Raw genomic sequence first — 140,146 nt, 5'->3', positions numbered from 1 at the left:
AAAAAAGCACCTCGGAAGAGTGATGGGTGTACAGACAGACCAGAAAGAGGATGAAGGCAGGTGATTTTTAAACAATGGGGGGAAAATTTAAAACTACAGAACCAGTCTTTTTGTTTCCAGGGTTATCGCTGGGGCTCGGTGCCTGCACTACAAATCCACTGCTCCTGGAGGCCATTTCCCCCATTTTGTTGGGCTTGTTGTAGTTGTTACTGTTGTCATAGCCGTTGTTATTGTTGAACAGGACAGAAATGGAGAGAGGAGGGGAAGAGAAAGATAAGACACCCGCAGACCTGCTTCACTGCTTGTGAAGCGACCCCTGCAGGTGGGGAGCCGGGGGCTCGAACCAGGATCCTTACGCTGGTCCCTGCGCTTTGTGCCACGTGCAATTAACCCGCTGTGCTACCGCCCAGCTCCCTCAGCCCTTTTTTTATCAGTGACCTCAGGAGAACTACTGCAGTTTCCAATGGCGGGAATGGGGACACCCAGCCCTGGTGGTGGGAACGGTGGGGAATTATAACCCTGTCACGTTACAATTTTGTACATCAACATTAAATCTCTAATAAAAAATAAATAAATCAAGAAAAAAGTACACCCCTGAAAAAGAAACGGAGCCGCGTCTCCGTCGACTGCAGTTGCCACTGCTGCCCACCTGTGGCCAGTAAGGGAGGCCCCACCGCGAGGCCTGTGAACACCGATGGGGAGGGTAAGCCAGGTCCCCCAGGCCCCTCAGGCCCACCCCCCCCCCCCCCGCCCCAGCTGGCCCGGGGCCGGCACCCACCTCACTCTTGTACTGGTCCCTCTCCACGGTGCACCTGTCCAGCTGCCGGAACACGTCGTCCAGCTGCACCACCATCTCGTCCACCTCGCTTCTGTCCTCGCCGCGTGAGCAGTGGCCGCACTCGGTCTTCAGCAGCTGCAGGGCGCCGCACTGCTTCCGCAGCCGCTCCAGCTCCTCCAGCGCCTGCTGGTACTGGGCGGCCGCGCGGCCCGGGCTGCCCGCCTCGCCGTTCATGCTCTCCAGCAGGAACGCCGCCTCCGTCTCGGTGGCCTGGTGGCACGTCTCCTTCTTCACGCACCTGTCGTTCAGCTCCGCCACTCGCTGCTGCCAGTCTTTGACCTGGGCCGCCAGCACCTGGCACTGGCTCCTGTAGCTCTCCTTCTCCTGGGTGGCGAGCAGCAGCTCCTGCCTCACTTTGCTCAGCTGGCAGCCGGCCGGGTCGCCCGCAGGCGCGCCGCAGGTCTCCGGGGTTTCCCGGGGCTGCCCCTGGGCCTCCACGCAGGGTGGCGGCAGGGCCGCGTCGCCGTTCCTGGAGTCCATCTCGTCTTCGGAGGCTTCCTCCTTCTTAACAGCCAAGCCTGGCAGCTCGGTCTGAGTGGCGGCAGTGCCCTGGCCACACCCGGACGAGGGGCCCGCTGACGCGGCCTGCAGGCCGGGCTCCGCCCGAGCCCCCCCCTGACCCTCGGGGCCCGCTTCCAGCTTGACTCCCGCCTCGGGGTCGACGGCCGGCTTGGGGGTGCTGCTCTCCTCCAGGATGATGACGTCGTCGTCATCTCTGCGCGCTGAATTTTCCAAAGCTTGGTTACTCAATCTCCGAGTCTTTGCATTCAAATTTGAGGACCGAGGAGACAATCTACGTTTCAGACTAGGAAAAAATGAGGTTATAAAAGCTATGGTCAAAGCAGATAGCCCTCAAGTCACCAACCTTGAATTCCAAGACAAAAATACTTGTTTAATATTATTAACAGAGAGTTAGAAGTCAAGAGGGAAGGGGGTGATAGGGAAAGAGACGGAAAGAGACGCCCTGCAGCCCTGCTTCACCGCTCGCAAAGCTTTCCCCCCTGCAGTTGGGACCGGGGGCTTGAACCTGGGTCCTTGCACATTGTAACGTGTGCGCTCAACCAGGTGAGTTACCACCTGGCCCCTCATACTCGGTTTTAAAAACATGATACACTGGGTCAGTGATTAATAGCTTGGGGCCGGCCGGGTGGTGGCGCACTTGGTGAAGTGCACGCTACCACGTGAAGGGCTTGAGCTCAAGCCCCTGGTCCCCACCTGCAGGAGGAAAGCTTCACAAGCAGTCTAGCAGTGCTACAGATGTCTCTCTCTTAATTTCTCTCTATCCTTGCAAATAAATAAAAAATAAACCTCAAAGATTCTGTAGATTAAAAAATTACACATTAGTTTGCCCTATGGATGAGGAAAACAGGGCCACTGAGATGTCTGGCAACTGCCAGTTCCGCTCTTATTTATTTTGCCTCCAGTTATTTCTGGGGCTCGGTGCTGGCACCACGAATCCACTCCTTCTGGTGGTCATTTTTCCTTCCAGTGGATAGGACAGAGAGAAACTGAGGAGAGAAGGGTGAGGGGGTGAGGGAGTGAGGGGGAAAGACAGGAGGGAGACAGACAGCTGCAGACCGGCTTCACCTCTTGTGAAGCAACACGCCTGCAGATGGGGAGGCAGGGGCTCGAACCGGGATCCTTGCACAGGTATGCTTTATGCTGCAAGCGCTTAACCCGCCGTGCCACCGCCTGCCCCTGGGCTGTCAGCTCTGCTGCCACCTGGACAGAGCACAGCGCTCGGAGCTCCAGCCGTCACCCTGTGCACCTCACCGAGGCTTCCCCAGCCGGTGCGGTCGAGGAGCTTACCTTTCATTCCACCCATCACTCCTGCCTTTCTCTGTCTTCTCCATCCACTCACCCAAAGCACACGGCATGCCACAGGGCACGCTGTGAACGTGTGGGGCGTACATGCCAGGAGGTTGTATTGTTAGCTGTGTCATGTTTCCTTGGGTTCTGATGATCTTAAAATCGGGGATTTTCACACTATACGGAATTTCAGAGGTGACAATTTGATCACATTCCACAATGAGTACTGTTCTATTTTGTTTTGTTGAGTTGCCACCAGGGTTATCACTGGGGCTTAGTATCTGCACAGGAAAATCCACTGCTTCCAGCAGCCATTTTTTTCCTCTTTCCATTTCCACCCCTTTTATCTGATAGGACAGAGAAATTGAGAGGGGGAAGGGAGGGAGAAGGAGAGAGAAAGAGAAAGAGACACCTGCAGTGCTGCTCCGCCACTCCTGAAGCTGCCTCCCTGCGGGGGGGGGGGGGAGGGGGCAGAGGCTTGAACCCAGGTCCCTGCATGTGGTGGTGTGTGCTGCACTGGGTGTGCCGCCACCCCACCAGCCCCATGACGAACACATCAATCCACTTTAAAAAGTGCTGTATTTCCTTCTGCTGGCGGAGGAGAGCAGAGCGCCAGAGCACGGCACGTCACATGCCAGCCCTGGACGGAGCCCGGCCGCACACAGCACCCTGTGCCTCGCTCCGGGGCCACCTTCCTCCCAGCCCCGACCTCGAATGCTCGGGTCTCAGCCGGGCACAGCTGGGAGGCGGGGTTCTGCGGAGACGCGAGAGCAGAGCCGGCCCCGGAGGCTCCAAGCGCACCTCTGCCCAGGGGAAGCACGGCGCTGGCCACTGACCTGCTGCTCTCAGGCTCGGCCTGCGGCGACCCGCGGTGGCTGTTCAGCAGCCGTGTGGCATAGGTGCCCACGGCCTCGGGAGTGTGGCCTCTCGGGACGCTGTCCTTCCCGGGAGAGAAGCTCGGACTCATCAAAGGAGGGATGCGGAACAGCTCAGGGTTGATCTGTTAGAAGAGAAAGACCGTGCAGGAATCACTTTAAGGTGAGGCGGCATTCCCTTCCCCATCTGTGCGCAGAGCTATATACCCGCACACACACGCACGCCAACACACATGCGCACACACAAACACGCACGCGTGCGCGCCTTCTGCCACACCAGGGAGTGACAGCCCATTCCACGAGCCAGAGCTGAGCCGTCCTCCGGGTGCTCAGGGCCTGGGGGGGGGGGGGGTGTTCACATTTTACAGGTGGGAGCAGAACAGAGCACACCTGTGGCCCACCACCTAACGCCCTCCAGACTGGCTCTCGCTAGAAGGATCTGCTTGCCCTGCACTTCATGTAGGACTTACGGAGCTACACTAGAAACGTAGTTTTCAAAAGCTGAATATAGTAAAAATGACAAGACATGGCCTAAATTTAAAGACCAAGAAACCCCCGTTTGACCCCTAGTTCTGTTCTCACCCGTGCCAGCGTGACTTTAAGCAGACATCTGCAGCAGGACGCCTTGTGCAGGAGCCTTCTGGCTCCTCAGCCAGGAGCCAGAGACACAGCTCATCAGGGAGGGCGTGAGCCACGCCACACATGCAGGCTGACTCAAACCCCTGCTGACTGTCCCTCTCTTCCTCTCTTCCCGAGTGAAAAAACAACGTAGGGGGAACAGGGCAGGTTAAGCACAGGTGGCGCAAAGCGCAAGGACCAACCTAAGGATCTTGGTTCGAGCCCCCGGCTCCCCACCCGCAGGGGAGTCACTTCACAAGCGGTGAAGCAGGTCTGCAGGTGTCTGTCTCTCCTCTCTCCATTTCTCTCTGTACTATCCAAGGACAACAACATCAATAACAATAACTACAACAACAATAAAACAATAAGGGCAACAAAAGGGAAAAACAAAGCAACACACACACACACACACACTTAGGAACAGTGCCAAGTGTGCACATGCTAACCCCCAACTGTGCAAAACAGGCCGAGCAAGCACACAAAGCGTGACAGCTTGCTCTGCCCTCAGGAGACGCTGCCTGGCAAGCACCACGCCACAGGAAAGTGGACGCCAGCGGATAAAGAGAAACTCTGTGTCTAGACTGTAGTTTAGATCCAGGTTAACTCCAGGACACTGCATCTTCAAAGGTCCTGTGCTTTCTCCCGACTCAGTCACAATAAAATCACTGAAGGACGTGTACGGGGCCAGGTGGTAGTGCGCCGGGTTAAGTGTGCAAGGACCCAGGTTCAAGCCCCTGGTCCCCACCTGCAGAGGGAAAGCTTCACATGTGGTGAAGCAAGGACACAGGAGTCTCTCTCCCTATCTCCCCCACCCCCCTCAATTTCTGTCTCTATACAATAATCAATAAAATTAAAAAATAGAAGGTTTGCAAAAAGGGGGAGGAGAATGTGCGCCTTCCACAGACAGTGCCCAGCTAGTAAAGAGACTGAGCAATGTGAACGAAGCTGGCCGGGGAGGAGGGCAGGCCTGGTAAAGGGAAGAGGAGAATGTGATCTCTGCAAACAAGACCACTTCCATCTGCCGCCTCATTCCTAACCTCGAAAACCCAGGTCTTAGGAGCCATGGGAGACAGCCCAGTGGTTCCGCGCACGCACACGCACACACACCAAAACCCTCATGCCTGAGGCTCCCAGGTCCCAGGTCCATTCCTCAGCAGCAGCACAGGTCAGAGCTGAGCAGTACTTAGATGTCTGCTCTGTATCATTCTCTTTGTACCTCTCCTTTCATATAAATAAAATCTTTAGGGAGTAGGGTGGTAGCGTGACGGGTTAAGCGCAGGTGGCGCAAAGAGCAAGGACTGGCACAAGGATCCCAGTTCGAGCCTCTGGCTCCCCACCTGCAGGAGAGTCGTTTCACAGGTGCTGAAGCAGGTCTGCAGGTGTCTGTCTGTCTCTCCCCGTCTTCCCCTCCTCTCTCCATTTCTCTCTGTCCTATCCAACAACGACGACATCAATAGCAACAACAATAATAACTACAACAATTAAAAAAAAGGGCAACAAAAGGGAATAAATATTTAAAAAATGTTAAACTACCAAATACAGTGGATCTTCAAGTAATTGTTTGGTTTGGCTCTGTTGTGGTAACTATTCCAGTCCACCACTTGTGAGTGAAGTACAAGTAATTATTTGGTTTGGCTCTGCTGTGGTAACTACTCCAGTCCACCACTTGTGAGTGAAGTACAAGGGGGGGGGGGGGGCTGTCGCTAGGAGGCAGCTTGGCGCTGGAGCACACACTGCTAACCCCAAGGCCCAGGTTTGATTCCCAGCACCGCATACGCAAGCGTGGGGCTTAAGTAACAGTGTGTGCTGAAGCAAATCAATCTTTCTAAAATATCTGTTTACTAGATAGAGACAGAGAGACTGAGAGAGGAGGGGGAGGCAGAGAGGGAGAGACAGAGAGACGCCTGCAGCCCTGCTTCACCACTTGTGAAGCTTTCCCCATGCAGGCGGGGACCAGGGGCTTGAACCTGGGTCCTTAGACACTGTAATGTGTGCGCTTAACTAGAGGTGCACCACCTCCTGGCCCCGTAAATCAGTCTTTAGAACTACACCCAGCAGTTGCGGTTTCCAAGAACAATCGCGCATGTTCAGTGAGACTTACAAGATAAGACACAGCTAGGCTAGGCTAGGCTAGGCTAGGCAAGGCTTGCTTACCCGAGGCAACGCCTCCAGTTGTCTGATCCTGAATCTTTCCTTGTCTCTTGAAAAAAAGAAAGGAAAAAAATATAAGACGAAAAACAAACACTTAAATTTACTTCATTACCTCGTGGTCCTGCTTCCCAGGGACGCTGCCACCTCCGTGCCACTGTTCACTGTGCTGTCTGCCAGTCAGCGTCACTGGTGGTGGCCCCACCTCCCAACTCCACAGCGCCCAAAGGCAGCCCGACGCGCCCCACCGGCCTTCCCCTCAGACATATGAACTGGGCAGCACACAGGCCGACACTGGTCTCTTTACACTGGTGTTCTCTTCAAAGACTGTGCCCAACAGGATGCCCCACAGACTGAAACCACCCGGAAGGTTGTTCCTGTGGCATGTCCTTGCCTTCCCTTCCTTCATCAGCTCCCCATACCCAGCGTGGCCTCTCCACATCAAGGAACAGTCTCACCCACATTCACAGACAATGGACTCATAAAGGCAGTATCCACGCGTGGCCCCAGAGACAAACGCTTCTTCATGTGAAACACCTTACGAAGCCATAAACATCAGGTGAAAAGCCTGTCTGTGTGTGTGTGTGTGTGTGTGTGTGTGTGTGCGCGCGCACGCGTGTGTGAGGGATGGGGAGCACTGGGTGTAATACATGCTACATTACATTACACTTTGGGGCTCCTAATCTACGTTGACTAGTGGGGTCCAGTGCCGGTCAGAGACATGGTTGTTGGTGATCGGGGCCATTTTCCCATCAGACATCGATACGACACGAATACTAACTTTTTTTTGTAGGTTTTCTCGTACGTGGGATGTACCAAATCTTCGTCTTCAGGTTCTTCAGGGACTTCACAATTTCTAGGCAGAAAAATCACACGGGAATAACACGTCACCAGCGCCTATTCAGACAGCCTGACCCATGCTTTCTGCCTCTCCACAGGGAACCCCATCTATATGGTACCTGAACTGTGGGTCAGGGTTATTGGAGCAGTACCATTTTTCGGGAAGTTGATCTATCCCATCTGGTAATTTCCGCCACTTTAGACAGGAATCACATTGCACCCATGTCTGATCAGGACGCTTTCTGTAACAACACGAACAGATACTAGCGAGGAAGTATTTATTTCCTAAACTCCCTTCATCGTTTCCATCACAAAATTCCTCTATTTAATTCCACCGCTGAAAATCTTGTGACTGTTTTGTCATACAGCAATTTAAATTTGAGAAAAGCATTTGGGTTATTGTCAAAAGACTAAGCAGAGGCCAACTGCAACAAAGTGTTAACAGCACGCTGCCAGATTTGTTCTCGGATAATAAACGGTTCAACAACTTAAGCTTTCCAAATGCCTTGCTCTGAAAATGATAGTAACATCTGCAAGGTCAAATCTAACATATGATCACAATACAGCACTCAAGTGAGGAAATCAGATCTCACACAACTGTAATTGAAATAATTATAATCACATTACGTTTTTACTCTACTATGTCACAGAAAACTAACTGTATAGTGCTCTCGTTTTTAACATTTGAAAAGTGCAACTTGGCAAAAAAAAAAAAAAAAAAAAAAAAAAAAAAAAAAAAAAAGGCATGCTAAAGGCAACTTACATAGACCTCACCTTAATAGCAATGACTTTTTTTTCTTTAAGGATTTATCTTAGTAAGACAGACAGAGACCAGAGCCCTGTCAAGCTGTGCTTTACGATGGTGCTGGACCTTGACAGAACCTAGGCCCTGGGGCCTCAGGTGGACTAGGGCTTTCTTTTCTTCTTTTTTTAAAATATTTATTCCTTTTTGTTGCCCTCATGTTTTGTTGTTGTTATTGTTGTTGTTGGATAGGACAGAGAGAAATGGAGACAGGAGGGGAAGACAGAGAGGGGGAGAGAAAGACAGACACCTGCAGACCTGCTTCACCTCCTGTGAAGCGACCCCCCTGCAGGTGGGGAGCCAGGGGCTCAAACCGGGATCCTTAAGCTGGTCCCTGCGCTTTGCACCACATGCGCTTAACCCGCTGCGCTACCACCGCCCGACTCCCAGTAATGACTTCCTAAGACTAAATAGCTGAAAAAAGTCACTTACAGTTACACGCAATATCACCCAGCTGGCTGGGGAAATAGTTCAGCTAGGAAAGGAGCAGACTTGCAGGTCTGAGGCTCCAGCCCCTGCCTGACCCCTGGAACTCCGTGTGCCAGGATGGCGGTGCTGTTTTCTTCTCTCATATGGAAGAAATCTTGTTTGAAATGCCAAACAAACCAGAAGCTAACACTCCAGTAAGTATGAATCCCTGGCCTTAGACTACTAATACCGGCTTGTTTAATCCTGGCAGAAACGTTCTATCAGAGAACGCGGCACAGACACGTGCAGTACTCTCCGTCCGTCACCTCATGTTCTTCTTGTTCCCTTCAGAGATCTTCCCATCAGCGGACACAGCCGCCACTGTGCCGTGTACACTGCGCACCCGCGAGTAGGAGCACTGCTCAGCACAGGCTGCTGCTGGCGGTTAAGCCTTCGGCCTCTGGAGCCTGCGGCATGAAAGCCTTTGCATCAACCCGTGTGTGGTCTCCCAAGCCCAGCACTCCAATTATTTAATCACTAAATGCTATTACTGCTTCGATTTCACACGAGAAAAAAGAAGCTGCTAAGAACCCAACTTAACTGATGAGTTTAGTGGAATAGAAACACGAGTGTGTGTGTGTGTGTGTGTGTGTGTGTGTGTGTGACCATACACACCTGAAACCTGTAACGTAATGTCACTTCAGCAAAGAAAAACAGAACTGTGCACGAGGCCAGGCAATGACATGGCTGGAAGGGTGCATATTACACGTGGGGGGAACCATGTCCAGGTCCTGGCCTCTACCTGCAGGGGTGAAGCTACACTAGCAGCGGAGCAGGGCTGCAGCTGTCCCTCCTTCTGCATCCCCCCTCAACTCTCACCTCTTTTTAAACAAGAGAAGGGAAGTGAACGGCCACCCGAACAGGGGAGGCGCTGAGCCCCAGCAACGAGCAGCAAGCGCCCAGGCATGTGAGTCTAGCAGCAGCTCGCTGCTCAGCCAGCCTAGGTCGAGCCCTGTGAGCCTAACTAGCCGCAGGAACAGAATTTATCGAAGTGCGAGGCAGGACCCCACAGGGAGCAGTCAGTGAAAGTCTAAGTAAAGCGGCTAGACTAGGACTGTCTTCCCCCAGACCAGGGGCCTGGCACTTGTGTAACTGCACTGCTCCAGGCCATAGTTTTCAATCCGAGAGGAGCACCGCACAAGTGGTGCCAGGAGTCAATCCTGGGCAGCGCGCACGGCAAGGCATGAACCCTACCCAGTGGGCACTTGCCCACTCACAAGCTCCACTTCCTCAAGAGAGGAGCGGGACCAGAGGCTCCCCTCTGGCACGTGCGGTCCTGGGGATCAAGCTTCGCGCCTCATGAAGTCCGCGGGTTCTGCATTTCACGGGCCGCATCACCGCAGCAGGTCTGACAGGGAGGAGAGCCCCGATGCTCACGCACACTGCTGAGTGCTGCTTCGTGAATCGGCTGGAGGCACAGCCAGGCACAGACATGCTAAGTGTCTGTCCGCTGTAAGGTGCATCCATTCAAGCAGTAGACTCTTCTCTTATTACGAGTCCGAGCCCTGCAAACACTGTGCAGCCCCTCGCCCCCCATGCCGCACTTCGACAGCGGAGGGGTGGCTTGCTTTCCCTAAGGTACTTACTGTATATCTTCAACTGGCAAATTCATCGGGTACTCTGAGTTTTTCTTCACTTTCATTTCATTCCAGTAATCGTTCAGCTTTTCTCCTAGTGCGGCTATTGTGAGCCTTCAAAAAAGCAAATGATAAAATCAATCCAAGTGTCAAATGGCAAACTCTCTCTGAAGACTTGGTGAGAACTAGGTCTGCCACCTTATAATCTTGAAAACTTCTATCAAATCACTAACAAAACCCAAATTAATTCTACAAAGTCCAGTGTGCCTGCACCCTCAGGCAGAAGTGTTGGGGCACAGGCCAGTCCGCTGTCGGGCTCTGCCCGGGCCTCCCACCTTCTAACAAAGTGCTCCTGGGGCTTGCCTGACTCTTACAGAGAGACCTGAAGCACTGGCTTTGGGAAGAGGATCGTGGTTAAATGTGTGCTCAAGTCTCCCGCCCACTTGTTTTCTTAAAGTTCTATAATGTGAATATCTACAAGATGGGAAAATTCAGTAGCTAGGGCTAGCGCACCTGGTTAAGTGCACCTATTACCAGGCACAAGGACCCAGGTTCAAGACCCCGCTCCCCTTCTGCAAGGGGGAAGCTTCACGAGAGGGGAAGCAGGGCTGCAGGTGTCTCTCTCTCTCTAAACTCTCCCTCCCTCTCAATTCCCTTCTACTCTATCAAGTAAAATGAAATCAAGTTTAAGGACTAAACCGTCCAAGCGCCTCCAGCAGGCAGCCTACCTGTACTCGTTGGTGTAGTCGAAGTCCTGCTTGTTGTGCGTCGGCTTGAGGAAGTTGCACTCTATGATCCCAACCACCCCGACGCCCATGTTGTTGGCCTGCAGAGAGAAGGGGCTGGCTGGCACCTTAAGCCCGAGGTTTGGCGTGTAGACAGAACCACCCGCACAGAGATCGCGAGTCGGTATGAAATATTCTCCTGGGGGCCGAGCGGGAGCACAGTGGGTTAAGCGCACGTGGCGCAAGGCACAAGGACTGGTGTGAGGGTCCTGGTTCAAGCCCCCAGCTCCCCACCTGCAGGGGAGTCGCTTCACAGGTGGTGAAGCAGGTCTGCAGGTGTCTGTCTTTCTCTCCCCGTCTCTGTCTTCCCCTCCTCTCTCCATTTCTCTCCTATTCAACAACGACATCAATAACTACGACAATAAGTACAGCAATAAAAAAAAAAGGGCAACAAAAAAGGGAATAATAAATATTTTAAAAAAGAAATATTAGGTAGCACACTTCTGGAGCTTGATTCTGCAATATATTAAAGCCACCCTTCAAGCCCATCTCCACTGTTGCCAAGTAGCCATTCAGACAAGCACTATCACCCCCCCCCCCCCCCATGCAGTTATCGGACGATGAAGGCAGAAACCACAACTCGTTTCCAGGCCCATAGTGCCTAGCGAGTTATTAGCTCGGTAACAGGCAAGTTATTTGACTTGTCAGCCCATCCTCTCCTGAACAAAACAGAAGAAAAGAGATGAACTCTAACAGTAAGACTAAACACAACAGAATGAGAAACTGGTATTTTCAGTTCAGGTGCTATGCCACTGTTACAGAAACACATGAACTTTCAGAAGTCACTAGGTAAGAAGCACCAGCTACTTCCCGAGACAATACCATGCTATGTTAAAAGGTGTGTTTTTGGACAGACGGCTTACCCTCAACTGGCACCCCACTTTTTCATAAGCCTTGATGAGTCTGTTTCTGTGGTACATCATGATCCCGTAATGGTCTTTGTTTCTGCAGTTGAATCCGAAAGTAATCCTCACTGTTTTAGTCTTAAGTGTTAAGGAAAATTCAGAGGCCGCCACATCACTACCTCCAAGTCACCCTTTTCCTATTGTTTTTAAAGTATATTTTCATTTATTATTTTTTTTATTGGGTGGAGAGGGGAAGGGACACAGAGAGAGGGAGAGAGCAGCCCTACTTCACCACTCGTGAAGCCTCCCACTGCAGGCTTGAACCTGGGTCCTTGTGTACTGTAATGGGTTGCACTTAACCAGGTGTGCCACCATCTGGCCAGCCCCTCACCCTTGTGCTATTTCATTAGCTCTACCTAAAGTGCACAAAGGGCAGAGCTGGAGGAGACCGGAAGCCCGTGGTAAGACAAAGGGACAGGAGATGTACCTGACTGTTGAGCGCCCGCGTGACCCCAGAAACAGGAGGTAAAGGATACTAAGAATTTAGGTCGGTAAACATCACGCTCGATGTAGGCGAGACTCTTGGAGACCAGCTGCGTCTTCACTTTCTGTCCCCGCAGGACGATCTGCATTCTCGGCTTCAGATACAATATGCTGCAGTAGGCCTGTGGAGACACACGGCGACGTCTGTCTCCTGAACCACCACACACACTGGGCTCGGCGGGCCGCTCGGAGGTGTAAAGGCTCCCACCCGGTTTCACTCAGGAGCAGTTAAGCCCTGACCAGAGTGTGTGGACTGCTGAGCAAGCAGATGCCTCACTCAGGATCAGTGACGTGCAGAACACAGCCTACTGGCCTGCAAGTTAAGGGAGCGAACAGAAAGCCGGCCCAGGAGGAGGTGCAGGGGAAGACCTGGGCTATCCGGCCTGAGTTCCCAGTTCAACCCCGGCACCACGTGTGCCAGTGACGGTCCGGTTCTCTCACTCTAACAAACAATAATAATAATAAAACCCACAATGACATGTGCAGTATGAGCTCATTTTAATTTTGTGGAAAAAAAAAAAACCACACACAGCCATCAAGACAGTGCCCCCTCCCTCTCCCCAGCCCCCTCAAAACACCAGCCTGCTTATCCATCAGACCCAAGAGCCCCCAGCACTGTGGGAAACAGTAGGGCTGCAGTGTCTTTCCCCTTGTACCTCTCTCCCTGCCTAAAAAAAGTGGCCAGGAACAGTGCAGTTCCCCAGCAACGATGGGGGTGCAGGATAATTGTGAAAGCATGGTAGCGCATAGGAACTCCTTTTTTTTTTTTTTTCCCAGGGTTATTGCTGGGCTCGGTGCCTGCACCATGAATCCACCGCTCCTGGAGGCCATTTTCCCCCCTTTTTGTTGCCCTAGTTGTTGCAGCCTCGTTGCGGTTATTATTGCCATTGTTGACGTTGCTTTGTTGTTGGATAGGACAGAGAGAAATGGAGAGAGCAGGGGAAGACAGAGAGAGAGGGGAGAGAAAGATAGACACCTGCAGACCTGCTTCACCGCCCATGATGCGACTCCCCTGCAGGTGGGGAGCCGGGGGCTCGAACCGGGATCCTTACACCGGTCCCTGTGCTTTGCGCCACGTGCGCTTAACCCACTGCGCCACCACCCGACTCCCAGGAACTCCCATTCTAAGGATGGAGGTCTGAGAAGACACCCCACCTGTCAGCCTCTCCCTTTCAGGGATCGAGCATGGAGGGAAAAGCTTTCCTGACTCAGTTTCTTCTTGTCAGTCTCCCAAGCTTCACAAAAGCCCTATACCCCCGACACTTAACTCATTCCCTTGTTACAGACCACATGGTTGCCTGCTTAAAGTTTACCATTAAGTTCACCATCTGTGATCACATACAAACTATACTCCATCATCCTGACTTGTCAGAAATATAATAGTTAAGACCCACACTCCATTTCCGCGTTCTCTGACCACTACTCCTTGTATCAGTATTCTGCCTTTCTCTGTTTACCTCACCCTGCTGGTATCATTTCCATGTTTTTCTAAATGCCTTTAGTTAATGAACACTCTTGCCCCACAGTAACTAATCACCCTGAACTCGCCTCTCCCCCATCAATTCTCGTCATTCCTTAGAGCCTCCACCGCGAGGGTTCTGATCTTTCAGAAACCCAGCATCACTGACACAGGTGAAAAACGTGCTTTGTTCCATTCTGCTATTTAAACCCTGCCTCCTGCACAACAAAGTGGGTTTGTTCGTAGCTGAATCATCCCGGTTTCTTTCTGTTGTGTAGTCTCTCGCGCTAGCATGGGAAACCAGCTGGCTTACTCTGTTGCGAGGCCACCCACGTGAGTGCCAGCACGGGGGGAATCTATGCACAAGGTGGCTCACCACCGAGCAGACATAAAGCCGCTGGGGAAGCCACGGCAGGCAGCGCAGGCACATGGCACAACCGCACCTGAAGGGCCTGTGAACCCCAAAGAGGACGCCCTCGGGTACCGCACTTCGAGAAGACAAGCTGAGAAATAAACGGATGCAGACGGACGTCCGGCTCTGCTTCTGCCAGGGTGGAGGGGGGCAGGCGGGGACCCTGCCAAGGGACGCTGGGGGCACACCTCAGATGCGGCCGTTCTCTGATTCTCAGCGCAGTGGTGCGGCACAGGTGACTCAGGAAGCAGGACCTCGCCCACTGCATCTAGAGGTTTCTCCAGTTGTAAAAGCCAACCCCCCACTAAGGTTCAATCATCAGACCTGACCACAAAATTCTTTGTATTCTATGTACAACTTACTGCTTCGATACACCGACTAAGGTGTGTGCCTATGTATGTGGTGGATTCCAGAATACTGGAGATTACACACATTGAGGCCCTGGTGTGAGGGGGGAGGGTCCTGCATCCATCTGCCCGGATGCCTATCCCGGGGAGACTGGTGTGTGTGTGGGTGTGGGTGTGTGTGTGTGTGTGTGTATGTGTGTGTGTGTGTGTGAGAGAGATGTGTCAGCAACTGTCCTATAAACCGACAAACCCCTCCCCAGAAAAGTATATGAAAATAAAATAAGGGGGCCCAGTGGTAGTGCACTGGGTTTAGCGCACACAGTACGAAAATAAACCATCGACAATCTGAACAGGACGTATTTTTAACTGAGTAAATCACTTGTGGCCACCATGGGCTGTTATCAATTCTAGCGCTGCCCTTTCAAAGGCCACAATGACAGGCTCTGCCAGGCCCGGGGACTCAGCAATTGGCAGAGTCCATGTTCTCAGAGGCCCGGGGGCTGGCTCATGCCCGCACACCTGGCACAGCGGCAAGCGCCAGTACTCACCCGCAAGGAGTAGTCGCTCTCGGGGGCGATCTGGTCCACCCTCTCCTGCTTCTTATAGCCTCTCTTCCCGGTTGCCTCATCTAAGTCTTCGGGAATCCTAATGTCATATTTATCCTTATCGAAGTCAAACTCAGTGGCATTTTTATAGCTAGAAAAGTAATAATTACAGAGAGCTAAATCAAACTCCTGGCACACTAAGCAAGCAAATACTAGTATTCATCTAAGGACATGAAACACACGGGGAGGCGTCACGGGGGGGGGGGGGGGGGGCAGCAAAAGACAGAAAACTGAGCTCTCTCGCACTGCTGCGGGGACCGTGCGCTGTGCAGGCGACGGCAAGCAGGCTGGCAGGTCCCCGAAAACCCACACACGCAGGTGGGTGAGAGCTCGCAGCTAGGGGCGTGCACAGCGCTCGGCCCAGCTTGGAGCCCGACGCCACGTGGGCAGTGCTGCGGCACTGGGGGGGGCTCTGGGCCATGCTGTCTCTCCCTGAGTGGAAAAGAAAAGCCGTCCAGGAGCAGGGAAACGACACACTTTTAGCTCCACAGAAGAAAACTCAGAGTGCATCTGCCAGGTGGCCCAGCAACCCAGCTCCCGGGCGTTTACTGTCTCTCTCCTCTAGCAGAGTCTCGCCCGGTATGGTGCGACCTGCGAGGCCTCGGCAAGGGGGGCAGCTAAACGCCCTGTGGTCGGCCCACGCGGCCCAGTGAGGACAGGGGAGCCGAGCGGAGCCAGCAGGACCCCGAAATAGACGGCGGCTCCCGGCCGTGTAATGCCACCTACAGCACACTCTCGAAGGGGCAAGTTACAGAAATGGAGACCACGTTAGAGGAAGCGGGCGCAGCTATGAAAGGGGTCAGGCAGTGCTGTGGGGTGGGGACTGCCCTGTGAGGCACTTCTGGGCCTTGGTTCTTCGAACTGTTACCACCGGGGAAGGCTGGCAAGGAGCAGGAGAGAAATCTAGTGTTTCTTATAACCAGACCTGAACCTACAATGATCTGGAAATAAGTTTAACTGAGGAAAACAAGCAAACAATATATAAAAATAAAGTAGCAATCAGGGCAACAAAAGGAAATATATATTTTTAAAAAGTTAACAATAAATAAGTAAATTAGGAAAGCAGAATACAAATCATCAGAGACCAGGATGAGGAGCTAGCATAATGGTAACATAGGAGGTGCCAACGGTACCAGGTTCGATCCCCAGCACCACCATCTACCATAAGCCAGAGCTGAGCAGGACTCTGGTGGGACAAAAGTAAAATAAAGACACAGGGTGTTTAGTGCTTCCCACTGTGTGCGCTCTGTCTGTTGTTGGCTGGACGTCTCAGATCTCTGTCAGACACATCCAGCCCATAATTTAAAACTCTTATTTGCTGAACATGTTACCGTCACATAGGACCGATGGCTACGTAAGTTAGCAGCACAGAAACCTCATCTGCGTTGCTTTAATTACTGGATACCGGGGCTGCGTGGTAGCACAGGACCCAGGTTCAAGTCCTGTCCCCACCTGCAGGGGGGAGGAGGGACACACTTTCACGAGTGATGAAACAAGGCTGCAGGGGTCTCTCTCCCTATCTCCCCTGCCTTCTCAATTTCTGTCTCTATCCAATAGTAAGTAAACACTAGATAACCCATGTGGTTTGTAAGTAGCGCACACAGATTTTTCATTGGACTGGCCTAAATTGTGGGCAACAGAGATAATCCAACAGGCACAGGATTTGCATCCCTGAGACCCCCACCTCCCACCCCGAGGTCTCAGGTTCAATTCCCACCACCATCATAAGCCATGGCTGAACTGCTGTGGTAGTGCTCTGGTCTCCCCAGCTCTTTCTCTCTCATAAGAACAACTCACACAGGTTTGAGACCTGTTACTGGGCTTTTACTTCTCATTCTACATATGGGGGCAGGGCAGTGGGAGGGAGACAGGGAACCAGACCAGCACTACTGGAGACGGGACAGCAGAGCTAGCAGGGTTATTTTCAGTAACCTGAAATTATCTCAACTCGAAGGCAGAGCTACCTCAACGAACCATCCTTGAAAAAGACAAATCAACTGTCAAAAAAGCCCAAGTGCCTTCCGTGGGTTTTTGCTGTGTAACAATGGATGCGGGAGTGGGGTAGCTCCTGCTTGTGGGCTGTTTGCTCCCCAGGATTAACCACTAGCTGAAGTCTACAATTACCTTCTAAGATTCCAAATGATGATCCTCGTCCCCTTCTTACCCATAATAGCGTCAAGTTCTGCCAGTAATTTCTGTTCCGTAGAAAACAGAGAATGTTCCAGAATTGCAGCAAGGCTGGCTTTGGATTCTGCTAAGTTGATCATCTGTCGTATATCCTAAGTTAAAGACTTAGACCAACAGCATAGTGGAGAACAGAAATATGGAAACCAACAGAACAAAAAGTCACAGAAAACTTTTTCAAATTCTCAGCCACCCCTAAGTAACGCGATGGCTTCTCACAGTTCATGTGGGAGGTGTCTACCCTGAGCTGTCTGTTTGCTCACAAGGGCTTTTTAGGCCATAGTAAGACTGAGGTAGAAAGAAGGCCTATGAGAAGCTTACCCCAAGAATTTCCACAGTACAATTTCAACCGAGGATAGGAAGGGACATTTAGTCCCAAGAGGGTAAAGGCAGCGTAGGGGAAAATAGCTAAAAAGAGAAATAACCAAGATCCAAGGACAGGTGCTGGGTGCACACCTTACAATATGCGAGGACCGGGGTTCGAGCGCCCAGGCCCCATCTGCGGGGGGAGCTTCACCAGTGGTGAAACAGGACTATCTTTCCCTTTCCCTCTATTTCTCTCTACCCTATGGAATAAGGAGGTGAGTAAAAGGAACGGAAGGGTTCGGGACACTCCGATTCCGTTTCAAAACCAAAGGGATATGGTGTTTGTTGAACGACACGATGGGGACAACGACATGCTCTGCATTGATGCCTTCCAAGTAGGTCTGTGACAAGAAGCCCACACTCATGCTTTCTCCGTTTCTGGTAAACACCATGGCGTCTTTGCCCAAACGCATGGAGCCGGACTTGAAGCCGTTCCCGTACAATCCAACCGGGACGTGGCCATTCATGGTGACTTTGTCACTGAAGCCAAAGCTACAGAGAGAGCAAAGAGTTAAGCAAGGAAGGGGCATCGATCACCTTTATTTTTTTTCAGTGAGAACAGCGACCCAAGTTCAAAGCCCGGGTGTGAGTGTGAGTGAGTGCCGGCCCCGCGGCTCCTCACTGTGTGACTCTGTGCGCGAGGCGCGCAATCAGCCCACCGGCTCTGGGTGGAGGAGCCACAGTGAAGACCCCGAGGCCTGCAGGCCGCGTGCCCGAGCCGTCTCCCTCTAAGGGACTCGTTCTTCTGTCCTCAACCAGCCCTCTGCAGCTGCGGACTGTGAGGCTGGCTGAGTCGGGCAGCTCCAGGGTGTCTGGAGGCCAGCCCTCCCTCACTCCGCCCTGGACCCGCACCCCGAGCAGGGCTTCCACGTCCTGACACCCTCTTCCGTGCCCTGCGAGCGAGCGTCAGGCCTTTAGGACGGCCCGTGCTCCCCGCCCCACCTCCTCTGAGTTAAAAATCACTGTCCCGAGTATTTGACTGGAAATGCTGCCCCTGGTCCCCACCTGTGGGGGATGGAGCTTTGCAAGTGGTGAAGTGGGGCTGCAGCTCCCTCCCTCCTTAGCACCCCTCCCCTCTCCGTTTCTGGCTGTCTCTATCCAGTAAATAAAGAGAATAAATCTAGAAAAGCAACGCCACCTAGAAACCATAGGATAAGAAGGGCACAACTCCACACAGTTCCCACCACCTGGACTCTGTATCCCATCCCCGCCCCGGCAGCTTTCCTGTTCTCTATCCCTCTGGGAGTATGGACCCAGAGTCATAGTGGGATGCAGAAGGTGGAGGGTCTGGCTTCTGTAATTGCTTCCCCGCTGAACATGGGCGTTGGCAGGTCGATGCATACTCCCAGCCTGCCTCTCTAAAAAAAAAAAAAAAAAAAAAAAAAAAAAAAAAAAAAAAAAGAAAGAAAAGAAAAGGGAGTCGGGCAGTGGCGCAGTGGGTTAAGCGCAGGTGGCGCAAAGCACAAAGACCCACGCAAGGATCCCGGTTGGAGCCCCCGGCTCCCCACCTGCAGGGAAGTCGCTTCCCAGGCGGTGAAGCAGGTCTGCAGGTGTCTGTCTTTCTCTCCCCCTCTTTTGTCTTCCCCTCCTCTCTCCATTTCTCTCTGTCCTATCCAACAACAACGACATCAATAACAACAATAACTACAAGAATAAAACAAGGGCAGCAAAAGGGAATAAATATTACAAAAGAAGAAGAAAGGAAAGCAGTGCCACCTAATTTCTACACAAGTGACAATGTCTACAGCCCTGAAGTGAGGGGCACCTTAGATACGTCAGAGCCAGACAGGACGGGACAGGACGCCCACTGCTGACGCATAGGATGACTGTGGTGGGACTATGGGCTGGGGCTGTCAGTCTGCCTGTTCACGCTCACTAAACCAACACAGAGGCCAGCACCCACGCCAAACAGAACACCTGAAGTAGGTAGAAGCTAGGCTTTCCAGAAAGTGCCCGGGACCAGGTGGTATGCACCTGGCTAGGCACATGTTACCATCTGCAAGGACCTGAATGTGTGTGTGTGTGGGGGGGGGGGGGGGCGCGCGGCTTCGCTACTGGTGGTCTGCGGTGCCTTTCTCTCCTCCCCCCCCCCTCAAATGGAAAAAACGGCCTCCAGGAGCAGTGGGCTCCCAGTGCCGGCACCAAGCCCCAGCGGTAACCCTGGCGGCAAGGAGTTGGATGGCAGCAGAGCAGGTTAAGTGCACGTGGCGCACAGCACAAGGACCGGCGTTAAGGATAGCACAGGTGGCAAAAAAAAAAAAAAAAAAAAAAAGAGCGACACCTTTACATACATACCTGAGCATTTTATGTAACTTATCTGAGGTCATCCCGTTCCCGTTATCGGTAAACGTCAAGCATATGTGCTTATTTATCACTGTTTTGTCGATCCATATCTGTTTAGCGTTCACATCGGGGTCATAGGCGTTATCTGAAAAGCACAATGACTTTGCGTGTTCAAGCAACACAACTAGTTCAGGACAACACTGTGGCGAGCAACAGAATGACGCATTTTAAGGAAACCATTAGAATGGGAACGTTTAACTAGTGAAGCAGGCCACTGAGCTTGAGGCCTCAGTCCAGTCCCCAGCACAGCAAGCGCCAAAGAGACGCTCTGGTCGCCACCCGGCCTCGTCCCCGCTAATAAGCGAGCAAACTGTTAACAAGTGTCCCAGAGACACTGCGTTGTCGCCCCCCAACCCAGGGCTTTAGGTCAGAGTGAACATGCCAGGCCACACGGCTCCCCCGAGGTGCCGGGAGAAAGGAAGACTGAGGTCAGGTGAACGTTAACCGTCACTCCACTCCGACTCAGGAGGGGAAGGGCAGGCTGGAGGTGGTGCAGTGGATAAAGCACTGGTCTCTCCAGCCTGAGGTCCCAGGTTCGATCACCAGCAATACTGCATGCACCAGAGTGGTGCTCTGGTTCTCTCTCCTTCCTCCCCCATTAAATTGCAAATAAACTGAAGGAGCAAGCGTACACACATCTGAAAGCCATGTTCGCTGGGAGGCTTGGGGAAATCCAACATTAACAAAAAACGAGAGGGCACTCCCGTGTTTCTTTTCTTTTCCTTGTATGTTTAAGACAGAGTCCTTCTGGGGCCAAGCAGTGTCATATAAGGTTGAGTGCACATGTTACCATGCCCAAGGACCCGGGTTCAAGCCCACATCCCCACCTATGGGGAGGAAGCTTTGCAAGTGGTGAAGCAGTAGTGGGAGTTTCTCTTCCTCACTATATTTTTATTTATTATTGGGTAGAGGCAGAGGGAAATTGAGAAGGGAGGGAGACAAGAAGGAGGAGGAGGAGGAGGGGGGAGGAGGAGGAGAAAAAGGAGAGGGAGAGGGAGAGGGAGAGGGAGAGGGAGAGGGAGAGGGAGAGGGAGAAGAAGACCTGCAGCCCTACTTCACCACTCATTAAGCTTTTCCCCTGCAGTGGAGACCAGGGGCTTGAACCTGCGTCCTTACATACTTAATGTGTGCGCTTAACCTTGTGCACCACCACCTGGCTCCACCCCCTTTCTATTTCTCCCCTTCCCTCTTGATGTCTGTTCCTAGCCAATAAATAAATATTTGAGAGAAGAAAGAGCTCTCTCTCCATAAAGAATCCAGAGAATGGCTAAGAATTTCTAAGGACTTTCCCTTACTGCCTCTTTCAAACATATGCTTCAGGCTGGTCCGAAGGTAGTGAGTTATCACAATTGGTTCTACAGTCAGTTACAAACATATGCTTCAATTAAAAAAAAAAAAAATCATGCACGTGGTAGAGGAGATAGCATGATGGTTATGCAAACAGACTCTCATGCCTGAGGCTCCCAGGTTCACCCCCCATCACCATAAACCAGAGCTGAGCAGGGCTCTGGTAAGAATGAACAAACACACACACACACACACACACACACACACACACACACACACAAACATTCCCATCCTGGCCTGGGTGGTGGTGCACCTGGTTGCGCCCGCACATCACAAGTTACAATGCATAAAGAGCCAGGGCAGAGCCCCCGTCTCCACCCGCAGGGGGAAGCTTTGCGAGTGGTGAAGCAGGGCTGCAGGGGTCTCTTTCTCTCCCTCTGCCCTCTCAATGTCTGGCAGTCTCTATCCAATTGTAAATTACGACAATTTTTTAAAAATCTTCCCATCCTGACCTATAATGCAAATCTGATCCCCCTTTTCCCTCCTGGTCAATAAAACACTCATTTTACAGGCTTTTTAAAGAGAGAGAGAGAATACAGCATCCCTCTAGCACATGGAAGGCCAGGCCGGAGAGCAAGCTGGGCTGGTGCTGAGTCTAGAAGCGCCTCGCCAGCCCCGCGGCTCCGGTCACAGCAGGGGCACGCGGGTCACACTCACCTATCAGCTCCGCAACCGCACTGAACGGCCAGGTGTGGCTGGTAGAGTTCGTATGCAAAAACTTCGGGCAGAGCTGCAAAGAACCAGAGCCAAGTGAGTTAGCTCGGGTCCCACCGTCAAAGCCGCCGTGTAATCTCCCCGCCTGGTGTGCCCAGGGTCTGCTGAGTCTGGCTCTAGCCACACAGGCCTGGAGATCCAGCGCGGGCAGCCGGCTCACTGCGACCCACCGACCTCCTAGCGGGCGCCCCGCAAAGCTGCTTCCTGCCCTGCCCCGCCCCTCCCAAGGCTTCCTCCCCAGGGGGACTGAACCGGGGGCTTGGGAGCCACTTTGCAGAGAGAGACTTTGAGAGCCCAAAGCGGGGAGCCCGGCACAGCCACAAGGCGGCAGGGGCGGCGGCTTGTCCCACTGCCCCAGAGAGAAGCCTCAGACTCAAGGCCCCCTCCCCTCACACCCCCTCCCCCTCCCCCTTTTGAGTCGGGTTTGGCTGCGGGGGCTCTGCGGGGGCCTGGAGCCGCACCCCCCCCCCAGCAGAGTTTTGGTTTTGCTTTAGCAGAGGGTGAGAGACAGAGACAGAGAGGAAGGGACCCCGCAGTGCACCCCCTCCCCTGCACACAGGCAGGCTCCCCGCCGGGAGGCGACCCTGGGCTCTGCCGAGTGCGGCTCCTGGTCCTGGAGCCCAGCCCGGGCCGGGTATGTGCCCACATGCTGCCAGGAGCTGGCTGCAAACCGCTGAGGCCGGTGCGGGGCGTGGTGTCAGCTCCTCCGGCACTAAGCAAACTGATGGCGCCCCTCTGCCCTGCACCTGCCCGCCCAGCCCAGAGCTTCCTGGAGGAGGCTGCACTAAAGCCAGAAACAAGCGAGCCGCTCCGGGGCGCCTTCCTGCCAGCATACACGGTGCCGGGGAAGGAACTGGGACCTCGTGGTCCGAAGCCCGGCACCTTACCCACTTCTCAGCTACTTTTATTCTGGAAACGCTCTCAACAGCCACTGTGCTGTAATTCTCTCACACACAGAGCAGACAGACAACAGACTACTGACCTAGGGAGGTGGTCCCGGAGTCTGTGTGAGCCTCCAGTTTTGTCACTGTAAAAAACGGGGTGACAAGCTGGGGAGATATAGTGCTCATGCAAAAAAAAACCTTCCATGCTGGAGGCACTGAAGGTCCCAGGGTCAGTCCCCAGCACCCTCCATCATAGCTAGAACTTAGCTGTGGTCTGGTTGGAAAAAAAAAAAGTGAGGAAAAAAAAGGCTTTTTGGAGGGCAGCATTAAACTGTGTGATATGGAATTATATACCCCTGCAATCATCATCTTGTAAAACATAAAATCACTAATAGAAAGATTTTTTAAATAAGCTCAACAGTATCAGCTCACTAGGTTAAAAAATTAATATGACTTAACATATTAGAACAACACCGGAAACAGCATTGAATCTGTGGGGTTTTGGTGTTTTTTTTCCCCAGTATCACTTTAAAGTTACTAGACTCAAATCGTTACAAAAGGAGAGAGAGACAGAGATGCCCACTTAAGCAGACACTGTCATATGGGAGGACAAGGAGCTTCATAACCTGTGAAGCAGGGCTGCAGGTGTCTCCTTCTCTGTTCTCTATCTCCCCCTTCCCTCTCAATTTCTCTCTGTTCTATCAAATTAAAAAGAAAAAGGAGGAGGAGGAATTGGAGACCAAAGGAGTGGCTGGCTGGACCCGAGTGAGAGTGTGCTTGGCCTGTGTCACAGAAACCCCGGTTCTCTCCAGCTCTGGTTCTTTAAGTGAAAGTCAAGTCTGCCAACGGGGGCCTAGAGTGGGGTGCTGAGCGGAGTTCGGTTTCGGTTTCCCTGGTGACTCAGGGATAGGCTGACTTGGCAAAAGACAAGCTTGCGCACTGGCTGTGGAAAGCTCTCGCGCTTCCCTGGCCTCCAGGTTCGGGGCAGGTGCCGCCTCACGGGGTCGGGGCCAAGCTGGCTGCACGGCGGCAGAGTCAGGCAGACAGCCTACGTGAGAACATTCTTTAAAGATGAATCTGTCTGGTGGGAAAGAAGCAGACCATCAGGCCTGCACACCCACAGGAAGCCCGCGAGTTCAGTGCTCGCGGTGCAGGTCACTGGAGGGCATTCTAGAGCCGTCTCCAACGGCGTTCAGCATCCCACGACGAGGGACGAGGGACGGGACGAGGGGCTGCTGGGCTCCACAGGCAAACCAACAGCAAGGCAAAGCAACGTGGGGCCAGGCGCACCAGGCGGGGTTAGATAGCACAATGGTTATGCAAACAGACTCTCACGCCAGAGGCTCTGTCAAGTCCCAAATTCAATCTCCGGCACCACCCACTATAAACCAGAGCTGAGCAGTGCTCTGGTTAAAAAAAAAGAGAGAGAGAAAGAAAGCAAGGAAGTAAATACAGCACTGGGCCCTCAGGCATGATGTCCTGAGTTCAACCCCCGGCATGGAAAGTGCCCGAGTGATGCTGTGGGTCTCTCTTACTTTCTCACTAATAGAAAGTGTGGGGGTGGGGGGAGAAGGGATGGATGAAAGGAGAGGGGGGAGAAACTTTAATCCCTAAGACAGAAGTCCTACATCTCTAGACCTGGGGCCGGGTGGTGGTGCACCTGGCTGAGCACACATGTTACCATGTCTAGGGACCCTGGTTCAGATCCCACCCCCACCTGCAGGGAGAAACCTCACGAACAGTGAAGCAGTGATGCAGAGACCTTTCTCCCCTCCCCTCTCCCTCTTCCCCTCTCAATTCCTGTCTGTATTCAGTAAATAAAAATCTTTTAAAAATGAAATTTTCAGGATCAACAAATAGCCAAAAAGTTAAAAACCCACTTTTATCTAAGACTCGTTTCAACACCTAAGCCTGAACAGCCGGAGAGTGTTTCTCTGCGCTGCCTCCAGATACTCACTGCTTGGGGGTGGGGGTGGGGGTGGGGGCTGTCAACCCGGAGGAGCAGAGGTGGGTAAGAGCAGGCAGAACAAGTCTGAAAGCCGGGCAGCACAGGCAGGCGAGGACTAGAAGAGCCTGGGAAGAGGGAAATCCGACGTCTAAAGGGACCCCCAAGAGCCAGGCACCCCAGAAGAACCCCAGAAAAAGGTCCAAGAACTAGATTTCTGCGCTCCCGAGGTCACAAGACAGGACAGAGCACTGCAGAAGCAGAGGGGCCCTGCCTGCCTGCTCCGGGGTGCGGCCAGACGGGTGCCACAATGAGGGCTGGGGATGACAGCACAAGGATTCTGCAAAGACTCCCCTGCCTCCAATTCCATTTCAGGTTCGACTTGTGTTTTCTTTTCTAATCTTGTTTTTCAACTTCGGCCTGAGAGTGAGATCATCCCATATTCATCCTTCTGTTTCTGACTTATTTCACTCAACATGATTTTTTCAAGGTCCATCCAAGATCGGCTGAAAACGGTGAAGTCACCATTTTTTACAGCTGAGTAGTATTCCATTGTGTATATAACCTGAAATGGAATTGGAGTATTACACCAAAGTAAAAGACTCTGGGGTGGGTGGGTGGGTGGGGAGAATACAGGTCCATGAAAAATGATGAATGAAATAGTGGGGGTTGTATTGCTAAATGGGAATCTGGGGAACGTTATGCATGTTAAAAAAAAAAAAAGAAGTAGAAACGCAAAGCAGAAATTGACTGAGTTTGGAGTATGGCACCAAAGTAAGAAAGCAGAAGTATACTAGAGTTTGCAGTGAGTACCTCCCTAATACTTCCTCTCCACTTTTCCTAGCTTTGGGTCCATGATTGCTCAACAATTTGTTTGGCTTTGTATGTTAACTCTCTTTTCAGTCACCAGGTTCCAGGTGTCATCAGGATGCCGGCCAGACTTCCCTGGATTGAAGACACCACCAATGTGTCCTGGAGCTCAGCTTCCCCAGAGACCCACCCCACTAGGGAAAGAGAGAGGCAGACTGGGAGTATGGACCGACCAGTCAACGCCCATGTTCAGCGAGGAAGCAATTACAGAAGCCAGACCTTCTACCTTCTGCAACCCTCAATGACCCTGGGTCCATGCTCCCAGAGGGATAGAGAATGGGAAAGCTATCGGGGGAGGGGGTGGGATATGGAGATTGGGCGGTGGGAATTGTGTGGAGTTGTACCCCTCCTACCCTATGGTTTTGTTAATTAATCCTTTCTTAAATTAAAAAAAAAAAGAGAAAAAGAGAAAAAAAAAAAAAAAAAAAAGACTCCCCTGCCTGAGGCTGAGGTCCCACGTTCCATCCCTGGCACCACCGGCAGCCAGAGCTGAGCCGGGCTCAGGTAAGAACCACGGTGGTGAAAGCAAGAAATAAAAACAACCCCCACCCCAGTGCCTCCTTTCCCCCCGGCAGTCTGGCAGCCTGAGCAGGGCCAGAGGTCTCCACTTTGGAGACGCTGATGATGACAGCAGGGGCGAGTGACAACATGTGGGTGAGAAGTGGGGCAGCAAAGAGCCCCCAAATAAAGCCCTTTATAAATGGCCTAATGATTTGCCACAGGGTAGAAAGACAGCCTGTCCTGTTTGATTGTGTATTATCTTTATTGAGTAGAGACAGCCCGAAATTGAGAGGAAGGGGGGATAGAGAGGAAGAGAGACAAACACACCTGCAGCCCTGTCACCACTCGTGAAGCTTTCCCCCCGCAGGTGGGGACCGGGGACTCGAACGTGGGTCCTTGAGCCCTGTAACATGTGCGCTCAAGTAGGTGCACCAGCACCCGGCCCCAGACCGAATCTTTTCAACAGAGTCTGGGAAGGCTGGGTCTCCTTCATAAGGCACAGGTAAAACCTCCCTCAGAGCGGCCCAGCAGCTCAGGCTAGCGGACTCCTTAAAGGCTGCGGTGCTGCAGGGCCCAGGAGCCCGGTCAGGTCTGTCCCACGCTATCCTCCTGGCGCTCGAGGAGGATTTCACGACAGGGATTTGGCGACGGCGCTTGGCTCCGACACCAAGAACACAGAAAACAAACAGAGGGAGGCTGAAGCCATTGATTGAGGTTTACACCTTCCGGGCCCAGAGACAGCTCTCTCGCTAGAGTGCACACTGGACCGTAACGTCTGAGGATCCACGTTCAAGCCCCTAAACACCACGGGCGAAGCTTCCCGAGCAGTGGAGCAGTGCTGTGGCGTCTGCCTCTCCGCTCTCCCTCTCTCTCGGCTGTCCCACGAAACCTCGGCAGCAAACAAACACCAGGCCGCAGCGACAAGCAGCCTGCAGCCCACCACCGGCCAGGGGCTACTATCCAGAGTGAAGAGACCACAGAGATCAATAACAAGTGGGCAGAGACCCGGAGTAGGGACTTCTCCAAAGTCGGCATAAAGAGCCACTAAGCACACGGAGAGGTGTTCAAACACAAGAAATGCAGGTCACGAGCACACCGGGGGTCCTGTGCAGACGTCACCAACCAGCCAGCGCCGGGACATGCAGGGACGGATGGGGCGAGGCCGTTAGGAGGGATCTGTACCGCGCACTGCAGCCTTATTCACACTGCACAAGAGGCAGAAGCAACTTAAATGTCTAAAGCTAAAAGGTTCAACAAAATGGCACATTAGTGCAATGGAATATTACTCAGCCTTAAAAAGGAGGGAGGCGAGGCTGGCGCTATCATATAAACAAGCCCCGGGGACATCATTCTAGGCGAAGGAAGTCAAAGTAAGTGAATCCCTTGTGTCCAACAATGAAAATGTATGTTTTTGTTTACACGAGATGCCTGCAGTCATTGAATTCACGAGTGGGCTGCCAGGGGCTGGGGGAAAGAGGCAGGAAGTACACTGTAGTGGCACAAAGTGTTACAATTCGAGGAGCCTAGGGGACAGCGTGATGGTTCTGCAAAGACTTTCACGACTAAGGCCCAGGTTCAGTTCCTAGCACCAGAACAGAGCAATGCTCTCTCTCTCTCTCTCTCTCCTCGCACGGGTGTGTATTTTTCTCCAGGCCTGTCACGGGGGCTCAGGACCAGGACTAGGAATCCACTGCTCCGGATGGCCATTTCCCCCCATTTTTTTATTTGACAGGACAGAAACAGAGAGGACGGACAGACAGAAAGGGAGAAAGATAAGACATCTGCAGCCCTGCCTCACTGCTTGTAAAGCGACCCCCCCCCCCGCAAGTGGGGAGCTGGGGGCTCAAACTGGCAGCCTTGTGCTTTGTACTATGTGTGCCAATGTCTGGGCCCATAAATAAAATACTGTTATAGAGCTTGGACGTGGACACGTAAGAATGTGAATTTCTAAAGGACACACAAGAATAGAGCTCTAGTTTCCATGTACTTTGCCCCAACAATAAAGGAGCCCATCCCAAGTCAGCTCAGCTCTAAGCACCGTCCTCCCCCCACCCGCTTCCAGAACCGCACTCCCTGCCTGGTGCTGAATCCCGCTCTGGAAACACAGGGCTTTGTCCAAGTCCTGATAATTCTGCCCCCTTGACTTGACAGTATAATTCTTGTTCTCACGCTTCAAAGTGGCAAAGTTAAGGATACTAACGGGTTGGTCATCCATACACGGGGGGGGGGGGGGGTGCAGATACCGACAAAGCGCCCCCCCAAATGCTGAGAGCGTTCAGATCTGCCCAAAGGCGCCCAGGTGTGGGCAAGAATGTTTCGGGCCAGGGACAACCAAGCCGCGCTCTCCGCTCGAATTATCAGAACCAATCTCACCTGGTAAGCCAGGTGCGGAACCCAGCAACTTCCACGCACAGATATAAAGAACACCTGAGCCCTATTTCCCGTCAGCGATCAGTGACCCCCCTGTAAATGAGAACAAGAAGCAAAGCACCCCCAAACACCAAAGTCCCACAGGAAAAGCCGAAGGAAACAGACTTTGCACCGAGCAAACTCGGGCTGCAAAGAAGGTCCAAAGTGCTCTGATAATCGGCCCGCGGGCCAGAGGTCTGGCGAGAGACCTTGGCCACCCCTGCAGACGTGCTGTCAGAAAGGTCCAGGGACCCACGGTCCTCCCAGGAAGCCGAGAAGAAACTATGACAATGAAAGCAAGAGGCAAGAGAGAAGCGAGCAAGTCTACCTGAAGTGAGAGCCGCAGACCTCCATTCAACAGTGGGCACTTGCCACTCAGTTACAAAGCAGCCTAACTCTAAGTAAAGAAAGACCAAGGGGAACAGGAGAGCGTGTTTCTTTTTAAAGGGGGGGGGGGGGCAGAGCCTCTCTCAGGCCCCCTCACGCCCTCACCTTCCCCCGCCAGCCCTCAGAAGCCCATTTCTAGGAAACAAATTCTCCCCTGTACTCTGTTCTCGAGACACACCAGAAACAAGCCAGCAGCCCCCCCTTATTGTCCCCATGGCTACCTTTGGGGCTCGCTCCCCGTGGCTACCCCCCCCCCTTTCTATTAACTTGATGATGACAAACACTGATACAGGAGGGGAGAGAGAGAAAGATGGTTCACGAAGCATCCCCTCTGCAGGTCTGAGCAGAGGCTCAAACCCAAGTCCTTCGGGTGGGAACGTATGTGCATAACCAGGTGCGTGCACAGCACCCTGGCTGGGCCCTTCTGCGGACTTGTTCATCCTTGTTAAGTAGAGGCTGCAGAAATAGCATAATGGTTATGTAAAGAGATTTTTCATGCCTGAGGCTCTGAGGTCACAGGTTCAACCCCCAGCACCACCAGAAGCCAGAGCTGAGCAGGGCTCTGGTCCCACTGATTCTTTTAGGGGGGCTGGGCAGAGGCACACGGAGTTAAGTGCATGAGGACCTGGGTTCAGGCCCCCAGCCCCCACCTGCAGGGGGAAGGCTTCATGAAGCAGCGGTGAAGGAGTGCCTGCCGCAGGGATCTGTCTCTTTCCCTTTTCCCTCGCAACTTCTCTCTACCCTATAAAATGAAGTTTTAAAAATATCTTAAAATAAATAAATTAGTGGTCTGGGAGCCGGCACAATGATAGGGCTTAGGACTCTCAAGCATGAGGTCCCGAGTTCGATCCCCGGCAGCACACGTGCCAGAGTGACATCTGGTTCCTTCTCTCCCCTTTCTCATAAATAAATAAAATCTTTAAAATTAATTTATTAATTAAAGCACTCCTCAGCTCTGGCTTATGGTGGTGCTGGGAACTGAACCTGGGACTTGAGGGTCTCAGGCATGAACTTCTGCACAACCACCAGTGAGTGCCATCTCTCCAGCCTGCTCATCTAAGTTTGACAACTACACTCTACAGAAGGTAAGATTCCCTTCCTACCCTGGAGACTGCAAAGTCAGGCCCAGAGGTGAAGCAACCTGCCGGAAGTCACAGGCCCAGCTACTGGCCAGCCTGTGAGCTCAGCCACTGAACCAGTGTTAGCAGCAAACCCCAAGAGGGGTGACGGAAAAGGAAGTTTCAAGAAAAATACAAAAGGGAGGGGCCGGGTGGTGGTGCATCTGGTTAAGTGCACCCATTAGAATGCACAATGGACCCGGGTTCAAGTCCCTGCAAGGGGGAAACTTCACGAGTGGTGAAGCAGGGCTGCAGGTGTCTCTGTCTCTCTCTTTAAGCCCCCTTCCCTCTCAATTTCTGTCTCTACCCAATAATAAGTAAAGTAAAGAGAGGGAGAGGGAGAGGGAGGAGAGGGAGAGGGAGAGGGCGAGGGAGAGGGCGAGATAGAGGTGAAGTCCCCTGTGTGGAGGAAGCAATCATGGTTCTACAAAGACTTTCATACCTGAAGCTCCCAGGTCCCAGGTTCCATTGCCAGCACTATCATCAGCCAGAGCTGAGCAGAGTGTTCTGGTCTCTTATCTACCTATCTTATCTACCTATCTCTATCTCTCACTAAACATTAAAAAAAAAAAAAAAGTGCTCACATCACAAATGAGGCAACAAAACACCAGGTGTGTCTGGAAAAGATAGTCCAGGCCTCTCAAAATGTAGACGACACAGTGACCAGGACAGAAAAAGCAGCAGAGAAGCAAACAAACTGCAAATCAATCATTAGCTTCAGGGAAACCAGAAGGCTGCCCCCAAACAACAAGCCAGCAGCAGCTCTGGTCGGCTCAGACGCAGACGATGACAGACGGACCGCGGGCCTGTTGCAACTCAACAAGAAACAGAGGCGCAAGCCTGGAAGGAAGGGAGAGCGAGAGAGTGCGCGCGAGAGTGCGCCAAACCCCGACAGCAATTCTGGAAAACCAGCCCAAACAGCGGCACCGGCATTTTATTCAGACAGGAAGGCAAGTGCCGGGCGACAGCTCAGTTGTAAAGCATCAGGCTAGCACACCTGGTTGGGAGTTCAATCCCCAGCACCGCAGGTATCGGAGTGCTGGTCCCCTGGCTTCTCTCTCTGGTGGGAAACTCTCACATGTAACAAATAAAATGAACCTTTACAAAAGAAAAAGAAATGTAAAGGGAAAAAAAAAAAAAAGCTTGAAGCTCTTGTCAATCTACATTCCACTCTGGGACTTAATGTGCTTTTTAAAAAATTGCATACAGCCACTGTGCCTGGTTTTGTGGGTGCTGTGGCACTCAATTCCTAGCCCCCTGCCCCAGGCAGCACTGGACAAGCGCACACTAAACGGCCGGCGAGGCCACTTACACGCCAAGGAATCTACACAAGCCCGAGTGTCTCTCAGCAGAGAATTTTCACGTCACGAAATACCACGCTTTAGTGTTTTTTTCCCTCAATCACGTATGAGTCATTATTTTAGCTCCTGGGTGATACCAAAAAGAAAGAGGCAAGGGGGTGGGGGGCGCGGAGCAGGTGGCAAGCTGGCTTAGGCCCGAAGCTCGTTTGCCAGCTGCCGCCCGAGCACAGGCGCCGGTGGGGACTCGGCTGGAAGGTGCACACGGCTCCCAGCAGACGGACGGACGGACGGACGGTCGCTGAGCAGAGCGGAGCAGAGCCCCGCGCCCCCAGCCTTTCCGGCCGCCGCGGCCCCTGGACCCTGGGGCGGGCGAAGCAGCTGGCTGGGGTCTGTGCGTGACCCGGGTCGGACCCTGTTCCCCATCACCTCGGAGAAGAAAGCTTCAGGGCTGTGGGTGTGCGCGCCCCTCTGGCTGGGTCTCTAGCCAGGAATTTAAACAATGAAACCATCTGACGCCGGGGTTTCGCTCCCTTTCTCACCTCCGAGACGGAGAGGGCCCTGGGTGGGAATAAGAAAATGCACAGCTAAAAGGCGACGGCGCAAACAGCTCCCTCTCTCGCCAAACACTTTCCGGGCCAGGACGCGGGTCCCAGACGGAACCGGGCAGAGCGTCCAGTTCTGCGCAGAGGCGCCGGGTGTGGGCAGCCGTGTTTCGGGCCAGGGCCACTCATGCCGCCGCCTCCTCCGCTCCGATGATCAGAACCGACCTCACCTGTAAGCCAGGTGGGGAGCCCCGCACCTGCCACGCAGACACAAAGAACACCTGAGAGGGCCGCGAGCGGCGCACAGGATCAAGAGTCGGATTCGCGGGGACGGGCGGGGGCGCAAAGCACGAGGACCCGCGGGAGGATCTGGGTTCGAGCCCCCCCCCCCGGCTCCCCACCTGCAGGGGAGTCGCTTCCCGGGCGGTGAAGCAGGTCTGCAGGTGTCTGTCTGTCTCTCCCCCTCTTTTGTCTTCCCCTCCTCTCTCCATATCTCTCTGAACTATCCCACAATGATGACATCAACAACAACAATAATAACTACAACAATAAAACAAGGCCAACAAAACAGAAGAAAAATTTAAAAAAAAAAAAAAAAAAAGATATTAAAAAAAAAAAAAATTCAAAGAGTTGGGACTCTCAACTACGAGGTCCCGAGTTCAATCCCCGGCAGCACATGAACACACAGTCACGTCTGGTTCTTCCTCTCCTCTCTTTCTCATGCAATAAATAAATCCTTAAAAATAAATAAAGACATTTAAAAAAAACAAAAAACAAACAAAAAAACCACCATCTGAGATTCAGCAGAATTCTACCTGGCCCGGGAGCGGAGCGGGACACAGGGTATAAACAAGTAGCACTATGTTGAGTGTTTATGCTTCTTCTTTGTCACCAGCTCAGCTCTCTCTCTCTCTCTCTCTCTCTCTCTCTCTCTCGGGCTTACGGTGGCGCAGGAGGAACTGAATCTGGGGGACTTTGGAGCCTCGGGCGGGAGACTTTCTTTCTTTCTTTCTTTCTTTCTCTCTCTCTTTCTTTCTTCTTTTTTTTTTTTTTTTTTTTTTGGCATCACCACCACCCTGCTCCTAAAAAGTACATATTTTAAATCCCAAGAAATCAATGAGTGACACGGTGCCGGTGGTGGTGGTGACGGACGGACACACACACACACACACACACACACACACACACACACCCCTCGGGCTCGTTTAACTTCATCCACAGCCCGAGAAAGAGACGCCAAGGCAAGCCAGACATCATTTCCACACCTCTCAGACTGGAAAATAAGAGACGGACGGACAGACGTTTAAATAATAATAATAGTAGTAGTAATAATAATAATACAGCGCGCGGGGGGGGGGCGGGTAGGGAGCCAACAGGTGCGGCGGACTCGGGCGGAGCGAGCGGGCGGCCCCGGCAGCCCCCAGCCCCCCCCACCAACTTCTCCTTGTGGGGAGGGGGCCAGCTTCCCTCTCGGGGGCACCCACCGCCCCGGAGGGCTCCCTGGAGGAGGCAGCGGCGGAGGGGGAGGGGGAGCGGAGGCCGCCAGGAAGCCGGGCAGCCCGCGCGCCCCACACCGCGGGGTCCCCCGTCGCCCCCCCCCCCCGGGCCTCTCGCTCCGCAGCCGCGAGGCCTCCTGCGGGCGGCCGGGAGGAAGGGGCCGCGCTCCTCTCGCCGCCGCGACCCCCGCCGCCCGCAGCGACCAGGCCGCCCCCCGCCCCGCCCCGCCCCGCCCCGCCTCGCCTCGCCTCGCCCGGCCGCCGGGTCGCCGCCGCCCACGGCCCGCCTCCCCTCGCCGGCCCCCGGGGACCCGGCCCGCTCCTCCCCTCGCGGCTGCTCACCGCGCTCAGGCGGATCCCGCTGGGTGGCTGCGCCGCCATCTTGAGCGAGTTACAATGCCAGGAGCCGCCCGAGCCGCAGCCCGACGGGGAGGCGGTGGGGACGACACTGGGGAGCGCGGGGCCACGCCCACTTCCGGGGCGGGCCGCCTGGAGGTCACGCCCTCTCACTTCCGCCTCCGGGCGCGGCGGAACTGGGAAGGGGCACCACCCCGCAGGGTGGAGGCAGACGCGGGGCGCATGCGCGGAGCCCCGGGCCGGCTGCACCTGCGAACTCAGCGATCGGATGCTTAAGAGAAAGAGAGAGGGGGTCGGGCGGGGCCGCAGCGGGCTAAGCGCAGGGGGGCGCAAAGCGCAAGGACCCGCGTGAGGATCCCGGTTCGAGCCCCCGGCTCTCCACCTGCAGGGGAGTCGCTTCCCAGGCGGAGAAGCAGGTCTGCAGGTGTCTGTCTTTCTTTCTCTCCCCCTCTCTGTCTTCCCCTGCTCTCTCCATTTCTCTCTGTCCCGTCCAACAACGAACAACATCAACAATGGCAATAATAATAACCACAACGAGGCTACAACAACAAGAGCAACAAAAGGGGAAAAAATGGCCTCCAGGAGCGGTGGATTCATGGTGCAGGCACCGAGCCCAGCAATGACCCTGGAGGGAGAAAAAGAGAGAGAGAGAGAGAGAAGGGGGTATGGATCCACCTGCTGACGCCCATTGCCGACGTCCAGCGGAGAAGCAATTACGGAAGCCAGACCTTCCACCTTCTCTTTCCCATAAAGAATTTTGATCCATTCTCATGGAGGGGTAAATGTTAGGGGAAGATAGCCACAGAGCTCTGAACTCCAACTCCATCAAGACCCGGGGAGAGAAGAAGGGGAAAAAAAAAAAAAAAAGGAAGGAAGGACTCAGACGTAGTAGGTGTGACTTAGGAAGAGAAGGCAAAACCATAGAAAAATAGACAGATAGATGATAGACAGACAGACATAGAAACAATAGTCAACCCACAAGGGCCACGAAAGGGAAAATAAATTAGTAAAAAATTTTTTAAAAGAAGTAATAGTCAACCCATATTCGTGACCTTGGGAGAACTACTGCAGCTTCCAGTGGAGAGAATGGGAACTCTGATGGTGGGAAAGGGGTGGAGTTATGGCCCTGTTATTTGATAATTTTGTAAGTCACTGTCAAATCACTAATAATAAAAAAGAGATTGGATGCTCTCTGCTGGACTTAACAGGTGGCCTGGAGGCACTCAACTGGACCAGGCATGAAATGTACAGAAAGCAGCATCCCACACATCCAGTGGGCAACATGATGGCTTATTTATTTATTTACTTGTCTGTTGTAAATTAACTTAAGAAGAGGTATGGGGGTTGGGGCTGCTTGTGGCGCATATAGGAGAATTCACAGCGGGAGCTGGGAACTGGTGTAATCAATACACGGTGTATTAGGGCGAAACAGGTAAAAGGCAAAATAAACAAATCATCAAGGGTTAAGTGTATGCTAGGTCTATAAAGTCTGAATATGGTTATCAAAGTTTAGTCCCATAAGACAAACAATTATAAGCTTTGGTAAAGGTGCTCATGGCTGTGAGGAGTCTAAAAGTTTACCAGCTAGCAGAGTCACAGGTGCTCAGTTCCCAGGAGAAGTAGCCATGGCGGATGGAGGCCTGGGGCACCTCTGCCGAGAGGCATCTGAGCAGGAGAAGAAGCCGCAGCCAAAGCCCCCAGAGTTCCAGCTGCTGTCCTTTTAAGTCGATTCAGCCTACCCACAGTGCTTTGCACAGCAGCAGTCTGGATTCACCTAGAGTCCACCATGCGCCTGCGCAGACCACTGCACACTCTGCCAGCCTCCTGTCACCAAAGCTGGCGTCACCACTGTGTCAGGGCATAGAGCGTCACCCCACTTATCTACCTTTATTTTTATTTATTTTAATGAAAGAGATACAGAGAGAGTGTTGTTCATACTCCGGGTCTGCTGTATTGCTTGATGTTGTGGTCTATTTACATAATCACTGTTTTGCCTGAGACCTGCCCTGCCTGCAGGGTATTGGTTTAATCCCCACTGGTTAGATGGAAGCTTGCTATGTTCTGTTGGAGCTCTTTTTTTTGCTCCGCCCCCTCTGCTAGTCATTTCCTTTCCCCTTGCCACTTCCTGTGAAGGGATACATAAAAGATGATGTATCTGATTAATAAACAAGGGCATATTGCGTTCCGGCTCAGCCATGAGTTCCTGGTCATCTCTCTCCTGCCCGAGAAGCAAGCCCGGCATCTGGCGCCCGAACAGGGACCGGTAAGGGGGGGGGGGGGAGGAACCAGAGCCCAGCTCAGCTCCAGCTGGGGGTTTTGATGAAGACTGAACCTGAGACCTTAGAACTTCAGACATGCAAGTCCTTTGCATAGCGACTGTGCAATCTCCTTAGACCTATCTGCTTATTTATGAGAAAAGAGAAGAGAGAAATAGAATATCATTCTGGTGCATGTGATGCAGGGGACTGAACTCAGGACCTCATACTTAAGAATCCAACACTCCATCTGTACTGTACCACCTCCTGAGATGCACACAGTGTGATCTGAAATTTTAGTAATGAATCAAGTGCTTACAAGAATATGTACTTTGGGGGATTTTCCCTAGAATGTGCCATCCTGATGATAAGATTCCTTTCACTTGTGCATGCCAGTGTTGACTTGTAACTGAAAATTGAGCTAAGTATTCAGGAAACAGAAATGATAAAAGTCAAGGACAGTCAAGATACTATTAGGAGGAAAAGATCAAAAGGCTTTTAGAAGTATCTGTTGAGGGACCTAGTTAAGTGCACATATTACACAAGGACCTGGGTTCAAGGTGCACAAGGGCCTGGGTTCAAGCCCCCAGTCGCCACCTGCAGGGAGGAAATCTTTAGGAACAGAGAAGCAGTGCTGCAGATGTCTCTCTGCCTCTCTCCCCTTCCCTCTTAATTTCTCTCTGTACTATCAAATAAATAGTTTTAAAATTTTAAATATATATATATATATATCCATTGAGTGCTTATGGTTTGCAGGTGATGTATTTTCTTTCTGCAGATGTAAACAATGAGAAGTATGAAGTATAACATTGACCTTTCATCCCTTCATCAGGACATACTTGGTGTATGTGACTCCAAGATAAATATATTTTACAATATGGGACTTTACCTACTTTTTCTGCAACATGTGCTTTTGCTTTTATCTAATTATTTTAATGTGAGGCTTGTAAATGCTTACTCATATTTGAAAGATTTCTTTTTTGGGGGGTCGAGCGGTAGCACAGTGGGTTAAGCACACATGGTACAAAATAAAGGACCAGCATAAGGATCCCGGTTGGAGCACCTGGTTCCCCACCTGCGCGGGGGGGTGACCTCACAAGCAGTGAAGCAGGTCTGCAGGTGTCTATCTTTTTCTCCCCCTCTATGTCTTCCCCATCTCTCTCCATTTCTCTCTGTCCTGTCCAACAACAAGGACAGCAGTAACAACAATGATAAACAACAAGGGCAACAGAAGGGGGAAAAACAGCCTCTAGGAGCGGTGGATTCACAGTACTGGCACCACCAAGCCCCAGCAATAATCCTGGAGGAAAAAAAAAGATTTTCAATTCTTTACTATCTTCACTTACTGGATAGAGACAGCTAGAAATTGAGAGGGGGGGGGGATACAGAGAGGAAAAAAGACAGAGAGACACCCGCAGCCCTGCTTCACCACATGCAAAGCTTTCCCCCTTTAGGTGGGAACCAGGGGCTCATACCCAGATGTCACATGTGCGTCACCACCCCGCCCCTTAAAGTTTTCTTTATTAATGAGAATAGCAGAGAGTGAGAGAAAATCAGAGCAACCTTGTGGCACAGTCAATGCAACAGGGGCAGTGAAGCGACCCATTTCTCCGGTTGGTAATGATTATCTAATTGACCCGAGAATCCCATCAAACTTATGGCGTGACAGGCTCGGGGTGTGGCAGAAGGGGAGGCTGGAGGAAGGGGTTTTTAGAGGCAGGCCCAGGGGCACTCGCCTGTGACTGGGCTAAAAGAGAGATCTGTTCTTTTAAATCTTGGATAGCTGCTTCTAGAGTGCTTGGGTCAGACTCGCTATCTGAGTCGGTATTCTCACTCTCTTTGAGGTGGTAGTCTTAGAGGGGGGCCCATACACTGTTTAGGGACCATAATAATGGCCAAAAAGTGTACAGGGAGTTCCAAGAGCTCTTCAGATTCCTCATTGGTGGGCCAAACTTGTTAATTTTTACCTCCCTTTTGCTTGGGGTTGAATTTAGGAAGAAAAGCCAGGAGGAGTTATAGATGTGATCATGAGAGTAGTGGGCATTGCGTGGTCTGAAGGTGGCACAGTGGATAAAGCAATCGACTCTCAAGCATGAGGTCCTGAGTTCTATCCCCGGCAGCACGTGCACCAGGGTGATGTCTGGTCCTTTATCTCTCTTTCTATCCCTCTCATTAATAAGTAACTAAGAATATTAAAGAGCGAGAGAGAGAAGTGGAAGTTCTAGCCCTCAGCTTTTCCTTGTTTTAGACCAGAGCCCTGATCAGCTTAGGCTTGTGGTGGTGCCTGGGATTGAACTTGGGACTCCAGAGCCTCAGGCATAGAAGTCTGTTGTGTAATCCCTGTGCTACCTCTCCAGCTCACCAATCCTCACTTTGTTATTGTTGTTGCAGATATTTATGAGGGAGAGAGGAAGAGAGCTGGGGGAAGCTTTGGTGCTGTGGTCACTGCTTCTGTCTCTAGTTGAAAATTTTGCCGTAGGGTGGGGAAAGGGGGATAATTTAATGATTATGCAAGACTTTCATGTCTGAGGTTCTAAAGCCCCAGGTTCAATCCTTGGCATCACCGTAAATCAGAACAGAATAATGATCTGATTAAAGTAATAACTTTTGCATAACCACTATGCTATTTCCTTGGCCCCTCTCAGTTATTTTTGTTAACATTATCATTTAAAATTTTTTCTTTATTTTGAATAGAGACAGAGAGAAATTGAGAGGGGAAGAGAAGCTAGAGAGAAAGACACACCTACAGCACTGTCTCACCACTTATGAAACTTTGCCCCTGCAGGTGGAGACCAAGGGTTTAAATTAAGTCCTTGTACACTATAATGTGTGCCCTCGACCAGGTCAGCCACCACCCAGCCCTTCTTGATTATTTTTTTTTTCATTTTTAATTTTTAAAAAATTTTTGTTTTCCTTTTTGTTGCCCTTGTTTTTTTTATTGTTGTTGTAGTTATTGTTGTTGTTATTGCTGTCCTCATTGTTAGATAGGACAGAGAGAAATGGAGAGAGGAGGGGAAGACAGAGAGGGGGAGAGAAAGACAGACACCTGCAAACCTGCTTCACTGCTTGTGAAGTGACTCCCCTGCAGGTGGGGAGCCGGAGTCTGGAACCGGGATCCTTACACCAGTTCTTGCATGTTGCACCACGTGTGCTTAACCCGTTGCACTACCACCTGACTCCCTTGGTTATTTTTCAGTGAAGTCTCTGGGTCACGTGTTCATTCTATCTTGAACTCTTTCGGGAACTGCCACTCTGCTTTCCTACAACCTCTGCACATTCATCTGCTCTGCACCAGGGTCTCTTTTTGCGAACCATCTGCCAGACGAGAACCATCTGATCAGAGGATGAGAGAGGTTGCCGTTCTTCTTGTGGGGAGGCCTCTTCTCAGGCATAGACTCCTGGCGTGCCCACCCTGTTGTGCACCAGATGTGGGGGTCTAGGAGAATGTCACCCGAGGCAGCAGGGGCTGAGTCTTACGGAGCTCACTCTGTGTCGGATACAAGAGGTGACCTGGAGACCAAGCTGATGGCAATGATCCATTTATTGATCAGAGATGCCAGGCTTTTAAGGGGTTGCAGAAGGAGGTAGCTTGTTTATACCGTATATGGTTAAAACAGAAAAGGGGCAGAGAGAGGTAAGGGGTTGGGAAAACTCTCAGGTGAGTGATCTAAGGAATGAGGCAGCTAGGCTTTGCTGTGCATGGGTGTAGGGGTCCTTGCCTGTCAGAAAGGTGAGATTTGGTTATCGTCTTATTCAGAAGGGCAAGAAGAAAGAAGTGAGAAAAGGGGCCTCTGATAGCATCTGTATGAGCAGGAGAGCTGTTTTGGGAATGAGGAAGTAGGGTTATCCATGGCTAGCAGACAGAGGGCGCGGAGAGAAGATGGGTCAGATATAATAATTTCTGGTAGTTTTTCAATAAGCAGACCATTTGGTTAAAAGACAAGGAAGTCAGCTCCTGTATTGGGAGTGCAGAGTCCCTGTGAGGCAGAGAGTCTGACAGGTGAAGCTGAGCCTGAAGGCTGTTCTCTCCCATGCTCAGTCTCTGGTAGAAAGAGGCTGACAGGAAGACCGTGTTCCTCAGACACCCATCTTTCAATGGGAGGTTCCACCCAGCTCAACCTTCCCTACAGGAGGTGAGGCCTTTAGCACATGAAAGAAAGCACATGGAACCAGACAGAGAGAGAGAGAGAGAGGCTGAGGCCACCAGGCCCCCATTATGACCCCATTTAGTGTTCTCTTTATTGTCAAGAGAGGAGGCCTCCATATCCCCGAGGGCCACCAGGCTCCCATCCTGCCAGTCTGGCCTCTCTTCCATCCATCCATCAGTCTCCAAACAGCCTTTATGCCCTGGGCTGATGCAATCAGCATTGTTACATCAGGGGTCAGCATTCCATCCACGGATGAATACAGCAATGGCGGTGTCAGCATTCCATCCACGATGAATACAGCAACATCCTCTCATCATCCACAACAGGTGTAGAAGGTGCCGTGTGCAAAGCACGGGCTTTAAGCTAAAGCTACACATGGGCTTTGAGTCAGGGCATAGCCTTGTCCTGAAGCTATCACAGCTCCTGGGTTGACTGCTTCATTCTCCTGATTTCAGAGAGAGTGCAAGAGAGAGTGAGGGAGGGAGGGAGAGAGAGAGAGAGAGAAAGAGGGAGGGAGAGACTGTTGTTTTCGCCGGGCTGGCTTCACAGTGGGTAACAGACGACCAGGGACTCATGGCTGGGTTGTACGCAGTATCTCTTTATTCATGCAGGACGCAGGGCAATCTAAGCCGAGCTAAGCTAAACTAAAAACTACAAACAATCTTGTCCTTATAAATATACTAGCCCAGTAGGGTGGGAACAGGATGCGACGCAGAGAGGGTGGAGAGAAAAGTGACTGGTGAAAATCAGGGTGTGACAAGGAGAGGGGGCGGAGTAGGCGAGAATCCTATCACTGAACCACCAATGCCCTGGAGGGAGGGTGGTGCTTGTTAACAGAGGTTATGTAAATAGAATACAGTGTTATGTAAATAGAATGCAGGGGGGATTAAACCAAATGAAACAGAAGGGGTTTTTAAAAGCAGAATTAGAAGCATACCAACAAGAGACTACTGCACCAGTCCTCTAGCAGAGCCTTGAGGACTGAGAAAAGCTTCTGGAGACAGCCCCTGATTGCCACATGCACCCACCAGCGCGTGCACCTGTTTCTGCCCACCTGCAGCCCCACCCCTTTCGGGGTATCTCTCTCTCTCTCCAGTGGGGTGGTCTCCAGGGGAAAGGTAACAGGCTGGTTCTTTCTCGCTCACGACAGGGGTGACACGAAGTAAAAGACACCAGGGGACTCTTAGCATGCCTAGAATCTGAGCCCTAGAATCCCAGAATCCTAGAGTCCGCTTATTATCAAAGTGGACCTGAGTTAAATAGAAAATCAATGAAGTTAATTATTGTTGAAATATGTCAGAAATTACAAGTTTCTTAACGGTCAGCATGCCCCTAAGGTAGGGGGCTGGTATGACAGGAATTAATGAGATACAAGACAGTTATTCTCCATGACACAAGCAACTTAATTATCCAAAGGTATTTGAGAGAAGCAGAGGGGTTAAACCCGTAGGGTGAGACAGAGAGAAGATGGATATCAAAAAGCCATATAGTTTGGCATTTCTCTTGTCTGGGGTCTGAGGTGTGTGATGAAGTGTGTGATAAGGTGTGTTCTTCTGGGATCAGAAGGTGACTTTGAATGAGTAAATCTGCGGCCATGTGGCCTGCAGTTAATGGAGGGAAGTACTGGGGTATCTGTGGGCCTGAGAGTCAAGAAGGAAAGAACCAAGTCTGAGTTTCCCCCCTTATGCTCACCTCGGTTGAGAGAGACTTACCCAGAGGTTATCTTCTCGGACCTCCATCCAGGGACGGGGGTGGTTCTCCCTAGGCTCTGTCAGGCTCACACACGGTCCCGACACACCCCCGCCCGAGCCGGGCAGATGCTTGGCGGAGACACTTCCCAATGAAGAACTACTCCCCTCTGCTCATCCTTCTCTTTCATGCTCGCTTTCAAGTGGCCAGCTGAGACAGAATCACCTGGAACAGAGTTCAGTCCTGGGGACAAGCAGTGAGTGACCACGGGCTTCTGTCCCCTGGCTGCCCGGAGGCACTGGACACCCTGCTCCTTCGTGCTCCCAGGAGGAGGCAGCAGGGGTGCTTGGGGGCTGCGGCCACGTCCTTCCTAAGCCCCCGTTTGGCTGGGTTCTAGCTGCCTGGCCAGGTTGTGTGTTGTTTTAAGACATACATTTATTATTTTTTTATTTATGTATTTTGCCTCAAGGGTTATCATTGGGGCTTGGTGACAGCACTATGAATCCACTGCTCCTGGAGGCCATTTTTTCCATTTTACTGGGTAGGACAGAGAGAAATTGAGAGAGGAGGGGGAAGTAGAGAGGAAGAGAGAAAGAGCGACCCCTGCGGACCTGCTTCACCGCTTGTGAAGTATCCTCTCTACAGGTGGGGAGTGAGGGCTCGAACCCAGGTCCTTGTGTGGGTCCTTGAGCATAGTACTATGTGGGCTAAACCGGGTGTGCCACAGTCCAGCTCCCTGACCTACATTTATTCATTTGATAGAGAAATCAAGAGGGGAGGGGGAAACAGAGAAAGGGAGAGGGAGAGAGAGAAAGAGAGAGACCAGAGAGAGAGAGAGAGAGAGACCTGCTTCATCATTTGGGAAGTGTCCCCCCTGAGGGTGGGAAGCTGGGGCTTGAACCGAGGTCCTTGCACGTGATAAGGCGTGTGCTCAACAGGGTACAGCTCTGCCTTTACAGATTTATCTTTAGTTATCATATACGTGAGTTGAGAGAGAGAGAGAGAGAGAGAGAACCGGAAGCCAGCTCTCTTACAAGCAGCACCAGGAACTAAACCTGGAGCCTCAGGTACTCCATCCAGTAGGCTCCCAGCCAACGCCATTCCTGCCACCCTCCCCTTCTTAGCGGGTGCTGGTCTGACAGGCTTGTCAGTGCCACCTCACAGAAGCCACTGTCTGAGGTCAGAGCACTCCGTTGCTCTGGGTGGGGGTGTGGGGGGGAGGGGTTCCATCTGCCTTCCGGGCTCAGAGGTCACAGTGTGCACCAGCCCAGCCGCTTCTCCTGAAGGAACCAGCCTGGTGACACACACTTGAGACACACCCCTACTCCAAACCGTGTAGCGCTTGAAGGAGTCCTGTGATGTGGGATCAGCCAGAAAGAGAAGGATGAAGATGGGATGATCTCACTCATGGACAGAAGTTGAGAAATAAGAACAGAAGGGGAAACACAAAGCAGAACTTGGATTGGGTTTGGTGGATGGCACCAAAGCAAAGGATTCTGGGGAAAGGGGGTAGGGTGGCTTTCAAATCCTGGTGCCTGATGGTGGAGGAGGACCTAGGTTGGGGTGAGGGTGGGAGAGGATTTTGCAGAAAACTGAAAAAAATTTTAAACAGGTACCTATAACTGTATTTGCTGTAAACCATTCGTCCCCCAATAAAAACACAAACAAAACAACAGCCAAAACACCCCGGGTGCTGGTTGCCTTTGCTCTGGGCCTCAGAGGGCGGTGGAGCTGGTTGGGCAGGAAGTGGTCAGAGGCTGGGTGCACTGCAGGGTGTCTTCCCTGAGTCACCCCAACAGCCAGCCCCAGCCAGCCTGGGACGCCTGGTTTCCGTTCCTCAGCCCTGGGGGAGACAAAAGGGGGCTGAGGGTGAGGGAGAAGAGGAAGAAGGGGGAAGGAGAAGGAGGAGAAATATGAGGGAGGAAGAATGGGAAGGAAGAGGAGGGAGGTTGGTGGAGAAGGAAAGCAGGAGGGAAGAAGGAGGAGAAAGGGAGGAAAAGGAGGAGGAGAGGAAGTTGGAGGAGAGAGGAAGTTGGAGGAGAGAGGAAGTTGGAGGAGAGAGGAAGTTGGAGGAAGAAGGAAAGAGGACACGGAGGAAGGAAAAAAGAGGAAAAGGAAGGCCCTGGCTGGGTTCACTTTGGAGCTTGGGGGCTGATGTAGCCAGAGGACAGCCCTGCCCCGGGCTGTGGTGCTGTGGCTAGGACACTGGACTACTGGAAAAATATTTAAAAACGGGGTCAGGCGGTGGTGCACCTGGTTAAGGGCACACACTGCAGTGCACAAGGACCCAGGTTCAAGCCCGTGGTCCCCACCTGCAAGGGGAAAGCTTCACGAGTGGTGAAGTAGAGCTGCAGGTGTCTATCTTTCCCCTCCCCTTTCAATTTCTGTCTCTAGCCAGTAATAAATAAATAAATTAAAAAAAAATATTTTAAAAACTGCGTACCAAATAAAAAAGAATATTTCTCTAAAGGAAAGACAAGGGACTGGGTGGTGGCACACCTGGTTGAGTGCACATGTTATAATGTGCAGGAACCCAGGTTTGAGCCCCCGGTCCCCACCTGCGGGGGAAAGCTTCCTGAGTGATGAGATAATGATGAGATAATATCTCTGTGTCTCTCTCCCTATCAGCCCCTTTCCTCTCAATGTCTCTTTTCTTCTTATCTATTTATTTTTTATTTTTCCCTTTTGTTGCCCATTTATCATCATTGTTATTATTGTTGTTGTTATTGCTGTCATTGTTGTTGGACAGGACAGAGAGAAATGGAGAGAGGAGGGGAAGACAGAGACGGGGAGAGAAAGACAGACACCTGCAGACCTGCTTCACCGCCTGTGCAGCGACTCCCCTGCAGGTGGGGAGCCGGGGGCTCGAACTGGGATCCTGATGCCGGTCCCTGCGCTTTCTGCCATGTGTGCTTAACCCGCTGCACCACCTCCTGGCTCCTTCTCTCTCTTTTCTTCTCTTTGTCTCCAGGATTATCACTGGGGCTTGTGCCAGCACTATGAATGCACTGCTTTTGGCGACCAGTTTCTTTTCTTCATTTTTTTTTTTATTGGATAGGGCAGAGAGAAATTGAGAGAGGGGGAGAAATAGAGAACGGGAAGGAAAGAAAGACACTTGCAGACCTGTCTCACTGCTTGAGAAGCAACCCTCCTGTAGGTGGGGAGCAGGGGCTTGAACTGGGATCCTAGCGCAGGTCCTTGTGCTTCATACTATATGTGCTTAACCCGGTGTGTCACTGCCCAGCCCCCTGATTTCTGGGGTTTCTCTATCCAATAAACAAATAAAGATTAAAAAAAAATTAAAAACAAGTGACAAGGTTTCCCAGCCCCACTTCTAGACAGGGCTTCATAGTCTGATCCCCAGCACTGCACGTGCCAGGACAATGTGCTCTATTTCTTGTGGGACTATGTGGAAGCTTGGTAGAGCTTAGAGGAGCTCTCCCATCCTTGGATGGAGGTCTGGAAAGACACCCTACTTGTTGGCCTCTCCCATATAGGGATGAAAAAGAGGGAAAAGTCTTCCATGACTCAGTTTCCCCTTAGTTGTTAGTCTCTCAAGCCCACAGAAAGCCTACAAGCCTCTCACACTTAGTTCCCCCTGCTAGCAGGCCAAATGGCTGCCTGCTTGAGGGCTCACTTAGAGTCCACTACAGTCCTTCAGAGTCCACACATTCACTATAAGTTCACCTTTTGATCATATAGGAGAACCCACTCTATCATACACCCCTGCCAGTGACTTGGCAGTGAGACCCCCACATCTATTTCCTTGCTTGTCTTTGATATCTATGATATATATCAAGCTTTGTCTCTCTCTGTTTCATCTCACTCTACTGGTTTAGCCACTATGTTTTGCTTAATTCCTTTGGATAATTAACATGCCCGCATCATGGAGACTAATTGTTCTGACCCTTCTGGTATCACATCAATTCTTGTCATTCCTACCCCTCCCCACTATAGGGGCAAGCTGACCTTTAAGAAACCTCTAACTTCTGACATATGTGAAAAATGTCCTTTGTTCTGTTTGCTATAAAACCTTGTGTTCTACCCTAAACAAACAGACGTTCCTACGAGGATCTCTCCTGGTGCTTCCTTCTTTATATGTGGTCACTGGAGCCAGTAGCGGAAGGCCAGCAGCTTACCTCCTGGTTGGAGGCACTCCATGTGAGCGCCAGCAATTTCTCTCATAAATTATTTAACAAAGTGACACTCTAGTTGTTTTTCTCTCCCTAGAAAGAAAGGGAACAGACTCCACCTCCCAAGGACTGATTCCCTGCACTGAAGGGCTTAGCACCAAGTCTGTTCCCCCCAAAGCTCCCCCCCCCCCCGTGGGGGTCTGTCGCTTGCGGTGGCGACTGGATGCAAAAAAAGGAGGTTTGGAGCAGAAAGGGAACACAATCCTTTATTTGCGCTGGCACCTCCGAGTTGGGTGAGAGAGCAGCAGTTTGGGCCACGTGGAGGTAGCAAAAATGGCCGCCTGGCACAGCAACCTTCCCTGCGTCTAATCACCGAAGTGTAAGGCGGGCAAGAGAGCGAGGGGCAGAAGAAGAAGGGATTTTTTTTTTCCCTCCAGGGTTATTACTGTGCTCGGTGCCTGCACCATGAATCCACCACTCCTGGAGGCCATTTCTCCCCCCTTTTTTTTTGTTGCCCTTGTTGTTGTAGCCTCGTTGTGGTTATTATTATTGCCATTGTTGATGTTGTTTGTTGTTGAATAGGACAGAGAGAAATGGAGAGAGGCGGGGAAGACAGATGGGGAGAGAAAGACAGACACCTGCAGACCTGCTTCACCGCCTGTGAAGCGACACCCCTGCAGGTGGGGAGCCGGGGGCTCGAACCAGGATCTTTACGCCGGTCCCTGCGCTTTGCGCCACATGCGCTTAACCCACTGCGCCACCACCTGACTCCCAGAAGAAGGGCTTTTATGGGAATAGCTCTCGAGAGAATGGGAAGGGGGAGGAGTAACCAAAGCATTCCAACTATTGCGGGGGAATTGACAATGCCCTGAAGGCCCAACATGGCAGAACAGGCGCTCCGAGAATGTCCCAACTCTCACGGGAACTAGCAATAGCCTGAGGGGACAACATGGCAGATGTGACTGCATCTGCACAATTTCCCAGCAGTGGTCCCCCCTGCCTGCTCCATACCCCCCAACCCCCAGTAGCCTCTGCAGCTCACGTGTTAGAACTCTCCTGGTTCTTAGGGTTCCCCTTGGGCCAGCCCAGCTCTCCCCACATACAACAAAGCCTGAGGTCCTGGGTTTGAGCTCGGCATCTTTGCCTGACCTCAGGCTGTGGGGGTCCTCAGGAACAACACAGCTCCCTCTGGGAGGAACTGAGTCATAGCCCCTAGGGAAGTGATTCAGCTGGCCAAACCCCAGACTTTCATGCCTGAGGTTCTGGGTTCAAGTCCCAGACATGTGGAAGAGTGGTGCTCTGTCTCCTCTCTCTTGTCTGTCAAACTCTCACATGTAATAATCTTATTTATTTGTTTACTTATTTATTCTTATTGCTGAAGCTTCTTTTTTATTTGGTCTCTTCCAGGGAATTGAAGGGGGGAGACACCTGCAGCACTGCTCTACTGCTTGTCAAGCTTCCCCCTGCAGCTGGGAGTCGAGTGGAATAAGTTAATCGATTTCTTTCTTTTTTAAAAAATTATATATATATATATATATATTTTAATCTTTATTTTTATTTATTTATTCCCTTTTGTTGCCCTTGTTATTGATGTTGTTGTTGTCGGATAGGACAGAGAGAAATGGAGAGAGGAGGGGAAGACAGAGGGGGAGAGAAAGACAGACACCTGCAGACCTGCTTCACCACCTGTGAAGCAACTCCCCTGCAGGTGGGGAGCCGGGGGCTGGAACCGAGATCTCTATGCTGGTCCTTGTGCTTTGTGCCATGTGCGCTTAACCCACTGTGCTACTGTGTGGTGACGCTCTATGCCCTGACACAGTGCTGACATCAGCTTTGGCGACAGGAGGCTGGCAGAGTGTGCAGTGGTCTGCATAGGCGCATGGTGGCCTGTAGGTGAATCCAGACTGCTGCTGTGCAAAGCACTGTGGGTAGGCTGAATCGACTTAAAAGGACAGCAGCGGGAACTCTGGGGGCTTTGGCTGTGGCTTCTTCTCCTGCTCAGATGCCTCTCGGCGGAGGTGCCCCAGGCCTCCATCCGCCATGGCTACTTCTCCTGGGAACTGAGCACGTGTGACTCTGTAGCCGGTAAACTTTGAGACTCCTCTACAGCCATGAGCACCTTTACCAAAGCTGATCATTGTTTATCTTATGGAACTAAACTTTGATTAACCATATTCAGAGTTTATAGACCTGGCGTACGCTTAACCCTTGATGATAAGTGCTTATTTTGCCTTTTACCTGTTTCGCCCTAATACACCGTGTATTGATTACACCAGTTCCCAGCTCCCGCTGTGAATTCTCCTATATGCGCCACAAGCAGCCCCAACCCCCAAACCTCTTCTTAAGTTAATTTACAACAAATGGCGCCTCAACGTGTTGCAATTTTTTGGCCCACCCCTATTTTAGTTATTTGACTTTAATTTCATCCTGCCCATTTTTTGTGCTGTGCAGTTTAACTTTATCTCCCACGTGTTGAGTTACTATGATCCACTTGGATGTTTTCCCGCTGTGGGTCCCAAAATGTGTTTTAAAGTTTTAACCCCACCTCCATGTGGCTCTGAATTTAATCTGCTCCAACGTGTTTCTGTGGTTACCCGCTCCTTTTTTTTTTTGTTGTTAGTTTTTCTGCTCAAGGCAATTTTTATTTCCTTGACTTTTATTTACTACACATGTCAAATCTTTTATTCTTAACCCCATGCCCTTTACTACTTGACTTTACCTTATTAGGGACCCAACAAACATGCTAACTCTTGGTAAGTGACCAACAATTAATTTTAACCTTTCTTTTGCTGTCACTTTTTTAAACTGTCACAATGGGTATATTACATTCTAAAGAAGACAGTTTTCACCTCAGACAGTTGAAAGAAACTTTAAAGATATGTAAAATTCAGTGTTCCAGCCAAGAATTAAGAAAGTTGTTGAATGTTATAGAGGTGGTCTCTGGACCTCTTCCCAAGAATACAGTTATATCAGTTGAGATATGGACACAAATTGGAGATTGTTTACTGAAAAATATTGGTATAGTCACAGCAAAACAACTTTGAACTTATAAGCTGTGCCTTTCTGCTCTAAATCAATTACAGGCTTCTTTGCAGGACTATTCCCTAAATCCTCAAACTTCCAATTCCACTTCTCCTTCTTCCTCCTCTTCTCAGACACAAACTGTTTCTGTCATGCCTGAAAGCCAGACATTCTCACATTTTTCTACTGAGCCTAAACCAGCTAACCTGCCTTTATATGGACCTTATCTATACTGTCTTGCTATTCCATACACCACCCCGCTACCACAATCTTTGATCCATGGAAATCTTTTCCTTAGCCCCGATCCCCCTGTTGCCTCCATGCAGCCTCTGGAGCCTCCACCTTCACCCTCTGTGGTGCCCCCATCTCCACCCCCTCTTCCTGTGTGTTCACCACCCTCCCTTCCACACACACTTCAGCAGGCTACCCTCTGTGATGCCACACCATCTAACCCATCCTTACAACTACCACCTCTTCCTACTGTGCCATGTGACTCACTCAACCCCTTCCTAACTCCTCCTCCTCATTCTCCCTTGATCTCACCTGCTATAGACCCAGATTTGCCCGCTACCAGTGATAAAACCAGAAAAATTCCTATTGAGGGAGGCCTTAAATTTGATGCTTTTCCCATGCTCCCTACAGGAGAAGGCACTGAGATGGAATATAAAGTTTCCCAGAGATATTTCACCCAGAACCACATCAGGTTCCCAGAGATATTTCACCCAGGCAGTTAGTGGGTGATAGTGTTGTTACTTCTCTCAGTGAACATATGAATATTACAAAAAATGACAGGCACCTTGCTGTGCAATCAGCAGTCAGAATGAGTGACAAGTTACTTAGCACTCATGTAGAGTCTTTCAGCTCTGTTATTCAGGAAGCCACAGAACCCTACAGAGAATTTGTGGGCAGGTTGCAAGAAGCTATCAGACAAGTAGACAGTGAAGAAGCAGCCAGAATTTTAATTAAGCGACCAGTGTATGAAAATGCAAACTGAGATTGTAAAGGAATTCTTGGGCCACTTGAGGACCTAGATTTAAGTGTTGATCAGATGATAAAAGCATGCACTGAGGTACAGTCTCAAACCTGTAAAGTACATGTTATGGCTACATTTAATCAGGCCACGTATGTGGCGGACTCCATAAAGCCCATGCAAAACAAGGTTTGTTTTAAATGTAGTAATGAGGGCCATTTACAAAAGATTTGCAAAATGAATCTCAAATGGTTTAATTACAAGGTATCTGGAGATGACAGATATTTAAAACCTCCCTTAACCAAATGCCCACTCTGTAAAAGTGGCTTTCACTGGGCAATCCACTGTCCATCCAAGGCTTATGCAGGAGACAATTCTCTGACAGATTACAAAAAGCGGGGTCCTGCCCTCCAGCCCGCAGAGCTATGAGGACTATTGGGTGACTCTAGGATAGTCGCTTACTACAGGCATGAATCTTAATAGATTGCTTAACTGTGTAACTTGTCTTTAACCTTCTAGTCTCTAGGAGAGTGGTTTATTCGAGTATGAGGTATGTATGTATGTATTGACACAAGTTTATCCTAAAACCATTGTTGATCGTGGTAGGCTGTTATACACACCTGAGTCATTTAACCAGAAGTGAAGGAATGGAAACTGCATCCACCAGTGTTGGGTGTCCTTTCCCCATAGCTTTTACAGATGTTTTGCTACTGTGCTCTAGTTAACCTCTCTAGTTCAAGCACATTCTAGAACCTAAGTGTTGAGCTCTAATTAAATGACTGGATATTTCTCTGGTGTAGCATGAGTCATTGTTTCTTTATGTCTAGACTGGTGTGACTCCTCCCTTTATGGGTGTTTAACTCAGTATACCTTTTTAATGTTGATCCTGAAAAATGGATATTTTACACATCCCTCAGTTTGCTAAATCGAAATGTATCCTATCTCTGTGGACACTGTTACAGGCTTTATATGCGACCTCTCCCACAGAAAGCAACCCATGTTGGTGAACACTTTCTCTGCCTTTGCTGCTGAGGTGTTCCTTATTAGACTGACTCTGACCCCGCTAGATGAGTAATTGTGGAAGGCCATATGTACCCTTAAAGGGCTGTTTCTCAGACATGAACAGAATACAAGGAGCTTTATATATATTAAATTTTGTACTGCATAATTCTAATCAGATAGCTGGTAAGTGTTACTTTTCTCCACAGAGCTATTTCCTCTCCAGCGGATGCCTCGTGATTAGTCTAGTCTTTGTGACTGAAATAAAGTCACCAACTTGAGGCATAGGGTGTGTTTGTTCTCGTTTCTCATTCACAGGTCCTGCTTGGACCCATACTGAGCAGATAAGCCCCTCTCATCTGTGAACTCCTCACCAGAACACGAGCTGACGCATAGATTGCAGCAGTCCAGCACCCTGCGAATGCCACGATTGCCACCCAGGAACTACTTGAACTTGGGGACGCCACTGTAAGCTTCTGTTCTGAGCCTCCCTGAGTGATGGACCATCTCTGGGTTAGACACAGATACTAGACCACAGGTCTTCAGGCTAACAGGGCCTTATCTGATACCTAGTTACTGTGCCCACACTCTGGGGGTGAAGGCAGAGCTTGCAGGGGGAACCCTAGAATCACTGAAGATTTGCTTATTTCTCCTGTGCTCATACAGACCGTACATCTTGTCCATGTCTATAATTAAAAGTGGGGAATTGTGGTGACGCTTTATGCCCTGACACAGTGCTGACGTCAGCTTTGGCGACAGGAGGCTGGCAGAGTGTGCAGTGGTCTGCGCAGGCGCATGGTGGCCTGTAGGTGAATCCAGACTGCTGCTGTGCAAAGCACTGTGGGCAGGCTGAATTGACTTAAAAGGACAGCAGCTGGAACTCTGGGCTGTCTTTGGCTGCGGCTCCTTCTCCTGCTCAGGTGCCCCAGGCCTCCATCCGCCATGGCTACTTCTCCTGGGAACTGAGCACGTGTGACTCTGTAGCCGGTAAACTTTGAGACTCCTCTACAGCCATGAGCACCTTAACCAGAGCTGATCATTGTTTGTCTTATGGGACTAAACTTTGATAACCATACTCAGACTTTATAGACCTAGTGTAGGCTTAACCCTTGATGATAAGTGCTTATTTTGCCTTTTACCTGTTTCACCCTAATACACTGTGTATTGATTACACCAGTTCCCAGCTGTTGGGTAGTATGCCAGCTCCCCCTGGCTTCTGCTTAACCAAGCACCGGTATGCCTGTATAGGGATTGGTTTGATCCCACTCAAAGCTGCGGTCTATTTATATAAATCACTTTTACATTTACATAAAGCACCACCCTCCCTCCAGGGCATTGGTGGTTCAGTGGTAGAATTCTTGCCTGCTCCGCCCCCTCTCCTTGTCAAACCCTGATTTTCACCAGTCACTTTTCTCTCCACCCTCTCTATGGCACATCCTGTTCACACCCTACTTGGAAAGTATATATATAAGGACAGGATTGTTCATTTTAGTTCAGGGTTTAGTTTTAGTTTAGTTTAGCTCGGCTTAGATTGTGCTGCGTCCTGCATGAATAAAGAGATACTGCGTACAGCTCAACCAAGAGTCCCGGGTCATCTGTCTCCAGTCAGTGAAGCTCAGCCCGGCACCCAGCTCCCGCTGTGAATTCTCCTATATGCGCCACAAGCAGCCCCAACCCCCATACCTCTTCTTAAGTTAATTTACAACACTACTGCCTGACTCCCTTTTTCTTTTTAACTTTTTAAAATTATCTTTATTTATTGAACAGAGACAGTCAGAAATCGAGAGGTAAGGGGTTGATAGAGAGGGAGAGAGACAGAGAGAGACCTGCAGCCCTGCTTCACCACTCACGAAGCTTTCTTCTTGTAGATGGGGCCTGGGGGCTTGAATCTGGGTCCTTGCTCATTGTAACATGTGTTCAACCAGGTGCACCACCACCCAGCCCCCGTACTCAGTCTCTCTACACATTCTTTTTAAAAAAAATTTGTTTATTTATGTATTTATTCCCTTTTGCTGCCCCTGTTGTTTTATTATTGTAGTTATTATTGTTGTTGTCATTGTTGGATAGGACAGAGAGAAATGGAGAGAGGAGGGGAAGATAGAGACGGGGAGAGACAGCTGCAGACCTGCTTCACTGCCTGTGAAGCGACTCCCCTGCAGGTGGGGAGCGGGGGGCTCGAACCGGGATCCTTACGCTGGTCCTTGCGCTTTGTGCCACGTGTGCTTAACCCGCTGCGCTACCGCCTCACTCCCTCTCTACACATTCTTAACCCTTTACTCTCAGTTATTCTGCTCTGTGTCGAACTCTTCTTACAGGAATACCACCATTATACTATAAACACATATTCTGAGGCTAAAATCTTGAAAATTCTCTATCACCACCACTGTGGTACATAAATATTTTTAAAATGACTTATTTTAAATAAATCTCTTAGAGGTTGAGTGGTGGTGCATGTATTATAGTGCATAAGGACCTGGGTTCAAGCCCCCAGTCCCCACCTGCAGTGTGAAAGCTTCACAAATGGTAAAGCAGGGATGCAGGTGTCTGTCTCTCTCCCTATCTCCCTTCCCCTCAAATTTCTCTCTCCCTCTCTCTTTTAAAGATTTTATTTATTAGAAAGAGGGGCTGGGTGGTGTGCCTGGTTGAGCACACATGTTCCATGTGCAAGGACCCAGGTTCAAGTCCCCAGTCCCCAGCTGTAGGGGAAAAGTGTCACAAGTGGTGAAGCAAGGCTTCAGGTGTCTCTCTGTCTCTCTCCCTCTATATCACCCCCTTCACTTTAATTAAAAAAAAAGAAAAAGAAAGATAGGAGGAGAGAGAAAGAACTAGACATCACTCTGGTACATGTGCTGCCAGGGATTGAACTCAGGACCTCAGCTTGAGTCCAATGCTTTATTCACTGTGCCACCTCCCAGACCACAATTTCTCTCTATCCAATAATAAAATAAAGATTAAAAATGAATAAATGCATAATAAACTCTTAACAAATAAAAGTAAAATATTTTTTTAAATCTTTGTATTTTATAAACACATTTATTTTAAAAATAAATCGTTCTCAAAGGAGGCTCAACAGATCATTTTAAATGTTTAAAGCTTTAAATAAATCTTTTTGTAAATCTTTAAAATAAAAAAAAGTTATTTTTCTTAAAGAGCTCCCCATAAAACCGGGGCCTCAAAGGGTAAGAGGGGAGTTGAGGGTGGGGGTGGGGGTGGGGGAGAGAAGGTTACAGTGCTAGTCCAGCCATCAGTACCACAGAGCTGAATTTGGAAAATAAAAGGGATCAGGATCCAGGACTCCATTGCCGCCCTCCAGTCCTTTGACTAACTGAAGGCCAGTCACTGAGGCCTTTTTTTTGTCCTTATCAGAGATGAGGAAGGTGGGGAGGAGGATGGGGCCCTCACCTGTAGCTCTCCTCACCCCTGCTCCCCATCGGGTCCTCTGGGACACCCCCCCACCCCCACCCCTCGCTTCTGCCAGTTCAAAACACATAGTTGGGGAGTCGGGCGGGAGCGCAGCAGGTTAAGCGCAGGTGGCGCAAAGCACAAGGACAGGCAGAAGAATCCTAGTTTGAGCCCCCGGCTCCCCACCTGCAGGGGAGTCGCTTCACAGGTGGTGAAGCAGGTCTGCAGGCGTCTGTCTTTCTCTCCCCCTCTCTGTCTTCCCCTCCTCTATTTTTCTCTGTTTTTTTTTTTTTTAATTTTTAAAAAATATTTATTTTCCTTTTTGTTGCCCTTGTTGTTTTATTCTTGTAGTTATTATTGTTGTTCTTGATGTCATCGTTTTTGGATACGACAGAGAGAAATGGAGAGAGGAGAGAAAGACAGACACCTGCAGACCTGCTTCACCGCTTGTGAAGCGACTCCCCTGCAGGTAGGGAGCTGTGGTTTGAACAGGTATTCTTACGCTGATCCTTGTGCTTTGTGCCACGTGTGCTTAACCCGATTCGCTACCGCCTGACTCCCATTTCTCTCTGTTCTATCCAACAACAACGACATCAATAACAACAATAATGACTACAACAACAAAACAACAAAGGCAACAGAAGGGAATAAATAAGTTAAAAACAACATAGTGGGGTGACCTCAGTAGTACCTCTACCCCCACCTCCCCTGGCCGATTTGAGTAGCAATGAAGGGGACTTTTTTTTCTCTTCCTGCAGGAGCTGGTGAGACAGTGTCCTTCCTCCGTGACACTGGGTGGGGGGAGGGGGGGTGGTTTTGAGAATGAAGAAAAACAAGGCTGAGCTTCCAGCCCGCCCTCCTTGCCACCCACACCCATGGGTGAAGATAAAGCAGGCTGGGAGTTTCCCTCGGAGCCAAGCTCAGGCTGCCTTGCGGAGTCTGTGCATGGGTGCTGGGCTAGCGTGGGGGTGCCTCTTCATGGGCGTGTACTCTCTGGGTTGGAGAGAACTCAACTGGAGCCCAGGACATGAGGGAGATGACTCATGAACTAAGCTCATGGTGGCTGTGAGGCAATGCAACATTTTTACTGATCAGAGAGCCAAGGCTTTTAAAGGGCAGACCCGGAAGTGGCAAGTCAGAAACGGAAATGGCTAGGGAAGGGGTGGAGGAAAGGCAAAAGGGGCTGGGAAGGTAGGAGCTTCCTTAGCAACTGTTGCGAGGGTTTTAACTGGTAGGATTAATGTTACCCTGCAGGCAGGGAGGGTCTTGAGGGTAGAAAGAAGACAGATCAAAGGAATGGAATGGGTGGGGATCTTTCAGGCAAAACAATGATTATGTAGATAGGCCATAGTATCAGGAATGCAGGGTGGAGCAGGGGGAGCTGGCTTAATGTTTTAAGGAATGCCAGGCTCCTGGAGGCAGAAAAATGCAGGGTGCTTTGTGAGGCTCCTCACGATTTCCTGACTCGTGGGAAGGGAGTGATAGAGAAGGAGAGACAGAGAGACACCTGCAACATTGCTTCACCACTTGCAAAGCATTCCTCCTGCAGGTAGGGACTGGGGGCTCGAACCTGGGTCCTTGTGCACTGTAACATGTGCGCTCAACCAGGTGTGCCACCACCTGATCCTTGTGATTTCTATAACTCTTTATATATTTGTGTGTGTCCATCTTTTCTATGGTCCTGCCTTCACATTCACACCTACACCTGTCATGACTCTCAATGTTCTTCCTCTTTCCTCTTTCCTCTTTTCTCTTCAGGTGCTGATGGAATTGGGTTTTAGAGCCCTCTGGTCATCTTCCCCTAACACTTCTCCCCCTCTGGGAGCATGGACCAAAATTCTTTATGGGGTGCGGAAGGTGGGTTTCTGCCTTCTGTAATTGCTTTTCTGCTGAACATGGGTGTCGGCAGGTGGATCCATCCCCCCAGCCTGCTTCTATCTTTCCCTGGTGGGGCAGGGCTTTGGGCACAGAGCCTCTGGGTGAGGAATAAGATATTAATACAAACAAACAAACAATGAATGAATGAAGGCATGAATGAGTGTCTGGGCATCCCTGGGTCTCCTGTCAGGTTTCCTTGCACAAGAGCCTCGGGTCCTGGGTCCGAGAACTGACTGGTCTGGTCTCATCTTGTTTTCCTTCTTACACCTGAAATGGTCACATTCTCTTTACCCAGATGCACAGCTTGTGCAGCCAGAGGAAACTGGACATTTTGCTCTGTCTGGAAGATGCCCACCTTCCTGGCTGGGCAGCCTTGGAGGCTGCAGGTGTCACAAGACAGTCTATGGGCAAGGACCCAGGGCCAGAATCAAACACCTGGAGAGTCCACAGTCCAGCCCCAGCCCCTGCCCGCAGTCTGGTCCCAGAAGGTGCAGGAATTCAAGGCACCAGTCACACGCCCCACTCTACAGAGATTCTCTCGGGAATCAGAGAGACCATGGTCACCTCTGACCCTTCTTCCATATTCCCAAACACAAAGAGCCCAGCACAGCAGAGCTCTGCAGGGTCAGGGTGAGGTTTCGAAGCTGTGACCAGTGCTCGTCCTCTCATCAAAGGACTAAGTTTGTCAGGGTCAACCTCAAGCAGATTAGGAGCTAACCAGAGGTCTTGTTTATTTTAAAAATAAACGGTTTTGGACTGCTGGTGGGAGTGCACACTGGTGCAGCTGTTATAGAGAACAGCATGGAGAACCCTGAAACGAATACAAACGGAAATGCCTTATGATCTGGCAATTCCACTTTTAGTCATTTATCCAAAGGATGTGAAGATCCTGACTTGAAGAGATACATGCAGCCCCCGGCCCCTGCCCCCCACCCCATGGTCATAGCTGCACCATTCACAACAGTCAAAGGGTAGAAGAAGCTTATATGCCCAACGACAGATGACTGGATAAAGAAGTTATGGGATATAGACTCGATGGAGGACTACTCAGCCCTTAAAAAGACAATTTTGTGCCCTTTGGGGCAAAATGGATGAAACTGGAGGTGATTATGCCTAGAGAAAGGAGGAAGTGAAAGACAACTATCAGATGGTTTCACTCGTAGGTGGAACATAGAAATGGGAACACAGGAATTTAAAAGGAAAAAAAGGAGGCAATAGCGTAATAACTATGCAAAGAGACTTTCATGCCTGAGGCACCACCACAAATCAGTGCTCTGATTAAAAATAAAAAAAAACGGCCCACCCGTATCTATGACCTTGGGAGAACTATGGTGATTATTCGAGGAGGTGGGACACAGAACTGCGGTGGCGGGAGTGGTGTGGGACTACAACCCTATTATCTTATAACCTTGTAAACCACGAATGAAAAAACAAGCCAACAACAAAACAAAGTAGCTCAGGAATTGGCACGGTAGCTAACGCACTACAGTTACAATTGTAGGGCCCTGAGTTCGATCCCTGTCATATCACGCATAACTCTTTTTTTTTTTTTTTAAGATTTTTTTATATTTATTTCCTTTTTGTTGCCTTTGTTGTTTCCATTGTTGTTGATGTTGTCGTTGTTGGATAGGCAGAGAGAAATGGAGAGAGGAGGGGGAGACAGAGAGGGGGAGAGAAAGACAGACACCTGCAGACCTGCTTCACCGCCTGGGAAGCGACTCCCCTGCAGGTGGGGAGCCGGGGGCTCGAACCGGGATCCTTAGGCCTGTCTGTGCGCTTTGCTTTATGTGCGCTTAATCTGTTGCACTACTGCCCAGCCCCCCTTTTAAATATTTTAATAGTTTTTATTATTGAATAGAGACAGAGAGAAATTGAGAGTGGAGGTGAGATAGAGAGGGAGAGACAGAGACACCTGCAGCCCTGCTTCAGCACTCATGAAGCTTTGCCCCTGCAGGTTGGGACTAGAGGCTTGAACCTGGGTCCTTGTGCACTGTCGTGAGTGCTTAACCAGGTGCGCCTCCACTTGGCCCCTGCTTAAGTCTTTACAAAATAGACAATAGGGGCCAGGTGGTGGCGCACCTGGTTAAGAGCACACATTACAGTGCACAGGGACCCAGGTTCAAGCCCCTGGCGCCCACCTGCAGGGGGAAGGCTTCACAGGCGGTGAAGCAGGTCTGCAGGTGTCTGTCTTTCTCTCCTCCTCACTGTCTTCCCCTACTTTCTTGATTTCTTTCTGTCCTATCCAACAACGACAACATCAATAACAACAACAATAAACAACCAGGGCAACAAAACCAGGAATAATACCCTCTAGAAGCAGTGGATTCATAGTGCAGGCACTGAGCTCCAGCGATAACCCTGGACGTGGGTGGGGGAGTGGGGGAGGAGTTTAAAAAAATAGCTGTGGGCGGAGGGTAGATAGCATAATAGTTATGCAAACAGACTCTCATGCCTGAGGCTCCAAAGTCCCAGATTCAATCCCCCTGCACCACCATAAGCCAGAGCTGAGCGGTGCACTGGCAAATAAATAAATAAATATAAATTAAAAAGTCATTCTAAGTGGGAAGGGGGGTGGGAAGGAGGAGAGAGAGGCGGTATACCCAGTTGAGTGCACGTAACGACTCGCAAGGACACAGGTTCAAGTTGCAGAATGGAGCACTTCTGAAGGAATTTCTTTTAAAAAAAACATTTTTATTGGGAGTCGGGCGGTAGCGCAGCGAGTTGAGCACAGGTGGCCTGAAGTACAAGGACCGGCGTAAGGATCCTGGTTCAAGCCCCCGACTCCCCACCTGCAAGGGAGTCCCTTTACAGGCGGTGAAGCAGGTCTGCAGGTGTCTGTCTTTCTCTCCTCTTTCTGTCTTCCCCTCCTCTCTCCATTTCTCTCTGTCCTATTTAACAACGATGACATCAACAACAAGAACAACTACAACAATAAAACAAGGGCAACAAGAGGGAATGAAGAAATAAATAAAAATTAAAAAACATTTTATTTATTTATTATTGGATAGGACAGAGAGAAATTGAGGGGGGAGAGGGAGATAGAGAGGGAAAGAGACAGAGAGACACCTGCAGCCCTGCTTCACTACCCGTGAGGCTTTCCCCCTGCAGGTGGGAACCAGGGGCTTGAACTTGGGTCCTTGTGCATTGTGATATGTGTGCTTAACCAGGTGCGCCACCATGGCCCCCCCTTAAAGAATAAAAAAACTGGAGTCGGGCAGTAGTGCAGTGGGCTAAGCGCATGTGGCGTGAAGCACAAGTATCGGCATAACGGTCCCGGTTCGAGCCCCCGGCTCCCCACCTGCAAGGGTGGGGGGGTCCCTTCACAGGCGGTGAAGCAGGTCTGCAGGTGTCTGTCTTTCTCTCCCCCTCTCTGTCTTCCACTCCTCTCTCCATTTCTCTCTGTCCTATCCAACAACAATGACATCAATAACAACTACAACAACCATAAAAATCAACAAGGGCAACAAAAGGGGAAAAAAAAGAATAAAAATTGTATTATTTATTTATTGGATATAGACAGCCAGATATTGAGAAGAAGGGGGAAACAGAGAGGGCGAGAGGCAGAGAGACACCTGCAGCTCTGCTTCACCAGTTTTGAAGCTTGCCCTCTGCAGGTGGAGACCAGGGGCTTGAACCTGGGTCCTTGTGCATTGTAATCTCTTTATCTTCCTCTTGCCTCTCAGTGTCTCTGTTTCTATCCAATAAATAAGCTATTTTTAAAGAGAGAGAGACAGAGAGAGACAGAGAGAACGTTGTCAAGTCTAACTAGCATAACAAGCACTTCCTTCCTGCCCTGAGTGTCACCAAGGAGCCACTTATGGCCATTGGTCTCCCCCCCTCCCCCCACCATGTAGCCTCTAGCACTGTCTGTCTGTCCAGACACCTAGTGGTGCTGCATTGTTGCTCTTAGTGCTGACTTGGGACTCAGGTGGTCCCCCGGGGGCCTGAGGTCCAGGCTGGAACCGGTGGCAGGGGTCAGGGTCGAGCTATCTGTGCAGGGGGCGCTGGAAGTCACAGTGTGAAGCGCTAGGTGTAGGGACAAGCATCTGGGCTGGAGGTGGCTTCACTCAGACTTTGGGGACTGTGGCGGGCAGGGGGGAGGCTCACCACACACCCTGCCCTGGGGGAGGGGGACGTTCCACAGCAGGGGAGGAGCCCCAGACCAGCCTTTCCTTCATGCCTGAGCATGGACTGTTTTATTATTTTTTTTTAATATTTATTTATTCCCTTTTTTGCTGCCCTTTTTTTTTCATTGTCATTATTATTGATGTCGTCCTTGTTGGATAGGACAGAGAGAAATGGAGAGAGGAGGGGAAGACAGAGAGGGGGGAGAGAAAGATAGACACCTGCAGACCTGCTTCACCGCCTGTGAAGCGACTCCCCTGCAGGTGGGGAGCCGGGGGTTCTAGCCGGGATCCTTATGCCGGTCCTTGTGCTTTGCGCCACCTGCGCTTAGCCCGCTGCGCTACCGCCCGACTCCTAGCATGGACTGTTTTTACCTTATTATTTACTATGGATTGGATAAAGACAGAGAAAAATTGAAAGGAGGAGGAGATAAAGAGAAAGAGAGAGACCTGCTGCCGTATTTCACTGCTTGTGAAGATCCCCCCAGCCCCCGCAGGTGAAAACTGGGGGCTTGGACCTGGGTCCTTGCAGCTGTAACATGTGCTCAACCAGGTGAGCAACTACCCAGCCCCAAATATTTTATTTTTAATTGTTTTTATTTTCTTTGGATTGGAACCAAACCCCTGCTCAGCTCTGACTTGTGGTGGTGCTGGGGACTGAACCTGGAACTTTAGAGCCTCCAGCACCGAAGTCTTTTTTTTGCAGAACCATTGTGCTGTCTTCCCATCCCAGGATCACTAATATTTTTAATGTGGTGCCTAGGAGCCTTGTATGTGTGATTTCCGCTCCCAGGCTGACTTTTATTTTTATTTTTTCTTCTTCTACTTCAGCCAGGGAAAGGGACACCATTGCCAAAGAGCTTCTCCTGGTGCTTCATGCACTCCCATGTGGTGCTAGGGTCCAATTTAGGCTGCGTGCATGGCAAGGCTGGGTGAGCTACAGCAGAGGATACGTAAATTTCCCCAGAAGCGGGGAGCAGGCAGAACCCTTCAAGGAGAGTGTTTCCAGGGTGCTGAGAGCTGATGGGGCTGAAATGGAAAATGCTGTGCTGGACGTGACTGGGGACAGACAGCTGGTGGGGACTGGGGACAGCTGGTGGCTTCTCCTGAGGGGCCAGTGGGCGGACACGTGACTCCCCGGGCGTGAGTCATGGGACTGGGTTTCTTCCCTCTCTCACCTCCACTTAGCAGTGGAGCGGTGCGGGGAGTCAGTACGCCCAGAAAAATCCATTTGAGTTTGTTGTTCTCACTGTCACTGGGGCTTCACTGCTCCAGGCCGCCTTTTCAGATGCAAAGACAGAGGGAGAGACAGGGAGACAGACATGACATCAAGGCTCCCCTCAGCGTGGTGGGGGACAGGTTCAAATCTGTGTCGTGAACCTGACAAAACAAGTGGGTTGTCCTGGCTGGGTGGGCCATCTTGCCAGCCTTGTTTGAGGATGTGTGTGTGTGTGTGTGTGAGTGTGTGTGTGTGAGTGTGTGTCTGAGTGTGTGTGTCTGAGTGTGTGTGTTAGTGAATGTGTGTGAGCGTGAGTCTGAGTGTGTGTGTGTGTGTCTGATGTGTGTGTTAGTGTGAGTGTGTGGCTGTGTGTCTGATGTGTGTGTTAGTGAATGTGTGTGAGCGTGAGTCTGAGTGTGTGTGTGTCTGAGTGTGTGTGTGAGCGTGAGTCTGAGTGTGTGTGTCTGAGTGTGTGTGTTAGTGAATGTGTGTGAGCGTGAGTCTGAGTGTGTGTGTGTGTGTGTGTCTGATGTGTGTGTTAGTGTGAGTGTGTGGCTGTGTGTCTTGATGTGTGTGTTAGTGAATGTGTGTGAGCGTGAGTCTGAGTGTGTGTGTGTCTGAGTGTGTGTGTTAGTGTGAGTGTGTGGCTGTGTGTCTGATGTGTGTGTTAGTGAATGTGTGTGAGCGTGAGTCTGAGTGTGTGTGTTAGTGTGAGTGTGTGGCTGTGTGTCTGATGTGTATGTTAGTGAATGTGTGTGAGCGTGAGTCTGAGTGTGTGTGTGTCTGAGTGTGTGTGTTAGTGTGAGTGTGTGGCTGTGTGTCTGATGTGTGTGTTAGTGAATGTGTGTGAGCGTGAGTCTGAGTGTGTGTGTCTGATGTGTGTGTTAGTGTGAGTGTGTGGCTGTGTGTCTGATGTGTGTGTTAGTGAATGTGTGTGAGCATGAGTCTGAGTGTGTGACTGTGTCTGAGTGTGCGATTGTGTGTCTGAGTGTGTGTGTGTGTTAGTGTGAGTGAATGTGTGTAATAGTGTGAGTGTGGTGCTGTGTCACTGAGCCCATGTGACCCCGATGCTCCCAGGTCAAGCTCTTCACCCTTTAAGCATTTCAGAGAGTGGAGACAGACAAACAGAAGGAGAAAAACCTTTGCGCTGTCCCGGCCCTCTGTGGAACTTCCCCTGGTGCAGGTGATACTGCCACATGGTGCCAGGGTTCCAGCCTGGGGCCGCCGCATGGTAGGTAAGGCGGGTGCTTTTCCAGGGCGAGCCGTGTTCTGGCCCGCAAGTTTGAGCTTTGAAACAGAGAAGCCAAACTGAAGGACCCTTCGGGGCTATGTTCTCTTTCATATTCTGTCTCTGTCACAAGAAACGAGTCTGTAAGATGAAACGAAGAAGCAAACAACTGGTGCAGGTGAGCGCTGGGCTTTCCTGCCTGCTGCCCCCAAGCACTTGGCGGCGGCGGGGGGGGGGGGGGGGGGGGGGGGGGGGGGCCTTCCTCTGCCTTCTCCCTTCCTCCCTCTCTTCTTCTCTGCCTCATGGGAAACACTCGTCTATGTATTTGTTAAACAGAGCTTTACACAGTTCTTTTAAATAAGGAGCAGAGCGGCCTGAGGGGTGGTTCAGTGCTGAGTTTTCAAGAAGGAGGCCCCAGGGCCAGGTGGTGGCGCACCGGGCTGAGTGCAAACATTCACCACATGTCAGGACCTGGGTCCAAGCCCCTGCTCCCCACCTGCAGGGGGGAAGCTTCATGCGTGGTCAGGCAGGTCTGCAGGTGTCTCTCTGTCTCCTTCTCTATCCCTACTCCCCTCTCAACTTCTCTATCTAATAGATAAATAATATTTAAACAGGAAAGAAGAATGAGGTTGGAGTTCGGTCCTCTGGTGGCATGTTCCAGAGTGGTATCCTGCTTCTCTCCTTCATCCTACTCTCTCTCTCTCTCTCATTCATGACCAAGTACATCTTTAAATAGTGGACTAGCAAAATAAATGCTTTTTAAAAAAATTTCTTAAGAGGCAGAGAGAAAAGAGCAGGGGTGAGGCTCGAACCTGGGTCGCGCACAGGGCAAAGCTGTGCATTTTCCAAGTGCGCCGCCTCTCTCGCCCTGCAAGACAACACACCTCTAGGGTGAAAGGCTGTATGGGATGAGCTGGAAGTCGCTGAGAAACAGCCCTGGACCCGGACCCGCTCACCGTGACCTGGAAAGAGACTCTGGGGTCCCTTCATGCCGCCCTCCAAGGCCGCAGGAGTGCCGTGGTTGGATGATAGATTAATTTCATTTTATTCACATCCGCCGGGCAGGGAGTGAGGTGCCACACTCTCGCCTGCCTTCTGGGGGAGGTGTGTCCACTTGCTGCCCGACGTGAGCCTGCAGGGCACGGCGTGGCTCTGTCCTTGTGCAGCACGCCACAGACTGGCTGGCTTTTGAAGGCAGGAGGGTGGGGGCGCCCTGCCTGTCTCCCCTGGGCTCCCCCAAATATCCAGGGGGTGAATTATCAGCCCTTCATAGATTTGTAGGTTGTGCAGCCTTGGATTCAACCGACCAACATCTGAGCTCGGCTGAGTCTGTGAACTCAAAAGTCATGGGAAGAGAGAGACATACACACACAGAAAGAGAGAGAGAGAGAGAGAGAGAGAGAGAGAGAGAGAGAGAGAGAACCCTCAATGTCCAGTGGGCTTGTGCAGGGGCCAGCGGTCCATGCGGCTAACTCTCGGGGCACTCCAGGAAGTCCTCCTCCACGCACGCCTCCAGCCGGCTCAGGAGTGCAGAGCTGTTCAAGGTGCCCGGGTAGGACAGCCAGGGGGGGCCCGGGCCATCGGGGGGCTGCGAGCTTGGGGTCCTGAAGGCCCAGTTGAGGGTCTGGAAGAAGGGCAGTAGCTGCTTCAGGCTGGACACGGAGCGCTGGCGCAGAAGAGGGAACTCCTTCAGCACGCTGGTCTCCTCTGAGTCGCCCAGCTCCTGCCAGGGGACAAGGCGGGTCAGCCGGGGGCCCGAGAGGCTGCGACAGCCCCAGAGGTCACCAGATGGGGGGGATTCACCAGGCCCCTGTGGGGTGGGGGCTTTGTAAGAGCTCATCCTCGGTATTAATGACAGCGGCCCAAACTCAAATTCTATCTAGGTCTTCTCCTCCTCGTTCTAAAATAATGTTATACCATTGGGGGTAGGGTGGTGGTACACTGGGTTCAGTGCACACAGTGCCAAGTCCAGGGACTAACACAAGGATCCGGGTTTGAGTCCCAGGCTCCCCACCAGCAGGGGGGTCATTTTACAAGTGGTGAAGCAGGTCTGCAGGGGTCTATCTTTCTCTCCCTCTCTCTGTCTCCCCCTCCTCTCTGGATTTCTCTCTGTCCTATCCAACAACAGCAGCAGCAACAAGAAAAAATGGTAAAAAGGGTCTGGGCTATGAGAGATGTATTTTAATGTCCTGGTTTTTAAAACTATTTTATTTGATACAACAGAGAAATTGAGGGAGGGGAAATAGAAGGAGATAGAGGGAGGAGACAGAGAGAGGGAAAGAAGGTGGGGGGAGAGGGAAAGGAGGGGAAGGAGGGAAAGGGAAAGGGGGAGGGAGGGAGAAAGGGAAAGGGAGAGAGACAGAGAGAGAAAGGGGAAGGCTTGTGCCCTGCAGAGGGAGCTAGCTCCATCCTAAGACTTAAAAGTTTTAGGAGCTTTGAGTGGCCTGGAAGTCTGCTCAGCCCACCTCCTCCCCTCTCACTCCCAGGGGCAGAAACCTTCAAACAGGGATGTGATACCCCGTATTTCAACGTCAGGAGTTCCAGGATCTTGACGGTGTGGGGTTTGCATTCCTGGTGACTGTCCTCCAGCTCAGATGGGAGGGCGAGGCCATCGGTGTCCACTTCCGGGACGAACGCCCACCTGTAACTGCAGGGCAGAGACCCCTGGTCAGGCCAGCCAGCCCGGAGTCCACTAGCAGAGACCACCCTCTATTGACTAATCTATCTGCTTATTTCTAGACTGGAAGAGACCCCAGCATTGAAGCTGCCTCCCATGCAGGGGGCAAGGCTGGAACTGGGGCTGTGCACCTGGCAAAGCAGCGAACTATCCAGGTGAGCTCGTTCACCTGTCAAGAGACCATCTCTGCAGGGGTTTCCAGGAGGCCCGTCACGCGACCAGGTTGAAGTTCCTGGTCCCACGCTGCTGGCTTCTTTGGCTGGGTAACTACATTCTTTTCCTTTTCTTTCTTCTTTTTTTCTAGATTAATTTTTTTCTTTTCTTTCTTTTTGCATGTTTTATTATTTTTATTTATTGGATAGAGATAGCCAGAAATTGAGAGAGAAGGGGCGATAGGGAGGGAGAGAGGGGGGAGAGACAGAGAGAGAGAGAGAGAGAGAGAGACCGACCTGAGATACCGCTTCATCACTTGCAAAGCTTTCCCCCTGCAGGTGGGGACCAGGGGCTGGAACCCGGCTCCTTGTGCGCTGTGACACGTGCACTCAACCAGGTGCGCCACCACCTGGCTCCCTTCTTTCCTTTTTTTTTTTTTTTATTGCCACCAGGGTTCAGTGCTGTCACTATGAATCAACCACCCCTGTTGGCCATTTTTTCCTTTTCTGTTATGACAGAGAGAAACTGAGAGAAGATGGGGAGATAGAGATGGGGGAAGACAGAGAGAGGGCACCGGGTGGTGGTGCAGCAGTTAAGCGCACATAGTATGAAGCGCAAGGACGACACATGCAAGGATCCTGGTTCCAGCCTCTGGCTCCCCACCTGCAGGGGCGTCACTTCACAAGCGGTGAAGCAGGTCCGCAGGTGTCTATCTTTCTCTCTCCCTCTCTGTCATTTCCTACCCTCTCAATTTCTCTCTGTCCTACTCCCTCCCCCTCAAAAAATTTTTGAAAAAATGGCTGTGAGGAGCAGTGGATCAGCAGAGCTGGCATCGAGCCCCAGCGATAACACTGGAGGCGGGGGGGGGGGTTTAGAGAGGGGGAGAGAGACTTGCAGACCTGTTTCACCATTCATGAAGCGGACCCCCTGCAGGTGGGGAGCAGGGGCTCGAACTCCTGTCCTTGTGCATGGTAATAATGAGTGCTTTATTGGATATACTACCACCTGGCCCCCTAGTTTTTAAAAATGTTTTATCTATTTATCGGATACAGTCAGAGAAATAGAGAGGGAAGAGGGAAACAGAGGAGGAGGAATGAGAGAGAGAGAGAGAGAGAGACAGAGACGTGGAGCCCCCTTCCACGGCCTGTGAAGTTTCCTCCTAAAGGTGGGGGCCAGGGGGTTGGCCCCGGGTCCTTGCACACTGCATAACATTTGTGCTCTACCAGGTGCATCACCGGCTGGCCCCTCATTATTTCTTGGACAGAGAGAAGGGCCCCAGCCCAGGGGTTTGAGCTTAGCAAGGCGTGAGCTCTGCGGGGGTGAGCCATCCATCCACTGCCTCCACCCTCCCCAACTTTCTGCTTCCCTCTTTGTGGCAGGCAGCTTCTTATTTATTTATTTTTGCCACCAGGGTTATCCATGGGGCGTGGTGTCTGCACTACAAATCCACTGCTCTTGGTGTCCACCCTCTCCCCCCTTTTTTCTTTTCTATTTTTATTTGATAGGACAGAGAGAAATTGAAAGGAGAAGGAGGGACAGAGGGAGACACCTGAAGCTCTGCTTCTCTGCTTGTGAAGCTTCCCCCCTGCAGGTGGGGAGCAGGGCCTCGAACCCCAGTTCTTGTGCGTGGTGACGTGTGTTCTCAACTGGGTGAGCTACCGCCCAGCCCCAGCTGGAATTGTTTTTATGAGAAAGAAGAGAACAGGGAGCCCCGCTCAGCTCTGGCAGCGGACCACGCCCGCAAGCGCTGGGGCTGGGGCCTCCTGGGGTGAGCACCCTGTGCTGGAACTTGCTGAGTCACTGGGAAGGCCGCACCCTGGGCCCCACAAGCAGGCCTGTGCTCGCCCCAGGAGCCCTGGGAGCTGCTGTGAGGACCACAGACTCTCAGTGGCCTTCAGCTGGGGGTGGGCTGGGGGGGGGGGAGACGGGGAGACTCGGGCCTGGCTGAAGTCTCGGAGCAGCTGAGGCCAAGGCAACTGGTCTGTTCCACCGCATTAAACCAGGACACGGACTGTGCTGCTGGGGGTGGTGGGGAACTACACCCCTGTTGTTAATATTTCTTCATTTTTTTCTCTTTGTTTGCTAGATGTAGAGAGACAGAGGGACACAGAGTGTCAGAGACCCCACCACCGAAGCTTCTTTCTCCAGTGCAGTGAGGGCTGGGCTAGAACCCGGCGCACACACAACACACCATTTAGGTGAGCTCATTTGCTGGCCCTGTTTCATATATATTTTTTTCACATATTTTAGCTTATTGCATATAGAGAAAGAGAGAAATTGAGGGGGGAGAGAGAGATAGAGAGGGAGAGAGACAGGGGGCCAGGTGGTGATGCACTGGGTTAAGTGCACATAGTACAAAGTGTAAGGATCTGTGCAAAGATCCCGGTTCGAGCCCCCGGCTCCCCACCTGCAGGGGGGAGTCGCTTCACAGGTGGTGAAGCAGGTCTGCAGGTGTCTGTCTTTCTCTCCCCCTTTCTGTCTTCCCCTCCTCTCTCAATTTCTCTCTGTCCTATATAAAAAAAAAAAAGCCACAGGGACAGTAGATTCATAGTGCCAGCACCAAGCTGCAGCGAGCGACAAGCCTGGAGGCAAAAAAAAAGGGGGGGAGGCCTGAAGTGCTGCTTCAATGCTCAAGCAGCTTCCCTGCAGGTGGGAACTGGGCGCTAGAACCAGGGTCTTCAAGCATGGTAGTATGTGTGCTCAGCCAGGTGTACCACCCCATTAGCTTCTGCGTTTTTCTTTTCTTTGCCTCCAGGGCTATTGCTGGGGCTCGGTGCCTGCACTATGAATCCACTGCTCCTGGAGGCCATTTTTTTTTCCATTGTTGTTTTTGTTGTTGTTCTGGTTGCTGCTGTTGTTGTTGTTGTTTTTGGATAGGACAGAGAGAAATGGAGAGAGGCGGGAAAGACAGAGGGGGGGAGAGAAAGACAGACACCTGCAGACCTGCTTTTACCGCCTGTGAAGCGACCCCCCTGCAGGTGGGGAGCTGGGGGTTTGAACTGGGATCCTTCCGCCTGTGTCTGTGCTTTGCACTATGTGCACTTAACCCGCTACACGACTGCCCGGCCCCCTTTCTTTTCTAACTAGATCCCTGCACAGCTGTATCTTATGGTGGTGTGGGGATTGAAGCTGGGACTTTGGAGCCTCAGGCATGAATGTCTCTTGCAGAACCATTATGCTATCTATCTCCCCGCCATACCCTATATATTTTTTAAATCAGTAATGAAATGTAAATTAAGGGTTAGGGAGTTAGCATCATGGTTCTGCAAAAGACAGTCAGACCTGAGGCTCTGAGGTCCCACGTTCAACTCCTAGCACCACCGACAGTGAGAGCTGAGCAGGGTCTGGCCTCTCTCTCTCCTCTTTCTCTGTATCTATCTCATTAAAAATAAATAAATACAGGAGTCGGGTGGTAGTGCAGTGGGTTAAGCGCAGCTGGCAGAAAGCGCAAGGGTCCCGGTTTGAGCCCCCGGCTCCCCACCTGCAGGGGAGTCGCTTTACAGGTGGTGAAGCAGGTCTGCAGGTGTCTATCTTTCTCTCCCCCTCTCTGTCTTCCCCTCCTCTCTCCATTTCTCTCTGTCCTATCTAACAACGACGACATCCATAGCAACAACAATAATAACTACAACAACAATAAAAAACAACAAGGACAACAAAAGGGAAAATACATAAATAAATACAAAAAAAGAAAAAGAAAAAACAAATACATAACGTATTTAAAAAATAGATAAATAAGGAGATAAAACAGAGACGATGAAGTACCAGTCCATGTGACAGCAGGCAGGCCCAGCCCCCAGGGCCAGGTGGCCTATGTCCCATCACCCGTGAATGCTGACTGGGGGGCTCTGTGTAGAGACCCGTCTGTCCTCTGTGAGCTGTGGCCCCCCCCCCCCCCCCCAGCAGCAGGCTGGTGCCTCGGCCCCGAGGGTGCTCACACAGGCGGTGCTGCTGGGGGAGGGCAGCCAGGGACCTGCCCTGTGGGCAGGGAAGAAGGGCAGGGCGGGTCGGGCTGGGCACTTACGCCTGGAACAGTGGCATCCTGTCGGGCGGGAAGGCCAGCGCCGTGTCCAGGAACTTGCAGGCCGAGAGGCAGACGCTGAGCAGGGCCTCCCCCGCGGGCTCCTTGGCACCGCTGGCCTTGCGGCTGCTCCTGCAAAGACACTCACTCTGTGAGACGCTGCTGCCTGCCGGGGCACTGGCCTGGGGCACAGACAGATGGCAGGAGTCTGAGAGGGCACGGGAGCGCTGGGCAGACGTGTCAAACTGTACTCTGGTGATGGCTGTCCTGGGAAACATCTCTTTTTCTTTCTTTTTTACTTTATTTATTGGATAGAGAGAGCTAGAAATCGAGAGAGTAGGGGGGAGACAGAGAGGGAGAGAGACAGAGAGACACCTGCCACATTGTTGCACCACTCGAAAAGCTTTCCCCTTGCAGGTGGGGGCTGGGAGCTTGAAAGAAAAAGAAGGAGGGAAGGGAAAAGAGGCAGCACTGTTTTCTCTCTCGGTCTCCCAGTGATCTGAGCCTGCACCCTCTGAAACGCAGACCTTTCCAGCCCTGTGCGCCCCAAACCCGCCTCTCACCTGCTTGGTCCCTTAAGCCCCGCCCCTCCCGCCCCGCCCCCTAGCCCCACCCCCCAAATCCCTAAATTCCTGGCTCCTTGAGCTTTGTTATATGTGCTCAACCAGGTGCCTCATCACCTGGCCCACGTCTTCTTTTTAAAACGTTTTATTGATGTGATCTTCTTCTTTAAAATTTGTTATTAGTAATTTCATGTTGATTTACAAAATTATGAAGTAGCGGGTCTAATTCCTCACCGTTCCCACCACCAGAATTCCGTGATCTCTTTCCCTCCGCTGGAAACTGCAGTGGTTCTCCCGAGCTCACAGACCTGGGCTACTATTTCTACATTTACATATTCCTGCCCTTTTTTAATATATTTATTTTATTTTTTTTCCCCCTTTGTTGCCCTTGTTGTTTTATTGTTGTATTTATTATTGTTGTTGTCGTTGTTGGATAGGACAGAGAGAAATGGAGAGAGGGAGGGGAAGACAGAGAGGAGGAGAGAAAGACAGACACCTGCAGACCTGCTTCACCGCCTGTGAAGCGACTCCCCTGCAGGTGGGGAGCCGGGGTTTCTGCCCATTGTTTTAATGGCTCTACCTTTTCTTCCTTTCTTTTTCTTTATTTGCCTCCATAGTTTTTGCTGGGGCTTGGTGCCTGCTCTACGAATAAACTGCTCCTGGAGGCCACTGTTTCCATTTTTGTTGCCCCTGTTGTTGTTGTTATTGCTTTTTCGTTGTTGTTGGATAGGACAGAAAGAAATGGAGAGAGGAGGGGAAGGCAGAGAGAGGGAGAGAAAGACACCCGCAGACCTGCTTCACCGCTTGTGAAGCTATCTCCCTGCAAGCGGGGAGCTGGGGGCTTGAACCAGGATTGTTACACAGGTCTTTGTGCTTTGTGGCATGTGCGCTTAACCCGGTGTGCTACTGCCAGACCCCCCCCCCCTTCTCTTCCTTTTTAAAAAAAAATATTTATTTATTTATTCCCTTTTTGTTGCCCTTGTTGTTTTATTGTTATAGTTATTATTGTTGTTGTTATTGATGTTGTCGTTGGGTTTGACAGAGAGAAATGGAGAGAGGAGGGGAAGACAGAGAGGGGGAGAGAAAGATAGACACCTGCAGACCTGCTTCACCGCCTGTGAAGCGACTCCCCTGCAGGTGGGGAGCCGGGGGCTCGAACCGCGATCCTTACGCTGGTCCTTGTGCTTTGTGCCACCTGCGCTTAACCCGCTGCGCTCCCACCCGACTCCTCTTCTCTTCCTTTCTAAGTCAAACCTGCACCTGTTATTCTGAAATCAGAAGGAGAAGGAGGAGAAGCAGTAGGACTTCTGGAGGTGTGGCTATGGAGTAGGACCCATTTTTAATATTTTTCAATGGAAGCTTTTATATACGTGTGTATGGAGAGAGAAAAATAAGAGATAGAAAGGGGGAGGGAGATATCAGAGCCCTGCTCAGCTCTGGCTGATGGTGGTGCTGGGGACTGAGCCTGGGAACTCAGAGCCCGAGGCAGGAAAGTCGTCTGCAGAACCACTGTGCTATCTCCCCGGCCAGAGAACATTATTTCCCTCAGTGAGGGAAGATGGCATGATGGTGATGCAAGAAGACTGGTCTCTCTCTCTCTCTCTCTGTATCACATTCTCATTAAAATGAAATATTTTAAAAATATGTTATTTGTCTAATAAAATGATCAGGAGAGAGAGAATAAAATACATTAAGGAAATATTATTTCCCTAATAAAACAATTGGAAGAAAAAAGGGGCGGGGAGGGTTCTTCCTTTTCAGAAGTGGCCAGAACAGCTGGCTCCCTCCCTTACAAGTACTGCGAGGAATCAGAAGCCCTCATAAGCCACTCTGTTTCATGCCGTGCCCCCCCCCCCCGACTGGCCAGCAGCCCCCCCAGAGCCGTGCTGGCCCTAGGCCCACCTACCTCTCCGCGTCCTCATCCTCTTTCAGCTCCTCCTCTAGCAGGATGAGCTTCTGGATCTGACAGGAAAGGGGAGATCACCGTCAGCAGGAGCCGGCCGGGTGGTGAAAGGGGCCCAGCGCCTGGGCTAGACTGCTCACCAGGGCTCCTGAGCTCACTTTCCCTCTCTCCCTTTCAATAAGAGGATGAGAGAGAGAGAGAGAGAGAGAGAGAGAGAGAGAGACCACAGCACCACTCCGCCACCAATGGAGCACCCTCAGCGCTGTCCGTGGAGCTCCCACAAAGGGCCCGGGACTGATCCCAGGATCCCACATAGTAAGGTGTGTGCCTTACCAGCTGAGCTGTCTCCCAGGCTGTACCTGGTCAACAGCTGACTATCTGTGGCAGTTCTGCTGACTGCGTCAGAACACCTGCAGAGCAGCTCCTGAGTTCTGAAGAAACCTCTTTTACAAGCTCTCACATCAGAGCGGGGTGGTGACACACCCGGTAGAGTGTACATGTTAAGATGTGCAAGTCCCAGGTTCGAGGCCCCACCCCATCCATACCCGCAGGGGGGAAGCTTCATGAGAGCTGAGAAGCAGTGCTGGTGGTGTCTCTCTATCTCGCTCACCCCTCTTGACTGTTCTGTTTCTATCTAGTAAATAAATAAAATATATTTTAAAAGAAATAACAAAAGCTTCTATAAGGAAGCAACTGATACTCACTAACTCAGAGAACATTATGGGCCACAAGGAGGTGAGGTGCTGAGGAGATATTCGGAGCAGCAGAACTCTGAAAAAAAGAAACATCTGAGCAGCAACCAGGGGTGTCTGTCCAACTCTGAGATTGTCTGTCAGGCGTTCTAAGGAAGAGAAGATTTCAAAGAGGTCAGACAAATGGACAGGGTGATGTTTCTTGTTAGACAAAGCAGCAAAATCAAACAGTAGTTGCTTTGACATTCAAAGACAATCCCATAAAAGAAGTGAGTAGGGGGAGTCGGGCGGTAGCGCAAGAGGGTTAAGAGCAGGTGATGCAAAGCTCAAGGACCGGCGTGAGGATCCTGGTTCGAGCCCCTGGCTCCCCACCTACAGGGGAGTCACCTCACAGTCGGTGAAGCAGGTCTGCAGGTGTCTGTCTTTCTCTCCCCCCTCTGTCTTCCCCTCCTCTCTCCATTTCTCTCTGTCCTATTCAACAACAACGACAACATCAACAACAATAATAACTACAACAATAAAAAACCAACAAGGTTAACAAAAGGGAATAAATAAATATTAAAAAAAAAAGAAAAGAAGTGGGCAGGACAGAGGCCTGGGAGGTGGTGTAGAGGATGAAGCACTGGGTTCACAAGCACGAGGTCCTGAGTTTGATCCCTGATATCACATGTGCCACGGCGATGCACTGGCTCGACTTCTCCCTTCTCTCTTACAAATACATACATACATGAATACACTTTTCCTTATTTATTTACTGGAAGGGACAGTGAGAAATTGAGGGGGAGATAGAGAGGGAGAGAGACAGAGAGACACGTGCAGACCTGCTTCACTGCTTGTGAAGCTTCCTTCCTGCAGGGGGGGACCAGGGGCTTGAACCCAGGTTCTTGTGCACTGTAACGTGTGCACTCTACTAGGTGTGCCACCACCTGGCCCTATTCCTATTCCACCCCCCCTTTTTATTTTTTGCTTCCAGGGTTAGTGCTGGGTCTTGGTGCCTGCACTACGGATGCACTACTCCTGGAGGATATTTTTTTCCTTTTGTTGCTCTTGTTGTTTATCATTGTTGTTATTGTTGTTGTTGGATAGGACAGAGAGAAATGGAAGAGAGGAGAGGAAGATGGGGGGGGGGAGAAACATAGACACCTGCAGACTTGCTTCACCACTTGTGAAGTGACCTCTCTGCAGGTGGGGAGCTGGGGGCTCGAACCGGGATCCTTATGCCGGTCCTTGCACTTTGTGACACGTGCGCTTGACCTGCTGCGCTATCACCCGGCCCCCTATTTTTTCCTTTTTAAGAAATGGGTGTCACAGAGAAGATGGCTCCCTCAAGAGAGCATTTGTCTAGGAGGCACATATGTTTACACACACACACACACACACACATACACACACACACATACGCGCACACACACACACACACACACACACACACGCGCGCGCCTGTGAGATCTGAGAAGTTCTCAGCTGAGTTGAGTCAAGGGCAGCACTGCAGGCCTGAGTCCCAGGTCTTGGCAGTGAACAGAGCTGGCCTGTGAGGCCTTCTGCATAGGCAAGACAGATGGCGCTCAGGACTGACTGCTCAGAACTCTCTGTGCAACCCGGGCGTGGGTCCTTGTCAAAGTCGTCTTTAAAAATAGGTGATTTGGGGAGTCGGGCTGTAGCGCAGCGGGTTAAGCGCAGGTGGCGCAAAGCACAAGGACCGGCATAAGGATCCCGGTTCGAACCCCGGCTCCCCACCTGCAGGGGAGTCCCTTCACAGGTGGTGAAGCAGGTCTGCAGGTGTCTATCTTTCTCTCCTCCTCTCTGTCTTCCCCTCCTCTCTCCATTTCTCTCTGTCCTATCCAACAACGACAACAACAATAATAACTACAACAATAAAACAACAAGGACAACAAAAGGGAATAAATAAATAAAATAAATATTAAAAAAAAGAAAAAAAAATATGTGATTTGAGGAGCTGGGCAATGGCGCACCTGATTGGGGTGCACGTGTCACAAAGCGTCACAGTGCACGGGGACCCGATTCCGTCCCCGCACCCCATCTGCAGGGAGGAGGCTTTACAAGCAGTGAATCAGGTCTGCAGGCATCTCTCTGTCCCTCTGTCCCTAGCTCCACCCCCTTTCTCAATTTCTCTGTCTCTATTCGATGATGATGATGATGATGATGATGACGACGACAATTAAAAAGTGGTCTGCCATCCCCAGAGTTGAAGCTGTTCTTTCTCTGGAGACAAACAGTATGCTGGAATTTTTGTTACAGTTTCTTTCTTTCTCTCTTCCTCTCTCTCTCTCTGTTTCTCTTTCTTTCTAAGATTTGTTAATGAGAAGGGGATGGAGGCACAAGAGAGAGTGAGCCAGAGGCTCATTCTGGCACATGCAGTGCCAGGGGCTGAATTTAGGACCTCACACTGGGGAGCCCAGTGGTCTCTCAGCTGTGTCTCCTCTTGGATTGCTATGACTTCCTTTTCTTGTTACCGATTTATATTACTATTTATTTTAACCACAGCCCTGCTCAGCACTGGCTGATGGTGGTGCTGGGGACTGAAACGGGGACCTCTAAGTTCCAGGCAAGAAAATTTTCTCCAGATATTATTCTATCTCCCATCCTGTGATCCATTGATTATTATTATTTCTATTTTGTATTTTACCAGAGCCATGCTCATCCCTGGCTTATGGTGGTGTGGGGGACTGAACCTGAGACCTCAGAGGCTTAGGCATGGGTATCTTTTGCAGAATCACTGTACTATCTCCCTGGCCCTGTGATCCAGTTATTTCATTCTATATTTTAGAGACAGAGCTACAGCAAAGAACCCTTTCATCACTGGTGCTGCCCATGGTGGTCCTGTGTGGTGTGGGGATCAAACCCCAGAGCTCATGCATGTGCCTTAGCCACTGAGCCAATCCTGGGCCCTCTAGTAAGTGATCTGTACAGGGCTGGGTGGTGGTGCACCTGGCTGAACACACCTGTTACAGTGCATGAGGACCCAGGTTCAAGCCTCCAGTCCCCACCTGCAGGAGGAAGCTTCGTGAGTGGTGAAGCGGGGCTGCAGATGCCTCTCTGTTTCCTTCCCTCTGTATATCCCCCTTCTTTTTTTCTTTATTATTTTTTTCTTTATTCTTTCTTTCTTTCTTTCTTTCTTTACCAGAGCACTGCTCAGCTCTGGCTTATGGTGGTGCAGGGGATTGAACCTGGGACTTTGGAGCCTCAGGCATGAGAATCTGTTTGCATAACCATGATGCTATCTACCCCTGCCCCCTTCTTTTTTAAAATTTTATTTATTTATTTTCCCTTTTGTTGCCCTTGTTTTTATTGTTGTCATAGTTATTATTGTTGTCATCGTTGTTGGATAGGACAGAGAGAAATGGACAGAGGAGGAGAAGACAGACAAGGGGAGAGAAAGATAAGACACCCGCAGACCTGCTTTACCACCTGTGAGGTGACTCGCCTGCAGGTGGGGAGCTGGGGGCTCAAACCCGGATCCTTATGCCGGTCCTTGCGCTTTGTACCACGTGCGCTTAGCTCACTGTGCTACCGCCCAACTCCTGTATTTCCCCTTTCTATCTTGATTACTGTCTCTACTCGATACATAAATAAAGTTAATCATAATAAGTTTGTAAAATAAAGCCTCATATTAAAAACCCTTATTTATTTGTATATATATATATATATATATATATTTAGACAGACAGAGAGAGAGAGAGAGACTGAGCACTACTGCAGCATATACAGCCCCACAGACGGACTCCAAGGCCTCCCCCACATAAGTCCTGTGCTTCACCTGCTGAGCCACCAACCCCCCCCCCCCCCCCCCCCCAGTTTCAGACTGGCCCCTGTGTCTCCATGGCTCCTGTATCACTGCCCCTGCCCCCACATGGGTCAGCTGTAACACCGGAAATTCTACTCCATGGGGATGGGGGCTCCCCTGGTGGCCAGCTCACCCCAGCCCATGGGTGTGCGTGTGTGTGGGGGGGCTCTCACCTTGAATGAGCGGGAGGTAGAGGTGGTACTGGTCCAGCTCTCCACTGAAGACTGCAAAGGCCTGGCGTTTCAGCAGCATGGCCTTCTGCACGGCGCTGGAGAAGAGCTTCAGGGAGCTGCTCTGCATGCCTGAGACGGGCGGAGGCAGGGGCTCAGCCAGGGGCAGGTGGGCTCCGCACATGGGCAGGCCCTAGCTCCCCGGGGCAATGGGCTGTGGGCTGAGGGTGGGCCTGGAGCTCTTACACACAGGTGGGTCTGTAAAGATGCTCCTTTGGGGGAGTCGGGCGGTAGCATAGCGGGTTAAGCGCACATGGCACAAAGCGCAGGGACTGGCATAAGGATCCCGGTTCAAGCCCCTGGCTCTCCACTTACAGGGGAGTTGCTTCACAGGTGGTGAAGCAGGTCTGCAGGTGTCTGTCTTTCTCTCCCTCTCTCTGTCTTCCCCTCCTCTCTCCATTTCTCTGTCCTATCCAACAATGACGGCATCAATAACAACAGTAATAACTACAACAATAAAACAAGGGAAACAAAAGGGAATAATGAAAAAAAAGATACTTTTTGGGGGGCCAGGCGGTGGCACACCCAGCTGAGCGCACATGTTGCCACGCACAAGGACCTTGGTTCAAGCTCCCAGTCCCCACTTGCAAGGTAGAAACTTCATGATTGGTGGAGCAGGACTGCAGGTGTCTATCCCTCCCTATTACCCTCTCCCCTCTCAATTTCTACCTTTCCTATCAAAAATGTGAAAACAATAAAAACTTCAGGGGTGGGCTGGGCAGTGGTGCACCCAGTTAAGTGCACACATATTACCAAGCCCGGCTCCCTGCCTGCAGGGGAGACACTTCACAGGTGGTGAAGCAGGTCTGCAGTGTCTGTCTTTTTCTCACCCTTTTTATCTTCCCCTCCTCTCTCAATTTCTTTCTGTCCTTCGTAGTGCTGAGAACAAGCCCCAGAGATAACCCTGGTGGCAAAAACTAAAATAAAATATAAAATAAAGGGGGTGGGGCAGTAGCGCCCTGGGTTAAGCGCACATAGTACAAAGCACAAGAACTTGTGAAAGGACCCCGGCTCCCCACCTGCGGGGAGGGGTCACTTCACAGGCGGTGAAGCAGGTCTGCAGGTGTCTCTCTGTCTCTCTGTCGCCCCTTCTCTCAATTTCTCTCTGTCCTATCTAATTGGAAAATTGTGTTTTACAAAGACCTCTTCCTCTGGTGGCAGTGACGTGGTTGTGGGAGAGGGTGTGAGACAGGGCTGGGTGCCCTCTGGCAGGGATGGCATGCTGACCGCCGCACTCAGAGCTCAGAGGCATTCCCTGCCAGCCACCCGCATGTGGGGGTGGAGGAGTCCCTGCCCTTCATTTGTTCGTTTGTTCGTTCATTCATTCATTCAGCCCTGTGAAGCTCTGCATTGCGTGCTGTTGGTGCAGCTTAGCTGGCGCCCAGAAGGTTCCAGAAGCGCCCTGGAATGCGTGGTGAGTGACCTGCGGGCAGGAACTCACTCATTAAGTCTTTGAACATTGTTTTCTCGTGAGTCAGCAGGTGGTCGATAATGGCCTTCCAACTGCAGAGCAGAGAAGAGCGAGTTAATTCAGTGGGCAGAGGGCGAGGGTCTGCTTAGAAGCACTGAGGCTTTCAAAGGACAAGGCTGGGGCCAGGAGGTGACACACCTGGTTAAGGGCACACATTACAGTGAGCAAGGACAGAGGTTCAAGCCCCTGGTCCCCCACCTGGGGGGGGGGAGCTTCATAAGCGGCAAAGCAGGGCTGTAGGTCTTTCTCTTCCTCCCCCTTCCCTCTGTCTCTATCCAAGGTAAATAAGTAAAATCATGGGGAAAAAAATCTTTATACCAAAAAGAAAAAAAAAGTGTTGGGGTGATAGGATAATGCTTACACAGACTCTCCTGCCTGAGGCTCTAAGGTCCCAAGTTCAATCCCCAGCCCCACCATCAGCCAGAGCTGAGTAGGGTTCTAGTTAAAAACAACAACAAACCTTCCCTGCTTCAAAAAGAGAAAAAGAAAAGGCATCTTGGGCTGGGCAGTGATGCCCCTGGTTGAGTACACACATTTCCATGCTCCAGAACACAAGTTCAAGCCTGCAGGGGGAAGCTTCATGTATGGTGAAGCAGGTCTGCAGGTGTCTGCCTCTCTCTCCCTCTCTGTCTTCCCCTTCCTGCTCTGTTTCTCTCCATTTTAAATCCAATAAATATATGAACAAACAAAACACAGGATATCCATATACGGAAAAAAACAGGTAAAAGGAAAAAGACAAAGAAAACGCATGTTTGCTTCCTCTCCAAGCACACACCCTGGGAAAGGGTGCCGGGTTGTGAGGGGGCTGACTGCAGGCAGGGTGGGGGGGGGGGGGCTAACTGCGGGCAGGGTGGGGGGGGGCTGAATGCGGGCAGGGTGGGGGGGGGCTGACTGCGGGCAGGGTGGGGGGGGCTGACTGCGGGCAGGGTGGGGGGGCTGACTGCGGGCAGGGTGGGGGGGGGTTGACTGAGGGCAGGGTGCGGGGGTGCTGACTGCAGGCCGGGTGCGGGGGGCTGACTGCGGGCAGGGTGCGGGGGTGCTGACTGGGGCAGGGTGTGTGTGGGGGGCTGACTGGGGCAGGGTGTGTGCCGGGGGGGGGGGGGGCTGAGTGCGGGCAGGTGCGGGGGCTGACTGGGGCAGGGTGCGGGGATCTGACTGCGGGCAGGGTGGGTGCGGGGATCTGACTGCGGGCAGGGTGGGTGCGGGGATCTGACTGCGGGCAGGGTGTGTGTGGGGGGCTGACTGCGGGCAGGGTGCGGGGATCTGACTGCGGGCAGGGTGCGGGGATCTGACTGCGGGCAGGGTGCGGGGATCTGACTGCGGGCAGGGTGCGGGGATCTGACTGCGGGAAGGGTGCGGGGATCTGACTGCGGGAAGGGTGCGGGGGTGCTGACTGGGACAGGGTGTGTGTGGGGGGCTGACTGGGGCAGGGTGCGGGGGGCTGACTGCGGGCAGGGGGCGGGGATCTGACTGCGGGCAGGGTGGGTGCGGGGATCTGACTGCGGGCAGGGTGCGGGGGGCTTACTGCGGGCAGGCGGTGTCCATCTGGAAGAAGGCGGGCTCCAGCAGCAGCTCCAGGGCCTCCTTCCTCCAGGCGCGCCTGGTGCAGGCGTAGCCGCTCAGGGCGGCCAGGAGCTGCGAGCCGGCGCGGAAGCTGGGCGCGTTGTGGGTGCTGGGGGCACAGGGTGGGGGTCAGGGGGTCAGCGGGCTGGGGGCGGGGCCGGGGCGGGGTGGGGAGAGGGGGCTGCTCACCTGTGGTTGCGCAGGTAGGGGAAGACGTAGCAGAGCAGGCGGGACACGAGCGGCACGGCCTTGTCCTTCTCGTCGCTGCGGTACACCATGTCCAGCAGCGGCGCCAGCACCTGCGCGGGTGGGCGCGGGCTGAGGAGCTGCTCTCGGGGAGCCCCTCGCCCCCCAGGCCCCCTCGGGGTGCTCACCTCGGCCAGCAGGCTCAGGGCCTGCACGCTGTACACCGAGGGCGCCGACGCCGACACCACGGCCGAGGGGGCAGCACCTGTCAGCAGGAGGGAGGGCCGCGGGGGTCTCCCTCAGGGCCGGGTGACCGCTCCCCGCACCCCTACACCCCACAGGGACAGTCCCACCTGGATGGACGGTGTCAGCCACACCGCTGGGACCTCCTTCTCTGCCACTGGCTGGACTTCAGCCACTATGGGCTTTTAATTCTAGCTTTCTTTTCTTTTTAAAATATTTTATTTATTGGATAGAAACAAGAAGTTGAAAGGGAAGGGAGAGATCGGGAGGGAGACAGAGATACCTGCAGACCTGCTTCACCACCACTCATGAAGCTTTCCCCCTGCAGCGGGGGGGGGGGGGGGGGGGGGGGCACGCACGGAAGGGAAATGTGTGTACTCAACAAGATGTGCGCCCCCCCCCCCCCACACTATCCCTTTTGGCCACCAGGGTTTTCACTGGTCTCCTTGCCTGCATGACAGATCCACTGCTCCCAGAAGCCATTTCCTTTTCTTATTTTTATTGGCTAGGATTATGAAAATTGAGAGGGATGGGGGTAGATAGAGAGACAGAGAGCGATTCTACCGCTTGCGAAGCCCCTCCCATGGTGGGAGTGGGGGCTTGAACCTGGGTCCTTGCATATGGTAACAGGTGCGTTTTACTGGGCCTGCCGCTGTCTGACCCCCTGAATTCTAGTTTTTGGAAGATGACGCTGGGGGGACAGCCCAGGGCCTCACACTCATGCACACTGCTGAGGTAGCTTCGGTATTTACTCGGTGCTTGTGTGTGTGAGATGGGGAGAGAAAGACGAGGGTGGGGGGAGAAAGGAGAGATAGAGAAATACCACAGGCACAGGGGCCGGGTGGTGGCGCACCCGGCTGAGTGCCCATGTGACAAGCTCCACCATCCCTGGCGTTCCCTTCGGTGCTGCTCATGGTGCTCCTGCGATGGTGCTGGGGACTAAACCCAGAACCGCCCCCCCACACACACACACACAAGGCAGGCTGGCGGACTCCTTCTTACCATCTGCAGGGAAGCTGAGGGATGGAGCCACCACCCCAGCGTTCCACTGTCCACTGGCTTCCCTTGTTCTAGGCCTCCCCCAGGGAGCAGGGCCTGAAGGGCAGTTAGGCATGCCCAGTACTGGCTGAGCCATCCCCTGGCCCTGCACAGGTGGCTGACTTTTAAGAAAAGAGCAGAACAAGGAGCTGTGGAGTGGGGCTTCTGCTTAAGTGCACCCGTTACCATGTATGCAGACCTGGATTCAAGCCCCCACACCTCACCTACAGGAGGAAAGCTTCACAAAGAATGAAGCCGGTCTGCAGGTGTCTGTCTTTCTCTCCCCCTCGTTGTCTTCCCCTCCTCTCTCCATTTCTCTCTGTCCTGTCCAATAATGACAACAATAATAACTACAATAACAATAAAACAAGAGCAACAAAAGGGAAAATTTTAAAAAGAAAGGAAGAAAGGAGCAGAGTCAGGCTGGGGAGATAGCACAGCAAGCTGGAGTGCAGGACGTGCACAGCCTGTGGTTCCAGGTTTAGCTCCTCTGTAGTGTCACAAGCTAGAGCTGAACGACACTCATGTCTGTCTCCCTGATAAAATAAATGACTTTTTTTCTTTGCCTCCACTGAGGCTCGGTGCCTGCACTACAAATTCACTGTTCCTAGAGGCCATTTTTTCAATTTTTTTTGGGGGGGGTAAATAGGACACAGAAAAATTGAGAGGGGGATGGGAAGACAGAGAGGGAGAGAAAGATAGATACATGCAGACCTGCTTCACTGCTTGTGAAGTGACACCCCTGTAGATGGGGAGCTGGGGGCTCGAACCTGGATCCCTGAGTGGTCCTTTTTGCACTAGGTGCACTTAACCTAGTACATCACTGCCCGACCCCCATAAGTAAGTCTTAAAAATATTTTTAGTGGAGTCAGGTGGTAGCGCAGCGGGTTAAGTGCACGTGGCGCAAAGCACAAGGACCGGCGTAAGGATCCCGGTTCGAGCCCCTGGCTCCCCACCTGCAGAGAGGTCACTTCACAGGCGGTGAAGCAGGTCTGCAGGTGTCTGTCTTTCTCTCCCCCTCTCTGTCTTCCCCTCCTCTCTCCATTTCTCCCTGTCCTAACAACAACAACATCATCAACAACAATAACTACAACAACAATGAAAAAAAAAGGGCAACAAAAAGGGAAAATAAATGTAAAAAATTTTTTAAAAATTTAGTATGTTATTTTAATGAGAGAGAGACAGACAAAGACACAGAGAGAATGACCAGACCCCTGCTCAGCTCTGGCTGATGGTGGTGCTGGGGATTGAACCTGGGACCTTTGAGCTTCAGGCAGGAGAGTCTTTTGTAGAACCAGGATGCTGTCTCCTCAGCCCATAAAATAAGTAAGACTTTAAAATTAAAAGACGGGGGAGGAGGAGGAAAGGAAGCAGGAAGCAGGAAAGGAAGCAGGGACAAGCCAAGACCCACCGCTGGCGTTGGGCGTCCTGCTCTGCACCCACCGTGCAAGTCCTCCTCCGCGTCCGAGTCTTCCAGAGACACCTGGGGCTGGGCCTTGACCTCCAGGCTTCTGCTCAGCCAGCTGGTCTGCTCCAAGGACGAGCCTGCGATGTTGCCCACGGCTTCCAGGAGTTTCTGAGTGATGTCCTGGGGGGTGGGAGGTAGGGAGAGGCGAGGAAGGGGGCTGTGAAAAGACTCTGGTGGGTGAGCTTTGCCACCACGTCTTGAGGGGAGGAGTCCAGCTGCACCCCTGAGAGACGACAAAGAGCTTGAGAGATGCCATTTCCCCAAACACAGCAACAACACGACGCCATTTTATTTTCCAGAATTAGGGCTTTGTGTGTGTACTCTTTTTTTTAAATTTAATTTTTATATGTATTTATTTTCCCTTTTGTTGCCCTTGTTGTTTTTTATTGTTGTTGTAGTTATTTTTTAAATTTTTAATATATTTTTTAAAAATATTTATTTATTTATTTTCCCTTTTGTTGCTCTTGTTGATTTTTATGGTTGTTATAGTTGTTGTTATTGATGTCGTTGTTGTTGGATAGGACAGAGAGAAATGGAGAGAATAGGGGAAGACAGAAGGGGGAGAGAAAGACAGACACCTGCAGACTTGCTTCACCGCCTGTGAAGCGACTCCCCTGCAGGTGGGGAGCCGGGGGCTCAAACCGGGATCCTTACGCTGGTCCTTGCGCTTTGTGTCACCTGCACTTAACCTGCTCCACTACCTCCCGACTCCCTGTTGTTGTAGTTATTATGGTTGTTGTTATTGATGTTGTCACTGTTGGATAGGACAGAGAGAAATGGAGAGAGAAAGACAGACACCTGCAGACTTGCTTCACTGCCTGTGAAGCGACTCCCCTGCAGGTGGGGAGCCGGGGGCTCGAACCGGGATCCTTACACCAGTGCTTGCGCTTTCTGCCAGCTACACTTAACCTGCTGCGCTACTGTCCAATGCCCTGTGTGTGTGCTCTTTCACTGATCTGGGTAGATGTTTCCCCCCACTTAAACAGAGAAAGAAGACAGAGAGAGAGAGAGAGAGAGAGAGAGAGAGAGAGAGAGAGATGTGTGAGGGAGTTTTCCCAGTGCTGCAGTAGTCACGAGGTGTGAGGGTTGAGCATGTAGCAGCCGGAGGTCTCCTCTCTCCTGGCCTCCCAAATTGTCATTTTTTCCCCCTGCCTCTGGACCCTTGTTGGGGCTCTGTGCCATTCCACCATTCCTAGTAACTTTTTTCCCCTCCAGATAAGAGGGTGGGAGAGAGAGAGAGGGAGATAGAGAGACAGAAACAGGGAGGGAAAGAGATGCCACGGCACCCCTTCTTCATGTGCTCCCTTGTGGCAGCCAAGGGCTTGAACCTGGGCCCTAGGTCACAGTAAGGCATGCACTCTAGTGGGTGAGATATCGCCTGGCTAATATTCCATTGTAATTAAAAAATTAAAAAATAGGGAGTCGGGCGGTAGCACAGCGGGTTAAGCGCACGTGGCGCAAAGCGCAAGGACCGGCTTAAAGATCCGGATTTGAGGCCCCGGCTCCCGACCTGCAGGGGAGTCACTTCACAGGCAGTGAAGCAGGTCTGCAGGTGTCTGCCTTTCTCTCCCCCTCTCTGTCTTCCCCTCCTCTCTCCATTTCTCTCTGTCCTATCCAACAATGACGACATTAATAACAACAGCAGCAGCAACAACAACAAAAAGACAACAAGGGCTACAGAAGGAAAATAAATAAATGAAATAAAAATATTTAAGAAAGAAAAAATCAAAAAATATATTTATTGGATAGAGACAGCCAGAAGTCGAGAGGGAAGGGAGAGATAGAGAGGGAGAGAGGCAGAGAGACACCTGCAGCCCTGCTTCACCACTTGCAGAACTTTCCCCAAACCCAGGTCCTTGCTCACTGTAAAATGTCTGGTCAACCAGGTGTGCCACTGCCCGGCCCCTCAGTTTTTTGTTTTTTTTGGCCTCCAGGGTTATCACTGGGGCTTGGTGTCAGCACTACAAACCCACTGCTCCTGGAGGCCAATTTTCCCCCCTTTTCTTTCTACTTTGTCGGATAGGACAGGGAGAAATTGAGAGGGAAGGGGAGATATAGAAGGAGAGAGAAACAGACACTTGAAGTACTTGCTTCTTCAATCTAGAAGCTTCCCCCTGCAGGTGGGGAGGGGGCTTGAACTGGCGTCCTTGCACATGGTAATGTATGTGCTTAATCTGGTGCACCATTGCCTGAGCCCATTTTAATTATTTTTAAATGGTATTTAAAAAATACTTACTTTATTTATTACATATGAGAGCCTTTCACATAAGATAGGAGAGAGAGAGAGAGGTGCAGATGGAGAAGCCAGAGCAGCACTCTGCTCCATGCAGTGCTAGGGACTGAACCGGGAACCTCAGGCAGGCACATCTTGCATTCGACCAGCTGTGCTCTTTCCCCAGCTGCTGCATCCCAGTTTGGCTTCAGGACTTTGGCTCTGAACCGCCCGTGATGATCACAGTGGCTGCCAAGCAGGGGCCGCCCACCGTCCCTGTTCACACTGTTGGTAGCTGCTGACACACTCTTCGCCTTCTACTGCGGTGGCTGGATTTTATCTTCCTGAATGCCTGGCAGTCCCTGTGACTAGTGCTGACTTGACAGGGAGACGGGGACAGGGGGACCACTCGGTCGGAATGCCCAGGACCTCTGCATGAGGGAGGCCCAGGTACCACCTCTGGTTCAGAGGAGGGGGGGCTCGGTGGTGGCTCACCTGGTCGTGAGAGCACATGTTACAGTGTGCAAGGACCCAGGTTCAAGGCCCTCCTTCCCACCTGTGGGGAGGGGGGGAAGCGTCACGAGTGGTGAAGCAGGGTTGCAGGTGTCTCTCTGCCTCTCCCATAAATAAATAAATAAAATTTTTTAAGAGGAAGGGAGACACAATAGTAGAGGAAAGGGCCCCCACCCCGCACACAGGAAGATTTTATCTTGGGGCTAGGTGGTGGCGCACCTGGTCAAGTGCGCGTTATTACCGTGCATAATGACCCAGGTTCAAGCCCCCGGTCCCCACCTGCAGGGGGCAAAATTCACGGGTGGTGGAGGTCTGCACAGGTGTCTCTCTGTCTCCCTCTCTATCTTCCCCTCCCATCTCCTTTCTGGCTGTCTCTATCCAGTAATAAATGAAGGAAGGAAAGAAATTTAAAAAATTGTTTAAAAAAGAGATTTCGTTTTTCTAGTCATGTTGAGGAGTAGGCCCTGTGTTCACCATGAGCAGTGGGGGGCTCGCGGCTGCCAGGGAGGCCCCCACCCCCCTCATGAAACCTCTAAATATAGCTGTGGGACAGAGAAGGAGTACTGAGCTGAGAGAGTACTGTGCATCTTGCTGTTTACTGTTGTTGATCATAGCAGAGCTCTGGAAAGAACTCCAGAGACTCAGCGGAACACGATGCAGGCCTGAAAAAAGAAGTACCTGCCGTTTGCACCAAGGTGTGCTGCAGAGGGGTGAGTTGGAAGGGGAGAGGCAAGTGCTGGCTGGCTGGCTGCACCCGAGTGTAATGCAAGGACATAAACTGATGGCAGAAAGGACAAACTGAGCCACACCAGTGAGCGAGGTCCAGGAGGTGGGGAAGGCGCTGGACTGTCAAGTGTAAGCGTGGGGTCCCGAGTTTGATCCCTGGCATCACATGTGATGGAGTGCTGCTCTGCTTCCTCTTCCTCCCTCTCCCTCATTAATTTTTAGACAGACTTTTTTTTTCCCCCTAATGAAATCTCTGTTTTATTTATTTACAACATTCTTATGGGAGCTGGGCGGTGGTAGCGCAGTGGGGTAAACGCAGGTGGCGCGAAGCGCAAGAACTGGGTTCAAGTCCCCGGCTCCCCACCTGCAGGGGAGTCACTTCACAGGTGGTGAAGCAGGTCTGCAAGTGTCTGTCTTTCTCTCCTCATGAACCAGACATTATTCTGGTACATGTGCTGCCGGGGCTTGAACTCAGAACCTCGTGCTTGAGAATCCAATGCTTTATCCACTGCACCACCTCCTGGACCACGCCCTTGTTGTTTTTTATTGTTGTAGTTATTATTGTTGTTGTTGTTGTTGGATAGGACAGGGAGAAATGGAGAGAGGAGGGAAAGACAGAGAGGGGGAGAGAAAGACAGACACCTGCAGACCTGATTCACCGCCTGTGAAGCGACTCAGACTCCCCTGCAGGTGGGGAGTCGGGGGCTCGAACCGGGATCCTTAGTCGGTCTTTGTGCTTAGTGCCACCTGGGCTTAACCCGCTGCGCCACCGCCTGCCTCCCTATTAATACATCTTTAAAAAAAGGGAAAAGGAAGAAAGCGCCCCAGTGAGCAGTGCTCACAGAACTCAGGTTCCCTGTGGGAGTGGCGGAGGGGAAGGCTGAGGGGCGGGGGGGGGAGGGGGGTGTCTTCAGAACATAGGCCGGCACGAGGGAGAGAGGGAAGGGGGTGACAGATGGCAGCCGCCACTCACCTGCAGGTCTTTCTGGTCCCTTTTGCTTTCCAGGCTGGGTGTTCTGGTCACAAAGTCATTCAGCATGCTGTCGGGGACAACCAGCTTCAGACCAAGGCACGTGGCGGGATCGGTGGCGGCAAAGGGCAAGGCCCTGAGCGTGGGGATGGGTTACCTGAGCAGCAGGAAGGAGCCAGGGGGAGCCAGGTTCAGCTGCACGGACTCCCTGAGGACGCCCAGCAGGGCGGGGAAGCTCTCCTGCAGGGCCAGCGCTGGGAGCCTGTGAGAAGAACAAGACTGGGACTCGCAGGCTACCACCAACAGGTCAAAGCGGAGCGGGCTGGACACAGGGGGGACATTGGCACGGCTGCCCACCCTCTCTCTCTTAGGACTAGAGATCCACAGAACCACTCTGGCACGAGTGATGTCAGTGGTCAAACTCAGGACCCCCAGTGCTTTATCCACTACACCACCTACTGCACCACTGTTCTTCAGATTTTATCTCATGTATTTTGTTTTCTATTATTATTATTATTTTATTTTCTCTTTTGTTGCCCTTGTTTTTTTGTTGTTGTTGTAGTTATTGTTGTTGTTATCGATGTTGTCATTGTTAGATAGGACAGAGAGAAATGGAGAGAGGAGGGGAAGACAGAGAGGGGGAGAGAAAGACAGACACCTGCAGACCTGCTTCACTGCCTGTGAAGTGACTCCCCTGCAGGTGGGGGAGCTGGAGGCTCGAACCGGGATCCTTACTCTGGTCCATGCGCTTAACCTGCTGCGCTACTGCCCAGCTCCCGTACTTTTGAAAAAATGTCTTTATTTTATTTGACAGGACAGAGAGAAATTGGGAGGAGAGGGGGAGATAGAGAGGGAGAGAGTTAGAGAGGCAACTGCAGCCCTGCTTCACCACTTGTGAAGCTTCCCCCTGCAGGTGGGGACTGGAGGTTTGAACTGGGGTCTGTGTGCATGGTAATGTGTGCACTCTACCAGGCACATCATGGCCGGGCCCCTTACAGACATCATTTAATGAGATGAGGTACAGAAAGAGAGAGAGAGAGAGAAAGAGAGAGAGAGAGAGACCAGAGCCCTGCTCAGCTCTGGCTGATGGCAGTGCTGGGGATTGAACCTGGGACCTCAGAGCGCCAGGCATGAACCTCTTTTGTAGAACTATGATGCTGTCTCCCCAGCCTCCTCCTCCTCTTTTTTTTTTTTATTTTTTGCCTCCAGGGCTATTGCTGGGGTTCGGTGCCTGCACTTCAAATCCACTGCTCCTGGAGGCCATTTTTTCCCTTTTGTTATCATTGTTATTACTATTTGTTATTGTTACTGCTGTTATTGTTGGATAGGACAGAGAGAAATGGAGAGAGGAGGGGAAGACCGAGAGGGGGAGAGAAAGACAGACACCTGCAGACCTGCTTCACCTCTTGTGAAGCAAACACCCCCCCCCACAGGTGGGGAGCCGGGGGCTCGAACCGGGATCTTTACGCCCGTCCTTGCGCTTCGCACCACGTGCACTTAACCTGCTGCGCTTCCGCCCGGCCCCCTATTTTTTAAATTTAGTTTATATTTACCAGGGTTTGCTTATCTCTGGCTTATGGTGGCGCAGAAGGTTAAACCTACGGCTTCAGAGTAGCAGGTGGAAGCCCTTAACCTCACCAAAATACTGTCTCCACAGGGGTGAAGGCCCTGGACTGAGGGCCACACCCATAATTCAGGGCATGTGGGGGTGGAGAGGGTCACTGGGGCAAGTGGCATGGGTAGCAAGGACAGCATCCAAAATCCCCATCTCTCCCTTTCCCCAAAGAGGCCTTGAACCCTTTCATGTTTCCGTGTAGTTTGGGACCAGTTCCCAGGCCTGTGATTTATTTTGAAGCTCACCAGGCAACCTGTAAAGATTTGCGGACACAACAGCTTAACAAAACACAGCGTTGGAGCATCAAATGCCAAGCGAGGTCCCTGGAGGAAGAAAGAGGGTCTCTCCCAGGAGCATTCTTGCAGCGTGGGGAGAGGCCGAGGCAGCTGTAAGGCCTTTTCCAAACCCAGCCTCTCTGGGCTCCGAGACCCCTGCTCAGAGTTCTTGCTCATGAGGCCTGCATGGAATCTCGATCAAGGCTTCCAGAAGAGCCCGTTACCTTTGAATGTAAGCGCAGCAGAACTGTAACACGGGGACATCCAGCGGGGCTGACTTCTGAAAGTTTAAAGGAAGTGCGGTTAGCATTCTCACCTCCAAACAAGCAAAGGAGCTTCAGCAGAACCTTTCACACCTAACAGAGGGGGCCTGTGAAGTTTCAGATCACTGCCCCATCGCTTCACAGGCGGTGAAGCAGGTCTGCAGGTGTCTGTCTTTCTCTCCTCCTCTCTGTCTTCTCCTCCTCTCTCCATTTCTCTCTGTCCTATCTAACAATGACATCAATAACAACAATAACAACTACAATGACAATAAAAAAACATGGGCAAAAAAAAAAGGGAAAATAAATACATAAATGATACAAAAAGAAAAAAAGAAAGAAGAAAAAATAATACAGAATCAAATAAACTTAAAAAAAAAAGAAAGAAAGAAAGAAAGAAAGAAAGAAAGAAAGAAACTGGTTTTCCAAACCCACGTGAAGGTGTCTTCTCTGCTTGTCAGCTGCTATCTCTAGGCATTTTTGCAGCTGAATTCACGAACTAGACTGGCCACAGAGTGGAAAGCGTGTTACCTGGACAGCTCCAGTCAGCCTGGCCAGACGAGGCCTGGGCTTTGGGAGTGACAGTTGTCTGTGGAAATCAAGCAGCCCGGGGAGGAAAGACGGCTGCCTGCTGCCTGCTGTCTGCGAGAGGAGCCGCCTAGCCCCCCACCCCCTCGGCTTCCATAGCTGCAAAGCCACGGCCCTTGCTCTCTCTCAGGGCCAGTGACCTTCGTGAGAGTGAGAGGCAGCCGGAAGACCCAGCTTGTGGGCTGAAAGTGAACTTCCTCTTGTCTGTTCCCTGCCAGGCTCATAAGCTGCTGGCCTCAGTGTTTGCTTTCGGGAGGGCTTATCTTCCTTCCCTGGTTAGTAACCGGCTGACTGTCTGGAACCTTCCACCACAGAGGCAAACACCAGGATTGTGGGCCAAAGGCAGAGTAAGGACCCGCGCAAGGATCCCGGTTCCAGCCCCTGGCTCTCCACCTATAGGGGGAGTCACTTCACGGGAGGTGAAGCAGGTCTGCAGGCGTCTGTCTTTCTCTCCCCCGCTCTGTCTTCCCCTCCTCTCTCTATTTCTCTCTGTCCTATCCAACAACAACAACAATAGCGGCAACAATGGAAAAAATGGCCTCCAGGAGCAGTGGATTTGTAGTGCAGGCACTGAGCCCCAGGGGTAACCCTGGAGAGAAAAAGGAAAAAAAAAAAAAAGGAAATCCATTCACCATATCTGTGCTCAGCTTGCTCTGCAACTTCCAGAGTGCCACCGTGTGTTGGGAACCAGTAATGGAGGGATGCCAGAAACCACTATGTAATGAGAATAGCTTTCAGCACGTCCTGGCCCTGAAGTGGACACTCCAGCCTGGCTCTGCTGTTGGTGGGGAAGACAGGCCTGAGGCAAAGCTTCCCACAGACAACAGTCTGCCGTAAGCGCGGGTGATAACCACGTTGTGCTAAGCCAAGGGTTGCCAGGGCTAAGGTGGCCCTGGACAGGGAACTGTCACATGACGTCTGCACAGTCAGGTCCTGACAGGTACATAGCACAAGGCCCATGAGAAGAGCCTACAAAATGCTGGGGGGGGGAGTTATGTAGAGAGGTTCTTTGTTTTCTCTTTCTTTTATTTGACAGGACAGAGAGAAATAGAGAGGAGAGGAGGGGAGAGACAGAGACACCTGCAGACATGCTCTTGAAGCTTCCCCCCCTTTAGGTGGGGGACAGGGGCTCAAACCTGGGTCCTTGCGCAGGGTGATATATGCACTTAACTGGGTGTGCCACTGCCCGGCCCCTAGAGAAATTGTTTTCATTTTTTAAAAATTATCTTTAAAAAATTATCTTTATTGGATATATCTTTATTGGATAATAAAGAATTATTTTTATTGGGTATCTTTATTTTAAATTATCTTCATTGGATTGAGACAGCCAAATCAAGAGAGAAGGGGATGATAGAGGAGAAGAAGAAAGAGAGAGAGAGAGAGAGAGAGAGAGAGAGAGAGACACTTGAAGCACTGCTTCACTGCTCACAAAGCTTTCCCCTGTGGGTGGGGACCGGGGACTTGAACCTGAGTCCTTGTGCACAGTGATATGTGTCCTTTACCTGGTGTACCACCACCCGGCCCCTAGAGGAATTGTTCATTCTTAGCAGACATGCTTCAGGCAGGATTTTGCTTTGTCTGATGTGACTGTAGGAACCAATCCAGGGAGCGGAGACTCTGGTTCGGGGCTGCCCTTCAGGATTTCTACCTTTGGGGAACTCTCCTGCCCCTCTGCACACTCAGCTGTTCATGACATGATGTGTGTGAGTCTTTTGTTTTTTTTTTCCCTCCAGGATTATTGCTGGGGCTCAGTGCCTGCACCATGAATCCACTGCTCCTGGAGGCTATTTTTTTAAAAAATATTTATTAATTCCCTTTTGTTGCCCTTGTTTTATCGTTGTAGTTATTATTGTTGTTATTGATGTCGTCGTTGTTGGATGGACAGAGAGAAATGGAGAGAGGAGGGGAAGACAGAGGGGGGAGAGAAAGACAGACACCTGCAGACCTGCTTCACCACCTGTGAAGTGACTCCCCTGCAGGTGGGGAGCCGGAGGCTCAAACCGGGATCCTTATGCTGGTCCTTGCGCTTGGTGCCATGTGCGCTTAACCTGCTGTGCTACCGCCAGGCTCCCTGTGTGTGAGTCTTTTCTCTCACTCCAGGCTGATGTGGGTTCAGGAATCATGGGAACCGTGTAGAGAATTCCATCCTACCATGCATATGGCTGTGGGCTTGAACCCCTAGACTACCTGGGTACATCACAGCTAGCAGGCTCTCTCCCTTCTTCCTTCTTTCTCTCTTAATTTGACATCTTCCCTCAGTCTCTCTATATATCCAAAATCAGATAGTAATGATAAAAGAAGTGGGTGCAGGTGGTGGTGCGCCTGGTTGAGCCCACATGTTACAGTACACAAAGACCTGGGTTCAAGCCCCCAGTTTTCACCTGTGGGGGGGGGGGAGAAGCTTCACGAGTGGCGAAACAGGGCTGCAGGTGTCCCTCTGTCTCTCTCCCTCTCTAGCTCCCCCTTCCTCTCAATTTATGGCTCTCTCTATCCAATAAATAAGTAAAGATAAAAAAATATTTTTAATAACAACAAAAGAAGTTGGGGGGACAGTGCCAGAACAGAGGAGCTGAGCTGCCAGACCTCGGGGAGCACGCCCCCAGGGCCTCGTCTCACCGTGGGGAGCAGCAGGTGCTCTGAGAGGGGAGAGAGAGAGAGAGAGATACCTGCAGCCCTGTTTTACTGCTTGTGAAGCGTCCCCCCTGTAGGTGGGGACCAGGGGCTTGAACCCAGATCCTTGCTCATAGTAATGTGTGAGCTTAATCACGTGCAGGTGGTGCCGACTCCCGTCCCCCCCGCGTCTCCCCTCCCCGGTGTTCCTTCTGGGGGGGGGCTTTCCGGCCCTGCTCTCCCACTCCCACTCCTGCTCTGACCAGTCGCAGACCATCCTGCCGTGACGGCCACGGCTTGTAGCGTGACTGAGCCGGACCCGGGGTCCCCACTAGTGGTCTCCCGGAAGCCCAGTGGGAACATCTTTCTCCTACAGCCAGTGTCTTGGCTCCCCTGGCCTTGGCTTCCCGTACCCCTACACCCCTGTGCCTCTACGGGGTCCTGACCTCGTTCCGGTGGATCTGCGGGGGCCGCTTCACCACCTCCCTCACCAGGTGCAGCAGGGCGTCTGTCTGCAGTGTGCTGAGGGCACATGCCAGGTCCACCAGGGTCAGCTGGCATGCGCTGGGCGCAGGCACGATCTGTGGAGGTGGGGTGGGGGGTGATGGCAGCATCTGGGTCAGTGGCAGAGCCCCAGGTCCAGCACCCATTGGCCAGAGCCCAGGGAGCACTGGCATTTCTCTCTCTCTCTCTCTCATTAAAAATAAAAAATAGGGGGAGTCGGGAGGTAGCACAGTGGGTTAAGCGCAGGTGGCATGAAGCACAAGGACCAAAGTAAGGATTCTGGTTCGAGCTCCCGGCTCCCTACCTGCAGGGGAGTCGCTTCACAGGCAGTGAAGCAGGTCTGCAGGTGTCTGTCTTTCTCTCCTCCTCTCTGTCTTTCCCTCCTCTCTCCATTTCTCTCTGTCCTATCCAACAGCGACGACATCAATAATAATAACTACTACAACAATAAAAAACAAGGACAACAAAAGAGAAAATAAATACTAAAAAAAAGAAAAAAAATAGGGCTGGGGTAGATAGCAAAGAGACTGATATCTGAGGCTCCAAAGTCCCAGGTTCAATCCCATGCACCACCATAAACCAGAGCTGATCAGTGCTCTGGTAACAAAAATAAAATAATAATAATAATAATAAATTGGGGGCTGGTTGGTGGTGCACCTGGTTGAGCACACATTCCCATGTACCACAAGCCGGGTTCAAGCCCCAGCACCCCACCTGAAAAAGGGGGAAGCTTCCTGAGTGGTGAAGCAGGGCTGCGGGTGCCTTTCCGTCTCTCTCCCTCTCTAGCTCCTCCTCCCCTCTCAATTTCTCTCTGTCTTATCAAATGAAATGGAAAGGAAAAGAAAAGAAAAAAAGGGGGGAAAAATGGCTGCCAGGAGTGGTAGATTTGCTGTGCAGGCACTGAGCCCCAGCAAAGTGGTTCTGCAAAGAGACTCTGGTGCCTGAGCCTCTGAGGTCCCAGGTTCAAACCTCAGCACCACCATCAGCCGAAGCAAGAAGAAAGAAAAGAGGAAAAAAGACAACACAGACATGATAAAGATGAATAAGAACAGAGAAGTCTGGGCGGAGGCCAGCAGCAGAGCAGCGGACCCCCCCCCCCACCTGGGCCAGCCACGCTTGGCTCCCTCCTCTCCCTCACGCTCTCAGGAATAATCCTTCAATCGTTAACAACAGCAGTGACTGTACATTCATTCCGGAGGTGGGGCTCCCAGTAGGAGGGGCCCAGCTCCCCCCTTGGCCCCTCCTGGTCCCAGCCTGCCTGGCCCTCACCTGAGTCCGGCTGCGGCCTCGGGACTTCTCCCTCTTCTTGCTCCACACGGTGGCCACAGCGGCCAGGAACTGCACCCCCAGCGGGCCCGTCAGGGGGTTCAGGAAGTCCAGGATCTTTTGCCTCAGGATCTAGAAAATGGAGGAGAGGGGGAGTGAGAGTGTGTGTGGGGGGGGAACGGCTGGGGTGTCTGGTGCAGGGTGGCAGAACAGGGACTGAGAGGCAGGGGGTCTGGGGGACTGAAGGGCTGGAGGGTTGGGAGGCTGGGGCTAGGGGTGGGAAGCTGGGGAATTGAGAGGCAGGGAGGCTAGAGGCCAGGAGGCTCAGGGCTCAGGCAGGGCAGAGGTGGGCTCCCGGGGCAGGGACCACTCGCCCAGGGCCCTGTGGCAGGCGGCCAGGCCTGTGGTCTGAGCCCGGCTCAGCGTCTGTGGGAGCCCCTAGAGGCCCTGAGGCCCCAGCTGACACAGAGCCCCGTGCATAGGTCTCCTGGGCCGAGACAACGGAGACCAAAGCAGGGATGGGTGACAGGGGCCACTGCTGGCTGTGCGCGCCAGGTTTGCCACACTCAGACCAGACGCCCCAGTGCCCCCCACCCTCCCGAGCATGTCTGCTGTCCTAGCAGAGCAGACACCGCCACCGAGCAGGGAGAGGGAGGGATGGGTGTTGGCATCACCTCTGCCCTGTGGGGATGTGTCTGTGGGGTTGGGGGCAGCGGGGGCGGCAGACTGCCAACCACACACAAAGCCCTTCTCCCCACAAGCAGGGCACCTCTTTACAATAAGCACCCGGAGGGAGTCGGGCGGTAGCACAGCGGGTTAAGCGCACGTGGCACAAAGTGCAAGGGCCAGTGTAAGGATCCTGGTTCGAGCCCCCGGCTCCCCACCTGCAGGGGAGTCGCTTCACAGGCGGTGAAGCAGGTCTGCAGGTGTCTGTCTTCCTCTCCCCCTCTCTGTCTTCTCCTCCTCTCCCCATTTCTCTCTGTCCTATCCAACAACAAAATAAATAAAAATAAAAATAAATAAAATATATTTAAAAAAAAATAAGCACCTGGAGACTTCTCCTCCCTACTGGGGCCTCACAGAGTCCACTCCCTCTGACCATCGAGGCGTGAAACTCCTTTGTGTTCTGATCTGGGCTGAGGAACCCAGATCCCGGAAGTAGGGGCCCCTCTGTGGGAGCACCCACCTCCCAACACACACACACAGACACAGACACACACACACAGACACACACACACAGACACACACACACAGACACAGACACACACACACAGACACACACACAGACACACACACACACAGACACACACACACAGACACAGACACACACACAGACACACACACAGACACACACACACAGACACACACACACAGACACAGACACACACACAGACACACACACAGACACACACACAGACACAGACACACAGACACACACACAGACACACACACAGACACAGACACACACACAGACACAGACACACACACACAGACACACACACACAGACACACACAGACACAGACACACACACAGACACAGACACACAGACACAGATACACACACACAGACACACAGACACAGACACACACAGACACACAGACACAGACACACAGACACAGACACACACACAGACACAGACACACAGACACACACAGACACACAGACACAGACACACACACAGACACAGACACACAGACACACACAGACACACACAGACACACACACACACTCAGACACAGACACACACACACAGACACACACAGACACACAGACACAAACACACAGACAGACACACAGACACAGACACACACACAGACACACACACACAGGCACACACACAGACACACACAGAGACACACACACACAGACACAGACACACAGACACAGACACACAGACACACAGACACAGACACACACACACACAGACACACACAGACACACAGACACAGACACACAGACAGACACACAGACAGACACACAGACACAGACACACACACAGACACACACACACAGACAGACACACAGGCACACACACAGACACACACACACAGACACAGACACACAGACACAGACACACACACAGACACACAGACACAGACACACAGACACACACACAGACACAGACACACACACACACACAGACACACACACAGACACACACAGACACTCACACACACCTTGGTGGTCTTGAAGTAGACAGAGGAGGAGGACCCCCTGGTGGCACCCAGGAGATCTGCGGGCCTCCTCTGAGCCTCCTCTCTCCTGAGAACGTCCCAGAGCAGAGCCATGGTGTTGAGGATCCTTGGGAGCTCCTCTAGAACGGCGTTCCTGGCGTTCCTCAGATGGGCCTGGTCGCTGGCGGAGGCGCTCTGAGGGTGACAAGGGTGTGGGGCTGCAGGAGTGTGAAGGGTGGTCCCGCCACCCTGGTTCTGCGGGGCAAAGCCTGCCCGCTGGTGGACTGTAAGGCCAGGGCTCTTTCAGAGAGGGCCACCCCCCTTGCCCTGGACGCCCTGCCACCAACAGCAGGGGCTGTGCTCTGGCCTGGGAGCCCCGTTGGTGGAGAGCCCTCAGGGGCTGGCTTCATGTCCACCCTGCGCTGAGAGGGCTCGCCCAGGGGAGCACACACGTGGCCGTGAGCAAGAGGCTGGGTTTGAGCCCCCTGCCCCTCGTAGGAGGGCTGTTCGGGGCACTGGAGGAGGCCCCAGGGGTGGTGGTTAGTGGTGCCTTGATGCCTCTCTACCTCTCTGTCTCTAGCTGAGACTGAAAAGGAAAAGGAAGAAAGGAAAAAGTCTGTCTGCCAGGAACAGTGGAATCTTGCTGGTGTGAGGCAGTAAAAACATGACATGAAGGGGGTCGGGCGGTGGCGCAGCGGGTTAAGCGCATGTGGCGCAAAGCGCAGGGACCGGCAAAAGGATCCCGGTTCGAGCCCCCGGCTCCCCACCTGCAGGGGAGTCACTTCACGGGCGGTGAAGCAGGTCTGCAGGTGTCTGTCTTTCTCTCCCCCTCTCTGTCTTCCCCTCCTCTCTCCATTTCTCTCTGTCCTATCCAACAACAAAGCAACGTCAACAATGGCAATAATAATAACCGCAACGAGGCTGCAACAACTAGGGCAACAAAAAAAAGGGGGGGAAAAACATGACATGAATATATTGGGTGTTTAGAAAAGTCGTGTGTCTTTCTTTTTTTCTTTGAACCTGTAACTTTTTTTTTTTTTTAGAAATATTTTATTTAATGAGAGAGAGAGAGAGATACAGGGAGAAAGTCACAATAGAGAGAGACCAGAGCCCTGCTCAGCTCGGGCTGATAGTGATGCTGGGGACTGAAGCTGGGACCTCAGAGTCTCAGGCAGGAGAGTCTTGGGCAGAATCAGTCTGCTGTCTCCCCAGCCCTTGCTCTATGCTTCTTTTATATTAATTAATTAGTTAATTTTCTTTTGTTGCACTTGTTTTATTGTTGTAGTTATTATTGTTGTTATTGATGTCATCATTGTTGGATAGGACTGAGAGAAATGGAGAGAGGAATGGAGAGAGGAACAGAAGACGGGAGGTGGGGGTGGGTGGGGAGAGAAAGACAGACACCTGCAGACCTGCTTCACCGCCTGTGAAGCGACTCCCTGCAGGTGGGGAGCTGGGGACTCAAACTGGGATCCTTCTGCCGGTCCTTGCGCTTTGCGCCACCTGCGCTTAACCCGCTGCGCTACAGCCCGACTCCTCGCTCTTATGCTTTTCTATGCAGAGATGCATCACGACTTTTCCGACATCCCAATGCTATTAGCAACACGGAAACAGCTCAGCTGGCGGAGCACAGGACTTGCAGGCCTCAGCTTCCCAGTTTGGTCCCCAGCACCACATGTTCCAGGCTGGGGGCTCCGCTGGGCTTAGCTCACACGTGTGGAACTCTCTGTCTTGTAAGAAACAGGCAGAATAAACCTATTAAAATGAAGGTGTGGGCTGGGGAGACAGCAGAATGGTCTTTCATGCCTGAGGCTTCAAGGTCCCAAGTTCAACAACCCGCACCACCCTCATAAACCAGAGCTGAGCGGGGATCTGGTCTCTCTCTGTATATTTCTCTCTTTCATTAAAATAAAAACCAGTCAAATGTTTGAAACGATGTATGTGATGCATAATCAACTGTGAGAACACCTGGAGCCCATAAGATGCAGGGGGTATAGTGCAGGCCAGCAAGCGGCTCTGCGGTCTCTCCAGCGTGCTTAGGGGTGGAACTCACAGGAAGTGCAGGAACACATCCACACCCACGCGCCCACCGCCCAGCCGCCCTGTTTGCCTGCTTCCGTCCGCTTGCACATGCACCTGGCTGACACCCGTGTTTCAGAAGATCGGATGCTTGGTGCAAACTGCCTCGAGACTCGGGGGAAGACGCGAAGAGACTGACCTTTCTGCTCTGGTTGGGCTGTTCCAAGAGGCAGAAGTGGCCGATGGTGGTCAGACCTTCCAGGAGGGTGAGCGGGTAGTCGGGGGCGATGTTCTCCCTCCTGGAGGCTGAGCTGTGGTGAAGGAGAGAGAGAGAGAGAGAGAGAGAGAGAGAGATGGGCTGTCAGGCCCCTGAAGAACCACGTCACGGGGCAGCAAAACAGCCCACCTGGATAGCGCCCTGCCACGGCAGGTCTGTGACCCAGGTTTGAGCCTGACCCCCACTGCATGGAAAGAAGCTGGGGTCCCTCCCTCCCCTCTCTGCCTCTACCAAAAAAAGAAAAAAAAAAAAAAAGAGGTCACATAGGGTCTCTTAATGCAACCTATAAACAGAGACTCAGAGAGCACCCTGGCCTCACAGCGGACCAGGGGGCTCCAAAGCAAAAGCCTCGTCAGGGCACTGGTTCCTTTTGTGCTGTTTACACTCAGATGGGCACTTTCCCAGAAATGTGTTCGAGACCTTTGGGGTTTCCATGAAGGCTGAGCCTCATCTCTGCTTCTGTTTTGCACAAATAACAGACAATGACCGACCTGCTCTGCAACCCTCACCCAGCCTTCTGTGCAAAAGGAACAGCTCTGGGGCTGGGAGACAGCTTATGCACATAAAAGGCCCTGGGTCCGAGACCAAGATACCATGGACAGCGCCGGCATGAAATCCATAGGTGGTAGAGTGTATGTCTGTCTGTCCATCTCTCTCCCCCTCTTTTTTTTTTTTTAAAAAATCAAGGGCGCAGAAGTCGGCTGGTAGCTCGGCAAGTTAAATGCAGGTGGCGCAAAGCGCAAAGACCAGAGAAAGGATCCCGGTTCGAGCCCCCGGCTCCCCACCTGCAGGGGAGTCGCTTCCCAGGCGGTGAAGCAGGTCTGCAGCTGTCTGTCTTTCTCTCCCCCTCTCTGTCTTCCCCTCCTCTCTCCAGTTCTCTCTGTCCTTTTCAACAATGACGACATCAATAACAACAACAATAACAACTACAACAATAAAACATGGGCAACAGAAAGGGCAGGGCAGGTGGTAGTACACTGGGTTAGGGTCCCATGTTACGATGCACAAAGACCTCAGTTTGAGCCCCCGCTTCCCAGCTGCGGGGGGGGGGGGCTTCACAAGGGAAGCGTGTCTGCAGGTGTCTCTCTCTCTCCTTCTCTGTCTTCCCTTCCATCTCAGTTTTTGTCTCCTCCAGATAAATAAAATCTTCATAAAAACTTTACACAAGATACAGGTGTAAAGTTGTGGGGGTGCACCCGGTTGAGCGCACACGTTACAGGGCACAAGGACCTGGGCTTGAGCACCTGCAGGGGGAGTCGCTTCACAAGCAGTGAAGTAGTAGGGCTGCGGGTGTCTCTCTCTCTCTCTCTCTCTCTCTCTCTCTCTCTCTCTCTTCCTCCCCCTCTTAATTTCTTTCGGTCTCTTAGCAATTCAATATCTAAAAATAGACAAAGAAGGGGCCAGGCGGTGGCACACCAGTTGAGTGCGTATGTTACTACTGTGCAAAGAACCCAGTTCAAGCCCCTGCTCCCTATCTGCAGGGGACAGCTTCATGGGCAGTGAAGCAGGGCTGCAGGTGTCTATCTCTTTCCCTCTCTATCATCCCCTTCCCTCAATGCCACGCCCCCACTCAACTCCAGAATGATGGGTCTGACAGGGTCAGCACCCAGGAAAACTCTCTTCAAGGAAAAAGAATTCTGGGAGTGGGTCTTGGCGTTCTGAGCAGATCTAAATTGGAAACTCTGATTATTGTTTTCATTATGTACATGGTAATGATGCCGTGTCATCGGGGACGAACAGCCCCTGTTCCCAGATTAGATACAGATGAACAGGAAATGAGGTGGACAAAGTTATCGGTCATCAAATACATAGAGTTTTAGGAAAAATTCTTAATAATACTTACTCACCTCCTCTTACGAAATATGTTAGAAACGCTACGTAAAATACTATCTGCTAAGCCTATTACTCAGAAATGCATCACCCCATAAAGTACATTACTGTGTAAAACTGCAAGGCCATCTAATCAAGAAATGAGCTTTACTTTCTGTTTCAGATATTGTCTGTGTAAGGCTAAAAGATATATAAGTTCTCACTAGCTGAATAAAAATGGAGTTCAGATTCACCCTCCAACAGAGTGTGGTGTATTCTGTTCTCCCCTGCGCCGACTCCTGACCCATCCTGGGTCACCTTCAGAGTTCCCTGATCCTTCCTGCTGCTCCTCCGCCTGAGCGGTCCGACGCACCTCTCAACATATTTAAATTCTTTAAAAAATCATCTTTATTTATTTATTGACTAGAGACAGCCAGAAATCGAGAGGGAAGGGGGGTGGCAGAGAGAAACAGAGAGACACCAGCAGCCCTGCTTTACTGCTTGTGAAGCGTCCCCCCTGCAGGTAAGGACTGAGGGGATTCAAACCCAGGGTCCTTGCACACTGTAACAGGCACCGTCAACCAGGTGCACCAGCACCCGGCCCCTCAACTTCTCTCTGACCTCTCAAGTGTAATGGGCCGCCTTAAAGAAGTCTTTAAAAATAAAACCTGGGGTGGGGGAAATAGCATAATGGTTATGCAAACAGACTCTCATGCCTGAGGCTCCAAAGTCACAGGTTCAATCCCCCACACCACCATAAGCCAGAGCTGAGCAGTGCTCTGGTGTTTCTCTCTGTGTCTCTCTCTGTCTGCATCTCTCTCAAAAAAATAAATAAAATATATATATATAAAAAACAGTTAAAAAAAAAACTGTAGGTAAAATAAAATAAATAAAATAAATTAAAAAAACCTGGGTGGGGGTAGATAGCATATAGTGGTTATGCAAAGAGACTCTCATGCCTGAGGCTCCAGAGTCCCAGGTTCAATCTCCCTGCACCACCCTAAGCCAGAGCTGAGCAGTGCTCTGGTATTTCTCTGTGTTTTTCTCTCTCTGCATTTCTCTCAAAAATAAAACAAATAAAATACTTAAAATAAAATAAAATAAAACCCGAAGAGAGGGGCGTTGGGCGGTAGCGCAGCGGGTTGCGCGCACACTTGGAGCAAAGCGCAAGGAACGGCATAAGGATCCCGGTTCGAGCCCCCGGCTCCCCACCTGCAGGGAAGCCGCTTCACGGGCGGTGAAGCAGGTCTGCAGGTGTCTATCTTTCTCTCCCCTCTCTCTGTCTTCCCCTCCTCTCTCCATTTCTCTCTGTCCTGTCCAACAACGACAACAACATCAATAATAACTACACCAATAAAACAACAAGGGCAACAAAAGGGAATAAATAAATATCAAAAGAAATTAAAACAAACAAACAAACACCCGCCGAGAAGCCCTGGGGGCCGGTCGGCTGAGGGCAGAGGGGGCTGCGCCCCTACCTGGGGGCCAGCGGGGAGGCCGCGCCCTCGTGCTGCCGCGCCAGCTCGTCCAGGTTCTTGCAGATCTGCGCCAGGAACGGGCTGACGGTCCAGCCCAGCGACTTGCCGAAGTAGGGCAGGCAGTGCGTGACCAGGCCCACCCAGGCGGCGTGCATGGCGTAGCCGTAGGCCGGCTGCAGCCCGCGAGCCACGGCGGCCACCAGCAGGCCCTGCGAGGGCAGCGGGTGCGGCCGCACGTAGCTCAGGGCGCCGATGGCCTGCTGGAAGTTCACGGCCCGCCGCCACTCCCGGGCCAGCGCCGGCCGCCCGGCGTCCTCGGCCTCCTCCTCGGCCTCGTCCCGGGCGCGGCCCAGCCGGTGCTCCAGCCCGATGAGCACCCGCAGGAGCCCCAGCAGCTCCAGCTGCAGCGGGTGCTCGGCGCGGGCCTGGCCGGGGCCCAGCTGCAGGAGGCCGGGCCGGGCCTGGCCGGCGTGCATGGAGCCCACCAGCGCCCGCAGCGCCAGCTCCTGCACCCGGCAGCGCTGCAGCAGCGCCAGGGTGGGCTCGGCCGCCTCGGGGGCCCCGGCCGCCAGCTGCGCCAGGAGGCGGGCCAGCACCTGCACGCTCTTCACCTGCACGTCGCGGTTGCCCAGCACGTCGCGGGGCGCGGGGCGCGGGGCGCGCGGGTAGTAGCTGCACAGGAAGCTCAGGCACAGGTGCACCAGCAGCTCCAGCAGCCCCGAGTGCGGGCACACGCCGGGCGCCTGCGGGGGCAGCCTGCCGTAGAAGCTGCGGCCCGCCAGCGCTTCCTGGTGCCGCGCCAGCAGGTTGGAGACGAGGTTGAGGTGCGCGGTGGCGCTGGTGTCCAGGCGGGCGCGGCCCAGGGCCTCGGTCAGCTCGCGCGGGGTGGCCCGGAGCAGGGCGTCCAGCACCGAGAAGGCGTACAGCACCCGGCGGGCGTCGTAGGGCTGCAGGTAGAGCAGGACGTGCTGGAACGGGGCCTCGGGGGCCGCCCTGGACGGGGAGGGTGGGACCTGCCGCTCGGGCCCCGGCCCGCCCCCGCGCTCCCCGCCCAGGTCCCGGTCCCGGTCCCGGTCCAGATCCCCGTCCCGGTCCCCGTCCTCGTCGCTGGACAGCGACTCCGAGGCCTGCGTCCCGTCCGAGTCCACGCGGCTCAGGCTGGGGGCGCGGCGCTCCCGGGGGCCCCGGGAGGAGGACGCGGACGAGGTGGTGTCGCCGTCCGACGGCCCCCAGCTGGTGTCGGCCGACTCCGTGTGCTCGCTGCTGCTGTCGCCCGCGCCCCAGGCCGCCCCGTCCGGCAGGTCCTCCGCGGCCGGCGGGCTCTCGGGCTCCCTCTCCACCTCGGCCCACATGGCCTCGCGGTCCATGGCGAGGTCCTCCCGGCTGTCCTCCGGGGCGTCCCCGCCCGAGGGCCTGCCCCTGCCGAGCCAGCGGTGCCGCTCCTCTGGAAGGCCAAGGGGGCCGGGTCAGGGCAGCCGGTCCCACCGGGGCCTCTGCTCTTCGCTTTTTAAAAAATTTATTTTTATTCCCTTTTGTTGCCCTGGTTGTTTTATTGTCGTAGTTATTATTATTGTTGTTACTGATGTTGTTGTTGTTGGATAGGACAGAGAGAAATGGAGAGGGGAGGGGAAGACAGAGAGGGGGAGAGAAAGACAGACACCTGCAGACCTGCTTCACCGCCTGGGAAGCGACTCTCCTGCAGGTGGGGAGCCGGGGGCTCGAACTGGGATCCTTATGCCGGGTCCTTGCGCTTTGTGCCACCTGTGCTTACCCCGCTGCGCTACCGCCCGACTCCCCGCTCTTTGCTTCTTGGCATGGTACTGTGTGCGCTCGCAAGGTGTGCACTGCCCAGCCTCTACTTCTTCTCCACACGTGACTTTTCTCCTTTAGAACCTGGAGTGAGCTCAGCCCCTCAGAGCACCAACTTGCATGCCTGAGACCCCGGACTCTCCAGGGTTAATCCCTGGTGCAACCTTATGATTATTTTTACTGTCTTCCTTCTCTGCTTCCGCACTCCCTTCCTTCCTGGTAGAGTCGGAGAGATATTGAGAGGGGAGGGGTAGAGAGACAGAGAGACACCTGCAGCACTGCCTCATGGCTCCTGAAGCTTCCTGCACTGTAGGTGCAGACTGGGGGCTTGAACCTGGGTCCCTGCACATGGGAATTAGTGTGCTCGACCAGGTGCACCACAGCCCGGCCCCCGGCACTACCTTACATCAGAGCTGAGCACTGCTTTGGGCTCCCCTTCCTCTCTCATTCTGCCAGCCATAATAAACAAATCTTTTAAAAAACTAACCCAAAACATATAATAGCTTTAGGTGAGACTGAGAATGGTGGGGAGAGAGAGAGAAACTGGTTGTAGTGCTATCCGCTTTGGCATATGGCAGTGCTGGGGATTGAACCTGCAGCCTCTGAGGCTTCAGGCATGCAAGTCCTATGCTCTAGTGTCAAGCTGTCTCTCTGGCCCTAAAGTGATCTTTGTCCTTTTCTTTTTTAATAGTTATTTTATATGAGATAGAGACAGAAATTGAGAGAGGAGGGGGAGGTAGAGAAGGAGAGACAGAGAGACACCTGCAGCCCTGCTTCACCACTCGTGAAGTTTTCCCCCTGCAGGTGGGGACCAAGGGCTTGAACCTGGGTCCTTGCGCACTGTAATGTGAGCGCTTAACCAGGTGCGCCACCACCTGGGTCTGTGATCTTTGCTCTTCAAGCTAAACAAAATCAGTTTTAAAAAAAATCAGAGCACTTATCAATCATCTCTGGATGAGGCCGGGACTTCAGGGCCTCAGGCAATGAGAGTCTCTTTGCAGAACCGCTGTGTCACCTCCCTCACCCAGACGCAGATCAATAGTAAGAAAAGCGACTGCTGTGCTGCCTTTCCCTCTCTCACTATCTACAGAGCAAATGTGCAGGTGTGGAGCCAACCTGCGGAGAGAGCCGGAAGTGTGCAGGTGTGAAGCCAACCTGCGGAGAGAGCCGGAAGTGTGCAGGTGTGAAGCCAACCTGCGGAGAGAGCCGGAAGTGTGCAGGTGTGGAGCCAACCTGCGGAGAGAGCCGGAAGTGTGCAGGTGTGAAGCTAACCTGCGGAGAGAGCCGGAAGTGTGCAGGTGTGAAGCTAACCTGCGGAGAGAGCCGGAAGTGTGCAGGTGTGGAGCTAACCTGCGGAGAGAGCCGGAAGTGTGCAGGTGTGAAGCCAACCTGCGGAGAGAGCCGGAAGTGTGCAGGTGTGAAGCCAACCTGCGGAGAGAGCCGGAAGTGTGCAGGTGTGGAGCCAACCTGCGGAGAGAGCTGGAAGTGTGCAGGTGTGGAGCTAACCTGCGGAGAGAGCCGGAAGTGTGCAGGTGTGGAGCTAACCTGCGGAGAGAGCCGGAAGTGTGCAGGTGTGAAGCCAACCTGCGGAGAGAGCCGGAAGTGTGCAGGTGTGGAGCTAACCTGCGGAGAGAGCCGGAAGTGTGCAGGTGTGGAGCTAACCTGCGGAGAGAGCCGGAAGTGTGCAGGTGTGAAGCCAACCTGCGGAGAGAGCCGGAAGTGTGCAGGTGTGGAGCCAACCTGCGGAGAGAGCCGGAAGTGTGCAGGTGTGGAGCTAACCTGCGGAGAGAGCCGGAAGTGTGCAGGTGTGGAGCTAACCTGCGGAGAGAGCCGGAAGTGTGCAGGTGTGGAGCCAACCTGCGGAGAGAGCCGGAAGTGTGCAGGTGTGAAGCCAACCTGCGGAGAGAGCCGGAAGTGTGCAGGTGTGAAGCCAACCTGCGGAGAGAGCCGGAAGTGTGCAGGTGTGGAGCCAACCTGCGGAGAGAGCCGGAAGTGTGCAGGTGTGAAGCTAACCTGCGGAGAGAGCCGGAAGTGTGCAGGTGTGAAGCCAACCTGCGGAGAGAGCCGGAAGTGTGCAGGTGTGAAGCCAACCTGCGGAGAGAGCCGGAAGTGTGCAGGTGTGAAGCCAACCTGCGGAGAGAGCCGGAAGTGTGCAGGTGTGAAGCCAACCTGCGGAGAGAGCCGGAAGTGTGCAGGTGTGGAGCCAACCTGCGGAGAGAGCCGGAAGTGTGCAGGTGTGAAGCTAACCTGCGGAGAGAGCCGGAAGTGTGCAGGTGTGAAGCCAACCTGCGGAGAGAGCCGGAAGTGTGCAGGTGTGAAGCCAACCTGCGGAGAGAGCCGGAAGTGTGCAGGTGTGAAGCCAACCTGCGGAGAGAGCCGGAAGTGTGCAGGTGTGGAGCTAACCTGCGGAGAGAGCTGGAAGTGTGCAGGTGTGAAGCCAACCTGCGGAGAGAGCCGGAAGTGTGCAGGTGTGAAGCTAACCTGCGGAGAGAGCTGGAAGTGTGCAGGTGTGGAGCTAACCTGCGGAGAGAGCCGGAAGTGTGCAGGTGTGGAGCTAACCTGCGGAGAGAGCTGGAAGTGTGCAGGTGTGAAGCCAACCTGCGGAGAGAGCCGGAAGTGTGCAGGTGTGAAGCTAACCTGCGGAGAGAGCTGGAAGTGTGCAGGTGTGAAGCCAACCTGCGGAGAGAGCCGGAAGTGTGCAGGTGTGGAGCTAACCTGCGGAGAGAGCCGGAAGTGTGCAGGTGTGAAGCCAACCTGCGGAGAGAGCCGGAAGTGTGCAGGTGTGGAGCCAACCTGCGGAGAGAGCCGGAAGTGTGCAGGTGTGGAGCTAACCTGCGGAGAGAGCCGGAAGTGTGCAGGTGTGGAGCTAACCTGCGGAGAGAGCCGGAAGTGTGCAGGTGTGAAGCCAACCTGGGCTTTTTTTTTTTTTTTTTTTTTCCTTTTTAAAAGAAAGGGATATTTTTTTTTTTTCTTTTTAAGGAAAAACAAGTGGCTCTGGAGGTGACTCAGCAGGTGAGGCACCTGCCGGAGCCCCAGTGTTCGTGGAGCTCTGACTTCGTGCCACTAAAGACACCCAAATCACAGCTCTTTAGTACAGGGCCTGGCAAAACAGCTCACCTGGATGGTTCACCTGCTCTGCCAGGTGTGAGCTGTCCCCCCCCCCCCCACACACACACACACACACTGCAAGAAGCTTTGGTGCTGTGGTGTATTCCTCTCTCTCTGCCTCGTTTGCCTCTTTCTCCAGAGCACAGAAGCACCAGAAATGAATATTTTTTTATTTTTACTTTAACCCCAGCAGCACTCAGCTCTGGTTATTGGGTGCAGGGACTGAACCCGGGACCTCTCGGCATCAGGCTCTGTGTACGCTCTGTGCTGTTTCCTGAGGTCACATGAAGACTGTCACAGTCACAGTCTCTCCCTTGTCTCCTGCCAGGTGGCCACAGTGCCAGGAGACCACTGGAGGGAGGGGGAGACCCCCTCAGCACCCCAGATGTCCCTTGGGACACGGTGCGGGCTGCCCGCTGGGGGATACGGGGAGGGGGCTTACCGGCTATGCTCTCAGGCTTGAGGCACTGGATGGAGGTCCGCTGGGTCCTGGGCTGGAGCAGGAGCAGGAGCACGGGTTCGAGGATGCGTATCACGTCCCCCAGGGACAGGGCCCGCACAAGCCAGCCCTGGGCTGCCGCACTGATGGCGCCATCTGTGGAGCTCAGGCTGTCCAGGACCACAAACAGGGACCTGGGGGAGGCGAGTGGACTCAGTGTGGGGTGCTCCCAGGTACCAGCACACGCCAGAAAGCCCCACCCACGCTGGGGCTCCAGGGCCAGGTGGGGAGGACCACGGCATTCAAGCAGGGTGAGGTTCAGAGTGGGGAGCCCAGGCCTCACCCCCAAACTAGGGGGATCGCTTTTCTCCAGGCATTCGAATCAGATGGCTGTGTATCTGATCTCACAGTGGAGATGCTAAAACAAGGGAAAGGTTGTTTTGTTTGTTTGGTTTGTGTTTTAGAAAAGAATTGGATTCTCTTTTTTAAAATTCTATGTATTTATTGGATAGATACAGCCGGAAATCAAGAGAGAAGGAGGAGACACAGAGAGAGACTTGCAGCAGTGCCTCACCGCTCACGAAGCTTTTCCTCTGCAGGTGGGGACCAGGGGCTTGAACCCGGGTCCTTGCACATTGTAACAGGTGTGCTTAACCAGGTGCAACACTATCTGGTCCTCTCTCGAACCATGCACAGCACCCAGGGAGCCCCGTGGAGGGTGGGCAGGGCCGTGGGGGTCTCTCCTCTCTCAGCACCCTGCACAGCACCCAGGGAGCCTCATGGTGGGTGGGCAGGGCTGTGGGGTGTCTCCTCAGCACCGTGCACAGCACCCAGGGAGCCCATGGAGGGCGGGCAGGGCTGTGGGGTCTCTCCTCTCTCAGCACCCTGCACACACCCAGGGAGCCCATGGAGGGTGGGCAGGGCTGGGGGGTCTCTCCTCTCTCAGCACCATGCACAGCACCCAGGGAGCCCCATGGAGGGTGGGCAGGGCTGTGGGGTCTCTCCTCTCTCAGCACCCTGCACAGCACCCAGGGAGCCCCATGGAGGGTGGGCAGGGCTGTGGGGTCTCTCCTCTCTCAGCACCCTGCACAGCATCCAGAGAGCCCCATGGAGGGTGGGCAGGGCTGTGGGGTCTCTCCTCTCTCAGCACCCTGCACAGCACCCAGGGAGCCCATGGAGGGTGGGCAGGGCTGTGGGGTGTCTCCTCTCTCAGCACCATGCACAGCACCCAGGGAGCCCCATTTTAGGGTGGGCAGGGCTATGGGGTCTCTCCTCTCTTAGCACCAGGCACAGCATCCAGAGAGCCCCATGGAGGGTGGGCAGGGCTGTGGGGTGTCTCCTCTCTCAGCACCAGGCACAGCACCCAGGGAGCCCATAGAGGGTGGGCAGGGCTGTGGGGTCTCTCCTCTCTCAGCACCAGGCACAGCACCCAGGGAGCCCATGGAGGGTGGGCAGGGCTGTGGGGTCTCTTCTCTCTCAGCACCCTGCACAGCACCCAGGGAGCCCATGGAGGGTGGGCAGGGCTGTGGGGGGTCTCTCCTCTCTCAGCACCCTGCACAGCACCCAGGGAGCCCCATTTTAGGGTGGGCAGGGCTATGGGGTCTCTCCTCTCTTAGCACCAGGCACAGCATCCAGAGAGCCCCATGGAGGGTGGGCAGGGCTGTGGGGTGTCTCCTCTCTCAGCACCCTGCACAGCACCCAGGGAGCCCATGGAGGGTGGGCAGGGCTGGGGGGTCTCTCCTCTCTCAGCACCCTGCACAGCACCCAGGGAGCCCCATGGAGGGTGGGCAGGGCTGTGGGGTCTCTCCTCTCTCAGCACCCTGCACAGCATCCAGAGAGCCCCATGGAGGGTGGGCAGGGCTGTGGGGTCTCTCCTCTCTCAGCACCCTGCACAGCACCCAGGGAGCCCATGGAGGGTGGGCAGGGCTGTGGGGTGTCTCCTCTCTCAGCACCATGCACAGCACCCAGGGAGCCCCATTTTAGGGTGGGCAGGGCTATGGGGTCTCTCCTCTCTTAGCACCAGGCACAGCATCCAGAGAGCCCCATGGAGGGTGGGCAGGGCTGTGGGGTGTCTCCTCTCTCAGCACCAGGCACAGCACCCAGGGAGCCCATAGAGGGTGGGCAGGGCTGTGGGGTCTCTCCTCTCTCAGCACCAGGCACAGCACCCAGGGAGCCCATGGAGGGTGGGCAGGGCTGTGGGGTCTCTTCTCTCTCAGCACCCTGCACAGCACCCAGGGAGCCCATGGAGGGTGGGCAGGGCTGTGGGGGGTCTCTCCTCTCTCAGCACCCTGCACAGCACCCAGGGAGCCCCATTTTAGGGTGGGCAGGGCTATGGGGTCTCTCCTCTCTTAGCACCAGGCACAGCATCCAGAGAGCCCCATGGAGGGTGGGCAGGGCTGTGGGGTGTCTCCTCTCTCAGCACCCTGCACAGCACCCAGGGAGCCCATGGAGGGTGGGCAGGGCTGGGGGGTCTCTCTCTTAGCACCAGGCACAGCACCCAGGGAGCCCATGGAGGGTGGGCTGGACTGTGGGGTCTCTCCTCTCTCAGCACCCTGCACAGCATCCAGAGAGCCCCATGGAGGGTGGGCAGGGCTGTGAGGTCTCTCTTCTCTCAGCACCAGGTACAGCACCCAGGGATCGCCATGGAGGGTGGGCAGGGCTGTGGGGTGTCTCCTCTCTCAGCACCCTGCACAGCACCCAGGGAGCCCATGGAGGGTGGGCAGGGCTGGGGGGTCTCTCTCTTAGCACCAGGCACAGCACCCAGGGAGCCCATGGAGGGTGGGCTGGACTGTGGGGTCTCTCCTCTCTCAGCACCCTGCACAGCACCCAGGGAACCCCATGGAGGGTGGGCAGGGCTGTGGGGTCTCTCCTCTCTCAGCACCCTGCACAGCATCCAGAGAGCCCCATGGAGGGTGGGCAGGGCTGTGGGGTCTCTCTCTTAGCACCAGGCACAGCACCCAGGGAGCCCATGGAGGGTGGGCTGGACTGTGGGGTCTCTCCTCTCTCAGCACCCTGCACAGCACCCAGGGAGCCCCATGGAGGGTGGGCAGGGCTGTGGGGTCTCTCCTCTCTCAGCACCCTGCACTGCACCCAGGGAGCCCCATGGAGGGTGGGCAGGGCTGTTGGGTCTCTCCTCTCTCAGCACCCTGCACAGCACCCAGGGAGCCCCATGGAGGGTGGGCAGGGCTGTGGGGTGTCTCCTCTCTCAGCACCCTGCACAGCACCCAGGGAGCCCATGGAGGGTGGGCAGAGCTGTGGGGTGTCTCCTCTCTCAGCACCCTGCACAGCACCCAGGGAGCCCATGGAGGGTGGGCAGGGCTGGGGGGGGTCTCTCTCTTAGCACCAGGCACAGCACCCAGGGAGCCCATGGAGGGTGGGCTGGACTGTGGGGTCTCTCCTCTCTCAGCACCCTGCACAGCACCCAGGGAGCCCATGGAGGGTGGGCAGGGCTGTGGGGTCTCTCCTCTCTCAGCACCCTGCACAGCACCCAGGGAGCCCCTTGTAGGGTGGGCAGGGCTGTGGGGTCTCTCCTCTCTCAGCACCAGGAACAGCACCCAGGGATCCCATGGAGGGTGGGGCAGGGCTGTGGGGTCTCTCCTCTCTCAGCACCCTGCACAGCACCCAGGGAGCCCCATGGAGGGTGGGCAGGGCTGTGGGGTCTCTCCTCTCTCAGCACCCTGCACAGCACCCAGGGAGCCCCTTGTAGGGTGGGCAGGGCTGTGGGGTCTCTCCTCTCTCAGCACCAGGAACAGCACCCAGGGATCCCATGGAGGGTGGGGCAGGGCTGTGGGGTCTCTCTCAGCACCCTGCACAGCACCCAGGGAGCCCATGGAGGGTGGGCAGGGCACAGCACCCAGGAAGCCCATGGAGGGTGGGCATGGCTGTGGGGTCTCTCCTTTCCTTTCTCCCTCTTTCCCTTTCCCTTCCCCTCTCTCAAACTACAGAATGAAAGTTGGATGGGAAGCGGCTCAGTGTTATAGGGATGACGGGAGACCCTGGGCTTCTTCAAACCATGTGCAGGAATGGCAGGCTGGTGAGCCCGTCACAGGCTAACCCCGACGCAGACGCTCCTCACCGATCGAAGGAGCGGTTGTGGGACGCCACTCGGCTGCCTTGGGTCTCTCTTGTCAGGTGCCAGATGACAGAGAATCTGAACAGAGCTTCCATCCTTGTCTCCTTGATTCAGGAAGAGGTGAGAACAGGGTAGCCTAGTGGAACCCACTCTTTCCCCGAGTGTGCTCAGCAGTGCCTGGTGGCTGGCACCAGGGGTGGCAGGGAGAGGGGAGAACAGCTCAGTCCCACCGTGCTCTCTAACAAAGGCCCACTTTTAGGAACCTGCACCCCACCCCCTCGGGGCAGCTGGTATGCAGGGCTGCATCCTCAGAAAACACAAAAGACTTGGGTATCTGAGTGTCCCCAGAAAGGGCCAGGCCCAAAGCCTGCAGGAGCATGGAAGCTGCCTGCCCACAGAGGAGACCCAGGACTTCCAGTATGCTCCGCTCTCCAGGGAGCTCCAGAAACGCTGCGGGGACGTACGGGGTCTGCCAACCTCCAGGCCACTGGGGCCTCCGAGTTCGGAGACTCCAGGATGCTTCCGCGTGTGGGGATCAGGGTGTGAGCACTGCCAGGCCCCCAGCTGGAGATGCCCTGAGTATGGCCCGGACAGGTGAAGGGCTGTGCGGGCAGCCTGGCAATGGGGCCCGGGTGGGAGCTGGGCTGTGGTGACGGGAACTCACCTTGTCCGGGTCCAGGAGGGCATGGCAGATGATGTCCTCGCAGACGCTGGCAGTGGGGGCCAGGCAGTGCAGCCGGTAGAAGAGGTCCACACAGGGGACGTGATGCTCCCGGCTCTCCTTGTCCAGCTGGTCCCAGAGCACATGCGCCACCCTCTGGTCACGGGGGGGGGGGGATGGACGGAGGCCGGGTGAACACAGGAGGGGCCTGCTCAGCCCACGCTGCCTCCCAGCCCACGCTGCCCCTGCCCCAGCGGGGGCCAGCATCCACCTGCACTGCCGGCTGGGAATCCTCAGGGCACAGGCAAACTGCACCAGCAGACAGGAGAGCAGAGCAGACTCAAGAAGCCCACCCTTAGGCCAACCAGACACAAGCTACTACCGGAAAGTATTCTCTGTCTCTCTGTCTCTTTCTCTTTTGCCTCCAGGGTTATTGCTGGGGCTTGGTGCTGGCACTATGAATCCACTGCTCCTATAGCTACTTCCCCCCAGTTTATTGGATAGGACAGAGAGAAATTGAGAGGGGAGGGGGAGAGGGAGGTATAGAGGGAGAGAGAAAGAGAGACACCTGCAGACCCGCTTCACTGCTTGTGAAGTGTCCACCCTGCAGGTGGGGAGCCAGGTGCTCAAACCCAGATCCTTGCGTGGGTCCTTGTGCTTAGTACCGTGTGTGTTTAAGCAGGTGCGCCAACCTCCCATGACCCCAGAGCAGAGCATCCTCAAAGGTTTCAGAGATCTTAGAGGGGAGTAAAGACGACGAGGAGGAGGAAGCAGGGAGGCCCATGACTGCATTGGCTTCGTAACTCGTCAACCCGGAGACCACAGGCTGGCAGCGGAAAGACACAACTAGGAAGAAGACTTCTGGGTGGGAAAAGACCTCAGTAACGGACTCCAGGAGGAGTCTTGCAGAGGGGCGCGACTTTAACTGGGCCAGACTAGGATATGCTTAAAAACAAGAGATCTAGAAGCCAGAAAAGAGCTGGGCATGGCGCCAACAGAGACAGCAGACAGGACAAAAGGCAGTCGGTTAGAACCAAATCATTTGCAATTGGGTTGACTTTTAAGATCCTATTGTTAGGATTTGCTGTGTCATACAAGATTTCACCATAACTTATGTCCTTTTATGCTATTTATATATAACTGTATCTTATAAAGTAAGTCACGAGGCCTCTGAAATATACCTAAAACAGACCTACTAGCTTTTTTCCAAAACGGAGACCCCCCAAATCTTCATGTGCAATATTCTTGCCTCTAGGCTCATGATTAGTCATCGAGTTGTTCTGCTTTATATCTTAACTCTTTTTCAGCCACCAGGTTCCAGATGCTACCACGATACCAACCCGAGTTCCCTGGGCAGAGGACCCCACTATGTGTCTTGGAGCCCCGCCTCCTCAGATCCCCGCCCCACTAGGGAAAGAGAGAGACAGGCTGGGAGAATTGACCTGTCAACGCCCATGTTCAGCAGGGAAGCAATTACAGAAGCCAGACCTTCCACCTTCTGCATCCCACAGTGATCCTGGGTCCATACTCCCACAGGGATAAAGAATAGGAAAGCTATCAGCAGAGGGGATGGGGATACACCGTTCTGAGGGTGGGCAGTATGTGGAAATGTACCCCTCTTATCCTATAGTCTTGTCAGTATTTCCATTTCATAAATAAATTTTTTAAAAAAAGAGGCAGTTGGCGAGAACCCTTCCCAGACCACCACTGCTGCAGGGTGAAGAGGGAATGAAGAGGGAATGGATGCCTGTACGGCAGCTTTCTGGGTTATTCGCCTTTTATTAGTCAGTTACAAGCTGTATCAAAGGGATTCTCAGACAGCTTAAGTCAGCAAAACACAGAATGCTTTGTTTAAGGGGGAACAGAACAGAGCAGAAAAATCTGCGTAAGGCAGACCACTGATAAGGGGTAGTGAAACTATGAAGTCTTCTACAAACTGGTATTCTTGGTTTGAAGGTCTCTCTGGACTGGCTAACCCTAAGGGAATCTCAGCCTTCTTATTTCTTATTTCCGGCTGCAATGCTCAGCAGTGTGTGGAATCCTCTCCTCGATCCCATCAGGATCGTGGCTTGGAGCTACGACATCCACTGACACCAGTCAGTGTCTGAGAAGTGACAGGTCACTGCTGGCCACGCACAAGAATTAGGCCATGGGCGCGTTGCCTGTGGCCCCTACCAGCCTGGCCTGCTGGGCTACTTTTCCCTGGCCTGTTGCCTGTCTCTCCGTATTCTCCCAGGGTCTCTCCCTTGCCTTGTCTGATGCTTAGTGGTAAGGAATCTTCTCCTGCACTGGGTATTACTTAGCTAGGAGCAGGGAGCAGAAGGATGGGGAGGGAAACACAGAGCCCCACTGGGGAGATTCTGGAAGCTGACCTGCCAAGCACCGGGGCTCAGTCCTTCAGGGACTGAAGTGTGCCCTGACCTGGTGATGGAGCCATCACTTTGCTGGAGCCAGCTGCACAGCAGAAGGACTGGACTCCCTTTCTTTCTCTCACAGAGCCCCCTGCCGCCCCACTCTCACGCCTTCTCTTTACAAAGCCCAGACCCGGAGCTGAGGGTGAGGGGGTTTGATCCTGCCATCTCCTCGGACTGTCAGCATCTGAAATAAACGTTTTGGTTCTGTCACGAGCTGGCCTTCCCAGAGGCAAGCGCTGACCCTGGGCATCGGGCCACACAGTGTCTACTGACCGACCGCCTCAGGTGAAGGGCCTGGGAGGAGGGTGATGGGGTCCCATGCCCTCCATCCTTCCCGCTGGGAAATACCTGGTAAAAGTCTGTCTTCTCAGCAATGACCTTCAGGATTCCTGGAGCGACGGGGGGGACCGTCACCATCTGTAGCTTGCTGAAGAACGGGCTGTGTCCGGAGCGCTGCTGGCGCTTCACCTTGTCCTCGATGACCAGGGCCAGGGACTGGGAGTGGTTGATCACTTCCAGGAGGGTGGCGATGGCCACGTTCTGGAGGGAGCAGTCAGAGACGCAGCAGCAGATGGTCATCAGGGACTTGAGCCAAGCGGGGAAGCTGATGTCCCCGGTGCCTGGAAGGGAGCCAAGCAGGGAGGACAGAAACCAGGAGAGTCAGGTGACGACAGCGCCCCCTGCAGGCAGGTTCCCAGACTACCCCCTTTGGAGGAGACAGAACAAACGGGACACAGTCTGGTTTTGGTTTTGTGTGCTGGCTGGATTTCTCACATGCTGAAAATGCCCAGCTTGGAGGTTTGTTGTTGTTGTTTCCTCCAGGGTTATTGCTGAGGCTTGGTGCCTGCACTATGAATCCACTGCTCCTGGAGGCCGTTTTCCCATTTTGTTGCCATCATCATTATTATTATTGTCATTGTTGTTGTTGTTGTTGGATAGGACAGAGAGAAATGGAGAGAGGAGGGGAAGACAGAGAGGAGGAGAGAAAGACAGACACCTGCAGACCTGCTTCACCACTTGTGAAGCGACTCCCCTGCAGGTGGGGAGCCAAGGGTTTGAACTGGGATCCTTACTCAGGTCCTTGAGTTTTGAACTATGTGTGCTTAACCCACTGCGCTACTGCCCGGCCCCCTATTTTTATATTTTTTAAAAATATTTTTATTTACTTATTACTGGATAGAAATAAAAACTGAGAGGGGAGGAGGAAATAGAGAGGGAGAGATACAGAGAGACACCTGCAGCCCTGCTTCACCACTTTGAAGCTTCCCCTCTGCAGGTGGGGACCCCGGGCTTGAACTTGGGTCCTTGCGCACTGTAAAGTGTGTGCTTAGCCAGGTGCACCACCGCCTGGCCCCTATAGTTCTGTAAGTCAGTATTAAGTCACTAATAATAAAAGAAGAAGAGGAAGAAGAGGAAGGAGGAGTGGTGGTGGTGGAAGATGAGACACAAGAGAGGGGCCAGGAGAGAGAGTGTGAACCTCACTGAGTCTGGGGTCCAGACTGGGCTCTGGCCTGGGGTGGGCCGCCCCTTGCCCCAGAAGCTGCCCTCACTCACCCCGGGCCCCGCCTCTGCTCACCTGGCGGCTGGAAGAGTGAGTCACAGAGCTGTTCCAGCTCCTCGGCGGCCAGGTACACAGGGAAGGTGGCACAATCCAGCAGCAGGTGACAAGCGGCAGCCAGGGCCTCCCGACAGTCCTCGCTGGGCCCCCCGGGGCCTGGGGCCACCTGCTCCACGGCCCACGTGGCCCCCACCTTCCGGCTGGGGCTGCCGGGCCCAGGCGATGACGATGATGGGGACGTGGGTGACACCTCCGAGCTCCTGGTCCTGAACGGGGACCCTCTCACGGTGAACAGGTCCGAGAGCATCTGCTTGAACTGGGGTACGCCCAGGGGCCGCTCCCCCGAGTTCTGCCTGGTGGGTGGTGGGGGCCCTTCGTCCCTCTGTCCAGCCTCTGTCCTTGTCCCTGTGTCCTCTGGCTGGGTCTCCTCCTCCCCCTCTGGTGGGAGCTCCACCCCGAAGACGTGCTTGTGGGCCAGGGCGGCCAGCAGGTCCTGCACGCCCCGAAGGGTCCCCTGCACGCTGCCTCCCTGCCGCCACACCCTGTCCTGCTCGGGTGGCGCCTGGGGCATCCGCAGGTGCTCACAGAGCTCCGGGGACGAGGCGCTCAGCCCGATCCCACTGTCCTCGGACCTCAGCGGCGGGAAGGCGGCCTCCTCGTCCCCGGGGCCCACGGCCAGCGCATCTAAGGTATCGGGGTGGTCACCTTTGGTCGGGCTCTGTGGGGAGGAAGGGAGGCTTGAAGACCACTGCCCTGGGCCAGCCGTGGGCCTGCACTGCCTGCCGTTCCCAACCCCAGCTGTTCTTATTGTTTAATATTTTAGTTTCTTTAGTTTGGATAGAGACCGAGAGAAGTTCAGAGGGAGATGGATGGGGGAGACAGAGAGGGAGAGAGACAGAGAGACACCTGCAGACCTGCTTCACTGCTTGTGAAGCTTCCCCCTCTGCAGGTGGGGAGCCGGGGCTCGAACCTGGGTCTTCGTGCCTGGTAATGTGTGTACTCAACTGGTGCACCACTGCCCAGCCCCCGTTACTTTTTTATTTTTTTTAATAAAGGTTTTTTGATGGGGACTGGGGAGACAGCATGGTGGTTCTGCAAAAGGCTCTCCTGCCTGAGACTCTGAGGTCCCAGGTTCAGCCCCCAGCCCCACCATCAGCCTGAGCTGAGCAGGGCTCTGGTCAGCTTCTCTATCTCTGGTTCTTTCCTATTGTCTCTCTCATTAAATAAATAAAATATTTTTTTAAAAAAGACTTTTAATCACACACACTCCAGAGCACTGCTCAGCTATGGCTTCCAATGATACTGGGGATTGAACCTGGGGCCTCAGGCATGCCAGTCCTGTGCACTATCACGTCAAGCGATTTCCCCAGACCCTCAGTCACAGCCCTCTCCATGGAGAGAAGCCTGGTACAGAAGCTGATGATGAAATGAAGGTGGCACAGCAGGGGGAAGAAGATAGGCAGCAGCTCCCTACTCCTTAAAAATGGAAGAAAAAAACCCAAAAACAACTCTGCCTCTTCTTTTTATTTCAGAGACAGTTCAGCACCAGAGCTTCCCCCAGTTCCAGGGCTCTGGCATGCCGTGCCAGGGCTGAACCCTGGGCTGTGCACACGCCCTGGGATGTGCCCTCCTGGGGGAGCTGCCCCTCCCGGCTCTGACTCTGCCCCCAGAAGCCACATAGCCCCTCAGCCTGGGGGACACCTGCAGCCCATCCCTCGGACACACTCACTGAGCTGCCGCTGGCGGAGTCTAAGTCCAGGTAGGAGGGTGGCATCTGGACCTTGCTGAGCACCTTGAAGCAGGTCTTGAGGACAAGCGTGAGCTCAGGCAGGCTCAGGGCCCCTGTCGCCACGGCCAGGGCCTGCACCAGGCAGCCCAGCATCTGCGGGAGGTACTGCGTCTGCACCTCTGAGTACAGCTCCTGCCGGGGCGGGGTGAACACGGGGCAGCGGGGCAGCTGGTCAGCAGACTGGGTGGTGCTGGGGGCCCTCCTGGGACCCACAGGTGAGAGGCTCTGAGTTAAAACCCAGGGCTGCATGTGCCAGGGGATGCTTTGGCCCTTCCCCTCTCTCTCTCTTTCTCTCTCTCTCTCTCTCTCTATCTCTCAATAATAAATAGAAGATAAAAGTCCAGTCTCGACAGTGCATATGCAGGGAAAACGGTATCCCTTGGTGGCATCTTCAGAGATTCTGTTTATTGATTTATTTATTTATTAAATTTATTTATTTATTTATTTATTCATGAGAAAGAAAGGAGGAGAGAAAGAACCAGCCATCACTCTGGTACATGTGCTGCCAGGGATCGAACTCGGGACCTCATGGTCGAGAACCCAATGCTTTATCCATTGGTCCACCTCCTGGACCACCAGAGATTCTGTTTATTTTAGCAGCAGGGAAGTCATTTTTAAATCTTTTTCAGGCATGCGGCCAAGACCAGGGCTGGCCTTCTAGGATGGTCCATTTGTTTAGGAAGTGCCAGGGATAAATACCAGGGACTCACCCCCACACTAGGCCCCTGAAGCTCTTCCCTCGACTAGAAAATTCCTTTTTTTTCAAAGAGTGGGGGAGTTTCACATTTGTCCTCAAATTGGAATGATTTTTTAAAAATCTAATTAAAAAGAATTTAAGTTTAAAAAAGATCATATGTATTCATTACTAAGAGAGAAAGAAATAGAGAGAGAACCAGAGGTTACTCAGGCACATGTGCAGCCGGGGGGGGGGGGGGACTCTCACTCCTGAATGGCTGGGGTACGGAGGGGAGGTCCCTGCTTGGCATCGGGATTAGGTCACTCCAGCCTGGCCCTCAGATGGGTGGCTCTGGAGCCATGACCCCTTTTGAAGCAGACACGGGGAGGCATGGTGTCTTGGCCCGGGAGGAGGCCTGTGGAGGAGGTGGGGGCTTGCGGGTCTGCTCTGGTTCACTCCTGCTCTGTCTGTGGCCAGTTGGCTGTTCCCAGCATGCACCGTGTCTGCCTTTGCATTTGGAGAGAGGTAGAGGCTCACCACAGGCCCAGAGCTTCCCCTGGTGCTATGGCACTTACCCAGGGTGCTGGGGTTCAAGGCTGTGCCCTAGCATGTATGGCTGGCATGGTGGGGCGGGGCGGGGCGGGGCGGGGCCTCACCAGGGGGATGACGCCCAACAGGAACACCAGGAGGGTGCAGAGCTCGGAGACGCTGGGCGGTGGACTGGAGGACCCCGGTCCGGGGCGCTGTTGCTTCTCTTGCCTGTGTGGGCACAGGACAGCCAGATCAGCCCTCCCTCCCTGCTGACATGTGCTCTCCGGGGGGGTGGCACCTGCCTCCACCCCCATCCCAATCTCTCACTCTTTGATTCGAGAGAGAGAGAGAGAGAGAGAGGAGGGACACAACAGTTCTGCTCCATCGTCCACAGAGCTCCCCCTGGTCCTGCTGTTCACGGAGCTCCCATGTGGTGCTGGGGACCGAACCAGGGACTTGAGGACAGAAAGGTGCCTTGTTCTTTTCTCAAAAAATATTTTATTTTCTTATTTATTCATTGGATGGAGAAAGAGAGAAATCAAGAGGGAAGGGGACATAGAGAGGGAGCGAGACAGAGAGACACCTGCAGCCCTGCCTCACTGCTCGTGAAGTCTCCCCCCTGCAGGTGGGGACGGAGGGCTTGAACCCGGGTCCTCGAGCATGGTAACGCATATACTCTACCAGTGTGCCACTGCCCAGCTCCTACCCCATCCTTCTGAAAGGAATTACATTTGTGTATCTGATGAGATTGGGTGTGGGATTATGTGAAAGCATGGTGGGGCCTAGGGGAACTCCCCCATCCTTGAGATGGGGGTCTGAAAAGACATCCCACCTGTCAGCCTCTCCCTTTCTGGGATGGAGCTTGGAGGGAAAAGCTTTCCTGACTCAGTTCCCCCTTGTTGGTCTCCCAGGCTTCACAATGGCCTGCACCCTCTAACACTTAACCCATTCATTCCCCTGCTACAAACCAAATGGTTGCCTGCTTGAAAGTTCACTTAAAGTTCACTATAAGTTCACCGTCTTTGATCACATGCAAACTATACTCCATCACCCTGTCTTGTCAGCAACCTAACAGTGAGACCCACACACATTATTTCCTCGTTCTTTGATCACTACGCCTTACATCAATATTCTGTTCTTCTCAGCTTTATTTCACTCTGCTGGTTTAACCACCATGTTTTCCTTAATACCTTTAGTTAGTTAGCACCCTTGCCTCATGGTAACTAATCATCCTGACCTTTTCACTACCCCTATCAATTCTTGTCATTCCTTAACCCTTTCACCGTAAGGGTACTGACCTTTTGGAAACCCATGATTACTGACATATGTGAAAAATGTTCTTTGTTCCACTCTGCTATATAGGCCCCGTCTTTTTCCTGAATAAATCAGGTTGTTCACACCTGAATTTTCCCCTGGAGTTCCCTATGTTTGCACAGTCCCTTAAATTGGCACAGGGAAGCCAGCGGCTACCTCGGTTGTGAGGCCACCCACGTGAACACCAACAACTGGGTGTGTTCAGGATGGTGTGGCCCCGGGCTCACTCCACCCATCTTCCTTCCTCCCTTCATCTCTGTCCTTACATGAGGGTTATTGCACTGGGTCAGTGCCTTTATGGTTCCACGCCTCTTGGTGGCCATTTTTTCCCCTTCTCTCCTCTGGATGGAGCATGAGAGACAGAGACGAAGAGAGGGAGAGAGAGACAGGGAGAGCGGGAGAGACCCCACAGAAGAGCTCCACTGCCTGTGAAGTTCCCTCCCCTGCAGGTGCTGCTGTGTGTTGGCCTGTGGCTTAAACTGAAGTCCTCACGAATGGGGACGTGTGCCCTCTGCCAGAGCACCACCCGTCGGCCCCCATGCGTGACTCGTCAGTAACTCTGGCAAAGGCAGTACTGGGCCTGGTGGCCTGTGGGTGCTCTGCTCCAGTGCCCTCATGCTTCGTCCGACACCAGGAAAGGCAGGTCCCGTGGCTCCCCCATTGGGTTCTGGGGACGAGGGTCCCCTAACCTGGAAATGCACCCAGAAGCTTCTCGAGCCTTCAGGACCCCCCCCCCCCGCCCCCTGCACAGGTTCTGCCGACAGGACTTTCCTGTCCTGTGACTGGGGTGGCCTCAGCCCTCGTGGCAGTGCCCCCAGCTGAGACTCCAGGCTCCCGACCCAGACCGGGGTCGTGGTCATGGAGAGGGGGCTGGACAGCCACGTGAGGCAGGGCTTCCTCCCATGGAACAGCCGCAACTTAGCCTTATGGTGGTGGAGAGACAGTTGGACTCTCAGGCATGAGGCCCTGAGTTCGATCCCGGCCATCACCTGAGCTCCGCTTCTCCTTCCCTCCCTGCCCCCCTTTCTCCCTGCTTTAATAAACACACCTTCAAAGCCAAAGTTGCGTAGTCTGATCCCACTGCTGAACTGTAGGGCAGTATTTATCTTACATTGAAAATGTATTTCATGTTTTTTTTTTTTTTTTTGTCACCAGAGTTATTGCTGTCCCGTGGCCTACACTATGATTCCACCACTCCTGGGAGCTTTATTTCTCTTGACTCTCTTTTTCTGATCACGATCCAAGTGAAGAGGAAAGGAGAGAGAAGGAGAGACACCTACAGCCCTGCTCTACCATGCATGAAGCTTCTCCCCTGCAGGGGGAGACCGGGGCTTGGACCTGGGTCCTTGCGCACAGTAACGTGCGCTCTATTGGGTGCAGCACCACCCGGCCCTCAGTTTTTTAAAGCTGGCAGCTGGATAGACAGGCCGGGTCAGATGTCCCCACTGCTTCTCTGCTCAGTGACTGTGGGCCGGACCCGCTGTCCTGTTCAGCTCAGCTGGGCTCAGTCTCTGTGCCGTGAGCTCCTGCTCTGTTATCTCGGGCTTTATCTCAGCAAGAGAGAAAGTGAGACACCTGCAGACATGCTTCACTGCTTGTGGAGCCTGCCCCCTGCAGGTGGGGAGCGGGGGCTCGACCCCGAACCCTTGCTTGTGGTGACTCGTGAGCTTAACGGGGTGTGCTGCCACCCGGCCCCCTGAAACACCAGGGCACTGGGGCTTCTGCCCACGGCCTGAACATCCCCGACTGGTACCGGGGCCTGACCCTGGGTCCCGGGTTCGGCAAGGCATGCGCCCTAACTGGTGAGCTCTCGCCCCCCTCCTGAGACCACCCGGGGGCAGCAGGCTGTGCGTGACCTGACTGCACCGAGTCCCCCCCCCCCGACGGGCCGGTGCTGCTCACCCGAGGGCGGACAGGAAGCAGCGTGTCATGTAGTCCCAGAGGAAGTCTGCGCTCAGTGACGTCAGCAGCAGGTTCACCGTCTTCACGATCTCCGAGGCGTGCTTGTTCTCCTTGATGGTGCTGTGCAGGGGGAGGCAGGGAGGCCGGGAGAGAAGGCTTGCCCAGCTCTGGGACACTCTGTGCTCAGGTGTTTGTTTGTTTTGCCACTAGGGTTGTCACTGGGGCTCAGTGCTGGCACTAGGAATAATTTACCGCTCCTGTTGGACATTTTTTTTCCTTTTGTTCTTTCTATTTTATTGGACAGGACAGAGAGGAATTGAGAGGGGGAATGAGAGAGGGAGAGGGAGAGAGAGAGGCAGAGAGACAGTTGCAGACCTTCTTTATTGCTTGTGAGGCATCCCCCCCTGCAGGTGGGGAGAGGAAGCTCAAACCCGGGTCCTTGGGTGTAGCGGTATGTGCGCTTAGCTGGGTGTGTCGCCGCACGGCCCCCTCAGTCGTTTGCTTTTCAAGATCTACTTTATTTCCCGTGTGATAGGAAAAGCGTTTCGTCAGAGAGAAGCCAGGGCCTGGCTCTAGCTTCTGTGGTGTCAGGATGAGCCGGGGAGTGCAAAGCCTGTGCTCTGCCCACTAAGCTGTCTCCCTAACCCCTAGGTGCCAGTATTTCCCTCTCCCCTCCTCCACTTCCTCTTCCTGTTGCTGTCTTCTATACACCTGGACTTTTTTTTTTTTTTTTAAAAAAAAACCCTTATTTTATTTGACAGGAAAGAGAAAAATTGAAAGGGAGGAGGGGGGAGAGAGACAGAGAGACCCCTGCAGCCCTGCTCTACCGCTCGTGAAGCTTCCCCCTGCAGGTGGGGACCAGGGGCTTGAACCTGGGTCCTTGTGTGTGGTGATACGTACACTTAACCAGGTGCACTACCACCCGGCTCCTCTGTTTGCCTTTTAAAAACAGAGACAGACATAATGGGGAGAGGAGGAGTGACAGGCACCCCAACAATGAAGCTCCCTCCACTGCAGTGGGGGCCGGGCTTGAACCTGGGTCTCACACATGGCAAAGCTGTGCACAGTCCGGGCGAGGGCCCACATACTCTCTGACAGATCCCTGGCGTCAGTCTGAAAAGCTCTAGTTGACTAAGTAACGCCTGATTTCTAGAGTGAATGACAGGGACTGCCTGGTGCATCTAAGTCTGCCAGTGTTCTTACTCAGGAGAGACTTTGCAGGACGTTAGCCTACATAGATTCATACCAACCCACTAGCTTACAAACACATTTGGGGCAGACAGCACAGTGGTCATGCAAAAAGACGCCTGTGCCTGAAGTTCCTATGTCCAAGGTTCAATCCATAGCACTACCAGAAGCCTAAGTGGAGCAGTGCTCTGGTTAAAACAGAAAAACAGAAACACGTTGAAAAGTGACTCCAGCAGCCGGGGAGGGGACTGACTCGGTGGGGAGAGGACATTCCCTAAATGCGTGAGGCCACTGAGTCCACACCCCAGCAGGGTATAACAGAGTGGGCCTTTTGCCTGCCTCCTCTCTTATAAAATAAAAATAGACACGCAAATAAATAAACCTTCAAAACAAGAGAACTACTGTTAAAAGAGTCTGGCTGTGAGAGGGGGCCCTGAACACATCTCTTAGCACGCCGGGCTTGTGTTCGCCTCAGGTTTGCACAGCCCGTGGCCTCGTTTCTCTGCAGGGCCGACAACACCTGGAACTTCTCAAACACTAACTGGGGCGTGTGGACACCACAGCTCCAGCGCCAGAGCGCCCAGCCATAGCTTGACAGGACCTGATGCGGATGAGGAAGGGCCTGACTTGTCAGCCTCTGCAGCTGTGTATCCGCCAAGACTCCGTACGGCGCAGTAGTTGGGAGAGCCCTTGCAATACTGTGAGCTTGTCAGAGGGGATTCGATGGCCCTGCTCTCTCTCTCTCTGGAGCAGCCCCTTCTGCATATGTCCTGTCTCCCTTCTGTTCCCCTTGTTAACAACTGTCACGCTTTTCGCTGATACGCGCTGCTTTGGAATCCCTTTGAGGCAACTTGTAACCAGCTGATAAAAAGCAGGGGGCCCGGTGGTCAGGGCTGCACTACTCTCTGTCTTCCTGAAGGACAGTAGGGGATGTAAGCCGCCGGGCTTCTCAAAGAACAGACTTGAGTCTTTGAGTCATCATTTGTGGGATCCTGTGTGGAAACTACGAGCCACGAAAATGAACATCTGACAGTAAAAGCCAACTGCAGGTCACGGGCAGATAACTGGAATAGTGTGGTCTGACCATTCAGGAACTTGATTCAGGCCTGTGTATCTTCCGTGACTCAGAGGAGTTATTTAAGGCCTCTGTCCTATGGAAATCACACAAGGATGTGTGTACAGAGGATGCCATCATGGGGCTGAGAGATGGTTCAGTGGGTAGAGAAAAGCCATGCAGGAAGCCCTGGGTTAGAATCCTGACACCACCTGGCGGCTCCATGGACAGCACTGGGAGGTGTGGGGGGGGGAGCTTTGTGGATGGCATCTCCCCCTCTGTCCCTCTTCCCTTCTTAGAGCACACAGAAACAAACCTGGGTCAGAGAGAATGTCTGGTGCATGCATGAGGCCCTGGGCTCATTTCTCTGGAACTATGTTCAAACAGCACTGGAGCAAAACCTAGTGCTGAAGGGTGACGTCACGCTTACAGTCCAAAGTCAGGGGAAGCCCCCAGCCCCCACCCTGCTTAAGGGCCTCGGAGCACAGGCCCTCGGGTGCCCTGGGCGGGCCCCAGGGTGCCTACCTTATCGGGGAGCACCCGCTCTGAGTATAGCTCAGTGTCAGGTCAGAGCCGAGAGCATTGCTGCAGTAAGAATAAAAAGCCCGGATAACTTCCAGGAACAAGTCCTCAACCACCTGAGGGCCTGCAAACAGAGAGAGAACCGTCAGAGAAAGAAGCCCTTTCGGGGCCAGGCTGTGGCGCACCTTGTTGAGTGCACACATTACAGTGCGCAGGGACCCAGGTTCAAGCCCCTAGCCCCCACCTACAGGGGGAAAGCTTTGCAAGTGGTGAAGCAGGGCTGCAGAGGTCTCTGTGTCTTTCCCTCTCTACCTCCTTCTTCCTCTCAATTTCTGTCTGTGTCTATCCAATGAATAAATAAAGATTATAAAAATTTTTTAAAAAGGCCTTTTGCTTTCAGATCAGTGGCAGAGCTACACGTGGCGCCCGTGTGTATGTGTGTGTGTGTGTGAACACTTTTTACACTGTCAGGGCTTGAACCTGGGCCATGCACATGGCGAGGCAGCACCATATCTGAAGGTGCTATCTTGCAGGCTCAAGGGTCAGCTTCTAAAACATCTACATAGAGAGACAGAGCTAGCTTCCCCCAGTGCCATACGGCACTCCCGTGTGGTGCTGGGGTTTGCGCCCTCCCCAGTGGACTGTCTTCTGGCCCGGGAGTGGCACGTGCCCCCTCACCTATCTCTGGCTTGTCCAGCAGGCTGAGGAGGAGGCGGAAAGGCTTCAGGTAGGCATGGAGCCGCTCCTCCCCGTCGGTCTGGGTGAACTCCTGGTGCAGAATCTCCCCCAGGGCCTGCGGACAGGAGACCCAGCCCCACGGCCGTGTCGGACACTGCGGCTACTCTCACCACAGCTGCTCTGCCAACCTCGGCTCGGGAGGCAGCGCAGGGGAGAAAGCCCATGGATTTCAAGGCTTGAGGTCCCGAGTCTGACCCCTGGCGTCTCTTGCTCCCATTAATACAGAATTACAGATGAGTCTCTGAAGTAGAGAGCAGCACTCACAGCGCCAGATGGGTGTGCTGCAACGCTCCTGACTGTGTGCCCGGAACATGCCGGAAGCTGGCTCGGGGACCTGGCAAACAATGCCAAGGAACAACACCCCCACCCCCACCCCCAAGGAAGGCCTTGGATGGAGAGAACTTTCCGGAAGCATCTCTTTACCTCAACGAGGAGATCCTTGGAATAGGTTTCGAAAAAATACAAGGACGGGTTTTCATAGGACTTCGAGGTTTTGGTTTCTGGCATGATGGTGTTGCCTTTAATGTCTGAGCCTGGAAGACAGCCACCCCCCTTGGGTCAGCTGCAGGACACTGGGCACCTGGAGGTCTTGTGCTCTGGCAGGTGAAAGACCCACAGTTTACAGCAGCCCCAACGTGGAGGCAACCCAGCTGTCCAACGCCAGCTGAGGCTGAGGGGCTGAGAAAGTGCTGGTCTAGATGCACAACGGAATACCACTCAGCTATTAAACATGGTGACTTCCCCTTCTTCACCTCATCTGGGATGGAGCCTGAAGGAATCATGTGAAGTGACATCAGCCAGAAAGAGAAGGATGAAGATGGGATGACCTCACGCATGGACAGAAGTGGAGAAATAAGAACAGAAAAGGGGAAACAAAAAGACAAATCTGACTGGGCTCAGAGTATTGCAGCAAAGCAAAGGACTCTGGGGAAGGGAGACAGGGAGAGGGGTTGAGGAGACGGGGGGCTTTGGGGTCCTGGTGCAGGACAGTGGGAAAGGACCCAAGCTGGGAGTGGGTAGGAGTGTTTGCAGACACCTGTCACGGGGAGATGAGGTGTGGTACCATATGCCGACACCTGGGTCAACTGTTCTGTAAACTGTTGGTCCGTCAATTAAAAAAAAAAAATTCTCTGGATTCTCCCAGCAGGAGACGAGATCTGGCCAGTGCCTGCTGCCAGCGCAGCTCCACAGCCCACAGAGCTCTCCCAGGGTCTCTGTGGTGCTTCCACGTGAGGAGAGACTGCTGCAGGGCCTCTCACACAGGGCGCGTGCTCCAGCCAGTCAGCCACACCCTGGCTCCTGCCTTTTTATGTTTATGGGGTGCAGGGGAATGAAACCCATATCATGTAAGTAGGATACCACTGAGCTACCTCTCTGAAGCAATTTTTAACCTAGATTCTGAGACCGGAGAGGGAGAGACTCCACAGTCCTGCCCCACTCTCCATGAGGCTCCCTGGGTACAGTGCATGGTGGACAGAGAGAGAGAGAGAGAGAATGATTCCTCAGCCCTGCCCACCCTCCATGGGGCTCCCTGGGTGCTGTGCCTGGTGCTGAGAGAGGAGACACCCAGTCCCTGCCCACCCTCCATGGGCTCCCTGGGTGCTGTGCCTGGTGCTGAGAGAGGAGAGACCCCACAGCCCTGCCCACCCTCCATGGGCTCCCTGGGTGCTGTGCAGGGTGCTGAGAGAGGAGAGAGCCCCACAGCCCTGCCCACCCTCCATGGGGCTCCCTGGGTGCTGTGCCTGGTGCTGAGAGAGGAGACACCCCACAGCCCTGCCCACCCTCCATGGGGCTTCCTGAGTGCTGTGCAGGGTGCTGAGAGAGGAGAGACCCCACAGCCCTGCCCACCCTCCATGGGGCTCCCTGGGTGCTGTGCATGGTACTGAGAGAGGAGACACCCCACAGCCCTGCCCACCCTCCATGGGGCTTCCTGAGTGCTGTGCAGGGTGCTGAGAGAGGAGAGACCCCACAGCCCTGCCCACCCTCCATGGGGCTCCCTGGGTGCTGTGCATGGTACTGAGAGAGGAGACACCCCACAGCCCTGCCCACCCTCCATGGAGCTCCCTGGGTGCTGTGCATGGTACTGAGAGAGGAGACACCCCACAGCCCTGCCCACCCTCCATGGAGCTCCCTGGGTGCTGTGCCTGGTGCTGAGAGAGGAGACACCCCACAGCCCTGCCCACCCTCCATGGGCTCCCTGAGTGCTGTGCATGGTGCTGAGAGAGGAGAGACCCCACAGCCCTGCCCACCCTCCATGGGCTCCCTGGATGCTGTGCATGGTGCTGAGAGAGAAGAGACCCCACATCACCACTCCACCATCCATGAACTGCGCCCCCTCCATGCTGTCCATGGTGCTGGCAGCTGAGCCCAGGGCCTCATGCCTGGCACGGTGTGCGTGTACTCCAGCTATGAGCACCCCACCAGGGCGCCTGACGGGTCCCCACTGCTCTGCCCATGGACGCCCTACCTAGCAGCCAGGCGTACAACCTCCTGTTGAGAGACATGTCCCTGCGCAGCAGGGTGTGTGTGGCCGCGGCCAGGATCTCCACGACGTCAGCTCTGCGCAGGGGGACGGCGCTCTCCTGGGGGTCCTGCTGGGGACAGGGCAGGCGCTACTGCGAGGGGAGGGCCAGGTGGGTCAGTGGCTTCCTGCCAGGCCGCCCTGCCCTGCCGGTCCGACTACGCGGCTGGGTCAGCTCACTCCTGCCTTCACCGCAGCTCTCTGGGATTGGGAAGGACCCCATGCTTTGAGCAGGGAACTGTCACCTAGGGGTGCTGTGGGGACTGTGCAGTGTTCCGTGTGTGCTGCGATCTAGGGGTGCTGTGGGAGCTGCTCCCAGGGAGCTGTTTTGGGGTGCTGTGGGAACTGCTCCCAGGGAGCTGTGATCTAGGGGTGCTGTGGGAACTGCTGCCAGGGAGCTGTGTTCTGGGGGTGCTGTGGGAACTGCTCCCAGGGAGCTGTGATCTAGGGGTGCTGTGGGAACTGCTGCCAGGGAGCTATGTTCTGGGGGTGCTGTGGGAACTGCTCCCAGGGAGCTGTGATCTAGGGGTGCTGTGGGAACTGCTGCCAGGGAGCCGTGTTCTGGGGGTGCTGTGGGAGCTGCTCCCAGGGAGCTGTGATCTAGGGGTGCTGTGGGAACTGCTGCCAGGGAGCCGTGTTCTGGGGGTGCTGTGGGAGCTGCTCCCAGGGAGCTGTGTTTGGGGGTGCTGTGGGAGCTGCTCCCAGGGAGCCGTGTTCTGGGGGTGCTGTGGGAGCTGCTCCCAGGGAGCTGTGTTTGGGGGTGCTGTGGGAGCTGCTCCCAGGGAGTTGTAATCTAGGGGTGCTGTGGGAGCTGCTCCCAGGGAGCTGTGTTTGGGGGTGCTGTGGGAAGGGCTGAGGTCCCATCTTTTGCTACAACAGGGAAGGAAGTGGAAGGGATCGTGCTTTCTGAAATAAGCGAGGAGGAAAGAGACAAGCACTGGCAGACATCAGGCGGATGTGAGGAGCAGAGCCGGGGCAAAGGCCGAGGAGGCGTGAGTGAGCTGGGTTCTCACAGCGTGGCGGCGGGGGCAGCGGCTACAGTGTCGGACTCTCCAGCAGGAGGCCCTGCGTCCACCCTCTGTGCCGCATGTGCCAGAGAGATGCTCTGGTCTGTCTCACCCGTCGGTCAAACCTGAATAGAAACTAAATGCTTGTGGTCTTGAGGTCTCAGCGCGTCCTAGGATTCTACTTGTTTTTCCCACACGGTTATCACTGGGGTTCAGTGTCTGCATGACTCTACCATCCCCAGAGACTAATAAAGGGTGAGAGACAGAGAGTGAGAAAGAAGGGGCGAGAGACACCGAGAAGGAGAGGTGCTTGCGGCCCTGCCTCACCGCTCATGAAGCTTCTCCCCTTGCGGTGGGGAGCGGGGACCTGAACCCGCTCTCTGGCACATAATGTGTGTGCTGCACTGGGTGCGCCGCCACTCAGCCCCCTTAGATCTAAAGCTTCTAGGAGGAGAGGCGGGGGCCTAGCACCCTGTGATGGAGGGCGAGGGCACTCAGGTGGAGGCTGAGGTCGCCCTGTCTTGGGAAGATGTGGAACTCGACCCCCCCAAGACAACAGTCTCGGAAACATTTCCTGGGGGAGCCCGAGCTAAGTGCCCCCCAACCCCAGGAATTGGCACAGGCCACCCCCGGAGAACGCCGGGACTCACCAGACTGGTGCAGAACGGGAAGAAGAAGAGGACAAGCTCCAGGCTGTTTCTCTGCACCAGGACGTTTGAGTCCGACAGCAAGGCGCACAGAGCCTTCACCTGTGGACGACAGGCAGGCCACTCTCTGCTGACTTCCACTTTTTTTTTTTTTTAAGATTTTATTTATTGATTGATGAGAAGGATAGGAGGAGAGAGAGAAAGAACCAGACATCACTCTGGTGCATGTGCTGCCGGGGATTGAACCCAGGACCTCATGCTTGAGAGTCCAAGGCTTTATCCACTGCGCCACTTCCCGGACCACTTTATTGCCACTTTTTATCTCACTGTTTATTGTGCCCATGGGGTTATAGCTGGGGGTGGGCGTGGGGCGGCTCTGCAGTGATGATTCCGCCGCTCCAGGTGGCTTTTTTTTTTTCAAGAGGTTGAAAGACAGAGAGGGAGAAATAGAGGGAGAAGCAGCAGAAAATCTGACATTTTCCCACTTTCAGTGGCTGATGAGGCCAAGGAGAGAACCACCAGGCTGGGGAGAAAGCGTCTGGGCAGTGACACTGGGGTCCAGGGCCAGGCTGGGCCCTGCTGGGCGCCGGGGCAGGAGGCTGACCTCCACTTAGTCCTTCCCCTGGACCTCAGAGGAGCCCTGAGGGTGACCCACACCCTCATTCTGCAAGCAGGTGTGGGCCCTGATGGTGGTTAATTCACCCCAGCCCTCCCCGTCCCACCTGAGAACTCAACTCAGTGCAGCTCACCTGCGGGGTGTGTGGCCTCCACCCTTCAGTGATGATTAATTAAATGACCAGAAAACCAAGGCACTTACCCTGGGGGAGGACGGAAGGGGTGGGAGGGGCAGGGGGAGGACTCTAGGGCTCTCCTGAGGGGCGGTGGTGGGCGTCTTACACACACGGCAGAGTTCCTAGGGCTGTAAGCTTATGCTAATCAATAAAAGCTCATCAACGAAATCTCTCCATCTTTTCTGGTTGTTACAAAGGTTTCCGCACTGAGAGTTGACTTGTTCAGATAGAAAGACACAGAGACAGACAGGGACAGACTGGGGAAAGGCACCACAGCACAGAAGCTTTCCCCCAGGGCCACGGGGGCTGGACTCGAACCTGGTCACACGTGGTGGAAGCAGGTACACTGTCCAAGTAAGCTATCTCGCCGGCCTGAGAAAGGTGTTTTGTTCTGTTTTTCTCAACCACTTTAATGTTATAAGAGAAACAAGCCATTAAAATATCAACAGAGAAGGAGTCGGGAGGTAGCGTAGTGGGTTAAGCGCAGGTGGCGCTGAGTGCATGGACCGGAATAAGGATCCCGGTTCGAGCCCCCGGCTCCCCACCTGCAGGGGAGTCACTTCCCAGGCGGTGAAGCAGGTCTGCAGGTGTCTCTGTCTTTCTCTCCCCCTCTCTGTCTCCCCCTCCTCTCACTATTTCTCTCTGTCCTGTCCAATAACGACGACATCAATAACAACAACAATAAAAATAAATAAATAAATAAATAAAATATATTAAAAAATATTAACGGAGGGCTAAATAGTATAATGGTTATGCAAAGAGACTCTCATGCCCGAGCTCTGGGGGAAACAAAACAAAACAATCTTAAAATATAAGCAGATCGCTCTACAGCATATGTTGATTTAAGCGTTGGCTCAGCACCTTTTAAGACCTTAGGGGTGCAGCTGCACACTGGCACGGAAGCCCGGTGCCCTCATCCCGGGGGGAGCGCTCCCCTGCCCCGCCCCCACTCCCTGTGGGAACTGCCACCGTTTTCATGGAGTAATCTGTCACCATTAGAACCTAAACTGAAAAAGAAAGCTCAGGGGACCGTGGACTGGGGAGACAGCACGGTGGTTCTGGAAGATTTTTATTATTTTTTTTTTACTAACTTTTTTTAATGATAGAGACAGCCAGAAATCAAGAGGGAAGAGGGAGACAGAGAGGGAGAGAGACAGACACCTGCAGCACTGCTTCACCACTCACAGAGCTTTCTCCTTGCAGGTGGGGATTTGGGGCTTGAACCCAGGTCCTTGTGCATAGTAACATGTGTGCTCCATCAGGTGCACCACCACCTGGCCCCTGGAAAAGATTTTATACCTGAGACTCCACAGTCCCAGGTTCAATCCCCAGTACCACCAGAAACCAGAGCTGGAGCTGAGCAGGGCTCCAGTCTCTGTCTTTCTCTCTGTATCTCCCTCATTAAAATGCAATGCAAGGCAATGCAATGAAATAATAAATATTCATTAAAAAAGAAAGAGAGCCCAGGGACCGGCCAAATAGTCACTTGGACGGTGTGCTACTCGGACACACATATGACCCAGGTTCGAGCCTGGCCCCCACCACACTGAGGAAGTCTCAGTGCTGTGGTCTCTTTTACTGTCTCTCTGTCTCTCTTTAAAATAAAATCCTGTGTGTTTGGTTCTTTCTCTCTCTCCTCCTATCTTTCGCATTTAATAAGTAAATAAAAAATATATATTTTTTATATTTATTTTATTTATTTATTCCCTTTGTTGCCCTTGTTGTTTTATTGTTGTAGTTATTATTATTGTTGTTGTTGTTGTTGGATAGGACAGAGAGAAACGGAGAGAGGAGGGGAAGACAGAGAGGGGGAGAGAAAGACAGACACCTGCAGACCTGCTTCACCGCCCGTGAAGCGACTCCCCTGCAGGTGGGGAGCCGGGGGCTCGAACCGGGATCCTTATGCCGGTCCTTGTGCTTTGCGCCACCTGCGCTTAACCCTCTGCTCTACAGCCCGACTCCCAAATAAAATATTTTTTTAAATAAAATACTTAGAGGAAGGAGGGAACAGAAAGTTCTGGGCTCTGCTCTCCCCACCAGGAGCAAGCAGGTCCCTGGACGGTCTGGAGAGAGACTACGGGGTCTCCCCAGGAGCCCCTGGGAACTGGGCTGGACATCAGGCAGGCAGGGGAGTGGCGCTCACTGTGCCTCAGACCAGGGCAGGAGACAGACCCCAGACCTCTGCCACTGTCACGGTGGATCAAGGGCCCCTGTGTGGCCGAGAGCTTCCAGAAAGGGCTTCTGCGGGTGTGAGCCCCACCTCTCTGCCTCTACCATGGCGATGCAACTGTTATACAGGGGCACCCAGAAAGGGGGGAGAGGGAGACAGAGAGAGAGAGAGAGAGAGAGAGAAAAGGAGAGAGAGAAGGGGAGGGAGATAGAAAGAAAGGGTGAGAGAGAATGGGAGAGAGAGGGAGGGAGATAGAGAGAGAGAAAGGGTGGGAGAGAGAAGGAGAGAGGGAGGGAGGGAGAAAGAAGGAAGGAGGGAGAGGGAGATAAAGAGAGAAAGGGAGAGAGAGAAGGGGAGAGAGAGAGGGAGGGAGATAGAGGAAAAGGGTGAGAGAGAGTGGGAGAGAGAGAGAGGGAGATAGAGAAAGGGAGCTAGAGAAGGGGAGAGACGGAGAGAGAGAAGGGGAGAGAGAGAGGGAGGGAGATAGAGAAAGGGTGAGAGAGAGAAGGGGAGAGAGAGGGAGGGAGAAAGAGAAAGGGAGAGAGAGAAGGGGAGAGAGATATGGAGAGAGAGGGAGGGAGGGAGATAGAGAGAGAGAGAGAAGGGGAGAGGGAGGGAGATAGAAAGGGTGAAAGAGAGAAGGGGAGAGAGGGAGGGAGATAGAGAGAGAGAAAGGGTGAGAGAGAGGAGAGAGAGAGGGAGGGAGAGAGAGGGAGGGAGAGAGAGAGAGAAAGGGAGAGAGAAAAGGGTAGAGAGGGAGGGAGGGAGAGAGAGAGGGAGGGAGAGAGAGAGAGAGGGAGAGAGAGAGAAAGGGAGAGAGAGAAGGGTAGAGAGGGAGGGAGGGAGAGAGAGAGGGAGGGAGGGAGGGAGAGATGGAGAGAAAGAGAGAGGGAGAGAAAGAGAGAAAGGGAGAGAGAGAAGGGTAGAGAGGGAGGGAGAGAGAGAAGGAGGGAGGGAGGGAGAGAGAGAGAAGGAGGGAGGGAGGGAGGGAGATGGAGAGAGAGAGAGAGAGAGAACTCCAGGAGGGCTCCTGCCTCCACAAGCTTGGGGCCTGGCTTAAGCCCTGGCAGCCCAAGGGAGACACCGAGTGGACAGGGGACACTGGTGAGGGTACCCCACCCACAAATGAAAGGAGGGGGCTATGAGATTGAGGAGACGGCTCACAAACACACACACAATAAGGACAGTGCAGCCGCGGCCCCGGCGTCCCCCCTGGTGGTGGTGGGGGAGGATGGTGGTGAGAGCTGGGGTGGGGATGGTGAGGGTGGCACTGCCCCCACCGCCCTGTCCCCGGGTCCCCCGCAGGAGGGCACCTACTGTGAGCTGGGGGTCGGCACCCAGCATGTACCGCTGCTCCCGGCCGGGGGCATCCCTGCTGATGTGGCCGACCAGGAAGAGTGAGGCGGGCAGGCGGGCGGCCGGGCTGCCCAGGACGCTGCCCCACAGCGCTGCGTAGAAGGGCTCGCGGCCCACCGCCACGGAGAGCCGCACGAGCAGGGCATCCGTCCTGTGGGGGGGAGGGGGGTCAGGGGGTCTCCCCGCGCTGGCCTGGAACATGCCAGACAGGGCCCGGGAGGCCTCGGGGCAGGGGCCTGGCAGCAGCCCGTGCTGGATGTGGCTGCAGCGTCAGTGCTCATAGGACGGGATGGCCACGGCCTGAAGAGGGGACATGTTGGTCTGCTTCTAATTCTGCTTCTAAGACCCCTTCTGTGTCATGGGTTTAATCCCCCCTGCTTAACACTGTGTTCTATTTACATAACCACTGTCAACTAAGCACCGCCCTGCCTCCAGGGCACTGGTTTAATCCCCACTGGTCCACGATGTCTCTTTGCTCCGCCCCCTCTCCTAGTACACCCTGATCTCCACCACTGTCTTTTCGCTCCACCCTCTCTACGTCACACCCTGTTTCCACCCTACTTGGCGAGTATATATAAGGACAGGATTGTGATTAGAGATGGCTTAGCTTAGATTGCTCTGCGTTCCACATGAATAGAGATACTGCTTACAGCGCAGCCATGAGTCCCTGGTCATCTGTCTCCCGCCCACGAAGCCAGCCCGGCAGGGCCAGGAGGGGCACAGCAGTCATGGCACCAGACATGCCTGCCCAAGCGTCCTGGTTCAGTCCCCGGCGCCGTGCCTGGCCGAGCTAGGCAGTGGCTCTGGTGTCTCTTTCTGAAGACATAAATAATGTCCTTTTACAAAAAGAACACATAGGGGCCGGGTGGTGGCGCACCTGGCTGAGAGCACATGTTACAGGGCACAAGGACCCGGGTTTGAGCCTCCAGTCCCCACCTGCAGGGGGAAAGCTTTGCGAGTGGTGAAGCAGGGCTGCAGGTGTCTGTCTCTCTCCCTCTCTACCTCTCCCTACCCTCTCAATTTCTGGCTGTCTCAATAAATAAAGGTAATAAAAAAATTCAAAAAAAATCTTTGATGAAAAAAGAAAAAATAACACATAAAAAAAAATTACCCACTGGGCTGGGTGGTGGTGCACCTGGTCGAGCACACATGCTACCATGTGCAGTGATCCGGGTTCAAGACCCCAGTCCTCACCTTCAGTGGGGAAGTTTCACAAGTGGTGAAGCAGGGCTGCAGGTGTCTGTCTCTCTCCCTCCCTAACTCCTCTGCCCTTCTTGACTTCTGCCTCTGTCCAACTAACAAATATTTAGAGATAAATGCACAAGGGTCCAGGTGGTGGCACACCTGGTTGAGTGCATGTTACAATGTGCAAGGACCTGGGTTCAAGTCCCCACTTCCCACCTATGGGGATGGGAGGATACTTCACATGTGGTGAAGTGAAGCTGGACGTCTCTCTCTCTCTCTCTCTCTCTCTCTCCATTTCCTCTTTCCTCTCAATTTCTCTCTGTCCTATCAAATAATAAACATCAATAATTACCCACTGCCTTTTTGTGTTAAACATGAACCTTCTCTTTAAAACCAGCTTGAATTGGCTGGGGGTATGGATCCACCTGCCAACACCCATGTCCAGCGAAGAAGCAGTTACAGAAGACAGGCCTTCCACCTTCTACACCCCACAATGATCCTGGGTCCATACTCCCAGAGGGATAAAGAATAGGGAGGCTTCCAATGGAGGGGATGGGATGCAGAACTCTGGTGGTGGGAATTGTGTAGAATTGTACCCCTCTCATCCAATGATCTTGTCGATCATTATTAAATTAATAAAAAAAAAAAAGCCAGCCTGAATCTGCCAGCTTATCAAATATTCACAGTGGTTCCTGGCCCCAACACCTTCTGGAAAGACCAAAGGGATGGGAATTGGGGGGGGAGAGGCACACAGAGTGACCCCCTGGGGGCTCGCCACCCATTGGCCTCTCTGGAGACTGAGCCTTACCTGCCTGCCCAGCTGGCAAGGCACTGTCTGCTGCTGGAGCGACATCGCACAGATGTGTCACTGTCCCTGGGGTCCACAGCAGGGTGCTGTGCTGGGGGAGAGCCCTACGGCTGGGGGGTGGGTGTCTGTGACACCCCATTCTTTCCAAGACCCCAGAACAGAACCAACCGTGAATTCCCAAAGCAGATGCCATGGAATACTGGGCCCCCGAGCTGCTCCACAGAAGGGGGGACGTCTTCCACTGCTCAGCGGGGAACCCCAGAACCCGCGTGGGCTCAGGCACCACATGGGTGTCCCTGGCGGAGCTGCGGACACTGCCAGGCCGCCGTGCTGAGCAGTAGCTTCCTGGGCCTCACCCTCAGGGACACAGACTCTACAGCCCCCCCCCCCCCAAGATTTTTTTTCTCTTCATGGGTGTATGTGTGTGGGGGGGCCACTGAAGCCCAGCTCAGCTCTGGCATATGGCGGTGCCGGGGACTGAACTCGGGTCCTCCGGAGCCTCAGGCGTGCAAGACTGGCGCATCACCTCCACGTATCTCCCCAGAGCCGGGTCTGTGCTCTAATCTCCAAACAGCCAAGGAAGACGTGGGGTGGAACGGGACCCCAGTGCTCCTGGCCAGAGCCCCAGCTCTGCTGATGGCGGGGCTTCATGCTTCACTGGGGAGTGAGCAGAGGGGCTGCCAGCAGTGCAATGGCCCGGGCAGCCCTCCAGGAGGGTGCAGAGACGCGGAGGAGGGAGAGGCACCATCAGGAGGCCCTCGGACCCCCGGGCCTTACATGGGGCAGAGTGTGCGCCCCCTCCCCTGGCTGAGCAGCCTCCAGTCCCCCAGCCCAGGTGACCCTGGGGACACCCCGCCCCTGCACACACCTGTCGTAGATGTCGGAGCCCTCCTCCAGCCCGGGCAGCAGCCCCGCCACGAAGGCCTGCAGGCTGGGCAGCAGCAGCCTGTGCAGCGGCAGGAAGTATTTCTCGTACAGGCCAAGCAGCACCGGCCTCACCGACATGGCCGCGTGCGCCAGGAGCGGGAACAGGCCGCAGCTTCGGGAGAGAAGGGGCAGGGGAGCGGTGGGTGAGCAAGGGCCAGCGGGAGTCTTGGACGCCACCTCTCGCGGGGGCCATCCGCCGGCTACCGGGCTCATGGCAAGAGGCTTGGCACCACCCACAGGCTCAGGGGGCCAGGGCACCTCAGGCTGTGATGGTTGGCCGCTAGGCCCCACCCCTTGGCCCACCAGCTCCAGCCCTCTCAGCCCACCAGGCCTCCCCTTGGCCTCACGCTGGCCCTTGCTACTCTTACTTATGGCTCGCTCCCTGTCTGATTCCAGTTCTTTTAAAGACGCCTGCACGATATTATTCAGGTTTCTGCCCAAAAGGTCTCTGTTCACCCCTACACTGCTATTCCTCTGACAGAAGAAAGGGGGAGGTGTCGGGGAAATTGTCAGGATGTGGTGGAGCTTGGCAGGGCTCGACCTGAAGAGTGCGTCTATCCTGTCAGTCTCTCTCTCTACCGAGAGGTTGAGCAAAGAGGGACAGGAGTAACCCCCAAGGTTTGCTCCGTCTATCAGACTCCCTGCCTCACAAAGCACCCCGCATTCCTGATACTATGGCCATTAGATAAAAAGAAAGGGGGAGATGTCAGGAAATTGTGAGGAGCCTCACAAAGCATTAAGCCAGCTCCCCTGCCCCCCCTGCATTCCTGATGTTTTTTTTTTGTTTTTGTTTTTGTTTGTTTTGCCTGGGAGATCCCCACCCATTCCATTCCTTTGCTCTGTCTTCTTTCTGCTCTCTGGACCCTACAGTTGCTGGGGGGGGGGGGGGGCTACCATTTCCAGTCCCTCCCACCTTTCTCCGCCCCTCTCCTAGCCATGTATGGTATTGTCAAGCCACTTCCGTTTCTGTCTTGGCTCTTCCGTGTCCCAACCTGGAGGAGGGCGGGTGAGCAGACCAAGAGGCTACGTGGGCCACTGCGGTTGGTGCCACGTGGCTTAACCAGGTGTGCTAGCACCCGACTCTGGGGCGCTCGCATGAATAAAGACTTGAATTGCCTTGCTGCCTCAATCTTGGTTCCTGGGTCATCTCTCTCTCCCGAGACGCTAGCCCGACAGGTGGACACCAAAATGGTCGGGTGTGGGGGAGAGGCAGAATGCTGGCAGGGAAGGACCCAGGCTCAAGCCCCCGCTCCCCACCTGTGGATGTGGGGGGAGCTTCACAAACGGAGAAGCGGGTCTGCGGGTGTCTCTCTTTCTCTCCATCTTTAGCTCCCTTCCCCTCTCAATTTCTCTCTGTCCTATCAGATAAAACAAAATAAAAGGAAAGGAAAAAGAAAAAAAAAAAAAAGGAAAAAAAATGGCCTCTAGGATTGGTGGCATCAAACCCTAGTCCCCACCTGCAGAGCGAAAACTTTACAAGTGGTGAAGCGGGGCTGCAGGTGTCCCTCTGCCTCTTTTGCTCTCTTTATCTCCATCCCCTCTCAATTTCTCCATCTATTAAATAAATAAATAGACAATAAAATAAAATTAAAAAGAAAGTTCTGAGACTGGAGAGAGTTCACTGGGCAGGGCACATGCCTGCTGAGGCACCAAGTAACGGGAAGCTTTCTCTGTCTCTCTCCCTCTCTCTGAGAGCAGCTGTGGCCTGGTGAGATCATGCATGCAGGCTGGCTCTCCCACCCTCCTCCCTCCCCTCCAAATAAAGTTGGGCGGGAGCTACTGCAATTATCTGCTGGTGGCGTTCATCAATGGGGTGCTGAGGAATGGACTCGGGACCCCACACCTGTGGGACACGGCTGCATAGCCTACGCGGTACAAATTTCTGTGGTTTATTTTTGGGGGAGAGGAAGGGACGGACAGAGGAGCTAGGTCCCCCTGTGCTATTCCTGGTGCTCCCGTGTGGTACTGGGTCTCGAACCCAGGACCTTGTGCAAGCTGTCCCAGCTGAGCTGTCTGGCTGCCAGGCCTGGGCACTGCAGCTCCCCATCCCTCCACCCTCCCCCACCCCCGCCCCCCATCAGGGCTGGCTGTGTGCTTGCTGGGATGTGCATGGCGCCCTCCTACCTGTACAGGAACAGGTCCCTGGCCAGCCACTTGGGGCCCACGATCTTGAAGATGATCTCGTATGTCTCCAGGGCCTTGAGGTGCACGCCACTGGGCAGCGCGGGGTGCAGGCACTGGGCCAGGCGCTTGCCGATGACCAGCCTCCGAGGCAGCAGGGAGTACTTGAGGCTGCTCTGCAGGGCCTGCGGGCGGGGGGCGGGGACCAGGCTCTAGACAGGGCTGGGGGAGTGGCGAGACCACTGACCGGGCTGGGGGGGCCCCGCAGGTAGCCTCCAGGGCCATGGGTGCCAGCCGGGAAGCCCTCCGTCAGGCTGGCAGTGACCAGGCACCGGACTCCAAGCACAGGAGACTCTGTCCCCTGTGGGCCAGCTCCTCACTGTGTGCAGCTGAAGCTGTGCGCCTCGGCCTGGGCAGCCCCCACCCACACAGGAGGCTGCAGATTCAGGGAGGGAGCCACCTGGCTCTAACAAGAGCCCCCTCTGGGTGGCAGGGCACTCTTAGCATTTCTGGGGGTGTTGGGGGAGCTGTGGTAGGGGAAGGAGAGATCCCACAGTCCTGACACCTTGGCCTCGGGCAGGCAGGCAGCCCTCAGGGGGTCATCCTAGAAGAGACAGGGAACACCACTGGGCTGTGTGTGCAGGAGTGCCTCTGTCTCCATCCGCCCATCTGTCTGTCTGTCTGTCTGTCAGTGCATCTACCATCTGTCTATCGGTCGATCGTGATCTAC

General features: G+C 53.3%; 2 protein-coding genes across 4 annotated transcripts in view; both read right to left on the bottom strand.

The window, feature by feature from the left end:
* Nucleotides 1–33,860, bottom strand: part of MORC3 (MORC family CW-type zinc finger 3) — a 38,980-nt gene extending 5,120 nt beyond the window's left edge. The window contains exons 1-16 of one of the 2 annotated variants that reach the window (XM_060198690.1): nt 33,721–33,860; nt 21,869–21,941; nt 19,817–19,949; nt 17,800–18,013; nt 17,096–17,244; nt 14,915–15,062; nt 12,142–12,270; nt 11,624–11,743; nt 10,704–10,801; nt 9,985–10,089; nt 7,248–7,370; nt 7,070–7,144; nt 6,295–6,340; nt 3,484–3,647; nt 2,648–2,824; nt 779–1,643 (exon numbers count right to left, since the gene is read on the bottom strand). In XM_060198690.1, the coding sequence (XP_060054673.1) occupies nt 779–1,643; nt 2,648–2,824; nt 3,484–3,647; nt 6,295–6,340; nt 7,070–7,144; nt 7,248–7,370; nt 9,985–10,089; nt 10,704–10,801; nt 11,624–11,743; nt 12,142–12,270; nt 14,915–15,062; nt 17,096–17,244; nt 17,800–18,013; nt 19,817–19,949; nt 21,869–21,941; nt 33,721–33,759 (2,658 nt within the window). In that variant the 5' untranslated portion in view covers nt 33,760–33,860. The remainder of the gene's footprint in view (nt 1–778; nt 1,644–2,647; nt 2,825–3,483; nt 3,648–6,294; nt 6,341–7,069; nt 7,145–7,247; nt 7,371–9,984; nt 10,090–10,703; nt 10,802–11,623; nt 11,744–12,141; nt 12,271–14,914; nt 15,063–17,095; nt 17,245–17,799; nt 18,014–19,816; nt 19,950–21,868; nt 21,942–33,720) is intronic. The other variant, XM_060198691.1, reaches the window with a different exon arrangement.
* A 29,962-nt stretch (nt 33,861–63,822) lies between these two features.
* DOP1B (DOP1 leucine zipper like protein B) lies at nt 63,823–139,598 on the bottom strand. Of its 2 annotated transcripts, XM_060198677.1 has the most exons (35): nt 139,420–139,598; nt 137,237–137,407; nt 134,337–134,526; nt 130,062–130,160; nt 128,351–128,474; nt 126,307–126,416; nt 125,824–125,938; nt 125,149–125,269; nt 122,382–122,501; nt 119,291–119,393; nt 117,899–118,090; nt 116,188–116,887; nt 114,960–115,231; nt 112,201–112,353; nt 111,540–111,640; nt 107,468–107,658; nt 102,109–103,552; nt 98,744–98,855; nt 96,529–96,720; nt 94,354–94,482; nt 93,027–93,161; nt 89,347–89,402; nt 87,390–87,494; nt 87,236–87,302; nt 82,787–82,931; nt 80,251–80,327; nt 80,066–80,175; nt 79,839–79,985; nt 78,284–78,345; nt 76,786–76,914; nt 72,820–72,956; nt 72,119–72,174; nt 69,653–69,781; nt 65,319–65,448; nt 63,823–64,524 (listed from the first exon to the last, which is right to left on the bottom strand). In XM_060198677.1, the coding sequence occupies exons 2-35, from the start codon at nt 137,371–137,373 to the stop codon at nt 64,270–64,272; spliced, it is 6,345 nt and encodes a 2,114-aa protein (XP_060054660.1). In that variant the 5' UTR covers nt 137,374–137,407; nt 139,420–139,598; the 3' UTR covers nt 63,823–64,269. The 2 variants fall into 2 exon arrangements, 1 of the variants encoding a protein (XP_060054660.1); XR_009551708.1 differs by lacking the exons at nt 63,823–64,524; nt 65,319–65,448 and having other exon boundaries at nt 69,698–69,781; nt 72,820–72,886; nt 128,351–128,477; nt 139,420–139,554.
* Between the last annotated feature and the right edge of the window lie 548 nt (nt 139,599–140,146).

This window comes from Erinaceus europaeus, chromosome 9 (genome assembly GCF_950295315.1).
Source record: "Erinaceus europaeus chromosome 9, mEriEur2.1, whole genome shotgun sequence".
Classification (NCBI taxonomy): domain Eukaryota; kingdom Metazoa; phylum Chordata; class Mammalia; order Eulipotyphla; family Erinaceidae; genus Erinaceus; species Erinaceus europaeus.
This window is presented reverse-complemented; position numbering and strand designations above follow the sequence as displayed.

Excerpts from the sequence above, each read along its gene's own strand:
- DOP1B (XM_060198677.1), bottom strand. The coding sequence starts at position 137,373 with ATGTCGGTGAGGCCGGTGCTGCTTGGCCTGTACGAGAAATACTTCCTG. Across the intron at positions 125,939-126,306 it reads CCAAGGATCTCCTCGTTGAG|GCCCTGGGGGAGATTCTGCA; the intron begins GTAAAGAGATGC and ends TCCTGTCCGCAG. Across the intron at positions 96,721-98,743 it reads AGCCCAACCAGAGCAGAAAG|AGCGCCTCCGCCAGCGACCA; the intron begins GTCAGTCTCTTC and ends TGTCACCCTCAG.